Source organism: Pyxicephalus adspersus, chromosome 11, assembly GCF_032062135.1.
Source record: "Pyxicephalus adspersus chromosome 11, UCB_Pads_2.0, whole genome shotgun sequence".
NCBI lineage: Eukaryota > Metazoa > Chordata > Amphibia > Anura > Pyxicephalidae > Pyxicephalus > Pyxicephalus adspersus.
Genome location: NC_092868.1, coordinates 16,410,547 through 16,554,725, shown reverse-complemented (window position 1 = coordinate 16,554,725; position 144,179 = coordinate 16,410,547). Strand labels below are relative to the sequence as shown.

At 37.3% G+C, this 144,179-nt stretch overlaps 3 protein-coding genes across 11 annotated transcripts in view; 2 read left to right on the top strand and 1 right to left on the bottom strand.

The window, feature by feature from the left end:
* Positions 1-33,597: 33,597 nt before the first annotated feature.
* Positions 33,598-89,320, bottom strand: LOC140340406 (transcriptional enhancer factor TEF-1-like). 6 transcript variants are annotated; one of them, XM_072425587.1, is made up of 13 exons: positions 89,001-89,320; positions 65,734-66,002; positions 52,091-52,155; positions 50,666-50,728; positions 48,444-48,455; positions 41,911-42,045; positions 41,213-41,271; positions 40,536-40,600; positions 39,718-39,851; positions 39,432-39,605; positions 38,882-39,022; positions 37,880-38,032; positions 33,598-37,286 (listed from the first exon to the last, which is right to left on the bottom strand). In XM_072425587.1, the coding sequence occupies exons 2-13, from the start codon at positions 65,933-65,935 to the stop codon at positions 37,173-37,175; spliced, it is 1,317 nt and encodes a 438-aa protein (XP_072281688.1). In that variant the 5' UTR covers positions 65,936-66,002; positions 89,001-89,320; the 3' UTR covers positions 33,598-37,172. The 6 variants fall into 6 exon arrangements, with proteins under 6 accessions (XP_072281688.1, XP_072281689.1, XP_072281690.1 ...); XM_072425588.1 differs by lacking the exon at positions 89,001-89,320 and adding an exon at positions 88,567-88,842; XM_072425589.1 differs by lacking the exon at positions 89,001-89,320 and adding an exon at positions 77,851-77,869.
* A 26,916-nt stretch (positions 89,321-116,236) lies between these two features.
* On the top strand, positions 116,237-132,787 carry LOC140341424 (dickkopf-related protein 3-like). Its single transcript, XM_072427199.1, has 5 exons — positions 116,237-116,514; positions 123,546-123,644; positions 125,331-125,478; positions 129,887-130,043; positions 131,845-132,787. Exons 1-5 carry the CDS (start codon positions 116,380-116,382, stop codon positions 132,203-132,205), a joined length of 900 nt encoding a protein of 299 aa, XP_072283300.1. The 5' UTR covers positions 116,237-116,379; the 3' UTR covers positions 132,206-132,787.
* A 1,992-nt stretch (positions 132,788-134,779) lies between these two features.
* The window catches only part of KASH5 (KASH domain containing 5), a 48,179-nt gene continuing 38,779 nt past the window's right edge, over positions 134,780-144,179 (top strand). For 3 of the 4 annotated variants that reach the window (XM_072427197.1, XM_072427198.1, XM_072427195.1), the window contains exons 1-5: positions 134,795-134,843; positions 137,678-137,840; positions 138,327-138,419; positions 139,554-139,734; positions 142,426-142,481. In XM_072427197.1, coding sequence (XP_072283298.1) covers positions 137,690-137,840; positions 138,327-138,419; positions 139,554-139,734; positions 142,426-142,481 — 481 coding nt within the window. In that variant the 5' untranslated portion in view covers positions 134,795-134,843; positions 137,678-137,689. Of the gene's footprint in view, positions 134,844-137,677; positions 137,841-138,326; positions 138,420-139,553; positions 139,735-142,425; positions 142,482-144,179 lie in introns of all 4 variants that reach the window. The other variant, XM_072427196.1, reaches the window with a different exon arrangement.

The window sequence follows — 144,179 nt, the reverse complement described above, 5'->3', positions numbered from 1 at the left end:
ACCAAGAGATTGTAGTGTCAAGAAGTAAACCTTTATCTTTAAAATATGTCTACAAAAATAAACACCTCAAGGTAATTACCAAAAATGTTATCACATCCAACATACTGACTGCACAGTTTGCTACAAGCTGGTAGTGTTAAATTTAGGTTGAAGTTCAACCTGCTTATATTTTGTCTTCGCTAGATTTCTGGTTCGTCCTTTCTCCCCCTCACCAACGTGATAAAGAAATTATCAAGTAAAACATTTTAATTTTAATTGTATTGCTTTTTTTAGATCCAGTGACATGATCACTGGGTCCCTGTACTTCCCTATATAATATCATATCTGGTGCTGGCAAAGTTCTGTACATAAATAACAGTTATGGTAATGCTCATATGTGATGCTGAGCCTCCAATAAATAGATATCTGATGCATGATAGAGCTAGGCCAGATACAGTTCAGCAGAGGTGGAATACCTAAAAAGTGGACATCCTCCAGCAAGGAAATAAGCTCCATCTGATTTGTTGCAACTTTTAAATCATACTGCAGGAAGATCAAAATGTGCCCAAAACTAGATTAAGCAGTTTAAATACTGAAAAGATGCCTGTATTACTATGCAAAGTAATGCTCCAGTTTGTATTGCTTGTAAATTAAAATAAGCACCATCTACTGGGTCAATTGAGAATGACATTTATATATGTCATTAAAAACTTTTTTTTTTGTACATAATTATAAAGCAAGCACATTTTCATTGAACAAAACCTCCATGGGACTTGGAACTAAAAATTTCCTTTAATGTTTTGTGTGCAAAAAGTTAGGTAGTTTTCAGCCGCACTCCAAGCTGGAGTGAATCAGCAAAAGTGACTTTTAAAGCAGAACTAAACGCACTGGTTTAACTGCTTCACTAAACAGTTGCTAGTGTGCTTATGTTAGTCCCCAAATAGCTGGTTTCATAGCTGATCACATTTGAAGCAACAGCACAACTGCAAAATCCAAACAGAAGCTAAAATGGTACCTTCCTCAGCTGTAATGGACAAGTTTAGCCAGAAGAGTTTAGAGAGAAAAAAAGGCACTTCAGATACTGAGTGTGCCTTTGCTACAAGGAGTATGTTGTATTGATTCAGATCATATGATCAATCATATTTTAATATTTTTGCAAAGATTAAAAACTATAATTAAAACAGCAAACAAGATACATTGATAAATACAGTAGAGGACCTTGCAAATAAAAGATTTGCAAGGTCCTAAACAAAGTGGTTATGGCACTATCATTTAAATCAAAAAGTTACCTTTTTGTATAATGTTAGGACAGGATCTCCCCTAGAAGAGAATTGGAGATATGCAGGAAGCCCAAATTACCTCAAAAGGGTAGAAAAAGCGATGAGTAGAAAATAAATTGTCAATGAAGTTTATGCCACAACTGCTAGGAGTATAGTAATGGCTTTGCAAAAACGTCCACAGACAAACGTGTTCTCTGGACATAAAGGATGTATTTCTGGTTTGCTGATCCTAATCAGTATTAGCACAGGTATCATGGAGCCAGCCAGATATTTGAAAACAGCTGCCAAGTTGAAAAACTCAATATCAGGGTAATTCAGTCCACCATTATTAAAGTATATGGAGGCTTGGCCTCCTCCCCATATAAATTAGTTCACTCAGTTTCACTTATGGCTATTCAAAGTACTCTGTGCACTACATAGCAAAGATTAATTTCCAGCTATAATTAAATAATGTCTTGCTCATGTTAGCAACACAATTTGGTAAATGTAAAATGTTCCAGATTATGGTATTACTCTATCCATATTAATATGCCATTACAGGGAAACTAAATTTGAACATATCTGGGTAGAGTATGAGTTATGAAATAGAATAAATCCTGACCTGAAAAATATTATAACCTTTAGAAGCAAAGCATACATACATATTCTTAAAGAAAAACATACAAACCAAAAAGGGTTACAGAATTCTGCACCTAAACACCAATAAAATAGAAATTAACAGAATGTAAATTTTATGAAAACACCTATGTGTTAAAATCCTCATAAAGTGACACAATCTGCACCATTTACACATCACTTTGAGAAATAGTCCCCACCAGTACTGCAGAAAAAGAAGTAGAGCGACACTGTAATTGAAATTGGTGTCAGTCATGAACCCTCCAAAAATGGGGAAAGTGAACTGCATGTAACCTTAGAAAATCTGACAGATCCAATACAGACATCTCAGCTAGACGTGTGACTTTATAATTTATACAGTATTAAAGATTGAAGAAAGGCAAAAGTTACTTTTCAAGTCACTTTTCAGAAGCAACGGTAGATGGCTGCAGATAGAGGGATGGCATATCAAACTGCTTCAAGCTTTTACATTAGCTTTTAGCTTTTACAAGTCATTTTACAGAATATACGAAAGGCAAACATGCAATAGACAAAACAGACAATGGGGGGGGGGGGGTGTTAGGTACAAAAAAACAAGCATATGTCAAAGCCTTATGGAACAACAAAACCCACAACCAAAGCCAAAGTGTAATGCACTCAAAATAAAGATGGGACTTAAATAGGAAGTAGTTGTTGAGCAGTGTTATAGTGAGCAGTGTTGTAGCATGCTGTTTATACAGATATAGTTGCAACAACAATCCTCGTTTCTTACACTACAATTATTGGTTCTGCTACTAGCATGTGTAATGTAATATTCTCTCCAGTGAAACTACATGGTTATGATATAATTCCCAATTTTGTGTTCCTGCACTGTTTATTAAAAATCAAGGGATAAATCATGTATCTAACAACATGTTGATTAGTATGAGTCATGCCTGAAGCAATTTTTTAAAGTCCGCAAACAATGGAGATTCTCTTTAAGAGATGCAGAAGAGCAGAAGAGATTGCCCACCTGTACCTTCTTTCCACCTAGTACAATATTGCAACATCTGTAATGTTCTTAAAATGAAAATCAAAAAGGATTCTTAGATTTTGAAATAGTATTCCCATCCCAAAAAAATAGCAAAAATGGAAAAACTTATCCACAGAACCTAAAGCAGTCAATCATCACTTTGGAGTGCAATAGTTGGCACTCAGTGTGCTGGCTCATATGGGCAATCAAACATGTTTAGTTGCATAATAACCACACAAAACCAACAAGTCACCATGATTACATTCCAGAATTATACAAATTATTGAATACAAAAACATAGACGAGAAAAAACAAACAATACCAAATATATATATATGGGGATATCAAAAGTAAAACATAATGTGTAAAATATGTTAAAACTCCATACAAAATTCACTTCAAGTTTGGTCTCATTTGACATCATTGGGTAGATCTTTTGAGGTGGAACTAGTTTGAAGGAGGTTCCTGGCTGCCTGTGATGCACTTCAATCCCTTGAAAACAAGGGATAACCCAAAAACATGGTTACTGCTGTCCATTATTAGTATGCATATGTCCTGAATGAATAACACAAAGGCTTGTCATGTGGAGTGTGGCTGCTACCTGCATTTATTGAATTCCTAGAACTGAACTGAGAACACCAGGGTTCATCAAGTGAAGGGTGTGTCAGTTATCTAATTTCATTGAAGATGGGAACTGAATAGATATCATTAAGTCAAACAGGAGCTGCAGGCTGGACTAAAGCTGGGTACACACGTGCAATTATCGTCGTTGGAAAGGAACTTTTACAATCTTTTTCAATGACTAAGCACTGCACGATGCATAAACGAGTGCTGTACATACAGCACGGTTCTGCTCTATGGAGAGGGGGAGAACGACAGAGCGGCACCCCGCTGCACGCTTCCGCTCTTCCCTTGCATTAGGATCGTTTGTCGTCCATCGTCCATGGATCCACCAGGACAGTTGTTCAGACGATGGACGACAGGCGCTGTACATATGCCAGATTCTCTATAGGGTGAGAACCCGTGTGTACATAGCTTTAGAGTGTTCACTTTGTTATCTGGCGTGCAGTGATTCTGGAGTACAAGAACTATGTACCTGATTCTTTTCTGAGTTCATTTTCCATTTTGGTCTAAAGGATTTTGTGTGGATTATTTTTCCCTTTTAATTTATATTCATGCAGATTTGATTTAATTCTTTTTTGTAGATTATTAGCGCCACCTGGTTATTTCATATTATTTTGGAGGTTGATTACATTCTGAAGTTGGCTGGTTCATACCTTCTGTGCATTTTACAATTTCTTGTTTATTAGAATCAAACTATCGTAGGTATAAACCATGCAAAGAGAACAATATTACTAATAGCAGGGATGGAATTTTGAAGAAAAAGTGTCTTTTAGAGGTGGACCTGAGTAATAATAAAAAATCATTTGGGTAAAATAAACATGATACAATTATTGCAAACAATATATTTTATGACTAATTAGCTATGTAGTACATCACATTTGCTGCTCCTGTTGTTCTGGGCTCCCTCTCTGATATGTCAGTCAGTACTCCCTGGTTCTGCCAGACATCAGAGGCTGCAACCAATCAAGAAACATCCCTTTTAATTAGTGTTCACATTAAAGCCATAGCAATATAATAATCGGCATTGAGCAACATGTCACTATACTAATTTTGAGCCTTCATTCTGGCATGATCTGTGTGAACTTGTGCCTCCAGTGACCCCAGTGTCTTTTGGGATCCCAACCCTCCTGTTACTTATATCTGTTTGTGTTCCTGACAACTTCTTTTTCCTGTGTTGCTGTGTTCTACATCTCCAGTTTTTTACTTTGCCTTGACTTTGTACCAGAAGAGTCCTACCTCGAGCAGCACATTGACGTGTAGGGCGATAGAGTAGTGGCACTGGAATATTTTAAGCCTTGTTTTATGTTATATTATTCATCTATCTACTAGGTTCCCCATAAGTTACAAAATATGGTACACAAAAAAAATAAAAAGACATGAAAAAAGAATTAATACCTGCATCTTTTATTTTTTTGTACCATAATTCGTGTTTGTTTACTTGGACCCACATTCACACAGTCAATAGAGAATGTTCTCTTTGGATTGCATGTGAGAAAGGGACCTATCATTTTAACTGGTATGTTTGTTTTCTCTGTACAATTTAAACATATTGGGCCTGATTTATCAAAACTCTTCAAGACTGGAGAAGATAAACTATCATGGTTGAACCTAGGTGATCCAGCAAACCTGTAATGGGAATGTGCTTAGTTGGCACATCTTTTTATTCTTAGACTAGATTCATTTAAGGCTTGCTGGATCATCCAGGTTCTCCAATGAAATTCTATTTTCTCCAGACTTTGGGAGTTTTAATTAATCAGAATCATTTTAATTAAAAGTCAGTCAGTCTGTGTCCTTGTATTCAAACAATTGTAAATTTTTTGGAATTTGAGCATTGCAGCATATTAGTTTGTGTGGTAAATTATGTTTCAGCTTAAGCAATGTTTCCACATCATATAAAGAGAAACCGGGACTTACCTTCTAGACAGAAACACAACTTTACCCTTCTTTTTTAATTTTGGAGCCCCTTCCAACAGCACACTGTTTACATTTCATGTTAAAGTAAAACTAAAGTGCTTTATCTGGCAGGTCATTATTGTAGAAAGGGTAGGCAATGTCCCTTCTGCCTGACTGCTCCAGGTTTCTGGTGACAAAAGTTGCACATGCACAGCGTCAGCTTTGTTTGCCAGGAAAACCCAGCAATCCCAAGTTCCCTTGCATATGCCTGGAAAGAATGAACTTCTGAGTTATGTCATCGCGGCAAGGCCAAAGATCAACATTGGGAAGAAGAAGCAAACAAGGAAGATGGTGGTGTCGTGTAATGGAATGCAGATAGGCAAATCACACAGCTTTAGTTTCTCTTTAATAATACTTAAAGTTAAGGTTGTTCTGATTCAGTAATTATGAAAAAAATCCAACAGTTAATGAATGCACATTTCTTTTCTATTTAGTTATTGTAATTCTCAGTTACACTTTTGACGTCTTTCCTCTTCTTGTTGTTGTACTTTGTTTGTCAGGCATTGTAACAAAAAAAAAATGTAACTGTTGAATACACAATGTGTATCCCAGTATAATATAGCAACCATAGCTTTCTTCGGAAATGATAAATATTGATCTGTCCCACCCCCTAAATCATTAATTCAAAATATTACCTTTTCGACGAGCAGTGCACTAAAGTTTTGCTGTCTAGAAAAAAATCTGCCCCACCCGGCCAACTACTGGTCATATCACTAACATTATAGTAATATAGCCACTGTTGAAGGGAACTACATTGTGCCCCAGGGGACACACTGACATGTGTGGAATGTTGAATAACTGCCTCGAGGTATTTAAGAGAACAAATATTTAACATGCTGTCCACTGTAAAGGTAATTAATTTATTCTTATACAGGTTGCCACTTTTGCATGTTTTCTATGGAAGAGAAGGGGTCTTTATAAAACTCAGCTTATCAATATAAAGATACTCCTGGTAGCCTTAAGGATATACGGAAATGTAAACATCTTTCAAAATTAATAAAACTGAAACTTTTCACCTTTTTAAATGTTAGGTTTTTATATCCAATTTAATGTACAGCGCTGCCTAATATGTTGGTGCTATTAAATCCTGTTTATTATTATTAATATTATTATTATTAATAATAATAATAATAATATAGTGAAAGTTGAATTTTGTCATTTGCTTTAGATGAAATGTTTTATAACTACAGGTCAGTAACCTTAGGCTTTGATTTAAAAAAAAAACAGAATGCTAATCAATGTACAGTCCTAATAAGTGAAATCTTTGTTAATTTGTATTTTAGAACATGATTTATGTACTAACTTTGAAGCTCACTGTTAAATGCGCTTAACAGAGTCATACCAACACAAACTAGGGACAATAGAAGGAGAAGACAATTTTCATACTATCCTGTGAAACAATGTACAAAGATTGTTTTAATGTGCCTATCTGTTTTCATTTATACTACTAAAGCCCCACTTTCGACTGTTTGTTTTGTTTTGCTTTTTAACCATGGGCTTTATTTTGGGTTTTGATTAATCTCTCAAGTACTGCTTCAAGATTACTTAGAAACATACAAAGGGCTTTACCTATAGTGTCAGTGTCCCTTAAGAAACAGCTGTAAACATTTGCAGGTCCTAATGGTAAGAAGATACATCATGGAATTGAGCCAGATTCTGCTGTCCTTGGAACCCAGCAATTTAAGCTCAAATGTCTGCTATAAAAAGTACAGGGTGCTGTAAACTGCCCATTAACACACTCTGGAAGGGGTGGGGGGTAGTGGAACAACATTATGTCATGGTAGGTTAGGAGTAAAAAATAGGGTTGTCTTCATAAGGGTGATGATAGATTGTAATCTCCATACCATGTGCATGGCAATGATCCAAGATGTCAAAATCCTAGATGGTTTAGACCGCACTGTCAGAAATAATAAGGGATTTCCTGTTACCTAAGCATAGATATTACCTGGATCTGACAGTCCTTGTACTCATGTACAACAAGCAAAACAAAACTGACCAGCATAGTCTATATCTTAATAAGTTAGGTAAATAGAACCTTTGGTTCTGGGTCCCATTTAGGTCAGGAGGGTCTTTATGCATCCTCTGGATGTTCTATTTTTCAATCCAAAAATAAATTGAAAGGTTAGGCTTTCACTCACATTGGGCTTGGGGTGTGTATGTGCCTGAATGCGCAAAGATGACATTAACCTGTAAACCCACCTGGAGTATGCCCTAACTAGTTCTATGTACTATACAAAGCTTTACTTTTATTAACCTTCTGCAGCCAAAATCAGTAAGTGTGAATTCAAGTGGGCTGCCGCCTTTGTCATGGATCAAGGATCTGTGCAACCTCCTTCACACTCAGTGGGCCTAATTTATTAAAGCTCTCCAAGGCTGGGGAGGATACACTTTCTTCAGTTAAGCTGGGTGATCCAGCAAACCTGGACTGGATTTGCAAATAGCAAATGAATTTGAAGAAATCCTGTCCAGGTTTGCTGGATCAGCCAGCTTCACTAATGAAAGTGTATCTTCTCCAGCCTTGGGGAGCTTTATTAAATCAGGCCCATTGTCTGTGAATGATCCAGGGGAACTCAATACTTGCAGGCTATTGCAAGATATATTTCAACTCTTTCTCAAGGTTGGCATTTATTAAAACTTTACTAGTACAGGATTTACTATTCAAGCTATGTGTTTAATTTTGTTTGAGTGTGATTTATTTATAGGCCATATATTTAAAAAGAACATTCTAATAAACTATGAGGATAATCAATGTAAGCATGAAATAAAAAGAATGAAATAATAAATATTTTTCTGACATATCTGAGAGAATATTATTGCACATCTCTAACCCAAAACCTGTCTGCATTAGGTGAATAATACCCTATCCACTTTACCTGGTTCAAAAGTTTACCAGGGGTTCAGCCACTTAAATCTGCCATAACAGCTAATGGTCTAACTAAATTAGCTAGCAAAGACCCATTTGCTGAATACCTCGATGCTGCTTGGAAAGTATAAACAAAGAGGCACTAATTCTAATAATCCTAAAACCATCAGGAAGCTCCACTCCTTACACCATTTTGCCATTGCACTAAACAAAGGGACCTACTCAATGGCCAAACTTTGCTTGGTGAAGAAACTATCACCAAACTTCCACTTCGCCTAAGGAACAATGAGTTTCTGATGAGCAACCTTTTTAAGCTTTATTTAATGCATTATGACCCCCCAAAACTGACCTTAGACTGTGAAAATGAAATGATTATAGTAGGGACGCATAATAGCGGTATGTCTGTGCTATATAAATACAAAATAACAAGTACTGGCTGAAATTCTGCTGGCTGCCACTAAGTGGTGCTATTACCTCATAGTGTGTAAATTATTCAATACTTTAATAATGCTGATCTTGGTGCGCCTCATTCTTTTTGTCCTTCTTCCTTGTGTACAGGAGCACATGGTGGAATAACCATCCATTTAGAAAAGAGTTTAGTGTGGAAACAGTAGCAACACTGAAGGCGAAGCTCATATGGATGGATGGATGGATGAATGGATCATTGTGTGCAAATATACACATCACTGCAGTAAAAAACATCATACAAATGCAGCAAAAGATCTCGCAAAGAATTCGTTTTTAAAAAGTATTCTATAAATAGACAACATGCGATGTTAAAGGTTTGAACACAATATCTACAATGCCAGCCCCAAAGGATCAGTAATAATAAACAAACTTAAAAACAAAGAAAGACGTTTTTAGCATAAATCTGTATAGTGTTTCCTTCTTTAATAAACAAGTTCATCAAAATACAAATAAATCAAAATAAAACATGTTTACAAAAAACAGGCCAAATACCTGGCTCTAGTCAGTAGACAACTACTATTTGTAGTTCTAGGGGCTTATCATGCCCCTAGAATATTTACATACATGGCAAAAGAACAGGCCAATCACTGGCTCTAGACATAAACAGGTAACTACTATTTGTAGTTCTAGGGGCTAAGCAGTGTGCCCCTAGGGTCCAGCAAAACCATAGCATGCGTGTCACAGGTGTTAAGTGTGTCAAGTGTGTTAACCTACGTGTTTCGCCCAATAAGGCTTCCTCAGGGGTATTGACACGCTTGGGAAAAACGGGTACTGGAAACTATCAAAGATCCAAGGTAGTAACAGTACAATAGGTAATGGTCATAATATGAGATACATAAATATGTACATTAACAGGATTGTCCTCACCTTATAGCAGTCTAAAGATCTATTAGGAAAATACACAATACCAAGATTAAGTCCAAATCAGACCATCAATGGTGTATAAATTAATCAAATGGACATGAGTTAGAGCTACAATGGTTGTGGGTTATTGGCACAAAAAAAAGCATTTTAGATGTTATCAAAAAGGTGAAAAATTACTGCATGAGTGCACCAAGCAAAAAATAATTAAAAAGATTTCAAATGTCACAAAATCAACATAAATAAACATATAAAGGTAATAGTTATAATGGTAGAATAGTTGTAAGACTCACGTAATCCTCGATGAGAAAACACGTGTGTGCGCTGATACTGATTTGGCCCACCAGATAAATGGAGGGGGTTGCCTGTTTCAAGGCATGAATAAATAGATTAATGAAAAATGTATGGGGGAGTATAAGTTAGATGATGAAGAAGCTGTTATCTCAAAAAGGATTGTGATAGAGAAATTAGTACATTAAAAATAGGTGGTAATGATATGTGATTAAAGGGTGAGAATATACTGACCCTGGGCTCTGAGGAGAGTATAAATGTTTTTAATTATTGTACAGAGATTGGGATGCCATTAGTGAGAAGGAATGGGAAAGAAAAAGAATGGAAAAATCAAAAAAATATTGCAGGTGGAAGGACAATACAGAATCAGTAGATGTATGTACCTGAGCTGGACAGAGTCACTTTCCACACTTAAAGGTACCATTTAGCATGGACTTTGTAGAAATATCCATTTGGGGATTATAGTGAATAGAAAAACAGAGGATAGTGCACTAGGATAGTATTAGCCTACACAGGCATGTACTTCTCAGCGGCCTCCTTAAAAGACACCTTGGTTCATAGCCATCATGTGGACCCGTCCATTACTGAAGCTAAGACTCAAGATCGAGGTACTGTGAGATGTGGGCAGTGCTCAAAGTGCCTGTGGTTAAATGAACAAAAGGGATTCTTACTCCCTAATAAACAATGGCACATCATAACATATCAATTGTGCTACCATAGGTATATTTTATTTGATCTTATGTACTTGTGGTCGGTTCTACATGGGGAAAACCAAAAGAGCGTTTCGGAAATGCAGTTATGAACACCTCAATTCTATTAATACCAGCAAGATGGTTACACCCATAAGCCATCATGTAAGTACCAAGCACAATTTTGACAGTAATATCCTTTTCAGCGCTGGAAAGGGTTTTCCCCAAATCTAGAGGGGGCAATTTGTTAAGGAACTTTTGAAAGTTGAAACAATTTGGATACACACTTTAAATGCTGTAACCTTTCCTGGCCTGAATGACATGTTGTCATTTAAACCATTCCTTTGATAACAGATCACTGATAGGGATTAGATTACTAATTTCTCCTGGATAACCCTATTTTAACCGATTCAGTAAAATTAGTTGCATTCAAATACCTCACATTTCTGTTTGTTTTTTTTCTTCTGCTTCTCATCATTTTTACTTTCCCTCTCACAATTACTTCTTTTTCCAATATTTGGTATTTACTCTGTTTGTCTGTGTATTATTATATCTTGATTTACTACTTTTGTAACTTTTAGGATTATGTATCTGGCTGTATGTGTTACAATTGTTACATTTGGTATAGTGAAACAAACACTTTGGCACATTTATTGTACATGTTAATATTTTGTTGCAATTTTGTGTCAATCATCTTCTTCAACATTTGATGTTACCCTAATGTAGTTAATGAGTATTTTTGTTTATAATCTGGATTATTCTTGTTTAGCACATTGCATAAGGTATTTTGTTACCTCCAGCCACTAATATATATTCTATATCTGACATGCTTCTACATTGTTTTTTCCTCAATTGGAGAGGAGAATATCTGGATTCCTCTATTTCTTTTTGACCTTTTTGAGCATAAATCAAGTACTAAGTACAAATTATTTGGGATGTGAGTGACATTTCCTTTATTTATTTATCAATTTATGATTTTCAATATCCACCCCCCCCTTTTTCTCATACTACAAATTATCCCTGACATGCTAATATTCTCCATTTAGAGCAACCTAATGGACATTGATACTATTGCTTTACAATTTATACAGGTATACTGTTGCTGTTAACACTAGCATTAATGTTTTGAAGACATTTGCCAACTCCTCAATTTGAGGTACGCCCCTAGTATTCACGTATTTTCTCATAATAGAGATGTGGAAATTCATTCCTGTTTCACGATTGTGATTACCTTTGTTACCTTCTCTCTTTCTCTCCAGTGTTGTAGCTACAACCTATTTGCAGACCTATCCACTACTTGGAGGTGGATTACCGTTAGGATTGGGCTCCAAATCGCCAGGAGGTGACCAATTTCTTTTGGGTCACCTTTGCTGTGATAGGTTTCTTGCAAGGAGTGGCTAGCCTGATGAAACAGTCCAAACATGGAACAGTTCACCCTTTAAAGGAACTTTGACCGCCCACTTCAAGAAGATACAATATGCTGATTGCTGCTAGGAGATAAATTTCAATTTGAGGAAAAGTTGTACCGAAATTAATGGTCACTGACTTTTCAAGGTAAAAGCCCATGAACATAGTAATGTCACCAAAAAGTCTTGAGATGCTGGGGAAAATATGGGAACATGTCCCACATGTAAGAAGTATGACATTTTTCATAAAAAATGTTAACTATAGGCAGAAATAGCTGTTTCCTAATGCCAATCACTGACTTTTTAGGTCACTTGCAAAGCCTTCTAATATAGTATTGTGCCAGTATTGCTGGAACCTATATAAGCATGCCTTAAATAAAAATTACCTATAGATTTTGAAACACATTTTATAGCATGCACATTTTTTAGCAAAGCTGTGTTCACTTTAAAGAACAAGGTGCCATTGAAAGTCAATTACGCTACAACATACTAATTCTTGTAACATGTTAAAGTGCATGCTACAACAGTGCAGCGGACAAGAGAAAACTCAGTCTTCTTGCTGCACCAAGTTCAAACTCACACACTTATTACCTCAATTTTTCAACCTTGTTACCACTATCTAAACCTTCCACTTTACCTAACACCCTGTGATTCATTCCTTGCCCCTGCATTTAATTTCTCCTGGAGGTAAACTAGTCATGCCAGCAGAGGGGACACAGGTATAGGGAATCTTTACTACTCCACTGGGATGTGCAACTGGTGCTTCAAAGCTCCCTGTCAGCCTGTTGAGTTGCCCAAACCTGAAACAAACTGTTCCTTTCTCCATTTTCTCTTTACCAATGCCATGTCACTTAGCACAAAATTTTATGGGTTCAGCAGAGGCAGAATATGTGACCCACATCTGCACTTAGCTAAGATTTATACAATGCTGGGCGTTGCAGACTCCAGGCTTGTGAGGAGCAATGTGGGCATATGTCCTTGGTGCCTGGCCCTAGGGTCACCTACAATTTTGTTTTTAATACATTTGTGAGCTGACAGGATGCCAAGTTTGTGCTGCAAATACAAATAAGGAAAGAGGGGATGTCAGTGGTTTTGGGGTTTCTGATTTCTTCACAATGCTTATGTCTAATTGAGTAAAATATTGTTTAATTCTGAAATTAAAAAAAAAAGTGTGTATAGGGAATTTTTTTTGGACACAGTTGCTCAATTTTATCTGTCAAGGAAATAAAATATTGAAACATTGCAAATAATTTTGTATTCCAAAAATAGTCAGCATAGCACATTTTGCTTTGTGCTACTAATGATTTATTATTAATACAAGTATTCTATTTTTATCAAAACATTACTAAATGAAAATAGTAGGTTTTTATTTTTTCTGCTTACTAAAAAATTACCACTAGAGGTCACTATATGCATATACTAAATGCAGTTTACAGCATTCAAATACAGGTTGACATTAAAAATTCCGGCAACCTCCGGACCTGAGGAGGCTACACACAGGCCAGCCTTCCTTTTGCAGCACCCGTGGACATCTGGCACAGTTCTGGAGAGCAGGCAGCAAGGGGGTCTCAACGTGTATGTAGTGTAGCAAGCAAGACCTAACATCTGTTTCTGGAAAACAATGCCATCAAAACATAAGTGGCTAAACAGTGTACTGCAGTTCATGTATTGAAAATGCACTCTGAAATTCATGCCAGAAAACTAAAGGAACCGGATTTGCGATGGTCAGTTTTTATTGTCAACCTGTATATTTTTTTACTGTTTTAAAGCTGGACAGTTTGGAAAAAGTGTTTCTTGCAGCTTTTGTAAATGCACTGGAAAGAGCTTGTTCAGGCCTGCTGTAAAAAAAAATATAGACAAGATTAGAACAAATGAGTCAGTTTACTGTGCAGGTCGCAGGAGGTGGCAGTGTTATCTTGCCGTTCAGATGCACCCTGTAGCTTCTGCCACCTATACAGACTTTATTGGAAGGCGATTACAACTGCTTAAAATGTCTAGACAGACATTTTTTTTTTTTTGAGCGGTTGCCAGACTTTTTGTAATTTCCGCAAAGTGCCTCCATGTGCTCAGGACAGGAAGTCCTAGCTGAAAACACCTCTGGAGCAATGGTAGCTCATATGAGGAACAAAGAGCAGGCAGGTGCATTGGCAGCCCAGATATGGTTAGAAAGGCAGCCCTGTGCATTGGTAGCCCATATGTGGTTGGAAAGGCAGCCAGGTGCATTTGCAGGCCAGGGGTTGGTGTGAAGGGGTCTGGGGTGGGTAAGATTTCAGGAAACCCCCTTTAAAAACTGTGTAACCAGATATCTGTCCACCAACAACCTGAGAATAAGACAATACCCTGGCAAAAGGCACAGGGAGTTAATTTGTATAAAAGCATAGGTCTAGTTGCTAGGGTTGTATGGGAAATATTGTCAAGTGTCATTTAATTCAATTCTAGACGCAGAATCTTTATTCAGATTGTGCAGAGGTGACCTTCCCAGTGCTTGGTCCTATTATCTGGGGATCAATTTGTCACACCACACAGGTCTCATTATCCAAATTATGTAAACATCGTTTTTCTTCTCTTCTTTACAATCATCTGCCATTTTGATTGGCAGGGCAAGGATGATGTGACTCAATAATTACCAGCACACACAGAGGAACCTGGAAATGCTGGGTTTTCTGGCAACCAAAGCTCATGCTTTCTCTGGCAGTTCAGCTTTGCAGCCAGAAACTTAGAGCAATTAGAAAGCTATAAAAGATTATTGCAGAAGGGGCATCACCTGTCAGTGAGAGTCCCACAGATGCAATGGAACATTAAAAAATAAATAAAATAGAATACAGATGGGAAGCTAGGATTTTTCTAAACCTACCTTAAAAAACAACCTAAAGTAGACCTGTGCTTAGACTATGAACAGTAAACTACTTACAAACACTTAAATAGTAGTAAAGGGGCTTTAAAACAAGCCATCGCTGACCTCTGCAGCAGCTTTAAATGTAATGTTAGACTGTCCCAAAGATTAAAACAAACATGTATTTTGTAACAGCTTTAGCATAATATACATAGTCAGTATTTGCCTCTGAAAACACTTGTATTGTGGTTTTCAGTGATAATGGGAATTATTGAGCACTGTACAAATAGAGCTGTACTGTTCTCTGGAGGAGTAGTGGGGAGGATGAGTGGGAGGTGATACAATCCTTATATTCTGATAACAGTCAGTAGGCAGTCAGTCAACAGGCAGTCAACAGACAGGATCTGCACTGAGTGAAAAAGTAAAAAAATTCTAAACCCGTGTTGTAAAGTTTGAAACTAAATTCATTACAGTACTTAGAAATACAGAAAGGGTTTTAAAGTGTTTTACTGCATGTTTAGAATATATAAAAAACTGAAGAACAAACAGTCAATTAGTGAACACTGGGAAGAAAAAAATGCACCAGTTACAGTAGTCAAAATGCTGGTAGCAGCAGTTAGTGGGAGAAAAAAAAATACCCATGTGCCTATGCGAATAAAAGTACTATTGTTATTATAATTATTATTATTATTATTAACCACCTGAGCGTTACACTGATTTCTAGATTTCTGTTCCAAAAGTGTCACAGGTTTTCATGAAATTTTTTTTTTTAAATTGTAGACCTGTAAGTGGGGATTTTAGTGTAGGCGAAAAAATACGGGGTTAACCAAAAGAGCAAAAATATTTAGTGCGAGAAATTACGGGCTTAGCGGTTAGGGGGTTAATAATATTAATAATAATAATAAACAGGATATAGTGCCAACATTAGCAGCGCTGTACATTAAATAGGGGTTTGCAAATGACAGACAGATACAGACAGTGACACAGGAGGAGAAGCATCAGAGGTCAGTGGAAGGAAACAATGTCCCAGTGATGATGTTAAAAGAAACGAAAAATGTCTTTGTTTAGGTAAAAATATAGAACAGAAATAGGAAGAAAAAATAAACCCTATGGCAGTGGTCAGTGGCAGGTTTTCTCTCACATTGCTAGACAGTTCAGCCAAAAAATGAAATGGCTTCTAATTTTTAGAGACTCTTTAGTCACTGGCAAGGTACTGATGGATTGGCATGAGGCCAATGTGGTTCCTATTTTTAAAAAGGTAGCAAAGTCATTACCAGGTAACTACAGACCTGTTAGTTTAACGTCCATAGTTGGAAAGGTCCCAGAGAGTTTGATAAAGAACCACATAGAGGAGTTTCTGCTAGAAAATAATATTATAAGTGATAGTCAGCATTGCTTCAAAAAAGACTGAAGTTGTCAAACAAATTTACTCTCCTTTTATGAGGAAGTAAGTAAATATTTGGAAAGTGGAGTAGCAGTTGATATAGTGTACTTGGACATTGCAAAATCATTTGACACAGTACCCCACAGACATTTATTATGCAAGTTAGGGTTTATTTGTTTAGAAAATTCAATCTGTAAATGGATAGAGAACTGGCTTAAAGACTGCATACAGAGAGTAGTGAATAATGATTCATACTTTGAATGGTCTAAGGTTATTAGTGGTATACCCCAGGGTTCAGTGTTGGGACCTTTACTGTTTAAAATCTTCATAAATGATAGAGAGTTTGGGATTTCTGTGTTTGACACCAAACTATGTAAATGGAATTAAGTCCATACAGGATGTCTATATTCTACAAGCAGACCTGGATGTACTGTTTGATTGGGCAGCCAAGTGGCAAATGACATTTAATATACATAAATGTAAAGTTATGTACTTGGGGGCTAACAACATGCATGCTTCATACTGTCTAGGGGGAATACATTTGGGGGAGTCAGGAATAGAAAACGATTAGGGGGTTCTGGTAGATCATAGTCTTAATAACAGCATGCAATGCCAAGCTGCATTATCTAAGGCTAGCAAAGTACTTTCTTTTATTATAAGAGGAATAGACTGCAGAGATGGAGACATAATCCTGCCCCTGTAGAAAGCATTGGTCAGACCACATCTGGAAGTTTTGGGCACCAGTTCACAAAAAGAACAATGTGGAATTGGACAGAGTGCAGAGAAAGACAACTAAACTAATAAAAGGAATGGATGAGCTCAGCTATGAGAGATTAGTTTAACTAAATCTATTCTCCCTTGAGAAGAGACATATACTGGGGAGGGGTGGGGGATATGATCACCCTGTATAAATCCATAAAGAGAACTCTCTTCCCAGTTATTCACTTTGAGATCATTACAAAGAACAAGAGGGCACTCTTTGCATCTGGAGGAAAATAAGTTTAAGCTCTGGATAAGGAAGGGATTCTTCACTGTAAGGTCTGTGAAAATGTGGAATCAGGTCTCTCAGGAAGTAGTTTTAGCAACTACTATAGATTTCTTTAAGAAAAAGCTGGATGCTTTTCTAGAAGCACAAAACATAACTAGGTATTAAGAAAGGACATCAAGCACTGATAGGGGCAGCCATAGTAGTATAATTATTTTTCCTTTGGATACAAAGTTGTAAATTGGACACAACCAAATTGTTTTTCTAAACTATGGAACAAACTGAAAAATATAGCAGAGTGATATTGTTCAACAAAGGTGCCTTTTTAAACAAACATACACTTAGCTTTTTGGTGTTCTAAGCACACACATCAGTTCTGTGAGGGAAGTCAAGAGGACTACACTCTGGGTCTAACCTTTCCATTTTCATCCATGGCTTCTCTCAGGCATTACCAAAGCCAATAAAATCCTGCACCAAGGATCCAACAAATGCTTAACAGCAGAAGGATATTATTTCACATATTCAATTTCCATAAAAAAAAACTAGGAACATATTACAGCAATGTTAGTAGCTACAATGCAGATTTCTTCCTAACATTAGTAAATAACCCTTATAGTTTTAGGGCATTTATTTATTCTGTTAACCCTATAGAAAGATTTGGTTTATTGTTTTTTTTTGTCTGCATCGCTAGTGATTCCACCTTTGTGATGACAGTTTGATCCATGAAGTATCCAAATTGCTTTCAACTCTTGATCATTACTCAAAAAAAAAACACCTGACAGCAGGAAGTCAGGTTACAGATTGTGCTTACACAACACACATTTCAATAATGACATTGTATGGCTATCCTGGATTTCTCAGAAAACTGGCGTTTATGCTTGTTTGTTTTCTTTATTCATGGTAGTAAAACCAATTATATTTAAAAGAACTGACAAACCCTGTTTCTAAATTACTAGTTAACTGGCTTTCAATGTCACCCATGCATTTAGAACTTTCTTGACTAGAACAACTGCAAAGATTAGGAGTGCAGACTTCACTCTGACTTTCCTGATCTGCATGTTTATGGTCAGTGGCTCAGATTCCTAAAACAACATAACATTTTCAGAAGACCAATATCAACAAATGTCAACCTCTTTACTTTTCTTAGTATAGGCTTTCTTTAAAAAGTAAGTTTACAATAATTTTAGTGTTCTTTATTCATTACAGGGCAGCACAGTGGCTCAGAGGTTAGCACTCTGGCCTTTTCAGCGCTAGGGCCCAGGTTTGAATCTTGGTCAGGATGCTACCTGGAGTTTGCAGGTTCTCCCTGTGTTTGTGTGGGTCACCTGGTTACTCCGGTATCAGCTCATAATTAAAAACAAAAAACATGCAGTTAGGTCTATTGGCTCCCCCCCCTCCTAAAACATATGACTGAGATAAGGACATTAGATTGTGAGCCCCTCTGAGGCACAGTTAGCGACATGATCATGAGCTTTGTAAAGCACTGTGTAATATGTCATGTCTATATAAATATTGTGTAAGAACAGGTATTTTTTCTCCTAAAATATTACATATGGTTATTAGATATGTTCCTGATGTGATCTCCACACTCATCTCATTACATTGCAAAGTCAACAACAGATCTAAATTAACCCTAAATAGTTATCTATGCTTACAAATTACTTTTTTTTTTCTTCATAAAAACTTGAGCGATACACATTGAGCTGGGTTAACATAAGTGTGTTGCAATAAAGCAGTATGTTCTCAGTTTTTAAGGTTCGATGACATTGAATTAAATAAGGTTAATAAAAGTGCAAAACATTCAAATTAGGGAACATCTTGTAAGGGGTGCTCATGCAGATCTGGTTAAAAGTAAATAGCAGATCTGCACTAAACAAGAAGCAGAGACTCATAAGAAAATGTAGTAATAAGCCTAAATGGGTTAATGTCTGTTGGCATTCAGCTGAATAGCTGGATTAGAGTTAATGAAGCATTTATACAATCTGGGGCGGGAAAGGTTCCTTCCTCTTTCCTTCTCCAGCCTTTGTGTATGCAGTTATAAACCATTATCCTGTTATCATCACTCCCAAAGTGTGACACTTTAGAGGATTAACCAGTAATCATGCAGCCAATGTGTTTACAGCAGCTCAGGCCTCTGTTGTGTCTGAATGTAGACTTGGAAGCTTAACAGCTGTGAGTAATTTTCACCCTGCTAACAACTAATGCAAAGGGTTATACAAAAGATTACTGGTTCTGGAAGACTGGGCTAATTTTTTAACCCCAAACATTTTAGGAAGAAGTTTAGTCTATTTTTAGTCAAAATATTGTTCCATGATTTTACACCTTTCTTTTCTACAAAATACATACCATGGAGAGTGTGCATGCCTCAACGGCATTGATGGCTGCTGCACCCCTCCAGCTCCAAATACAGCTCTCTCCTAGGAGGGAGTCGGCAATGACCGTTGAATAGGAAGCAGGGACCGACCTCATCCAGCTGGGAAGCCGGCAATTATGGTGGGCAAGGCAGGAGGCAAGATTAAGGATCAGATTTACTGATCCCAGACACTGCTTCCTCCACCCAAGATGGCAGCGGCGCAGGAGGCTCACCATGAGGTGTCTGCAGAAAATCCAGTTTCTCAGCCAAAGGTTTCAGGTAGGAGCTGAGGGACAGAAGCAGGATGATGGGACCAGCAATCGCCCCCAGCATCTCCAGCCAGTTCCCTGATGGAACCCTGTACTCCAGACCACCGGTCTCAGCCTCCATGCTCCCAAAGCTCCAAACAGCCCTGGCCCTCCAACACTGGAAAGGCAGGGGGGCATCTCCACATCAGTGCTCCCCATATCAACAGGGATCATACCTTTCCCAAATCTTCTTGCCACAGGAGGGATATCACATAGCCCCCTGCACTCTTTTACCTGTAGGGGAGGGAATATTGCTCAAAACACCTTACAGTGCTACTCCAAAATGAGCTGGCTAAAATTTCAGCTGCAATCACATTTAAAATGAAACATGATCTACAAGGCCTTGGTTCAAGTTTGGATTTGATAGAGCAGAAAATGGATGATACATGTGCAAGGTTCACACAGAATAAAAAGCAGATATCAGTCATGGATACCCAGATTGAGGAATTACAATTTAATATTGATCTGGAAAACCATTCTCGCCACAACCACTTCCGCATCCACAGTCTACCGGAATGTATCAAACATGTTACACAGGTGGCTAGGCAAATTCTACAGGCCATGTTGCCGGATCTACCAGAATCTCATCTGGAAAACGATAGAGCACACAGAGCTCCTGCAGCACCTAAACCAGATGGCCCACCAAGGGATATAACTGTTAAGCCACATTACTTTGCCACTAAAGAGGCTCTGATTAGGACAAGAAGAGGCCAAGATAATCTCATGACTGATAGTTTTTCAGATTTTTGAAATCTGCAAATTTTTTCAGACCTAAATTAAAATTTTATGCCAGAGAGCCCTAAAGCTGCTTTTGCAGGCATTCATAGTGCATATGATCAAATACAGATGGGTTTTCTCATTAAAGCTAATCTTCCAATGGCAGGGCAAAGTTTTTCATTATCCGTTTTTGGAGGAGGGAAAAGGAAGAGAAAAATTAGTAACCAAGCTGGAAAAAGCACCAATAGGAATTCCAAGAGGCCCACCTGAACTAATGGAGGATTTTTTTTTGAGAAGGTAGTTTTTTTTTCTACTTAACCATTCTATTGGGGTGAAGGGGCAGGATAATTTACTCCCCTCATTGGATGACCTTACAGGCGGTGAGACTATAGCATGCATGCCTTATTAAAGAAATGGTCTATGAGACCAGAAGTTTAAAGTTGTGATATCCTTTGCAAGGTTTATTAGTTCTAACACTTATATTATATTAGATATTTGAATGTTCAAAAGCTAATGTTCCTTTTAATGGGTAATTGATAAAGTGCACACCGAGTCCACAAGTGGTTTTACAGTCCAATGGGACATTGTTTACTAAAGAGTGAAATTTATTATTGTTTTCATTTTATCCTTCTTCCCATATAGGAGAATAAGAGTCAAGGAAGCTGGATAGAACACACATGCCCTCCTTTAAAGGAAATAACGCTGTAGGCTTGGATTATAGTTCTGGCCCGGAGGGTATCTCCCCACACTAAGGGGGCAGGTGATAGCTCCAAATGTAGCAAAAGCCCCAGGCCAGGGTGATTCCAGGGGTGGACATCCCGGCATAATCCAAAGAGCTGTAACTATAGTGTTGTTTTATATGATGGATTTATTGTTGTCATGTATATGTAATGATTCCCCTATTGATCCCTTTAGTCTTTCCATATCCCCTTTGTTCCAATGAGACTCTACTCTCTGTTCGCTCAGCCAATGCAGTAATGCGGAAAGATGGTAATTTCGCAAGCAGGAAAGGAGCTCACTCCCAAACTGGTGGTCTTATCCCACAATGTTTAAGGGCTTAACTCCCCTGCTAAAAAATCCAAAGCCTTCTATTATTACAATTTCTCGAAAGTTGACATTCTGGCATTGCAGGAAACACATTTCTCACTTGACTCCACATTATGTTGTTTTACACAATAATTATTCCCTTTTCTATCAAGCAAACTCTGATAAAAAGAAGTGTGGGGTTTTGTTGGGTTTCTCCAAGAAGTTAAACTTCTTGCCCCAGGAAGTGTTTAGAGATGCCTGGAGACAGATACCTAATGGTTCAAGGTACAATTGAAGGTCAAATGGATTTCAGTGGTAACATAATATGCTCCCAATGAGGGTCAAATTAGGCTTTTTCCATACTCTTAACAGAAATTCCAAATCGTAGGGCATAGTTAATTGTACTGGGCGATTCTAACTGGGCTTTAGATCATGTTTTAGATAAAATAAGGAGTACAAGGTATTGTTGGCCTCCACAGAAAAGTCACAAGTTATTCCTGTTGTTGAAAGAATATAACTTGATTGATATATGGAGGGAGGTAAACCCATTAGTGAAGGATTCCACATTTTATTCGGTTGCACACAAACAGTAATCTTGTATTGACCATATCCTCATTCATCCCTAGATAAATGGTACAGAAGGTTTGTATTCTGTACACCCCCTGGTCATACTTTGACCCAATAGTATTGCATTTACAGGGGTTAGAAGGGAAACAGCCAGGTTTCAGATGGAGATTTACCGAGAGTTTAATTCAAGATCTACTAACTCATGTAGAAATAGAACATTTGATCACGGGCTTCTTTCAAATTTTTAAACCAGAAAATATATATCCCCATCGAACAACTAGGAAGCCCACAAAGCCTATATGAGAGGAGAACTAATCAAAATAGGGGTGCGCCAGAAAAAAAGCCCAAGATCAACATATTGAAGCTAAATTATGAGAATATCATCAACTATAGTTTAAACATAGGAATAATACCCAACTTGACCTTAGGCCTCAAGTGGAATCACTTCGCACTGAAATCTTTATGCAACTCACCAGTAGGATGGAGAAATCCCTTAGGTGGGTGGCCCACAAATTCTATACCTGGGGACACAAACCTGTTGCAAGCCTTGTATGACAAACCTGTAGTGAACATATCACTGGGAGGTTTTCTCTCTACAAATATAATCATTAGAAGAGGGCAAAGACAGGGTGGGTGCCCACTTTCGTCTTTTTTATGGCGATTAAACCTCTGGCAAGGGCCATTGGCTTATATGATGACATAAATGGTATCAAAATGTGCTCTATTTGCAGATGACATACTAATGTACTTCACATCCCCTTTAACAACACTTCCAAACTGTTGTATGACTTTGGGAGTTTCTCTGGTCTCCAGGTAAATTGCGCCAAATCAAAAGCCCTCAATATAAACCTAACAGTTACCATGATAGAACAATTGAAGGGAAATTTTGATTTCTGTTGGGGGGGGGGGGGAAGCTCTCGGCAGTACTTGGGGATTCAACTAACCCCCACATATCAGACACTGTATCAGGCCAACTACACATCCTTTTTTCAAAAATATCCAAGCTGACTTGAACCGTTGGGCCCATTTTCCACCTTCCTGGCTAGGCCGCATTGCTACGGTCAAAATAAATGTGTTACCTAGGATATTATATCTGTTTTGCACACTACCATTACAAATACCATGTCAAGTACTCCTCCATCTACAAAATAAAATTATGGAGTTTGTGTGGGGAGGAAGAGGGAGTAGAAGTAAAAAGGCCACTATGTTTACCCCCCGAATTTAAGATAGTCTTGGGAGTTCCAAACCTCAAACAATATTATAAAGTGTCTCAACTAGCCCAAGTCTACTTAAACACACTTCCAGCAGCCCATCCCCAATATGTACCATTGGAAGAGCTGGCTTGCCTCCCTAGAGCTATTGATTCCATGATGTGGATAGGCAAAAAATCCAGACACATTACACAATGCCCTACACAAGACCTGCTCCAATCCCAGACTGGGCTCTTCCCATGCTCCTCTCTCAACTAGGAGTTCTAATGGTGGATAAATAAAGGTTTTTGGTGTTTTTGGAGTTATGATATCTAGCAAAAAGGAGTTGCCATGGAATCAATACGCACGATACAGACAAATTAAATCATTTGTTATTGCCAAAATACAACAAGCTACCAGACCAATGCGTTCTACTCCTTTTGAGAGTTCCTGCCGTTCATTGGCAAATATCAAAGGACAAATATCCAATTATTTATGCAGCCTTAGCTACTCCATCCACAAAGTTAAAATATAAATGTTCATGGGAAGCTGATTTAGGTATTTCCTGTGATCTGGAGGAGTGGGGTGATGTGGCCTACTCCCTCTCTAAATTATCACTCAACTCTGCACTAGTAGAAGCTATTTACAAAGTAATGCTTAGGTGGTTTCTGATTACTGATCTAAATATCACTCCTCCTCTCTACTATGTTTCAAAGACTGCGAGATGAGGGGTACCATGGAACACATGTGGTGATCATTCCCAATAGCTCAGAGCTTTTGGTCCGACATCTTCAAACTCATTTCGGCAGTATTGCAAATAGGTATACAGAGCTCATCTGAAGGGGCTCTGTTTAGTAAAGTGGACCAAATCAGATCCAAACCAGCGCAGAAATTAGCCAAACATATTCTTTTGGAGTTCGATATAAAATAAAAAAAAAAGAAATGAAAGCCAGGGTATTTGTTTGTTGTGGCAGTCTATTTATTATATTATACAATAATATTCCTTGATTTAAGAAATGAAAATAACAAGAAGGTGCAAGTATTTTTCAAACAACACACATTATTCACAATGAGGTCCACCCTGCTGTGTCCGAAGGCACGAGGGTAGCTTTTGACCTATTAATTAGACAGATTATCACTGACAATGTAATAAAATGGGGGTTCAAATTGTGGCCCCACGCGTTTTGCCTTTAAGGCTTCTTCACGGGACTTTTTAGCATGATTTTGAATTGCAGGCTGCATATAAACATAATATATCAATAAATACATGATGTAAAAGGAGTGTTTCAAATATAACAGACATATTTTTCAAAATATCTCGTCAAGTAATATTTAAGATATATGCCAATATGATAGCTTAGTTATAGTAGTGTAGAAAAAGCACATCACATGGTTTGAAATGTATATATAATATTCACATGAATTGGTCATTTCTTATGACAATCCTAGATATTGATGATGTCTACATTTAACATTCCAAATTTATTGGTAATGTACTATTTGTTGTAATAAAAATAAATTGTGATTTTAATGTGTTATGGTTGATTCTATAGAAGTTCAATCATTATTCGTAAAAACTATCCAACATGATTTAATTTTGATATGATTGATAAGAAGAAGGGTACTTACATGAGAAAATCAATACGTAAAAGAAAGAACCGGACTAAAGTTCCGTGAGATAAACGTCTGGGAGTAGGAGGTGTGTCTAGGGTTTGAGAACAAGTAAAGAATTTAAATATATAACAGGAGCAGTATAATAGGGAGTTAATGAATCATGGGCGTCAATACTGATATCAGTTTAGTAGGAATTCCTATGCTTCCATAAGGGTTAGTTTTAGTCAGAGTAAGGTAAAATTGTGAACAAAAGCCCAAAAGCAGAGTTCAACACAGATTGCAGTTATGTCCAAGGAGAAAAGAATATTTTTTTATGCAAAAACATGGATTGGCAAAGTTGTAAATGGAAGAAGTCAAACAGGCTGGGATGATTCCGCCCTCAAGCCGGTGATGTATTTCCGCCCTCGCCCTCCACCAGTTCGGTGATGTACTTTTGCTCTTAAGTGGAGGTGAAGGTTTTTTGCTTGGTGCTCGCGCCGCGTCATTGCGCTTGCCCATTGAGAAAACGAAATGTTTCCTCCCTTGGTTGGAGTCCATTTTTTTTAAACCAACATTGTATGTGAATTGGAGAGATGTGGAAAAGTATGAAATGAATCAAGATGCATAAAAATAGGGGACAATTTGCTGGTGTGAATAACTATGTTTAAAAAAGGGAAAGGATGGTAATATTGTTTATGGTGGGTGTGGGTTGGACCAATAAAGGTATTGATCTAAATGTTAAAGAAGAGCTAATGAAAGTTTAGCGATGGATAAGAGAGGTGATGTAAGCGAATGTTGACTGCAATTTTAAAAGCCAAGTAAGAAGGGTATAGTAATGTATAGAAATGATATGGATGATAGCAAAACTGAATCAAGTAATCAATTGAATATAACCAATCATAATGTCCATATACAAATATACAAATAGTAAATAAATAGTAAGTGAATCAACAATGTCACATGGTTGTGGCGTAATTCTTCACAAAGTCACAGATCAAAATATAAATAATGTTAAATCACAATATAGGATATATAATAGAGGAACATAACTCAGTAGTAGCAGCATGGCTTGCAACATATCAGTTCAATTATTACAATTCAATTATTTTATTGGATATGTGTAAGGAACTTACCCGCCCTGCGAGCCCGCGGTGTCCCTGGGGTTCCCAGCCACAGAGGGGGACGCCACAGTAGCAGGCAGCATGGCCGAGGCTGCTGCCCTGCTCCCAGCTTGTCTGTCTCTACAGGCGGAGGGATCTGCCCTGGCCAAAGTACTGTTCAGCCAGGCAGCAGCCCTTGCATCCCTTTGGATGTGGTTCCTGCTCCCAGCACTCCTTTGCAAGTGCAAAGTAGTGCACGTCCTAGGGGTACTGTGGGAAGAGGTGCGCGTGTCACCATGCGTCCCTCTTGTACCCCCCGAGGGCGTGGCACTCGGCTGCCTCGCCCTAGGGCGGGACAGAGTTAGTTTGAATTCCCTGCGGCCAATCAGCTGCAGGGGATTTACTCAGTCTCCTATCAGACAGTGCCAGGTGGCGCAAGGTGATTGGTCATCCTGGCCATTTAAGGAGAGCCTGTCCATTACACCATTGCCCGCTATAGCCTCTGTTACCACAGTGTGCTTGGGTGTGTCTTTGTGTATGTTAAACTTTATCTGCTTGTCATCTCCTCAGTGACCTGGTCTGAAACTAACTCTGATTGAACTCTGCCAGCCCTGACCTCGGATTGTTACTGACCTGCATTTGCCTTATCCTTCTGTACCTTGCTTGATTGAAATTAACCCTTGCTGTGCTGTGCTGTTTTGAATAAACCTGATTCAAGGTTATCTGGAGTTGGTTGGTTTGTGTGCCCAGGCGCATTACAATATGTTATGAATCATCAATGTTATCATTGTAAAATTGTCAATCCAGAGTAAATATTAGATCCATAGATTTGTGAAGGATTAGGTGTCTATGGCCCTCCAGTCGCCAGATGTGTGACGATAAGCTGTTCTCATTGCGCCTGGGAGAAAGTTTGTGCAAACACACTGAGGGAATTGACTCAAATTAAGCCCTGCACTGTGCACTTAGATGATAAAACAGGCTGTGCATGCACCTGTGCGATAGTTCGTGCAAGCGCGGTGGGAGTTGGGTAACTTGAGAATGGAAGAGAGGATATGAGGAATGAATGGCTCCAAATAGGATGAATAAAGTGATTCTTATGAGATGAAATATATGAAATAACATACCAAAATCATAGATATTACAGTAAGTTGTAATCATTTTGGTACTTACAGTCATATTGTTACATAGTTAACATTGATGACAATGTTGTTATATGTTCAATAATATGCCATAAAAGTAATAGTGGCAAAATATTAGTCCATAATTAGCAAAAAAGTCTAAATAGCTACTTTGTATTATCATGATGGTTAACGTATGATATCATACGTGCATAATATTATACATAATTGACATTATTAATGATTGACAATGCTCATAATTAACATTGCTCAATGATTGGGGTTGTAAAGTGTGGAATAATATTCCATATAGTTGTGTGTGAAAATGACTGATATAGTGATCAATAATAGGTATAGGTGGTCAAGTTTAAGAAATACATGGTGATATGATATTGAAGGACATGAAATGTATGTCATATGAGGTGTAAAATATAGTTATATGTATTGATGAATACATAAATAACTACTAAAAAAGGTTAATACGTATATAGCTTAATACATCATTTAGTCTTGGATATTTGGTTGCTTGCAGGTTGATAATACATCTATATTTCTATTGTAGTATGAGTATGTCAATGTCCCCTCCTCTTGGGTTGGGGTGGATATGTTCTAGGCCATAGAAGGTTATCCCTTGGGGATTGAATTTATGTTTCATGGCTACGCTATGATAGCTCACTGGAGTGGTGATTTTTCCACCACTTCTTACCTCCAAACTTAGGGTGTGGCCATGGGCACTAAATATGCCCCGTCATACGCAAATCTGTATCTAGGCGAATGGGAGAGAGAAATGTTCACCAACCTAGATATCCATCTTAGTACCCACATCTTCTCATGGCAAAGATATATTGACAATATTCTCATGTTCTGGATGGGTCCCACCCACCTCATTGATCAATTCATTCAAGTCATTCAGACAAATAGCTACAACCTCAAATTCACTTTTAAATACAGTACAACTAGTCTTCCATTCCTGGATGTTAAACTATCTATAGACATGGATAAAAAAAATCTCAACCTCCCTGTTCAGCAAACCCACGGCCGGCAATACAATATTACACGCTAAAAGTTTTCATCCCAGACCTCTGGTGGAAAGCATTCCCTATAGTCAAAATTTAAGTTTGAGACGTAACTGTTCCATCAACTCATCGTTCCACAAGGAGGCAAAAGCCCTACAGGAAAGGCTCTCCCAATTAGGCTACTCAAAAAAAAAACCCTTAAAAAAGCATTCCAGAGAGCCTGGATCTATCAAGACTATCTACCTTCTATCCAATGTTCACAAACTACCAAAGGAAACAACCCCGGTGACCAGAATCATCACAACTTACAGCCAACAACATAAGTCCATCCAGGACATCTGCTCAAAACACTGGCATATCCTTAGATCTGATCCGAGAGCAGCCAAGTTTACAGGACCAAAACCATCAATGGTCTACAGAAAAGCTATTGCTCAAGTACAGAATAGTCTCCAGCCACTTCTCCCCCAATCCCACTACTATCCTGGATACAAGGGGAACTTTCATGTGTGGCCGATGCCCACAATGCAAGTGGATACACAAAGCCATGAACATCACTCTCACAAATGGCACCACATACAGACCTAGACACTTTATCGACTGTGCCACACCTGGTGTCATCTATCTACTCTCTTGCCCATGTGGGGCCTTCTATATAGGTAAGACCAAGAGGCCCTTACGCAAACGAATCTATGAGCATATTTATGCCATTACAAATGGAAAAATCACCACTCCAGTGAGCTACCATGTACCCATGAAACATAAATTTAATCCCCAAGGGATAAACTTCTATGGCCCAGAACATATCCACCCCAATCCGAGAGGAGTGAACATCGACACACTCCTACTACAATTGAAATGTAGATGTACTGTCAACCTGCAAGCAACCAAATATCCAAGACTAAATGATTTATTAAGCTATAAACTCTTTCTACCGTAACTATACCACACAATACTGGTACAAAACTACAGCACCTTTTATCCTTCCTACAGCCCCCCCCCTTCGCAACATTGTACCCAAGCTTTTGAGTAGTTATTCATCAATACATATAACTATATTTTACGCATCAAACCTCATGTGACATACATTTCATGTCCTTCAATATCATATCACCATGTATTTCTTAAACTTGACCACCTATACCGTCATTTTAACACACAACTATATTTATGGCATATTATTCCACACTTTACAACCCCAATCATTAAGCAATGTCAATCATTATTAATGTCAATTATGTAACATTATGTATAATATTATGCACGTATGATATCCTTATTTATGACTATGATTTTGGTATAACCTATCTTTGTCAACTGATTATAAGACGTTGCATCTTATCGCATATCACATGTTTAATCACTCGAGACATGCACCATACGTTTACCATCATGATAATACAAAGTACCTATTTAGACTTTTATGCTAATTATGGACTAATATTTTGCCACTATTACTTTTATGGCGTATTATTCAACATATAACAATATTGTCATCAATGTTAATTATGTAACAATATGACTGTACATACCAAAATGATTACAACTGACTGTAATATCTTTGATTTTGGTATGTTATTTCATTTAATGTTTCATGTCATAAGAATTACCCCAGGTAATTACAAAACACCACTCTCCAGAAACTGAGCTAATTTCAACTAATTTCAGTTTCTCCTTACTAAGACTACCTCCCTAATTCACAAACTACTATGATCACTTGTTTTATTCAGTCTAACTACACCCTTTTACTTACTTGCCTCTTTTATCTTTATACCTTATGGAGTCTAATACCATCTCTTTAGAAACCTATATATACATTCCATCCTAACCACTTTCTCCCCACATTATAATATTGTATTAATTTAAAGGACAGTCCACAACACACAACATTGCAGTATAGCTTATCAGATCCAATATGATTGTCTTATTACCAGCCACACACAAAAATAACCAACATAATTTACTTGCATGTATTTTTTGGACAACTGATACCATACACACACAAAAAGAATCCCTTGAAAAGCACAAATATGACTATTTTTCAATATTGTGATACAATTGTTTGCTTGCCTTATATAATGAAGTTAAATGTCAATACATGGATTGTCTTTTCTATACAGTTGCACTTTAATGTCAACCAAGTCCCCTGAGGAAGCCATATTAGGCGAAACACATCGGGTCATGATATCTACCTGGCCTTTTTTTTTCTGTTTATGTGCACCTGGGAACCAATGTCTAGCATCTACACTTTGAATACCAAGTGTCAATATTTCATGTATAATCGATACGCTTACCTTTGGTAATTGTAACATTGTACATGCTATATCCATTACTGATTATTAATACAGTGAATTCAAAAATACCCTGTCCTTCTCTCATTTATAAATTATACTGTACTCTCACCAGGGTATGCAGCAAACCACAGCTTAGAGGAGAGGAATTGGTGTTTTTCACTATTTATACATGTTGTTTAAAGGGGTAAAACTTCCAATGAAGGCCACCCCTCTCCAAGTTCATAACTCAGTGACAACAACCCCCCTAGTGTTACAGCCACCATTGCAGACGATAGTCACAGTATCCCATTGCAGATCATCACACATACCTGTTCAGAGCTCCTTCATGCCACTCTTGCCTCTCCCTGACCTGTGTCCTGTCACTGAGGGCACAATTTAACAGTGTTTAACATCAGCTTATGCTATTGAAGGACCTCAATTCAAACCTCTGACATGCTGAAGGTGAAGTCAGGTGCCGCCAGTATTGTTGTATGTGTACTGTACCTATAGCTCGATCTGTATTAGTATGTTAGAATTTGTGCATGTTAATGACATTTCCAGGTCCATATTTCTTGTCTTGAACATAAATAATCTCCTACATGTATTTTGAATCGGCCTCTAATTGGTAAACACAGAATGTCCTGCCCATCAAAGTCCATGTTTGAAGTAATTGGTAGACTATTGATAGACTAGACCATAACCTCCTGGGTGGTTCATTTCTGTTCAGATTTATATGTCTAAAAGCAGTACATTGTTTTTCATGAAAATTTATTTTACTGTATAATAGTATGAGTATGTTAAAGTTTTAAAGATTTTGCTGTATGCACCAACGTCACCCCCGGGGAACGTCTGCACACTCGCTGCGGGCCAGATCAACGAGGAGGACGGGGCCAGAGGATGGCAGGACACTGGAGAACGCCGGATGGGGTGTTTGTTTTCTTACGTTTTTAACTACCGAGCGTGGCTCGGGGTTACTACTTTCAGAATGTTTTTTTTTACCCCGAGTCACACTCGGGCTTACCACTGGGGAGGTGAATGGTCTAAAAAAAAAAATAAATAAATAATTGTTTACTGAACTGGAACCATTGCACTGGAATCTTTGAAGCATATTTTTGCTTTTACACAACATATCAAACCATGATAGGGTCATTTGTGTTAATGCGCATTCAGTCAGAATACCAAACATCTCCTATCCCAAACAAATTATTTCTATTTTTCTTGAAAAGTGAAATGCTTTAAATAAAAAGAATGTTTAATAAAAAGAATCTTAAGGTTTGGTAAATTTCCCTCAGTAACTAACTGAGGTCTACAAGAAATGTTGAATACTTTGATCTTCAAAAATTCACAAATTCTGCCTTTAAAGACCATGAACCAAATATAGAGTAAGCCATTGCATGCAGTTCATTGTTTACTCTTTTGAGCTGCAGAAAAAAGTCATCTGAGGGAAATCTGGATGCTGTAGCTTATTGCTTGTTATCAATTAAGGGGGAAAAAAACCTCAGATGGAAGCCAGCATCTTCGAACACCTGGGTCAATGAATTTAAGTCCAATTAGCTGCACCTAAAATGACTCCCCAGGTCAGTCCCCAGGAATAAGGCTGCGTACACAAGTGCAAGAATTGTCGTTGTAAACAAACGATCCACAAAAGATTGTTCAACAATTGTTAAAAAAAAAAGTGCACAATCACTGGTCAGCAAAGCAGACAAACCTCGCTGGAAACGAACGACCATTCCGGTAGATCTGATTGGGCGATGATCGTTCGTAATCTATTGTGTGTATGGTCTTCAGTGATCGTGGATTGTTCTGTGATACACTTTCTCCTGTACAGGTCACCTCCAGCATTGTTTGAATGATCGTTCAAACGAATGTTCCTAGTGTGTACATTATTTGTGGATTATATTTGAACAAATGTATCGTTACAGCATGTAAGAATACGATTGTTCAAAATATTCATGAATAATCGTGTATCGTTCGTTTTCAAATGATAATTATTAATCCACAATTATTCACGATTATTTTGAACGATCGTATTCTGCACAATTCTTTACATGCTGTAACGATACGATCAATCAAATATAATCCACCAATAATGTACACACTAGGAACGGAACGTTCATTTGAACAATGCAGGAAGTGACATGTACAGGAGAAAGTGTATCACAGAACAATCCACGATCAGTGAACGACTGTACACACAATAGATTACGAACGATTGTCGCCCAATCAGATCTGCCAGAAAGGTTGTTTGCTTTCAGCGAGATTCCTCGTTTGTCAGCGTCGTTGTGCACTTTTTTTAAACAATTATCGAACGATTTTTCGTGGATCGTTCGTTTCCAATGACAATTATTGCACATGTGTACGCAGCCTAAGAATGCAGCCCAGGAGTTTTTACAGACAACCAATGAAAGAAATTTAAAGGACAGAGCCTGTTAATGTACTTCTAAAATGCTAGTTGCCTAGTTTTAAAATGTTTTTAGTTACTGACCTAGACTAAAAATGAAGAAATTTGGTTTAGGCACGTTACGAAAAGAACTGAAGCAATTAAACTGGCATAAGAGCCAGACAAAAGTAGTTCTTTAAAACTTTTTTTATTTAATACATATAGAAAGGTGTAGGATGCTATTGATGAATGTCATTGCACATGCACCAGCATGTGCAAATGGGTGCTTAATCAGACAGACCTATACAGATGTCAAAAAACTCTTGCTGGAAATGATCTTTTGTAATTGTTTCCAGTGATAAATGAGTGAATAAGCAATGTGCACATAGCAGTGTTCTATTAAATGGAGAAGGGGGTGGGGGAAGGACAACCTAGTGGCACCTTCATAGGAAATCACTGCCTTGTTCCTAGGGCAAATTGATAAAAGACACTTTGGGGAATGCTATACACATGTCAGACATTTGAGACAAGCACAACCAGTCATCTCAGGTGACAATTATCTGATGTGTGTATGTAGCTTTGGAGGAAGAGTTACTTTTTAAGACATGAGAGCAGTAAAACTGACAAAGGATCTTAGCCATTCCCACTTGAATCCAAAATAAATCATAAAAGTTGTGGGAGACCCATATATATTTTGCTTTCCCAGTCAATGAATGCATACAAATAAAACTACCACATTTTTGTAAAATAATTTTATATACTAAGAAAGTTTTGTTCACAATACAAACATGGGTATACATTGAAGTCCACTGTTAATTTCCTCCTGTGTACAATTGTTTTCCCAAATATCAAAGCAAACAAAGCATTTCCTGAAATTGTTTTGGAGTGATAGAGAGAAGGCAAACCCCATGGCAAATAGGTCTACAAGGCACATACATTATTATCCTTTTCTTTCCAATTCTATCACTGTCCCAAAAATGTTTTGGGTTCTAGTAATGTTATCAGCAGGGAACTTTTAGGAAGATATTGGAAAAGATATTGCCATTCACAGTTCAGAGAACCCTTTGTATATTCTTTCCAATTTTGCAATTTTATCAAGGTTGGGTATGATCCAAATGCCAATTTATACAGACAAGACTGCTGGAGTTTTTAGCATGTGGGCAAACTCAATAAATATCTAAATGCTCAAAGGAGAATCTGTAGAATTAGGTCAGGAGGGCTGCAGAAACACTGATAAACAAAACATTTTTCGGTTGCCATGTGCCTTGATATATTTCAGTGCACTTGGAATGAAAGGATCACATAGCAGTGTAAAATCCTTCAATAATCATAAAGGTTTCACATGTTTGAAAAATATAAAAGAGCAGAGGTAACTCCTATATAATATGTTAACCATTGTGGGATCCACACAAATATTAGGCAGCCAATAAGTGATTGACATAGGGCCATCCTTAAGTTACATCAATGATAAATATTTAGGGGAATTATATTTAGGGGAAACAATGGCATGCAGCCTGGAAATTTAAAAGGGAAGGAAAGCAGGAAGCAGACTTTAACATATGCATGAAAAACTAAAAATGGCAAATGGGCATGCTTTATTTTTCAGAGCTTGACAAAATGTAAGATACTTGATTTACATTGAGTTTTGTTACCAATGTTTTCTTGCGAGTATATAGGATTTTGGAGGGACCTGAACCAGAAAGGCCTGTGGGAAAGCTTGGGAATAATAAATCCAAGGCTTTTTAATAAAGAGTTTGCACATATGCAGGTCAAAAACCTTATGTTATAGCAAAGCACACACATTTTATGTATGTATTTACGAATGTTACTGCTGCTGCTCTCTTCATAGGGAAGTTTCATAAGCGATTTTGTTTTGGTTTTTTCTTGTGTTTCTACTAAAGTTTTTATTTTCTGCATTTAAGAAAAAAAAGTATGTGCTTCCTTTTGTGTATGTGTTGTTTTTAATTAAAACATATATCTGCTGGATAAACCTTAGGTTCCAAACAGAGGACAAAATGTGACACAAGCCAATCTATTTAGGACAAACCTATGTCAATGATAAAAACAATAAAAATTAAATACCCTTTTTATGCAGTGCTTTTTCCACACTTCTGTCTAGCTTTACAAACTTTCATAATCCCAATAATAGCACAATAAACGCACATTCAATAATAAAACTGTCTGTAACCTGGTCACCCAACTTCATTATAGTAAATAGGGATTCTGAATAAAATTACCTATGCATCAAGAATGAATATGGCACATTGTTAAAGATTCACAAAATGGAAGCCTTGAACTATGCAGTCCTAAAGAGAAGATCAGTAGCTAACCATAGATTGTATGTCTTTGGTTTGATAGATCTGATGTATAAGAGCTAATCTTATTTTAAGGTACCCATAAACTACAGATGGCAGTCAAATTAAACATTATGATTTTGAGAACATTGTTTTTTTATTGTTATTATAATGCAGTTGCTGAACAATGCTTACTCCAACAACAGATTGCCTGAAAATCCAGCAACTTTGGTCCTGATTAGAATTATTGTCCCCGGCTGTAACCCGCTGCATATGTGTTTTCAACCTTTGAAATGGCATGTGTTGGACAACAGACCTGTCCTATTTATGGGTACCTCTGGAATTTTTTCAATCACAAAACAAAAGGTGACCTAAAGCTACTGACATCTACCTTTAATGCATCAAGAATGAGTGCATGCATATGACAGTAGTGGCTTATATAAGCAAGTTCACAGGTGCTGTAGGGACCCATTTAAACTATTACAGTACTTCTAAGCTCTACAAATGTGGATGATTAAATGCCCTGTGTACAGTTTGCAGAGATGAGACACAAATATTGCATATCAATAACATGAAATGCTGACAAATTTAACTTTACCACTTAAAAAGACAATCAGCACGCAGCAGTGAAAAGGACCAAATCTTACCATGCTCAAAAAAAACAAAAAAAAAAAAAAAAAAAAACTGTCCTTTCTTTAAAAAGAAGGGCAAGATATGCAGATAATGGGCTGCCAGGTAAGAACATTATTTCTATAACAATATTTAATCCACTCAGGAAAAAAATCTTGTTTTTTCAATACACAAAAATATATGTAATTTTCCACTTTAAATTTTAGACATTGAATTGACACAAGAGGGCGAGAGTCACAATACACTTTTCTTCAGTCCTGCTTTACGAAAGTCCAGTTGGTCAATACCAAAGGTCTTCAGCATTTGTCTTTGTGATAAGTCTTTGTTTGTGCTCAGGGTAACTTGTTAAAAGTGCCATAGTAACACTTGTTGGAAGCTCCCAATTTTACTTGAAAACAGAAAATGAACATCTATTGGTCTTTCATGCATACAAAACAAAATAGTCAAGAACCAAAAGTCAATTCACTTTGGCCTTTAACCAAAACTTTCTTGGCAAGAAGGAAAACTGCTTAACTAACCATTAGTGTGTCACATTATATACCACCTTCCGCATTTCCATTAAAAAAAAAAAAAACTATACAAGTCCATATTGAAGATTAAATGCACCAACATTGTTAACTTTCACTCATCGAAGACCAAAAAGGTGCATTAAACCCACACAGTAGAATTTGCTTTCTGCTACTCCCTGATATGTTAAATAGGATCTCTTAATATTATGAGCTGGCCACACGCAACATGAGGTTAAAACGTGAACCAGATTAAAATACTGTGCAAGCCATTTAAAAGCAAAAAAGAACAATTAGTGGGCTATTATGATGGATATAGCTACAAAGTTCTGACGCAGAAAGTGCAGGAGTTAAATTTCAGTGGGGTACAAAAAGCTAGGTTTGAGAAAAAAAAAATAAAATAGTGAGACAAGGAGTGTTAATACAAATCTCCTATCCCACACAATCCTCTGCAGACTTCTCATAAAAATGGCGCCGTACCATGAACTGATGCACTTGGCAGCAACATATTTAAAAAATAAAAATAACATTAAAAATAAAACAAGAACACCTTATGACAGTTGTGGCTTCTACATAGTTTTCCAGGTTGGGAAACTGTTTCACACACAAACATATTTATATATATATTTATATATATATAGATATTTATATATATTCCTTTTGGCTCAAAACATAACACAGAAGTTTCTGTTAGGGTGAGGTCTTTGTGGTTTGATGGCCCTTCCCCTCATGTCCATGCTTTTTCCATTTAGGAGTTCCATCCCCGTTTTCCCCAAGTCTCTTCACCTTGCAAAAAGATTTAGAGGCTTAAGAAGAATGTGAGATGCTTCGGAGACTGCCAAACACAGTTAAGTCCCACAAAGGGAAGGGTTTTTTTACAGCTCAGTCTTTCACCAGCCTGTAAATGTGATGCTGAGCTCCATGTTCACTTGTGGACACTTCAAATACGTAAGCTATGCAGAGGAGCAATTCTTGAGTATCTCGATTTGTAACAACCTGAATAAAAAACAAAACAAAAAAAATAGTTTAGTGCATTATGTTTTGTTATTTTAAAGAAAAGAGGAGCTTACTGAGAGAATATATAAACTGACATTTCTGACTTGTTCTGAAAAAAAAAGACTGCTTGCCTGGTTGGTGTTCTGATCCTTTGCTTGTATTACCTTCTGAATCACTGACCCAGAATGAGTATGCCCCTTAGTTGCTTAGCTATCTGTCATACAACTTGTTCAACCAATTATATTCATGCAAGTTTAAGATGCGAGAATGAAACTACTGAAACCAAAACATCAGCTTTACATGTAGCCAGTTGCCATTCTGCCTACAATGAGACAGTTTTCATATATAACCAATGTAGGTCCACTTTCACCAATACAATCAATCTGAGGTCTGTGTTATTACAGTCTGAGTAATTTAAAGGTGCACACATCCTTCTTTTATACTATTCTATTTAAAGGGCACATATCTAAGTACTAACTGCAAACAAAGAAAACTACTAACTGAACTAACTGAAAACAAATAAAAATACCTTTTGCCAATATGCAAGCAACTGGCTCATGAGCAAAGAGGTTAAGTGTTAAAAACATTTTTACCTGTAGTATGGTAAAGTTTTCTAACACGCTGTTCATCATATATTTTTCTGGAAGTTGCTTCAATTTGTGGATGAAGTTTATGAGATATTCACACATGGGCGAGCGATGAATGCGATAAAGAAAGCGGCCATTTTCAAAACGAGCATACTCTGTCTGTGAGCAAGAAAGAATAGGAATATCTAAATGAGGGCAATATATTACATTACAAGTTTATTAAAAGGAAACTCCCAGGAGAACAGGAAAATCTACTGGTTTGGCATATGGGGGCCCAACTTTCTACAAATAAGGATCACAAGTATGCAATTACAGTTAGCACTTGTGCATGAAATCTAGTATAGTAACACAAACTTAAAGCAAAACCAGCCACTTAAAATTGATTATTGAATGTAGTCTATTGGAGCAAGCACCTTTGAACAAGTACCTGCATTGGAGCAAGTACCTGCAGTCATTTCAAAAGTAGAGAAAATTATCTGCACAAAAGCAGTCTAGAGAAGTGGGGTACATATTACGAGGAAACCTAAATTAGGTGCAAGAGAAAGCTTACCATTCCTTATAACAATAGGTTGTTTCACGGGGCAACAAAGATGTCCAAACTGCAGTTTGAGATTCTAAAAGGATGCCCCTGAGCTCAAGTTGAAGCAGAGAGAAGGAAAACTCTCCTTGCATACAGATGAGGGTCCGTTGTAAATTTAAAGTAATAAGTTGTCACTTTGTGCTTCCTTAACTTTTATAATGCTATTGAACAGCCCATCACATTTAGCAGCAGTTTGTGGATACTGATCATCATACAGAGCAAGAAATCACTTATTTGTGGAAGAACTACAAAACTTACATTCAATAGGACCCATTTTCCCCAAAGCTTCCTATGTAGAGGAACATCATGTGTTATTAGCCACAGGGACAGATATAATCTCTATGGCTGAAACAAATACCCCAATTTTCAGTTTAACCTAAGTTAGAAAGAAAATTTTCTTGCTTGAGTAGAAGACAATGATTACTCACCTCTACTTTTTCCACTACTTGCTTTCCAAAGGAACAGACTTTGGAGGAACAGGTGATGGTCATATTTTCTGGGCTCTCATACTGGCTGCTCACACCATAGAATATACCAGGTTCGTCCTGAATGCTAGTATTGAGATCAGCCTGATAAAACAATGCAGTAATATAAATAAATAAATAAATAAATGACAACTTTATATAATTATATTTACAAAAATTTTCCAACAATTGGATTAATCAATATATATTTTCTTACATTTAAAAGATTTTAAACTGCTAAGTTCTATTATTGAAATCTGGTATATAGCCATTTTTACTTAGGGAGGAGTCATCTCTCACATTTAGTTCCATAATGCAACAAACAATATTTCCCCAAAATGTGTTGTTTTTCCAAAACTGAACCATTAACTTATCTGAGAGGCCTATAGTGCTAAAAAAAAGCTCTTCACTAAGATGAGCATTGCAAATTTATCAAATAAAAACAATCAGTGTGAAATGATAGATCTGCAGTTTCTACAAATATTTAATTAATTAAATGTGTGACAATGCTTACCCAGAACTTGACTAAAAAGAAGGCATTGGGTGGCCCTTTTTCATACAGTTCTTTAAGACCTCCCTTTTTCTCAGGAAACTTGTCGTAAATCTGACGCACATCAACAGACTCCAGTAATGCATCACTATAAGAGGGATTCGACTGGCTAATATGTACATACAGATGCTTGTTGTACTGTGGAAAGAAAATTACATCATATACTTTAAATTGGTTTGTACTGTTCACTGTTGTGTGTAGAAATCTAGTTTTGTGACATCTAACAAACTCTACTATGGATTGTACTTACTGCATCAGGTTCTCCCTGTTGCTCCATAAAGGCCATGAATTCCACTAAACGTAGCTTAGGTGTGCCAATAGAGCGGCCTTGCCATGCAGGTCCAGTAGGTACCGGAGACAGGCTGGCAGGACTGGCATTATAACCTTAAAAGTCATGGGAAACTCAAGTTAAAGGAAATGCTAAAAAAAAAACCTAAAAGTAATGTAGATACAAGACAAGGTAATGCCGCATACGTTAATTTACCAATACAATGTCACATTTAAAAAGTAATGTGCAGAAAAGCTAAAAATATACATATGCAGTTTATAAAAATGAATAATATTAAAAACAACCAATAAGCACCAAAGCACACTGACAACTACACATAAGCCTTTTTACTTTTATTGATATTTTTTCCTAATAGTTGTTTTTACATAAAAAAGATAGTATTTAGAAAATATAAAATATGTTAATTGAAATTCTTTTTTTTTGCATAGGATGAGATATTAAATGTTTTGTTAGCCATAAATTATATTATCCCCCCATGTGTTATGTGTTATTTTGGCTCCACATAACTCCCCATTTACCACAAGATACTGAAGATTCCACAAGTTATGCTTTTGTCAACTGACACGTTGGCGAGTCAGTTAAATTTATAAAAGCCAGTCTTGTTATCGATCTGGAATTATCTTCATGCAAAGAATTACCACAATAATGCAAAAGTTAAAATTTTTAACCAGAAGAAGGAAACAAAACAAGAGTCAAAAGAGAGGACTGAAAATGTAAAGAAAAGATTTTGGGGAAAATGTAAAACTGTCACAACAAAAGGCAGGAAAAAAAATCTGTACCTGGTACAGCAGGAGGGGGGGCAGCAGGCTGCAGGGGGTATGGAGGCTGGGAAAACGGCTTAACACTAAAGAAAACAATACAAATAATAAAATGAATATAAATAAAATGGTAAATTTGAAAACAAAGTCACCTTTAATGCTTTGTTCTGTCCAATGAAGCAGTGTAATTGGAAAAAAAAAAAAATCACAGAAACAAAATTGACAGCGTCAGAAGATCAATTTTCAGTATTGATATCTATGTTTTTGCCAACATTTACAGCATGATTGGGGCTCAGGCAGTAGTATACTGTGCGTTAGTTCACTAGGTATCACTGATACAATTGTGACACAGTACAATTACAACTTCTATACCATGAAATGGAAAAACAAAAGTGTCATTGGATTACACTTTTGGTTTGCTAAATCCCAACTGACAAACTGACCTGGGTAGCCCACATCTACTTTTTAAAGAGTTTGGTTAAAGCCCTCTAAACATTCAAAAAGGCCATAAATATGCACATTGATGTCTAGATTCGTAGACTGATTTATCACACAATGGCTACCATTTCATAGTGCAATTTCATATATATAAAACATACTTATTTTATGCATGCATTTCCAGCAAAACCATATTCTGTAAATAATGTAATTTATTTCAAGACAATAAAGACTAAATGACAAAATGCGTAAGTACTTACTCTTGTGTCGGTCGGGGCTGGCCAGGTCCTCCAGGCCAGAACTGGAAAAATTCTGGAGACTAGACAAAAGTATGAAAAATAGTGGTTATCATATTGATCTCATGTTTATGACAAATCAATTATCTGTACTTAAAAAACATTTTTTTTTTTTTTTTTTTTTTACTACCACCAGCTACTACTGGTGTCCTTCCCTCCCAACTTTCCCTCTCAGTGTGCATATGAAGAAAGGGACATAGTTAAACGTCAGCAAACAGTGAGAGCAATGGCTTGCTTTCATTTTTCTTTCCACAGCCTATCGCAGAGCACCCTGTATTCCATGCATGGGCAGTGATTGTATTCCCTTTCAATCCTTGGCCAAACAAAAGGGTGTTTTAGTGAATGTATTATATACATGTATGCAACATAATACATATGTAACATACTCGTAAATACTCCGAAATGATTGGGCTATGCAGATGCTTTCATCATAAAGTAAAATTGAGGATTTTAAATTACAGAAAAACACTAGCTATTTTTTAAAGCTTTGGGTACAGTGACGAAAGGTCTGGAATCCCCCATTAGATTTAGGGGGGGGGGAGTCTTTCACTCTGATACAGAAAACCTGGCAGAAGCTACTAAGCTTCCTAAATATATTTAAAAAAAATGTGCCTGAAACTTTGTTTAAAAAGAGCATGAAATAAAACACTGCAAACACTTACCCCAGCGGTGGGAGGGAATGGGGTCTGTGATATACTGGGTACCCCCAGTTTATTCTGTATGGCTGTTGCAGAGACTAGTTGTGCTGAGGACATTGCTGCCATACTCTGTAGAGCTTTATCTTTCGCTACCTGATCCTGAAACATGAGTATAAAACAACATAAACTTAAGTATGCACAAACCAGAATAAAACAATATTATATATTTATTTTACTATGGCTGTAAACTACATCTACTGTAATATATTTACACAGTTCAGCACACAAAATATAATCATGTTCAGCAAATAAGGGCTTATCCTAGACAAATAAAAGTTAGGGTTTCATTTATTTTATCAGTGATAACAAAGGGCCTTGGTGGACAAATTTAATAATGTTATTAAAAAAAAAAATATGGACAGCACAATACAAACTTTAACTAAATGCTAGATAAAACAGAATCATTATGTAGAAAAGCTTGTTACCATACAGGCAATTTGTTTATGTACGCAAAATGGACATTCTAATAATGTTAACACATTTAACAAAGTATTTTTTTCTATACGATTAGTCAACATTTTTTCTATATTGGTATGTAATGTATTTAACCCAGTGTGCACACAAAATGGGGATAGCCATTCTAGTCCTAACTGAATTTTAATAGTTTCTGATTAGAAACTATGATGTTCAAAATGCCATATTCAGGGTATTTCCTAACTGTAACACAGTGGTTACTGGCTTCCCAAAACAAAGAAAGCAGACCCTTTTAAAGACCAAAGGTTTAACTCCCTGTTTTGAGACTCCTGTTTGGCTGTAAACCAGGTCATGCTGATGTCTTTAAACTTTTGCCTTCATTACATATCAATAATGGTGACTAGAGCATATTTTTCTTAAAGTAAACCCGTGATTTTTCTATGTAAAGGTGTACTCTTGCCATAACTATGTGACAGCACGGGGAGGGAGTCATACCCCCCCCCCCCCCCCGCCCACTACCCAGAAATGCAGGGTATTCATCTTGGGAATACAAAGCCAAGGATAGCCCTTATTCTTAGGGTAATGGGTGGATGGAAGTTAAATAAACCTATTTTGACTTTCACGATCACATTTACTTTAAAAGAGACAAAAATCTGTGATTTTCTTTTTCTAAGGGTTCACAATATTAAATAGCTGCAAAAAAAGAAAACAGAATCAATTTATTAATTGCATTTGTGTTTTTTTTGTTTTGTTTTTGTCTTTTGAGGAAGTGGTTTGTTTAAGCAACCAATAAAAAATGTAATTCAAAGATCCCACTTCCTATATAGGATCGTTTATCCAACCACAACAAAGTCATGCAGAGTACTACTGTTTCACTGCAACACCAAAAGAAAACAAAACAGGGTGAGGGAGGGAAGCAATTCAATGGGGTTTTCCTATATTTCCTCTGACACTAGTCAATGGCAAAAATTCAGAGGGTAAATTTCCCCAGCATGGACAAAAACAGCAAACAAAATAATACAGAGGATCCAACCTTTAACTATTTTATCTCCAAAAATGTAAACATTTTATTGAATGGTAGAAAAAAAAGTGACAAAAGGATAGCCCGACCACTTTAGGCCATGTGACTGGCCTCTTTCTTAGTCATGTATGACACCACAATCTCTATACAAAAACCTTTATTTTATAAAGGAGTAAAAAAAAAAAAAAAAAACGGTTCCCTGTAAAGTGAATAGCAGATAGCGATCTCCGTTTATTGACACCATGGGAAAACTTGTGTTTTTACTTTGCCTATATATAGAAAATTGTATGTATGTTTGTGTGTATGTTCCCAGCATCGAAAATGCATGGAGACATTTGAACCAAACTTGCTATACGTATGGCTATATATAATATATATATATAATGTGTGTGTGTATGTGAACACTAGGAAACACATGGAGACATTTCAACCAAACTTGCTATGTTCCACCATCACTCAGAAATGCATCGGGACATTTAAACCAAACTTGCTAGACATAAGACTCAGACTCATGTAAGTGCACCACTGATCTTTGTACCGCGCTGTAGTATATGTATGTATGTATGTATGTATGTATGTATGTATATGTATGTATGTATTGCTCAGTGACAGTGTGCCTTTTGCTTACATACTTTTTTACCTTTTTTTTGGACTGTAATAATGCCCGAGAAAACGTAAGGCTATTGGCAGAGTGCAATCAAAGGCAAAAAAATAAACAAAACCGTAGACAAGAAAATCCCGAGGACAGGATTAGAAGACTTGCCACGCTGCATGAGAGAGCCACTACATCTAGAGCTTCAGAGACACTACAATAGCATGAGGCCCAACTACAGGATTAGAGAGATAGAGCTAGTACATCTAGAGCTTCAGAAACAGTACAACAGCGTGAGACTGGACTACAGAAAATGAGAGAAAGAGCTACTTCATCTAGAGCTTCAGAGACAGTACAACAGTGTGACACCCAACTACAGGAAATGATAGAAAGAGCTACTTCATCTTGAGCTTCTGAGACAGAACAGCAGCATGACACCTGAATACAGGAAATGAGAGAAAGAGCTGCTACATCTAGAGCAGGGGTCAGCGTGTAAAAAAAAAAAAACTTTCTTTGATTGAACACTATAGTTTTATTTGATTCATTTTCCTGTATAATATAGGATTGCAATAAATAAATACCTGGGCAATGCCGGGTAATCAATTAGTTATGGATAAATACTGCTCAGGCAACATTTAATATTGCAAAAAATGTGGCTTCTCAAATTACAGGAAATGCTACTATTCAGGATTCCACAAACTTTTATATGCCCAATCTGCCTGAACCCCAGATGCTCATCCCCGCATAAACAAACCATTTGTAGAATTTTCAGTACTATATGTGTTTCCAGATTGGGTTCAGTAAAAGGGGCCAGGACAAAATGCCAACACAAACCACATAGTCCTTGCCTGACATTACTTAGGGAAACTTTACATCTAAAGCTGCGTACACACGTCCAATTTTTATCGTTGGAAATGGACGAACGAACGACGAACGACCGATTGGCCAAAAATCGTTTGTAAAAAAAGTAACCAACGACGCCGACGAACGAGGATAGTCGTTGGAAATGAACGACCGGACCGGCAGATCGGATTGGACGACGATCGTTGACCATCTATCGTGTGTACGGTCGTTCAGTGATCGAGCATGCGCGATGAACGAACATTTGATCGATACCGGCTGTATTGTGTATGTGAGTGTATGTAATATATATATATATATATATATATATATATATATATATATATACTGTGTGTATATATACGTGTGTACAATATCTTTGAACGATCGTGTCGTTATCTGTATGTACAGGATCGGTGCTATACGATTGTTCGCAGATATCGTGCAGGATCGTTCGTCGTTCGTTTACAAACGATAATAATTGGAAGTGTGTACGTAGCTTTAGGGTCTGAAGTTTGCTGGCTAAAATAAAAATAAAATGACAGTTCAGAATAAAGAAGTAAGTAACAAGACTGTCTAACCTCCCAGGGTAGAATAATATTTTTGATGTGTACTAAAATGGCTAAAAACGAATTCTTAATACCACTGAAAGAAAGAACCTTAACTTGAAAGAAATATGTCCCTCTGATATCCTATTTTTCTACTTCTTTCTAATAACTTTGTTTTGCGTCATTCAGTCTGTGTTAGCCAAGTCTGAGTGCTTCTGGCAATAAAGGGACTAACATTTTTCAAAATGACATTTTTTAGCAAGTAAAATCATAAAAAAATGATGTCTATCACCTTCAGCTGGATGAATATATAGATATTTTGCTTGAAGGTGTACTGCTATTTGAGTACATTTAAGTTATGTGGGAAAGATTACCTTTACTCATTATTTAGTGCAGAAGGTACAGGCAATATTTCTTCTGCAAAAAAAAAAAAAAAAAAAAAAAAAAAAAAAAAAAAAAAAAAAAAAAAACTTACCTGCCTGATTGCAATTTATGTATTTTTTGTAACAAAACTCGCCACTCCAGTGCCAGCATTTTCCCCTGGTCCACTTCTGGGTTTGGGATCTGTGACTATCTTAATTAGCCAGGCAGGAAAGATGCAAATCCTGAACATGTGTTCATTTATTCCTGACAGCTATGCCAAGATCATAAACAAAGCTGCGTATGTGCAGCACAGGGTACATTATATTGAAAATTGGCAACAGGCTGGTAGGTTTTATTGCAAAAGGGACATAGCTAGTCCCTTCGACAGTAAAGTTCCTGCCTGCTAGCAATAGCATGCAAGGCTAAAAATGAAAAGAATAACTGTAGGTGAAGAGCTGTTATGTCTTTGCATCAGAGCCCCGGATGTTGCAAAGCCTGCCACCCAAAGATGTACCTGGTTCTTGGAGTCTATATGCATTCTACAATTTGGACACCCCAAATGTCAAACTTTTTCGTCTGATCAAATACAACAAAAATCTAGAGTGTATACAGGTGTCTCGCAAGGTCATTAAAAAGTGCATTAGTGTTGGGACATCAAAAATCATCCTCTAACAGCTATTGTTGTACTATTGTATACCAGCACTGTGGGGCCCCTCGCTCTTCTCCTTCCTCCACAGAACAATTTGTACAGACATCATTTCCAAATTGTCACCCGAAATAATCACACATGATCATTTTAGGCTGCATTACTGATAGTGTGTACTGGACATTTTTTTTTTTTTTGCAAATTCTCCTTTTTATTTTAGTTAAAGGTTATACCGTAGTTACACACTAAAGTTAAACTGTTCGTTTTCATTCTGTTCAGCTCTACCCAAACACTTGCATGAAAGACAGAAATCCCAAGGCACAGTTGCTTTTGCAGTACTACTAGGCAGAAAGCAGAACCTACACATGAAATGTAACGTGTTCACTTTATATTTATACAAACTAGTATTAAAAAGTTGCTAAGATTTTACATTTTTCAATCACTTTTAACATGTATAAAAATAAAGATTCATGGGAGATCACCTATAAAATGATCTCAGTTTTAAAGCACAAAAAGCTAAACACAAACAAACCAACTACACAAGCAAAATCAAGGTCTTGAAAACAAATGTATCAAAACCAGTTAAGCTAGAAATACAAGCTTCTGAAGCCCATGACACTAACAGGTTATTTCAAACGAATGTGCTTCATATTATTACCAATAAGTATAGGCTTTGTTATTATTGTCCTGTTGTACAGAAACCAGATGACGGAGCTGTAACAATGCATATCCACAACCTGCCTCCCTCAAGGAGCCCTGAACACTAAGAATACCTATTTAAAGCAAACATGGCAGGTGGTGCTAAAACCTTCAAAAGCAATACCTTGTGAAAGAATCAGATTTATACCTACTGTACCTACCTGTCCAGACCTATGTACTACAAGAAACTATGGTGTCCTGTAATAATGAAGTCAACCGAGGAACCTAAGCAGCCATTATGGGACACTAGGCTGATCATCATACTCAAGTCAGCCATTTTATAATTATTGAAGTCAGGTGATCAGCAAAACAGCCATAGACATAGTGCTGTAGGCTATTTTTTACCTCAGCCAAACTTTTTTTATTTTCATATAATTATCTAATTGTGTTGTGTTTATGATAATATAACATACATTTGGTAGACCATAATATAGATTCAGTAGGGTCTGCTATCTAACAATCCCAGAAAAAGTTTGCCCAAGTACCAGGAGCAGTACTACTGACCCAAGTATGTGGTCCATTTTCTCAAAGGGACTTTTGTATTATTTGCATCATTTTAACATAGATATTTTAGGCTTCAGGTTAAAATTTTCATTATCATTGTTCTGAGATTAGCATACAGTGCTAGACTGCAAATTTAACAAAAACTGTAAAGTCAACAACTGTATAATAAACAATTCCTCATGACTGTGCCTAGCACACAGATTTTGCAGAGTATGGATTTTTTTAGAATATTAATTTTTAAACTGCTTTTATTGTACTTCATGCTTTAATAAACTGACATGGGGTACAGAGATTATTCTTACATAAACCAGTACCAGTACAACCTCAAATCTTGGCCTGTGACAAAACAAATCAGTTTGCCCACTGGTGCTTTTATCAAGCTCACTGTGGCCCTAACTTACAAAATGAATGTTCATAAAGTAGTGGATATGACCATATACCAAAAATCTACAGGTGGTTTATTATTCCTTGTAAATTAGGACTCATGCTCCAGGAAGATTTACCTGCAGTGATATTTGGTGGATGTAACATTCACTGCTTTATAAATATGCTCTTTAGGGATAAGAAGGTAGCTGCACAGATTGGAGTCATGTGAACAAAGACTTATTCCAAAGAAATATGGGAAATCCACAAATCAGGCTGTGCAGATCACAAAAAAAAACAAAAACAAAACACAGGTTAATATAAATTAAATGGGCTTTCTGACAATGAGGTGCCTTTGTTTCTAAACTAGTATTAAGAGTTCACAAATTTTATTTGTTGCAGCAGCAAAGCTATAAGGGTACATTTTGTTCTATTTAATGCAACACAAATACAACCCACATCAAAAAATGAAGAGGACCATATTAAGAGGCTAAAACACCAACTTACCATGTTCATAGCCTGGACACAAAGAGATTGTCATCCAGAGCGGAGAACAGGAAAGTTGCAGTCCACATGGAGGGAGGAAGGGAAGTTGCACAGAATGGAATGGAAAAGGTATGTGTGAAGGGAAGGGAGACACAGAGAGAAACAGTAGGAAGAGAGCGGAAATGTGAATCAATACAATTATACATGTGCTTTAAATGAACAACAGAATGGAAACAATTTTTAAGAATATCATGATCGTGATCATATCAAGACAGAGACAATGGACAGCTATAAGGTGGTTAGGGGCAGAAAGAAGAGAAGTTCAGTCAAAAAATGTTATTACTGTGAAAAGGACACAGTAAAGGAAGAATTGAAGAGTGCAGAAAATGTGTAACTTAGCTGGATAGAGAGCAAGGATAAATATTCGGTAATATAAGCATGAGATGAAATGTTATAATTCACACTGTGATGTTAATAGTCAATGGTGCTGCTCTTCTGAGAAGGTGTTTTTACGACATTAGACATTTAGACTTATTCATAACAAATGCCAGGCAAAGCAAAACAGAAATCAAATATAGCTTTAAAGGCAGGACAGATCAGTTTGGAACAAACTGCTAACCAAAGATAAAACTTTAACATCAGGGTGACACGAATGGAAAGCCCTACTATTTTATAATAAAACAAGGGTGCAACAGCGGACCACAAAAATATGGGGTCTAACATGACAGGAAATGTGACATAGGCTTTGTGAGGATATTTGTGCAGTGGGAACCACAGCTTTTTGTTTAAACAAAAAGGAGGAGAAATTTATACAAAAAAGAACACCCTTTTTCAGATGGCTATGCACACAATTATTGCAGCACTTGTAAAGAATGTATAGGTTTTGGATTAATTGTAAGGTGCCAGATGAGGATTCTATGATGAGGGTCAATGCTTTTCAGATTTTTTAAAAAAAGCTTTCCTATATTGCAGAACAGTAACAGTATTAGCTGCTTGACTTCAGATTCTTCTTCTGCTGCCAAGGCTTAATTCTTTCTAATGATCTGACAAAGTTCTTTGCCTCGCTTGAATAGATAATTCCAGCCACCTACTCATCTTTATTTTAATCAGCTTAAATCTTCCTTTACACCATAGCAGACCCCATTACCCATTTTGTAACACCTGGTTTTAAAACATTAGTTGAAAAAACTGAGACATTTTTCATCACTGCAGAAACAACTAAAGGCCATCCTGTAACATAGGACTGGGCAAATTAGGTGCAACCTAATTTATTTTCTTTTATCAATGCATGAATGGCAACAACCTCGGCACACTTTTATGGCAAGACATGGCACAATACAATATCTGATAGCCTTAGGTATGGCATTCTTGACATAAATACTTCTGTTTACTTGTTCTTTTTTTAAATAAAATAAATTGTTTTGTAAAACTAGTAATATGTTATGAATCATGAAATCATAAATCTGCGTAAAGAAATACCAATCAAGTTTGGATTTAATGGTAATTATTATGTATTACATGTTACAGGTGTATATACTACAATGACCTAAACAACACAGGGTAAACAAACCAAGTCACCATTCAAGTCAAGACACCATACCTTTTACAAAATAAATTGTGTGGATATCACCAGTGGTACACATCCCATACTTTGGGAGAATTAAAAAAATGTCAAAAAATATTGGGTATTTATTAATTTAAATAATAGTAACATTAGCAAAAATGAAAAAAAAATTAAATTAATCTTTAAAGAACATACATAATTAGTCCTAATAAAAATACAATCCAGTATCTAACAAAACATGTTGATAAAACTGTGACATCTAACTATTCAAAACACCTACATATTTTTTTTTTTTAACATAGGAAAATGCTTGATTTTACTAATAAATAAAAAAGGAAAAAAAATTACTTTCTTCTGCCTTGGCTCAGAAGACCCCTACCCTAAGAACCCATAAAAACTTGCTGCCAGATGATCACCATAAATGACAAATAAATAAGGCCCTGGGTTTACAGATCATTCAATGGATGGTCAGCTTCTGCCACACATTGATCTACTCCGGCCTAATGCTGGTATTAACATGCGTGTCTATCCTGTCTGGAGCAGAAGCATAGCCATACATAATGCAGGCAGGTCAGAATACAGGCACAAAAGCAGAGTAATATACAATGCAGCATGGGGCCATGATGCAGGCGTAAGCGGAGACTGAAGCCAGAAGATAAGGTGCAAGTTTCCTACTTACCTTAAGCTTGGATTGGATCTCCCGAGACTTCCTTCGTGCTAGAACTTGTATGTGACTTGATACCTAAAGAGATAGAAAATTGTGTTAATTGTTGCTTATAAGACCCAAATGCACAGCATGTTCATGTCAAAACTTTAAACTGCAATTATAAAAAAATACAAAGGCTTTCTTTATTGCAAATGCGTTATTTTAATGCCAAGAACAGAAGGACCCATTCATTCAAATGTCCTAGGTAAGACATTTGATTTGCCCATTCCAGTTTGTCTTTTAAAAACAAGTTGAGGAACTTAAAGAATTAACTTGCTAAGGACAGCATAGTCATGTTTACATATAAAAGCCACTTTGCTATACCTGGAAATACTGCACCAATTACTAGCCAGTTTAACATAGATGTCTTGAGTCCTGCTTGAATATATTCTTTATTTGAAGGATCCTAATTTGAAACAAAGATCCTAAAAATATGAGAAATGTAAAACCCCTTTCATCCACCTGGTGGCAATCTAAGAAAAGATATACAAAGATTAAAGAATAAACCAGTAACTATATGATCTGTGATTTAAAAAAGAAATAAAAGTTGTCACAGTTTCTTAGCTTGAAAACTACATCAAGCTCTAAATGTCGAAATGCTGTGCAACTGCTTCTGTGCACATTTAAAAGATAGTAAAACAAGTAACCATTGGTTTTAATATCTTTAGATTGTTGTTATGTCCTAATAAAAATCTAAACTTAACTTTAAGGGATAGCATGTATAATTTTGTTACCAAGCCAATGGTATTGGAACTCTTTGGATTCAATGGGAGTGAAGTTTACCTTCCTCTTGTCCTAATGTCGTAGGTCTTTTCATTTTCACTCTACCCATTAGCCATAGCGATCATTTTCTATCATTTTTTTTGTGTATATTAGAAATTAAATAGGGCTCTGACTGCTTATTCTTTAATTTTAATTTAAAATCACAAGGGGGTTGCTATTGTTACTTATCTTGCAAATTCAAGTTTTCTGGTTGACAAGTTTGCACTTGTGCTAATTATCATTTTGTGTTCCTTACCTGGAACTTTACATATATACATACAAGCATGTCTGGCTTTAGAGATTTCATGCCAGTGGCTTTGTTGCACTCAGCTGGTCAGTATAGTAGCCAAGCACATAGCACTTTTAGAAATGGATTTGCAATGGCAGCCTCAATGTGTCTTTCAGGAAAGTTGTGCTTTAATATACTTACTAACATTATTAAAGAGTCAGGAAAAGTATGCTACTTTATGAATAGGCCCTGCATGCCCAGGTTCTTTATTTCTGGAAACTGATACATGACAATGTGCCATTTGGAATAAAAGTTAATGGTCCACAAGAGCTGCATATTAATTCCTAAATGGGATATAAATAACGGACTTTCAAAAAAAAATAAAAAAAATGACATTTCTAACTTACCTGTTTCCTTGTGCGCGTCTTTCCTGTCCGTAGTTTTATATATCTGGCAATTAACTCATTGCGGCCTGGGAAACAGGAAAAGGGGATTGAAAGAGCAAATGAAAGAGTGTGAGAAAGTTTTCAGAAAATTCACAAAGGATGCATAGCAGAAAAAAATGAATGAAGACAGAATCAAGAGGAAACAAAAAAAGAACAAACAATAAAAATTTGGTAACATAAAATAAAAAAATAATCAAAGCGCAAATACCAAAAATGAAGGAAAAATATAATTTATGGTCTTTTTTCTTATGGGTTAAAGTAACAAGAGTATGCTAGTCCATGTACCAAGAAAACAATTGTCTAGAATCTCAAGCAGCCCATCACTCTCCTTTTTTCTAAGATCGGCTGACTGGGGCTGATTAAAATACCCTGAACTTTTGTGCCCAAGGAAAAAGTTAGGCAGATAACAATGGCATAGTCACCATTACTGCCTATGGTGTTCTTGTGATTTATGGATATCACATTTCTATATTCTAAAACGGGTCAACAAACTTCGGTCTTTAGGCCAGATACGGCCTAGCCAGTAGTCCGTTCCGGCCTAACGCCCCCCTGGTTGATCGGCTTAATCCCGACCGGCAGGGGTCGGCAACCTGCGGCTCCGGAGCCGCATGTGGCTCTTGAGCCTCATTGTTATGCATCCCTTCCCTATTTACCGCGGCCGGCGTTAACACTTCTGCCGCTGGGGTAAGGAGACATTCCCTCTCCTCCGTATGCATTGCGGAGGAGAGGGATTTCCTTTCAGGGGCGTTCCTGGTGGGGGCAGAGCCATCAGTGAGAGAGTCAGGCCTAGTGTGCCTTCTTGACCTAAAATGGCCTAGTAGCCAAAAAAGTTTGCTGACCCTTGTTCCTTTAAAAGGTTAGTTATGAATACTAGAATGCAAATAAAAAATGTATTTACACAGAGTGAAGGAAACAAGAGATGCCGTAAGTCATTAGAAAACTGAAAGAGCCAACGAAGATTTAGATCTTGAACAAGTTTAGTGAGTGATCACTAAATGGCAGTAGTGTTTAACGCTAAACAAACCTTTGCATTTTCCCCATTTTATTTGTTAAGTTAATGCAGGAGCCACTTTCAGCCTTTCAACTTTGTTCATCTGCAGGGTCAGTAAGGTGGTGTTTTCAAAACACCTTCCCTCCCTGCCCCTGGGGGGGGAGATAAGGGTCCCTGAGCTCCGCATTATCTTTTGTCAAACTGCAGGGAGCAGACTACATGCACATGGCTACAGGCAAAATAGGTGGAGGCGGCTGCACCTGGGGTGCCCTTTTGAAAGTAATGTCATGTGAGCCATGACAGCAGTTAATTGAAGGAAAAGTAAAATAAATGACCCTGAGTGTTCAGTAACAAAGCAGGTAAGAACCGGTAAATTAAATTTAGAATCGTGTTTAGGGTTTGAAACAAATAGGTGTCAGGTTTCTGCTTAAAAATGATTGTCAACATCCCACATTTGAAGGAACCCAGGTGAAGAGAGCACATTCTTCTAGAGGGAGAGGATGTGTGTGGGTAATACCGTGATATACCCTAATCTTTTATTAATCATTGGACATGGGAGAAATATAGAGGTTGTCACTGTCGAAAGTCTGAAAATTCTAGTGTTCTGTCTTGTCTAACCTAAGACAAGTATGAAGTCTAGGCAGTGAAGTCCAAACTCAAGGCCTGCTTATTTTCTGCAGGTAAGTAACTCAAAAGAAATAAAGACATTGGGATATGCATGACAACCAGGTAATTGGTATTTGTAGAGGAGTAGGCCAGTGGCGATATAAAACCTACTCTGAGAAATATGGACGCTTACTATACTATACTAAATAGCTGTTCAGCATTTCACACTCCTGGGAGTGTCTGATGCCCATGTCCTCTGCTGTACACTGGTTTCTTCCTCTGGTGCCCTACATCATTTAAGGACACTGCAGTGAGTTAAGGGTTTAAAGAAAAGACAATGGCATGTAGAAGGTAAACACATACCCAACAACTGTGCCATGCTAAATGCTTAAAAAGCAGTCTGCCATTACCAGCGTTGTCCCCCTCTCACCTGCTGCTCTCTAAGTGTAAGTTTCATCTCAAGGCGCAATGCCGACCTTCTCTTCCAGATTCCTTAGCAAGTCTACTTCTACACCACACCAGATCTCACACATACAGAGAAAGAGAGATCTGGCATAAAAATTGAAATATTCTGGGATTTTAAGAGTTTGAAAGGGACTGCCCTCTGTGACATGTAATGTAAATATCCCTATGCTGGAGGAGGACAGCATACATGTTATCCCTACCTAGGCAAGAAATAAGAAAGTAAGGAAGACCGAACACTAAAACGAAGAGAAAAATACCTAACTTTATAGTACCTATATCCAGGCCAGTTCTCTGCCAGAGATGTCAACAGTCAACATAACATCCATATACAATTCCAACACTTACACTTTACATTACACTGCAACAGAATCTCCAATAATAATCACATAGAAATGTTGCATAATATTTAGCATTTGTTTTCAAATGCTGGTTGACTGGCAGTTGTTGGTCCACTGCCTTCAGGACTGCCTTTATCCATTAGGAGTCACTGACCTGAAACAATTTTGGAAGTTTTCTTATCAACCTAATTGGTCCAGGTCCGTAATTAAAAAAATTAAATACGCCCCATAAGGGCCTTGGTAGGAAAGAAGATAAAACATGTGTGACTGATCATAGAGTATCATTGGGTGATCTGATCTGCAGGACTCCATTCACACTTTAGTTCTGGGAGGACTAAAGCTGTCTTTAAACTTTCTGAGATTTGCCAGAGGTAAATGCACAATCTAACTGTTCAGAAATACATGGTGGGTCTAGGAATTCAGATGAACATTCACATTTTAGTCAGGGGAGGTAGTAAGCAGCACTGGCAGCCTTAACTCTTTAAATCTATATAAAATCAGAAATCTCACAGACTCATTATAATAATGTTACCTTTCACTATTTTACAGCACCAGAGTGTTTTATAATATACAAATTCAAATAATAGACAAAACATCCTAAAAAAAATTCAACCATTTAAAAATAACCTTCAGAATGTTGGCTTTAGTGGAGCCTAAAGAAGGCAATATGATTTTATCTATTTAAGGTGCAGTTCTCAGTAAAACGTATGTAGTCCCAGCTCCATTGTTAACAGTGTTATTTGAGTATGACATGCCTGGCAAAAAACAGTATATTGAAGATACTTTTCATTGCACCATGTGTGGCTAAGAAGCTTTCCATGCACTAAATTCCTGCACGATGTCCACATATTTGAATGGGGGTGCCAAGCTGTTGAAAAGCATACATGGGACAGTAGTTTGAGATTTACTGAATTTAGCTTGTAATAGAAAATTGAAAACTGACAGACATAACTGATTTTTGTATTAACTTGAGATTGCTGAACTACGTATAACATTTAAGACTTATGTCTATAACATGCTGGAGGACAAGAACCAATATTGTCACAGCTGCCATGTGAGTCCACCATTTGGTCATCCACTAGTACATCTGTTTCACCCCCCCACCCTGTTTAAGAGCAGAGCTGCAGGGCAAACACAACCAACCCCCTTAACTAGACAAGTCACAACACATCAGTGACCAAATATAGCAATAGCAAGGCTGAAAGTTGCACCAAGCCAAATCTACAGTCTGGAGGAAACACTGGAGTTCAAACAAACCATAAACTGAGCCTTCCAAAAGCAGCCGCTGCTTATTAACTCCATGATTCAAACCACCTCTTTAGTTATCCTGGCTTAGTTCAATGGTGTAGTGAGATGAGTACATGAGTGTTAAGCTCCCCAACTGAAGCGATTTCCTGCACTTACCCATAGTAAGCACTGCAAAGCAGTTTTCTGGATTTAGACAACATAGAGAACGTTAGTAAATGTACAGGTCGCTGGTTAACTAAAGTTTGCTGTGGTTTACAGCCATCTTTTAACTGAGTGTTACACCTAAACTGAGAAATTTCAATAAAAGTTAAAGTGTTATGTGAAGCCAAATAACTTTTAGTTTTGGAAAGAGTGGGGAAAAATTGGGACTCTTGTTGAGTTTTACAGCTATCAGGAGTTTTGTAAGGCTTACTATATTTACAGCAGATTTACTTCTGTTGATTAGGTAAAAGTCTCATAACATAATAATTTTCTGCTCATTGATTATTTTTTGAGAAAAATGTTCAATGATAATGATGAGCAGATGTATTCAGTCATTTGTACAAATGAGGCATGTTTTCTTTTCATCAATATATATATATATAAACACATCCAATTTATTTACAACTGATTAGAAAGTCCTATTATCCATAAAAAATAAAAATGACATAAAAATGTGGTATCTTACAATCAGCCAGCTGCTAAATTTGCTCCAGATCCAATTGTTTTTTTTTCTCTATAAAATCTGGTTGTAAGTGAAATACTGCCCTTAGATTTACCTGTACCTCCTGTTCCGATGTAATGACTCTCTAGCCTTTCCCTATTGCCTGTTAACATATCTGCAGGACAGGAAGCAAGGGCAAATCTCTCCACTTTATACAAAACATGCCCTTTTTTGGCACGATATTCATATGGGCATTATCCCATGTGAAGCCATTCAGGTCAATGGGGGCTGCTGTTCCAATAGACTCATAACTACTGGGAAGAAATGTTCTATGGGCCTTACTACAAAATTAGTAGTGTCTTCAAAGAATTGACCTGGGGTATTCTATGGTTGTCCCTAACAGATCTATTTCATTCTGTCTTGTAAAGGGTTAGGCTGTCTGTAGCCAAGTTAATAGAGCATGCAGTGTAGCTGTTCTTCTCCCAAACAGAGGGTAGAACAGGTTCTGTTTAAACGGCTGCTTTCTTTCTCACTCAATAGGTTTACTGTGCCTGAAGCAAATGTCAGCAAACAGCTTCCCAGGCCTGATGTGTAATGTCCGTCAAATTCGAGGCAGGTGGTGAGCTGCGGCACCTGTCCAGTATTTTTACACACAGCCAAAGCGTTTATCCGGTCTGCTCCACTGGGAGAAAGCTAGCAGAACTTTTTCTTTTTTGCCTTTGGATAAGCGTATTATCACTTAAAGCCATGTGGACTGGCAAAGTTGAAAACAGAGTATTACAGTTATCCGGGCTTGTTTTCACACGCACACAGCAGGTTTAACTAGGTAACCTGCTCCTCCTTCCAAGTCTTAAAACAATTATGTGCATGAGTCAGACTTCTCCGTCACTGTCTGCCCTGCTTTTAACCCATTGGTGGACAATCAAAACTAGGGCATGCAACATGTTTCCAATGCCTACCTATGATTCCTTGACACACCAAAAAGGTCTCAGTATCATTACTGAGCTCCTAGTTAATAGAATGGCATGCTTGAGCCCCCTTACAGCTATTCTCCTAAATGCTTTCATGGAACAGTCCTCCCTACTAATGGAAAGGTAATGGAACAGTTGAAACAATGGGACAGAAAACACAGACACCATGTTCATAGCAGTACTTGTATATACCAAGCACAATCTTTGTGTTGCATACCCAAGCAGAGCGTTTGTGTGTTGGTAAAACATTCAAAAAATTACCATGATGAGTGATAAGGCAACCAACAACCTACATCAGTAAGATTATTTTTATTAAACTGATCACAAATGGAAACAGAACAAACAGAAAAAAACATTTCCATTTAGGAACACTACAGGAAGCGCATTCTCAGATTTCCACATACTAAAATAAGCCGCTACGGAAAACAAAAACATGGCACTAGAATATTTCAGTGGAGTACCTTTATGTTACCCCATTATTAGAATTGAATTCCTATATGTATCAAGAATCTGTATGCTCCATAGCAAAGTCCCATGAGACCCATTATTGCCTCTAGGTATTTTTCTGAACTTGTATCACTGTTTTTCTTGTGTTCTTAGCGCACAATGTTCTATTCAGTAAATTGCTGTGTTTAAATCAAGTTCATTGAACATATCCAGGGACCATCAATTGTTCTGCACATAACACAAGACCTCCTACTTCCCTTCTGCTAATCTAGCAAATATATATCCTAAAATTGAAAAGCTTTGTGCAAGATCACCATTAACAAATAGGAAGGTTTATATCTATATAAATACCCTATTCACCAGCTGGAGGTAATTTTAAAATGGAACTATTGGCATTAAGTTCCTGTGTTTTAGCTGGTTTCCTCTGGGCACTTCAGTTTCCTCCCACATACCAAAAACATGTAGTTAGGTTAATTGGCTTCCCCTCAAAAATTGGTCTTAGACTGTGTTAATGACATCTGGCTATGATAAGTAAACTAGACTGAGCCCCTATGGGGGGCAGTTAATGACATGACTATGGATTTAATGAAGCGTTTCACAATATGTCAGCGCTAAATACATACAAGTTAATAATACCAATAGTTAAACTAAAAAGTAATGTTGTTTTGGACAGGCTGCTAGGTCTCTTCTGCAGTAACACAAGCTCCAGCACATGCAGGGCTGTAGGAATGAGCAAGTGTATACAGAAAGAAAAAAGGGCGATATGTAAATCAGATACAGCTTACAGTGAAATAGTCACCAGCTTGACAAACATTCTTTCCAAAAAGGACTGCAATATACTTTATAGGCTGCCTCTGGCACAAGTAATTCTTAAATAATTATTTTTAGTACCTTTGCCATTTCTATGAAATATAAAAAAAAATAGTTTTTTCTGCACTGACCCTTTAATGTAAGTTATACTTAAATTCTAGGCACTTTAAGCAAAGAGAATAACTGAAATGATCTTGTTATTTTACAGGTCACACTGAGAAAATAAATAATCTTTCAGATACTGAAAGTCATTGAGGAATTTCAAAATTCCAACCAGAAAATGGGAAATGAAAGAAAAATCTAGGGGAGGCAGAGGTGTTAAGAGGAGTTGAATTCAAGTTTAAACTGTTGCTGATTCATGTTCGTGAAAGAAGTTTATGGAAGAAGTTCATGAGCAGCTTGTCCCAGTTGGGATAGAAAAGACAGTTGTTGGAGGGAGGGAGGGGGGGGGTAAAGGAGGGGGTTTGGGGAGAGATCTAGGCAGGAGGGAAAAGTCTGAAATTCAAGGAAATGGGCATGCCTGGTGTTAAAAGGAAACTACTGCAAGGCATGACAGCTGCTTCAGGGGTCAAAGGCCATTGCTTGTGCATTCATGGGCTTAACAGTTAGAAGGCAGCACCTGCCAGCTATAGGGTGTGTCTAGAATTTTCACTGCTTCACCACTGACATGTGACAGCCAACCAGGGGAGGGAGAAGAAAAAAAAAAAAAGAGGATTACATAGATAATGAAAACAAAACAAAAAATTGCATACATAGGTGAGGGCGCGACCAGCCTATAGTTTATTTAACTGACACGCATAAACGCCATTAGGCAGATGGAGGAGAAATGTGTGCAAATAGGGGAGAGGGAAATAGGGCAGGTAAGTCTACGCAAAGTGGTGAAAGAAGATAAATGATTAACATTATTTGCCTCCATAATGGAAACATCAATCAACCTCTCTATAAATTTGGAAGGATTACAGATCTTCTGCTGAAGGTCAGAGTGTATAGTATGTTTTACTGGCAGGGCACACAGCTCTAACCAGCTATCGCTACCCAGTATGTTGCAGTTAAGTAAAACTAATAATGCATAAAAGTTTGTCTTGCTTGAAAATTTAGCATGTGTACAATGGTGCTACAAAATCGCTAAAGTTGTGGTCACATGCCTTGGTTCAAAGACTTCTGTTTACGGGGGGGTCCTTTCAAACGTCACTGAATGCGTGACATGGACACTACCTTTTGGCTACCCCATGGATTCAACAACAGTGATGCCAGTTCACAGCAATTAAAGGGCACTGGCTATTGCAGGCCTATTTGTAATGCTAGATTAGTGGTCCCAGCAAGGAACCAGGACAGTAAGAAAAATGAGAAAAAAAAGCTGGATGGGTCAAAGGTAGAGTAATACTTGCCTAAAACTGAGCTTTCTAATATATACAAGCCAACATTTTAGATAGATAATTGCATTATTAAAAGCTTTATCATGTTTTTTTTTTCTTTTACATACTGCTTTGCAAAACAAAAGTTAAATATATTTTTTATTTTATTTTTTTCGATAAAAAATCTACCTTTCATTTTAAAAGACAAATGTAAATGAGGCCTACTTTTTGGAACACCAATCCTCTTTCTAAGCAACAAAATGCAGCACCAATTTAGAGTTCACGTTGCAGTGGTACGGAAGTATAGTAACAGTTTTTGTTCAATAAATTTGAAATTAAGGTCTTTTTTCCGAAACCGTTATAAAACAGTAATATCTATAGTCAGCTCAGGTCACCTTGGTGCGAATCCTGCAAAAGGCATAAAAGTATTCCAATATCAGCTTCCTAAAACAATCATTTGTCTTCAAATCATCAAGCTGTACATGATGCTATACATGATGCAGCAATGTAAATATGTATTATGCAGACATTCCCTTGCAGGATGAGGAATATGAGCCCCTTACCAGAATAATTTACTACAGGCAATATAAGGAGTATGACTGCTACAAACATTAATAATGAGATCCTAAACAGGCAGCAAACTGGAAGATTAGTGTATAAAATGAGATGTTACAGCTGTCCCCAGCTGTTTGGGCAACATAAAACCACAGTAAAACACAAGGAAGACAAAAGCCTCATCTTTGTATTTTCAATACTAATTAAACTGGCACTCGAAGGCGTAACTAGGGATGGGCAAAGAGGCAGCTGCTTATGGAGTGAGGAAGACAGGAGGGAGAATATGATATTAGAAACGTCCTTGAGGGCTGTGTGCATGTCCTGACAAGTATACCCAATAATGAGTCTGCGCATATGGATGGTGTATTAGGACACTTTATCAGTGTACAGACACTCAATTATGTCGCTGGAAACAATCTTTTTCTTAAGTAATGCTAGATTTGTACAACAGTACAACCCAAAATAACCTTTTTATAAGAAGAATGTACGGAACCATCCCACAAAATGCCAATGGTTGGCCATGCTAGGAACATACACTGAAAACTTCCTTTTGGAAATTTCATTTACAAATACACTTGAAAACTTTTCTACCAATTTAGCAGCTCTCAACTTTCACATATGGTAAGGTGATGTGCAGTCCAACTGAATGTTAAATAAAAATCAGCATCAAAACAAAAAGATGTTAAACGTTTTCTTTACACAGCAGCCACATCCTAACTAGAATAGTCTCCATTCTACCAGCAGAGTGGGGTCTTTGATATCTCTGCGGAAGCAGCGATCTCTCATCAGTGGTCCTACATGCCCTCTCCTAAATCACAGCCAGAGCGGGGAGCATGAGTTTAGCTCAGTTTTTGTTCAGTAGGCAGAGTGTGTCAGACAACTGCAGAGAGAAACAAAGGGAGCAAGGGTATTTGTTTGCAGCATCAGGCAGCAGACAGGTTCTATTCTGCCTATAGATGGCAGCTTTTAACACAGTGGTACTGTGGGACTGAAAACGTCTAGTACTGCACATAAGCAACTTAGAAGCTCATTCACAATTGCGATGTGTTAAAAAATGAAGACCACCTATGTTTTAATGCCACAATGGTTGTTGTGTTGAGACAGTCCATTCATGTTCAAATGAGCAAAAAAATGCATTTTACCATGCTACTGCAATGCAAATTGCTCTAATGGAAACTGGTCATGTGATAAACATGGGGGCTGCCATTGCTGCGCTCCACTGGAAATGCTGGTTACCCCATTACTAACAACCCTATTTCTAACACTGTTTTAGTGTGCAGATTCTGACTTTTCTCTGACTTCCCTGGTATGCATGTGTGGTTCTTGTCAGCAACTCAAAGTATTAAGGCCAAAGAGGCCACATAACAGAGGCAACTAGCAATTTCAGAAAAAGATCAGCAATGACAACCCCTATAATTCCACTAATGACATCATTACTCTGTGTGCAGCTGATTCACTTGGTAACAGAACTTTTGAGAAAAAAAAAAAATAATAAATGAGTTAAAAAAATCTATACCTACATTTAGGTATACACATATATAACTTTTATTTTAAACAAATTACAGCTGCCAATTAGATTGAATTAAGGCTGTTTTTAATAGATTATATAACAGATTCAATACAACATTGAATCACCTGGGATGTCCAGGTCAGATAATAAATTAAAAAAGCTGAAAGGTTGAGAAAAGCTACAGTCTGTTTACCAGACACTTATAATTAAGTCACTACAAAAATTAGCTGGCTCTCTGACCAACAAAGGCAAGCTTCTCCCAAAGTGCCAAGGGAGAACAGAGCGTCCCTCAGACCTGCCATTCTTTCTGTCTCCTCAGCAGTTTGTTCCAACAGGACAGTAACCCCCTTGTATATTGTATGGACACGTCCAAGGACGCAGCACTGTACATAACCAGAACATGCTGCGTCTTTTCTCCCTCCCTTCTGTCCCCATCCATCTTCCATATGCAATTTCACAGAGAACAGCCCCATCTGGAAGACACATGTGCTTCACTCTGAAGTAATTCAGTGAATCTGAACAAATGTGGCCAGCTATGCTGGAATTCCTGGCATGCAAGCCAGTTGTGGAAGGGCACTGTAGAATTGTAGAATGTGAATCAATTTAGAAATGGAGAATAAAGACCTCACCGTAGTCACATGTCCTAATCCTGACTCGTGACAAGAGTAAAGGAAGGGGGGGGACCGATAGAGGATTTCCTTCAGGCAATACTTTTACTCCGATTGTTACTACACAATAGAGGCCACTATGTTGTGGGCAAACCCTTTATAAGGGGTAGAAAAATCACCAGATGCTAGTGACAAAGATGAGGCATGGGGTAGAATGTTGCAAATAAAGGCTCATTCAGAGAAACATTTTATTATTTTTTTATTATAGCCGAGGGATTTGTTTATATTTGTGCAATCATGTGTGCCAGTTTTTTTTTAGTATACAAAAAAAATCGTTTTTTTTTTTTAGCTTAAAAAAAACTGTTTCCAAGTAGCCAGATATCTGGAAGCCTCCATATTAAAGGATACCAGATAACACAGCTAAAAGACTACATACCATACACTTAACTTTATAGCGCCCGGTTTCTACAAAACAGTGAAAAAATACTTTACTTTTCCCAGTAAACTGTTCTGACAGATTTTCTTTTAAAATGAGGGACCAACATGATCCCCTCCCGCCCTCACTAGGCATAAAAACCCTGTGGAAACCCATGTGGATCAAAGCACTGGGATGGTATTGATCTTAAATGTTCCTGTAAAAACTTTGATTTATAGGAGAAACCCATGCCCCCCAACTTTCAAATCAATTTGAGGGCAATACTATGTTCAGGGGCATTGACCATATATAGGAACCATTGACTTTTATGCATATCAAATTAGTAGGGTTATGGAATTTCCTCAAAAAAAAAAATTTAAAGTCGGCATTATTGAATTGGCCATATTTACACTAAGAAGTTCATCATGTCTTATTCCAAATTAGCATTCACTGTATAGAGACATTTCTTTGAGCTAGATAGATGTATTGTGTATCTGTCAGTGACCTCTGTGCTCCCAATATAATGATTTCATAAGTGCATTACTGGACACCAAGTTAAAACATATTTGAGTGTGTTAAATACAACATGTCCCATTTATTAGCAAACTCTATGCTATGTGAACTAAAGCCATAGGGCATATTGCCATGTTCTTTCATTAGCAATTCAATGCACCTGAAAGCTACTGGTGTGAAAGCTCAAATAAATGGTTGCTATAATTTGCTGAATTTAAAAATAATGCACCCTTTACAAAGCCCTACTAAAGGCCACAGTGTCATGAGGATTGGAAGGGTTGCATTGCAGGTCAATTCTACTTAATGAATGACTTGTTGAATGCATGATATAGTCATTGCTGTGAACTGGGCCATTACTGTAACAACTATATTTCAGACCAAAGCACTAACTGAGCATTGGTTGTGTCATGGACAGCAGTCAGCTTGATCAGTGAGATGCTAGCTTTGTATGGTAAATCCTAATTCTTTGTTTGAGTAGTCATTCTGACCTGTCCATTCCATTGTGCTGCACTAATGTAACAGATAATGAGTGTCCCATTTAACACTTAAAAAAAAAATTACATACATATATATTTTTTTTCTGTTGCAGTGCATAAAAATACATCAAATCCAATGACAAGTCTAAAGGAATCAGAAAGGTTTACCTGCAATCCAGTAATCTATAGATTTTTCAAGAATTTACTCCATTAATAAATTACCTGAGGCAAGAAAGCTTATTTTCTAAAGAATGCCTCATTAGCATGGAGTTATCAATCGGTTATGGCAAATTGCATAACAATACATGTTTTCCAGCACTGGAATTTTACAAATTTGTTAAAAGCAAATCACTTACACCATTTGGAAAAATTGTTCTTGCAAGTTGTATAGTTGAGTGAACATATTTACAGTGTCTTAAGTACTGCCAGGTGCTGAGCGGGTTAACCATACTCTGCAATTCTTCATTGCAGGGCTTGTAATAGATTAGGTCTGTATGTGTTACTCCCCCACCATCCCTCCAAACACACTGGAGCTTGTCCTGCCAGGCAGAGACCAAGATCAGATTTCATCTACCACCACCTCCTCCCCCTTCTCTCCAGCCTGACTACCCCCCACCCCCCTGGTGTCTTCTTTCCATGTGACCTTGCAAAAGCTTGATTTACTGGAATCAGACCCCCTAGAAAGTCAGAGAGAGGGAAAGGAAGGGTGGGAGGAGAGGGACTATGAGGGGATTACACAACAAAAGCTAACTCCAGGTCTCTCACAGTCAGACACCAATAAACAGCAGCTCCAGCACAGGGCACACCCATGCCAGGTGGAGAAGAGAAGGCAGCCCAGACACAGGTCAAGCAACAGGTCTTCCTAATGTAAACTAGAAACATTCAGAGAAAAGTGCAGGTCCTGTAAACCAATCCAGAGGTACAGTGTGAACGCAGATGCATGAAATGTGCCGCTTTTGTCTCATTACAAAAACATTTGGACTGTGATTAAAAGTTTGTAAAGCCCAAAACTTTTTTCCTAAATATAGTCATATCATCAAGGGTTAGAAAATCTATTGTTGTATTTGTCCCCACACTGATGACAATTGTCATTAGAGTCTAAAAGTATTGGGAAATCTTCCAGAGAGTGAATTGGGGTTCTGATGACAGCTGACAAAAAGGGAATATCCTCTCACTTTGGAAAGATCCTCTACAATTTCCAGGAGGACCAGAAGTCCTCCAGGTGAGACATAATATGGAAAAGAAAAGCTTGACAGGCAGGTTGAAATCCTGAAACGTGCATCCCATTCCTACTTAGTTAACTGCCCCTGGCCCATTTCCATCTATTATTGGGTCTCAGATGTTTCAGTCATGAAGCTTAGCATGGAATCCATGTACAGCACCCTACTGTACCTCCTAGCACCAACCATGTGGGTGTTGTTGATGTTAATGCATTGTGTTATTTTAAATATGCCTGACCTAGAAGAACTCCAAACATACATACAGAAGAAAACACTCCTGATGACTCAGGGCTGATTTAGCAACCCCTTTCAACCCACTCCATTCATTTTTCAACACTTTGCATTCGGCACTGAAGTTACTTGATCTAACACAGCAGCTTTCCTCCAAGTCCAGAAATAACAGTTGTATTTATTTATTTTTAAGAGAACTCACCATACATCTTGCCTTCATCTGATAAGATAATTTTGCGCCTCCCACATGGTGGGTATATTGCCAATGCCTCCTGGAAACTTTGCTCGATGTCTGGACTCCATACTCCTTCTGCGTCATTGTCTAGACTCTTCTCCATAGAGTCTCCCAAGTCCCCTGTGCTCTCTGCCGGACTGCCGGCTTCACTCCAACCGTTCGGGTCCATGTTTGATATGGGAGGGAAAGGAGAGGCTCCTCCAAGCCTCACCCCACAAAGAAGAACTCACCAACTGCTGTAAAAGAGAAAATTAACCAATATTAATACATGAACCTATCAATAAAAAGCAACATAAGCACACAAAAAAAAAAAAAAGAAAGAAAAAGGGAACACAATGACACTCACAAACATGCCTGAAGACTATTTTGTACTACCAGCAGAGCCAAATATACCCAAATCACTCTGAAAACGCAAAAGACAGTAGCCCAATCTTGCCATTTTTAGCTAGGTCATGCAATATTCACATATCAGAAGGTCGCATGTTAGATACCCCCAAGCTGACAGTAAACAGGAGGATCATTTAAACAGCAGTAAATTTCCCTCAATAGGGATGCAGGTAAAATAACTGACAAAAAACAAAAGCACACCTGTCAACTTTTGGCAGTACACTTATGCGCTTCAATGTTTAACTGCCTGAAGAAATTGCAGCAAGCTAGCTTGTGATGTTAAATTTTAACAAAGATTTAATGAGAAGCTCGGGCTGTTTGACAACTTTGGTTGAAGACCTCATTTTATTTAACTAGTTTGAAACCAGCCCAGAATCGTTTATTGTCAATAGTTCTTTTGTGCTCAGTTCCACTTGTAGAACAGATCAATGTTTTAAACTCTGCTATATACTGAAAATATTTATCATACTGGTCTCAACAACCATTGGTCGGGCAATATGACATCAAATAAAAAAAATAACTGGCCCCATTTAACTGACCAATAGGAGTCACCCCATCCCCAATTAATATTATCTTTTATTTATAAATTCCCAAGATTTTACACAATGCAATATTACAGTATAGAGGGGTTGAAGACAATACACCTGCATACATACCAACTACAAAGCACCTTGATTAATAAAGCTTACAAATGAAATGTAATCTCTTGACTGCATACATAGACTGTCACAAATATTACATATTTCTTTGTTAATCTTTTTTTTTTTTTTGCCTTTATCTACATGTAAAAACAATTATTAGAAATATAGTTTACTGAGATATCAATACCAGCCAGCAAACATTGCTGCAGTACCAAAATACATTCAGTGCAGGGTTCTCCCCAGGCACTTTTAGCTGGGCACACCACCCGGCACTTTTCAGCACCCACCCGGCTGTTTTTGGGTGGTTACCAAAGAGTTTGTTCACAATAAAGGGGCTGCCACCCACCTAAAATTTCTTGAAAATAATTCTGGGTTGAGCACTGCAGTGGCTGACCTAGCGATACCTCACCCTTATGTAATATAGATGAAGTGTGAGGATATGTTCTATAGTCCAGAAAAGAACAGTTTGAAGAGACGTGACAAAACAAACGTATTGTACTGAATTTTTATTTTTTTTTTGCCATGGCATTTTCTTTAAAGACTGGACCATTTTTCCAGAAACATTCTTCATCTGACATCTATGACCAGCCTAACTCTGACACTCAAGCACCCTAAATAAATATAAAGCAATATGGCAAACACAAAGGTGAGACATTCTAAACACACATGAAGAATTTCATCCTCTCTGAAAGTGCTGTGCAGTCCTCTAAATACGTACAGCTCAAAGAAATAATATACATTAGTGCAAGGGAAAGTCACAGAAGTGTTTAAGGAGCTTTAATCTCAAACGTTTTCTTTGTTTTTTTCTTGAGTACAATTTTCTTTGTTTCCTTTTAAACAAAGCTATCAGGTATAGAATGAACCATAACATATAAATTCATACCTGCAGTGTGCACCCCCCCTTTGAGCCATTTTAGAACTCCCAAAGATCCCTTGTACAAAGCAGTGCTCTCAACAAGTATAACCTATATTCCCAATTTACAACAATCAAACAAAAAGTATATACTAGGAATTAAATTCAAGCAGGTGAAGTATGATACATTTTATACAGATGGTGTTGTACTTGCTTGCAAGAGCTAAGGTCATGTGTATTTTGGGAACCCTGGCTGCAGACAGGCTTTTTTAAAGTTGGGTTTATTGTAGAAAATGCAATGCCATCCTTTATGTAAAACTGTCCATTAACTCCATTTACCTGTCCATTTATTTGGGTTCCAAATTATGGAATTGGACAAATCAGTGCATGTCCATGACCCAAAAAGTTTAATAACCACTGCTCTTTTAGTTTGTGAAATCTCCTGAATCCAGAAAACGATCTTACTATATTATACTTTATACTAGTTATTTGCAGAATCTTCTTACAATAATGTCATGTCAAAGATAGACCACATGTTCAGCCACTGATGTCGGAGTCAATACAATTTTGCACACTCCCAACTGATACCCAATAACTTTTTACAACATCACAGACCTGTATTTTGCTTATGGGTCAGATCCAAGCTATTGTGGTCATAGCAAATAAAAATACTCACTAAAAAAGAGAAAAACATCTTACCTGTATTTGAGGAGTATCTAGCTAAAAAAATAAAAATGGTAGCTACAGACAAAAGCAGGGGATGATGGTCATCACAGCAAATTTTGGTGATTTAGGTTAACTTTATATTGAATGACCTTGAAGACTGGTAGAGATCTGAGCATTGTTATTCAAAACATACACATGTGGTTTATATACAGTGAAGGAATCTGTCTTCTGCGCGGAGAACAGGAGAAAATCACTTTTAAAGAGGAACAGACAGGATTTCCCAACATGTTATTTGCCTTATTGGGGTGCTTTCATTGTCAGCAGTACTCATTTCTCTATTATTGAAAGCTATTTTAAATGATCATCGTTATTTTATTGAAAGGGGGAAGTAGGGTTGATGAGGAGAACTAATCAGGAGAGGTTTTAGACCCTTCTATTTTTTCCCTCGGTATCTGTCTGCTGACCCCTATAAATGTATAAACAAAAATGGCAAGTCTGGGAAATTTTCAGCTTAGGGCTATAAACCGTGTTACTCTAAAAAAAACAAAAAAAATATTATATAATGACTACATTAGAGTAAACCTTCTAAAGTCATTGCTGTTATGTTGAAGCCTTCCCTGCTATTTTTGTAACTCATTGCGGAGATGCATCGAGTTTGTTTACCGGCGTCCCCTCTGGTTACAACACAGGATTCTTCAGACATACACTGGATTCTTGATTTACTAGACAAAGGAATATTTATTGATTATTAACTTCACAGCATTGAGTTCTAAACTGGCATTGTCCTCCTGGATAGATTTAAACACCAAGTCTTCGGAGATACCTAAAAATTACAAACAGCTCTGCAGTGTTCTGGAGTCAGGCATCCCTAATCAATATGATGACCAGCTAATTTCCTCTTTATGTACAAACAGAAAATGCTGTATATGTACAATCACAAATACAAAAATTCAATTAAAAGGTTTATAATTTAGCATAAAAAAAAGACACTTGTTTGTGTTGTTCCACCCACACAATGCCACAAAACAGTCTTCTGATTGCTGGTGGGCAGTTCTTGGAATACAAGGACAAGCTGACCTCAACTACATGGAGTGGGTCTGTCAGGCTGCCAGTCTGCAGCAGGTGTGGAATGAGACCGTGTCATTAGAGCCGCTGGCAGGAATGGGGCACAGACACCCTTCTAACAGAGTACAGATACAATTTTAAGAGCTGTCAAAAGTGCTACTGATATGAAAAAAGTACATTCACTTTATATACATATATAAAAACAATATATTTAAACTTAACTACTCTTACCACCATACATACACTAAGTCATATTGTAAAAACTTTTTTGTTACATTGTTACATTAAATGGAAAAATGCTCCCTCATTTCCTATCCCTATGATTCCTGTAAAAGAAATAGGAGGGAGTGTGTCACCAGGACAGGAAGATAGTGCCAAGAAAAGAAACATTATAAAGAGATTAAAAAGCCTAACCAAACCAAAAATATTTAACAAGGCAAATTATTGTAAACATTGTGTTGATTAGTGTAAATAATAAAATTTACCTTTGGAACTTAACTTTTCAAATTGGAAAACCAATTTTGTTGTTGGCTATCTATTTACACAAATTGAGTACCTCCTCTCCTGCCTTGTAGAACCACTAGTCCTGTCCTGAAGTATGTAATTTTTATGTAGAGACGTGTTTTCTGCTGAAGTGAAGAATTGCTGAAACAGGTATTCTGTCCACAGCTTTGAGTTAGACATGATCTATATTACATTTATCAACCTAATAGCTAATATAATTCCCTTAAGCAAGCGTATGTATAGTTGGGATATACCCCTTCCTTACTCTGCTAAGAATGTGTTTCAGTTTGGTAAAAAAAATTTTATCATAGGAAAAACACAGATGAAAACAAATATCTGGGGTTCTCCTTAAATTTCTACCAGAACCTCATCCAGAAATGCAGTTTGGGTGGCCAGGAAATGGATGGCAAATGGATGGCAATGACTGTGACGACCTTCCTCTACCTAACACGGCTTTTCAACTTTGGGGGTACTTTGCAAAATAATACAGTTGACAAAGTCCCCTTTCTTCCCCCACAGGGTCTCTTCCCCACTTGGTGCCAAGGCGATAGGTGGAATATGGATGGGGGGGGGGGATTTATGGCTAAATCTACACTCATGTTTTGTAGGTCATGGGCACTGACATATTTGTAATATTTTATTGAAACTATTTACTAATGCATATAATATACTATATAGATAAATATAATATACTAAAAAAACAGTATATTGAAAAAATAGCATATTTATGGCCAATAACTGATTGTCCTATAAATGTATCTAACATATACATTTTCTTTTGTAACATGCTTCAGCAATCTAAGAGGATATATGGGCAGCATTTTTTTTCAGAAACAATTTCCTCTACAAGCAGCATTAAATGGAACAGTAATCTGTAACAAGCATGGCTGTGGGATGTAAACAATGTAAGGCCTGGAATTTCCTGAACTGAAAGAGAAAGACATGGTATGAGGTATGCAGAACAAATGCCTGGAATTCTAGGCAGGACAGGTAACTCCTAGCTTTCCGACTACTGTAATGAACTTCTGGGGACGGCTACAAGTTACAATATGCTTTTATTTACCAAAACAATCCCTGAATGGAAGCCAAGGTCTCTAGGAGCGTACACAAACCTCTAGTAATTTCTCCCTGTGATTAATTTTAAAGGGAACCCAATGATAAAAATAGAAAGAACTATTTAGTAGCTGGAGCACATATATAATTCTGTTTGATCATCACTGGAGTCTGGGAATTTAAAAGTGCTTAGTAGTGTCAACTTTAGGAGCAAATCCAGCTTAAAACCAGAAATTTAAACCTGACAAGTTCAGCCCCCACCCCCCACACACACACACAATGTTATTTAATCACAGACATTGGCGAATAAGATTGTTAAAATTGTGATTAAAGCCTTTGGGCAATCTTCTGCCCTGAAGAGGAGTTTATTCACTCCATAAGTGTGAGAAGTGCCAACAGTAAAGGTCACAATAATGTCATACACCAGAAAAAAAGAAAAAAAAAAAAAGAAATCACTACAATGTTCTCTAACATACCCAACTGGTTGGTCCCCTGAAAAAGCCAATTTGTTGGGAGCTAGCACACATAATTAGGTAATGTAAATGGGAATATTTAGGCTAAAATTTGAACAGAGGATACAACGGATTATTCCAACCTGTGGTTAACAAAACTGATCTGCTGTGTCTGTTCATATCCAATGTTCTGTGAGCAACAGACATGCCAACAGCATTTCTATTTCTATTGTGTGACATCATGCTCATTCATACAAATAAACTAAAAACAGCAGTCCAATTGTACATGTTTTTTCCACATGTCACAAAAGTAACAGCCGTCAATAGCAATGCATTTTGTAAATCTCCCCCACTTCAACCCACACTATAGCCAGCCTGTCAAGAAGCCCTGACATGCTGGACCTTCTGCTCTCCAATCTTAGCTGAAGAACAGGTGCACTTGCTCTATGCAGCTGTTCCACACAGGATCTGGAGATGCAGCTAAGAGATTACAGCAGACTGATGCATCAAGGGCAAAGGGAAGAATGGGGAGGACACAGAAATGTATAAATGAATACACATTTAATAAAGAATTTGTTTTCAACCATGAACAATGTCTCAGTCCTATTTAAGAGAAAGTTAAAATATTTTTTAAAATGAACTGGTTCATGTTAAAAATGATAGTATCATAAAAATACACAGATGACTTTTATTCAGTATTATCTTTATCTACCTAGAATGGCATTTTACAGATAAATAAGCAAAGTTGCAGAACTGTCAAATATCTTAATTTTTTTCCAGGGATCAGTGCTTACATAAACAGTTTAAAAGCTGGGGTATTGTTCTTTAAACACAGTAAAACTCTTGAAACAACTAGAGGGAATATTTTGCAGTCACTCTGCTTCTCTTCTTAAGCTGCGTACGTACACACGTGCAATTTTTGTCGTTAGAAAGGATCTTTCACGATCCTTTCCAACGACAAAGGACTACACGATGCATGAACGGTGCTGTACATACCATGCTATGGAGAGGGGAGGGGGAGAGCGACGGAGCGGCCCCCTGCTGCGCTCTCTCCCCCTTCCCTTGCATTAGGATCGGTCGTCGTTCATCGTCCGTGGATCCGCCAGGACGGTCGTTCGGACGATGCCGACTGTACACACGATCATCGGGCGAGAAAAATCTGACGTGTGTACGCAGCTTTAACAACTGGTAAGATTGGATATCAACCACATAAAAAATGGATTGTTTTTAATCAGTTAGGTAACCCAAAGTTTTGCATAGTGGGAACCCCCCCCCCCCCGGCCAATTCTAATACGGGCCCCGATTTGAGCATGCACACATACCAGCTCTTTGGAAAGTCCTGGATTAAGAAGGAGAAGGTAGATGTACAGGTAGTGACAGGGAAGTTTTCTTCTCCTCTTGTTACAAACCCTTAAACCAGAAATCTTACTCTGCTCCTTAACTACCTTCACAGCTTCAAAACTTTACTTTCTTGCCAGGAGAGACAGGACTTCAGGAGATACACTTTATTTCAACTCAAATTTGTTTTAGTGCAATGGTTAGAGCTCATGACTAGTTTACACAAGGTCATAGGTTCAAGGCTGTTAATCGTACTTTTGAAGTTTGGAAAATCGGGGCCTTGATGAAAAGTTTATATTTGGTGTGACATCTGGCATTTTTTTTAATGAAATCTGAGTTTGAAAAAAAAAAAAATTGCATTGAACAGCTGATGTGGCAACTTATGTAGTTACTGCAATTATCTGCTCACTACTGTAGTTACCACAGTTCACTACAACTATCAAGTAATAGGTAAAATATATTTTGTTTGCCCAAAACACAATAGACAGAGTTGGGCAATGTGATGAATAACTTGTTTAATATTACTTCCCTACATGAAAAATGAATTTGCTTTTAAAATGTCCAGGAAGAATTGCAAAACAGAAGCTGCCTACTGTTTGATTGTCCCTTCTTCCGGTTCTTTGGTTTCTTATCCTTCTTTCCTGCCAGACCTTTGTTTTACTATTCTCCCATTGAAACTTTCTGGCCTTTTCCCTCTTGTTGCACAGAACTAGCAAATATTCTAAACAATAAAGTTTCCATGCCAAATATATACAACATTTAGACTGTTTGACATTGCTCCCTCCAGAGCTTCAATCTTCGATCGTGAGAAAGAATATTTCACCACAACACGTGTGACATTTATGGTCATAAACAGAGTCATTGCTCATTCATTCACCCTACCGAGAAATGGTGTCTTTACAAGACTGCAGCTCTTATGAGGAGTACTGGAAACAATATTCAGTAAAGGCATCTATTACAATTAGCTTAAATGTATTGCTATCTTTATAGAAAATATTTATTCTGCAGTCCGTCCAAGGCTAAGTACACACGTGAAATAATTGTCGTTAAAAAAACGATAAACGACCGATCAATATTTTTTCACGATTATTTTGAATGATCGTGTGGTGCACAATTCTGTACATGCTGAAACAATACGATCATTCAAATAAATTCCAATAATAATCCAATCCACCAATAATGTACACACACTAGATAGGATCGTTTCTACAATGGAGGAATTGACATGTACAGAAGTGTATCACAGAACAATTCTCGATCACTGAATGACCATACACACAATAGATAGCGAACGATCGTCGCCCAATCAGATCTGCTGGGATGGTCGATTATTTCCAGCGACATTCCTCGTTCATCGGCGTCAATGTGCACTTTTTTGTTAACATTTAGTTTCCAACAATAATTATTGCACATGTGTATGTAGCCCAAGTTTCCAACACTAGAACAACTGCTTACAGTGTAGCTCAGTTCGCTATGGGGGGGGGGAGTGGGAGCACCACATTGTGTCCTGCAGAAAAGACGCCAATCAACCCTGGTCAGTCATTTATGATCAATCACGGCAGATTTGCAAAGCTTTACACACTAAAATACCTATATATATATATATATATATATATATATATATATGATATTCTGAACTTCTTGAGTTGAAATCTTGAGCTGAAAGCGATTAAAATTCAAAAAATGGTATGATATGATGTACTTGAGAGACAACTTGTGTATTTTCGATCAATATTATACATGTATTCTAGCCACTGATACAACTGAACACCCAATCATGAAAGAGGATTGGGTGAAGATGGTGACATCTGCAAATGAGTGAGTAACTAAGCAGAACAAAGATTGTTTAAAAAAAAAAAAAACCTGCATTATGCATGTAGGCCTATTTTTGGGACATCACCTGTCCAATAAACAATCTGCCAGCTTGCAATTTTTTTTCAAACTAGGTTTAGTCCTAATTTAAGATATTCTGGATGTCTGGACTAAGTAATCCGTCATTTGCATAGTTAAATTCCTGCCAACTTCATTTAAGGAAATAAGATTGAATGTCTATTACAAAATTTAAGAAAAGGTAATAAAAAGTATAGAAAAAAATGCTCACAAAATCTGTCAATTTTTTGAGCAGCACCAATTGTTTGTATGTTACTGGCAAAGAAGATGAACAAGACTCAAAAAGACTGATCAGTTCCTACCTTCGCAACCTAACAGTGCTTCAAAATGCAACAAAACATGTCCTATTCTAATCTAAAATGGACTTAGAAAGCTAACACAATAAAACTATTTTATTCTACTCTTTAAGTTAATGTAAAGAGCAATAACATTATGTCTGTGTAACCCTAGAGGTGTAAAATACAATGTTTAACTAGTCAGACAAGCATATCTTCTGCCAAGCTCTGAAACTTGTACACAAAAAGGAACACACTGCTAGCAAACCAGGAAGGGGAGTGGGCTGCAGAAAGATCTAGAAGCCAAGAGGCTGATCCACACTGTGTTTGCAGAGATTTTTTTTTTTCTTTTACAGGAGTTTGGAGAGGCAGGAAGTGCTTACTGATTGAAATCTCAGCCTCTCTCAGAGTAGCCAAGAAGAAAAAAACATGAACATGGGTCAGCTCTGCTGAAAACAAGCATGTTTTATAGCGCAATGATGTTTGCCAAAAGCAGCCAACACACTATTATATCTGCTTTTTTCCCCTACTCCTATTAAGCGGAAGTACAGTACATGTAGAAGATTGTGGCTTTTAGGATCCTCTAACAAAAAAAACAAAATTAAAAACATTAAAAAAAATGCAGTTGAATTGTTAATCAAAAAAGAAATAAGGACATCTCTCCATACATCCAGCACCCTTTTCGGGAACAGACCTGCATGACACTATACCCTTAAATAAAAACAATAGATTTTAGATTGATGACCTTGGCCTTTGTTACCCAACGTTTGCTACACATTCATTAACTGGAGTAACGTTAGTAATAACTTGACAGTGATTTAATCATTATCTTGTCAATGAGTTCAAAGAAAAATATGTCAAATACTGCAAGTAATGACAGTATACACTGCTCTGTCATTTCAAAAATGTGACCAGTTTTTGGCTGGACCATTGAATGTCCGAATCCTAGAAACAATAAAGCTACTCCAATAAAAACACTAAATACTACTGTAAAATCCCCTAGATTGTAAGCTATTTGGGTCAGGGTCCTCTCCTCCTGTGTAACGGTCTGTATTTGTCTTTGCAACCCCTCTTTAATGTACAGCGCTGCGTAATATGTTGGCGCTACATAAATCCTGGTTAATAATAATATTTATAAAATGGGAACTTCATTTATATACATTTTACCCAATGTAAAATAATTCATACTTTACAGAAAATATCATGTCAGTGGACTAAAGGTCACCTTGTCTTTTTCTTTTCTTTTTCCAATAGACGTAGCCATTCACATAGACCCAGTGCCCTTAGAACACCATCCTGTCTGAGCAGTTGCACCATAATGCAAGGTTTGACCAGTAATTAGCAACATGAAGACTACCAATAATTATTATTCTTTAAGACATTGGCCAGTAACAAGCATGCAGAGCTCACACTTGCTAACATGGATATTTGTTTTGCATTTGATTCCCAGAAAACATCAAAGCCTAAAACAGCCAAGAAACAAGTATTTTTAGGTCAGAAATCAGTTCTATATTTGCCTCAATACAACATCTGTTAAAAAGAATCCCACATGTTACTGGAGCTCCTAGAACTAAACAGCAATACAGATTAGGTGCAGAACCCTTAATAAATAGATTACACATTAAATGTACTTTACAATTTCTGTTTCGCTTAATGAGGCCACAGAGATCTATGATATTCTGGGCAAGTTTTTTTCCTTCTCTGGGAAATTCTCATTTGTCAGAAAACAGGGAATATCTGTGTTGTGGAAGAATCAAACTGAAATAAGAGAGAGGATGGAGTGTTGCCTGGAAACCCACTGTGTCACTTCCTTAATGATTCATTCATGTTCATAGAACAATGAGAGGATGTGAGGCGATGTGTTTAGTGCACATGACTTTGGAGCCAGGAGGCTTCAGAGACAATCCTGGATGAACTAAATCCTACTTATTCAAGGTTTAACATAGAAACAGAGAAAAGCAGGGTTTATGGTGGACTTCTTGCAATCAAATATTCAACAGTGAGGCCTAAACAAAAGAAAGGGTTACATACATAGCCCATCATAGTTTCTATCTGGAATATGCAGGTTTGCTAGTACGTCTATTTCCCTAGTAGTTAAACTTGATGGACGTCTCTTTTTTTTCTCAACCCAACTGAAAATGCTTTATCAACTATTATTATTATTACACAGTATTTATATATAGCGCCATCATATTACACAGCGCTGTACATAGCCCATAGTCGTGTCACTAACTGTCCCTCAAAGGAGCTCACAATCTATTGTCCCTATCAGAGTCATATGTCATTAAGTCTAAAGCTGCATACACACCTGCAATTTTTCTCGTTGGAAAGGATCTTTCACGATCCTTTCCAACGAGAAAAGACTGCACGATGCATGAACGATAGGAAACCAGAGTACCCGGAGGAAACCCACGCAGACACGGGGAGAACCTGCAAACTCCATGCAGATAATGTCCTGGCTGGGGATCGAACCTGGGACCTAGCGCTGCAAAGGCCGGAGCCACCGTGCTGCCCACTACTACATCAATTCACTGCACTGCACTACATCAATTCATTAAATTTGTTAAAAACACTTAACGTACATGACAAATTTTTATTCTTCGTTGATGAAGTTTTTACAGTACAGACAGGATGGGTTAACAGGATTAGATTTCCCAATAGAATCTTCTGCTTGAACACAGCAAAGACACATGAAGGCATGACTTGTATATCAGCTAAAAATGATCTACAAGGAATCTAACAAAATGGACAGAGCTACAGCAGCCAAATACAGAAAAAAAGCAAAAGAAGATCATAAAGCAAAAAAATACCGCTTGCTGTGATAATGTCAGCAAAGTAAATGTAAGGTTATTATAACAAATTCAAACCTAAACATCAAAGCTTAACAAACCTAGTTAAGAGAGTTAGGGCAAAAAGTGATCCTTATCTCAAATGAAGGCAGAAACTTAAACAGAGCCTACCTTACAGGAGGGGCCCAATTGCACATCTGGACTTGCCTGGCCCTTCCTGACCCCCTGAGGGCTGAATAGATGGGGGAGGGAGGGAGAGAGAAAGATGTTATCAGACCTGTGAACAGATCCCCTTGGGACAGAATGAGAATGATAAGACAATCAGTGATCGGACATTTACCAGAAGACAGAACAGTTTAATAAACAGATGGAACTAAATACGCTGCAGCAATTGGCCACATTACCTTTACTATGACAGTTCTTTACCACCTTTGCAAGTTACAGTATAACTATGGACTAGTGGATGAGTAACCATGCAATAGTGTCACACTTCCCGAAATTACACTGCATTATCTACAGATCATAAACCTGCTGATTCATAGAGGAATCCTGGGGGCTGCTAGCTAGTGGGCCTACTAGGTGCAAGGTACAATGTGGAAATGGACACAGACCAACAATAAATGATCCTGTAAAGAGCTGCTTAATAGAGAGTGGGCAAGAGGTCTTTACAGTCTAAAAGAATGCTGTTGGCAGCACAGGCCCTTTTAGTTTTATTTTTATGTTCAAAGCCTTAATGCAAAGAAATCACATTGTATGCTAGCAACTATTTTATTCACACATGAATTGCTTAGCATTAGGGCACACAAGCAATATTTAGATTGTAAGCTAATTTTGTGCAGGATCCTCTCCTCCTCCTGTGTTACTGTTTTTATCGGTCTGTAATTTTTAAACCTCTATTTAATGAACAGCGAGCACTGCATATTATGTTGGCACTATATAAATACAGTTCAATAATATTATTATTTTGCTGAAGTGATGATCACCCAGAGAATCATTGCTAGCCTGGCGATAGCCATACATACAACATACACAACTGAAAATAGAACATGCTGCATTTCAATACAGTGCAACATGTTACAATGCAATCTCGGCATGCTCCAACACGTATTGAAAAAAAAAAAAAAAACTACACACAAAATGCATCAAGAAGAAAAAACACATTAAAGAAACAAAAAGGGATAAGAATACAGATGTCAACATATGCCATCTGCATTTATCCTGTGTCAATAAAAGCTAAGGGCAATGGGCATGGTGTGAATTTGGATCACTGAATTATATGAAACTTTCTAAAAGAAAATTTCTGAGAGGTTGGCAGGTTTACCTAAACATGCTAAAATAGATTTTGTATATTTTGTTAGAAATTACACCTTACCGCAGTCTTTAGCACTGTGGGGATAGAAGAATCCTGTATTGTCTTTTATGATTACCACCAGACATTGATTACATAAGATTCCATGTCATTATAAAACCACAAGGTGTATTTAGAAGTCTATTGCCAATTATAAAAATTGTGGTAAAAATACATAGTCATATCCTGCTCACAAAATGGATGCAGGTGATCTTGAGTATGATCTTTGTTGTATGCTATAGACATAAAGGGTTAATGTGGTTTATAGGACAAGTGAGTTCCAAGGAGTATTACAAGTATGACATAATTTACATAGTACTTCATTTCAACAATCAGACATGTGAATTTTCCGCTTTTTTTCTGTGGAATGCTAAACATTTGGAATGCTACCAATTTCCTAAACAAGAAAGGATCCTCTGCCACTGAACGCCAGCATTATGTCATATACTCCCAGACTAAAGGTCACTTAAAGAACATAGCAGCTAAATGGCTTGCACTGGTGTGCAGCAGGAAAATGTAATTCCCTCCGAACTTAAAGTAGGGGTAGGAAAGGTAATAATACATTTGAGAACCTGTATGTCTGATCTTTGAGGCTTTTAAATAGAGCCCCATGGATACACTGGCTACAGTAAACTTCTATGCCAAAAGCATATTTTGTGTCCAATGGTTTAGTTTCACTTTTTTATTCAACTAATCCTGTATGTGTATCAATAATAATAATTAACATATTCTATTTTGTCTTCATGTGTCTGAGTGGGACTAAGGTGGCAGACAAGAGCATGGTGCATGCCAAGCCACATAACATGCATTTTAATATGGTGCAGTAAGTTCCATGAACATATTTAGAGTGTTAAAACAGAACAATGATTGTTCTCAAGCAGCATAATTGCTTAAAAATTTGGGAGGAGTTGATTGGTTGGTTTAAACTACAGTGTGCACCAAATGCACTGGCACACACGATGATGTGAGCAGTGGTGCACTTTCTGGGTGCTATGGTGGGTAGTCTACATGCATTTGCAGTACTATCCCGATTTTCTGGATAGTACCTATTGAAAATAGGAATCAGTAAAAGGGTTGTTTGTCTTGTCCACGTGCAAAATTGGTGTGAATAAGCCCTAAAGGTCATTGTGGAGTGAGGTAAATAATTTTTATTTGTATGCTAAAGTTTTAAAAACAAACAGACTAAATGCAGCAGCATTCTGGAGTCGGATTTTATTGTGCACGTTATAGCGGTATTTTACCTTTATTCTAAACCCTCGGAGGCTCCCTCAGGCAATCCCTGTACCTGCCCATCAAAATCTTGCAGCAGTTTTGTTCAACCCTTTCTTCTACACAATTGTATTTTAGGACCCAAAAATCTAGAGATTTTTTTCTTTAAATATAATACACAAAACACTTATTACAAAATATAAATAATATGCAGTGTTTCTAAGATCATTCAGAGTAATCATTCAGAGTAAGGATCAGCACATAGATTTTATATATGAACTAATAGCTACTGTATTTCAGACAGCAGAAATCCTCTTTCAAGCGTTCTGGGCAACTGAACAATCTTGCCATTCATAGTTCTTTTTTCTATCAATAAATAAGCACCAAATATGCAATCCACAACTCAACACATGTATGCAGTACAACATGTTTTTTATTCCCACGCATTTTTTTTTTTTATTTCATTGGGTTTAAAAATATAAAACAAATAAAAATATACTGCATAGTACTACTACATAGCTGCTCCACAGTGGATGCAGCAAAACTTCTGGCTTCATCCTAGATCTTCCTTAAGCACAATGAAGCCATGTTTAACTGATATTGTGTAGTATGATCAAATATCTTCAGACTGCAGACATTTTAAATGCACTGCAGGACTACAGCAGTAGAAAATCTACTCATCAACCTGTCAAACTACCACCAAGTTGCCCAAATTCTAGACCAGGTTTAAACAGCTTAATGTAATTGATACCTATCCCTGCTCAAAAGTTCCTTTTTTGCAAGCACCAAATCAAACACAAACTTTAGAAAGGCTACAATTCCTTTTTTTTAAGAAAATAGGTTTTATTCTTAATCTTCATTACTTCAGATGCAAAGAGTTTAGTAAATTTGCGTGTTTTAAACAAGGTTAAAAAAACTCAAAAAGAATGGACTATAAAGTGACTTTGATTGGCAGATAATCCGTCTGATGCCCCAGGAGGCCACTGAAACACTTCTGTGCTGAGAATGACCACCGGCACTAACAGGGTTAATCAGGCTAATCTCCTCTGTGTGCCACACATAGGTCTAAGCCCCACAGTGTACTTATGTAATGGGGTTTCTTCTGTTAATGAATAGGCCCTTATTCACTGCTGAGGTGTTGTATTTACAACATTTGCATAGAATAGAACATAGAGGTTGGTGTGTGACAATGGGCATGTGGGCTGACTGTTGCAGTGATAGTCTTCAGTTTCTTGCAAAACAACAGTCAGTAGTATTAAATTACACAAAAACACCACAACATCAGGAACGAGAGAACAAAAAATCTCAGTTTTACAGGATAGCCATGGCTCTACTGAATGTTCCTATAAGACTGAAGGCCTAGGCATTGGACAATATTTGAACGGAACAAGGAAGCAGCTCTGCACTTTTGATGGACATGTTATGTCTCTTCCTTTGGAAAACAAACTTACCTGCCAGTTCCCAATGATATGTAGAATGTATCCCGAGTTATGCATGTGCAGCTCAGTATATAATCCCAGAATAGCTTATACACTTACACGATTCCAGTCTGGCCATTAGGATGGCCAAAGACCACAAACCTAGAAAACAACCAAGTGAAGATGTCGACACCAGAAAATGAGTGTGGGGAGGAGAGTTTAGTTTCACTTTAATGAAACCTGAAGTCAGAACTGAAGGGAGCCCAGAGTAGAATATTCTCCAAGACAAGAATGTCAGCATTTCTTTAAATTTAGAAAGACTGCTAAGGTTTAAAGAACAACTAAGTACAGATCCACTTTGTGGACTCATTAACATACATGCACTGAAGAACAGCAACTGGGGGAGTGCAGTGTAATACATAAAAAAATCGCTTTAAAAAAAAAATCTCAACATAAAACACTAAAGGGCACTCTGAAAAAAAAAAAAAATCGACTGCTAGACTCTTAAGATCAGTCACACATATCTGCTGCGGAGGTAAGGTGTCCACAGAATTGTTAGGACAGATCATTTAATGCAAAGATGAACCCCAGTTTTTGAGGATTGGTTGTATTTAGATCTTTAGCACTAAAACTGTATACCTTGCAAGTATCTAAATGGTTTAGTTCCTTTAAATCATAGAATGCCAACTATGGCTTTGAATTAAAATTGTGGATACAACTTCTTGCATTTGAATATAAATTACAATCAATGTCACATCAAGTGCCAGAAACAAATAGGCAGGCTTGGGTACTAAATAGTGCAATCATAGAACCCACACATTCTTGGCATCAACGTCCTGCAAAGATAATACAAAAATGGCATGGATGTTTAAAACATACTTGAAAAATGATAAATGAAAACACTATAGAGCACAATGAAAAAACACAAACAAACTCTACAAAGTCAGCCCTGATCCAAGTTTATCTAATTCACCGTTCTGCCTTTTATTCTTTTTAAAGAAAGGTCATTATCTTTAAATAGAAGAATGTACACATCAAAAAAGTTGGGGGGGGGGGGGGGGCTTTAAAAATTTCAAGATAAAAAAAGAAAATCCTTAAATGCTTTAATATGCTCCAAGGAAGCTAGATATGAATACAAGTAGATATGTTTAAAAACAGCAACCAGTTTAACAACTTGATAATGTGCAAACAAAACAAGAAAAACATTGCAATGTACTGTGGGTACAAAAATAATTTCTAAATACACTGTGTGCAGATCTTTTTACAATTTATTAAAACTATATCCACTATTGATAACATTACCAATATTACTTTATTAATAAAGAAATAAAACATCTGCAAATTCAATATTCTTTGGTTCCAGTTGAACGCTCAATTTCTTTCGATCCTCCTTCTTCAGCACTTTTCTTCATCATGTGACTCTATACATACTTTATTACCCCAGCTAAAGGCAGCATTACTTGAAAAGTATCCACTTTCCTGTAAACTCACATTAACAATGATAAGGGACCTCTGCTCCAGCAATTTTTTTTGCTTCTCTTATTTCCTGGTAAGGGTTCCTGCACAGCACATGGCTACAAACTCCACAACTGATGTAATGAGAACATTCCACCAGATGTTTGTTATTTATTATTAAACTCAAAAGATGCATTAGGATAAAGGGAGACTTTGTTCTGTAGAATATTTAATTCATACACTCCTGGTAAAGTTTGTCAGGCCATCTGCGAAAATAATGTAGTTTCTAAAATAACCGAGAAGCTAAAGAGTTCAGTTTGTTGATCCTACTAATCGACACGTGAGTAACTCATTAGCAGAGTTTCAGAGGGAGTTAACTTTGCATTGTATCATCTTACATCATCTATGACAATCACTGAAGATACTACTGTTATGTATTAGTGTGAATCACAACTACAGCATAGAGAAGCTGAAGAAATGGTTTTGTATGGAGTCCCACATAACACGAAGATGATGGAATATAAACCCAGATTGGGAGAGATCCCCAGAATCAAAACACAATTCTGGATCAAAAACGTGAATCCAAAAATGATTAAGATGAAGGGCCTATTTACACCTTTGTGTTTAAATGCATAATAAGGTGTGTAGAAAACATGTAAGCCATTGGTTTTAAATAGTATTTATATCTGTTCTAATATCTGTGGGATTCATTGACATGCATAGAAGGGTGTGAATCCAGTATCCAGTAAATGTGTACATTTGTTTCTCAGTTGTCAACAATAACCCATGGTTTCCCAATTCCCTAAAATGTTATTGAGTGGAAGGGTGATCCGTCTTTGTGTATCCAGCTTTACAGTACCATGTTTTCAGTCATAGAAGAAACTAGCACCAATAATATAAGGCACAAGCAAATATGTAATTTTCGTTCCAATCGCACTTCTGCCATGCTGATGCTCAATTGGTACTTTGTGTTTTGTTACATCAGCTTACAACTCTACACTGAAAATACACACCCTATTCAAAATGATCATTTCATTGAAACCTGATTCTTTGGGGAAGCCATCTAGACCTGCATTTGATTGGACAGCCTTGTTCTAAATTTATCTAACCTACTTTTTCTATTATAAAACTAATTGCAATGTGCCAAGTCATATACATATAGCAAGGAATTAGACATGTGCTCTAGACAGCAACTGATCGACATTTCTTCAGTCCAGAAATTTTGTTTATTTTACTGCTTTGCACTCAACTATGAACATAATACCACATAAATCTGAAGAACTAGATTAAATCACTGGCACTGTGCTTTGTGCTGCTCACTAGGGGTAAAACGATATGTGACAACAAATTGTGCTTCACCAATGATCAATAAAACAATATTAATGTTGGTCTTTCCCAATCAATGTTCAGTTTTTAGTCAAAATCATTTCAAAAGGTACTTGTCTTTATTAGATTTTGTTAGGTTTAATAGCGTGGAGGTTTGGTAAAAACATATAAATACCACATAGTAAATACCCAGTATTGGTTTGTTCACCAATCTAAGTTTTACCAGATATTCACAGTCAAATATTCACCAAAAGCCAAAGATGAGTGTTTGGGGAATCACATCTGGTAATTAGGAAACATGCAAAAATGCATTGATAATATTGACTAACACTTTGGTATAGGAAATTCACAAAACAGGTAAGTTACCGAATGCTGAAAAAGGAGAAAAAAATATTTTAAAAAATGTCCAAAAAATATCTCCATATGAATTTTTCTTGCCACTTCTATGTACGAATATCTTGTTTACAGATGCTATGTTCTTGCTACAGTGAACCTCACACTCTTCACACCTTCCTTACGATTCCCTGTGCCTCTCAATAGTTTAGCCAGCTGCACAAGTCTGATAATTCTGATTGAAATGGTTTTCATGTAGTACCAATCTGTAACTTTTTGTCAAATCCAAACAGCAGCTCAGTGATAAGAAAAGTTGGGCTCGGTTGGAGACCAATCCTCAGGGTGAAAGGAGGATTTCCAATGGGCCACTTTTGGACAGTTTTACAAGAAAAATCTGGCTATCCTGGACAATTGATTGATCATTGGATTTTATAGTAAGTTTTACCCCATATTAGTGTAACTTTACGCATGAAAAAGGGAAAAGTTTCATTACCAGCAGCGAAAAACATCCAGGATCCTGGAAGACTTCTCCAACCCACCCTGAGCACAGAAACCAAATTGTTCACTAGCAATGTGACCAATCAGATGGATTATTCTCTACAATTATGCCCTTTATTGCATTTAGAACCACATAGAAAAATGAGTCATGAGATTGCTAGCATATTTTTTAAGCAATTAAAGACATTCTTGTCATCCCTCCTCATCCACTAAATAGTAAATGTTTACAAACAACACAAGGTCTAATGTTTTCTATACACAAAAAGACCTTTTGCCAAATTTGCATTAAACTGACCTGACTGATTTTCCAGAGTGATAAATGTGATTTGATAAAAAGTCCATACACATGATGGGTGTACTGTTGATAAAGATTTGCCAATAAATCAGAACTTTACATGACTATCCATAACCCATCCCCCTCCACTGAAAAAATGTTCAGCTGTGGGTTGTACTTTCAGTTCCAGTCATTTTATCAGAATGGAAGTGATAATCAGCCCATGTGTACCAGGCCTGAAACAATCAAACATTTGTGATAACCTTTATTTTTCCAAACTAGCAGTGTATTTCTTTTTCCCATCAGTTGCCAACAAACAGCAACACCTTATCAAATGGTCTTTTCCCCGAGTTTCCTTCAGTATTTGAATTTCAATGACCACTTATGTTGACCATAAACATTACCATACAATAACCAACCTTTCTATATAGTCAATCTGTGTATTCATCCGATTACCATATTTTGATCTAGACTATGCCACATGTACACACCAAGTTCATTCAAATGGTGGAAATTGTCAATATTACACAACCTTTAGGAACAGAGTTTTAGTATATTTATCTGTATGAAAACTGTGAGTTATTCTGCCGAGATTCCATGTTTCACCTATCTTTGTAAGCACTGTGAATAATCCAATCATTGCATGGCTGTGTTCACATTAGTAAGAAGGCAGTAATGAGTGTGTGTGAGCTTCAAAGGTGCTTATTATGGTTTGCAGAAGTTTAAGACAAGTTGGAAGATGAACAATAGTAAAATGAATGTCCTTTTCATCGCGTGTTCACACCAGAAAGAAGTGTCATCAGAATCAAAGAAAAACAGATGGTGGCACATTTTGTAATCATGACAAAGCATACTCATTCTCTTTACCAACCTGAAGGTACCAATAGACTGTAAAGTATATGTACACCTCAATTGAATGGCATCAAGATTGCAAAATAGTGGATATTATGAATTGCAATTAAATTTAATAAAATACCCGCTTTCATCCTTTTTTTTAATCCCATCTTACATATCAGCATTGCTAGTTTCCTGCAGCCACTTCATGTCCACAGGAGACATCGGCATGGCATTGCTCACAGTGGGGACAACAGTGGACCATGACTGTAAAATGTATGTTGTGATAGCATGACAAGACAATATAGAGTGTTGTCACCTTATGCCACTTCATGGAAGAACTACCAGGTATCTTATTATTTTAACAAAAGCTTTAGATTTAATATTATTGAAAGTTACCCTTGGAATGTCAACATTGTACAACTTTTTGGGTTAGTTTAGTTTTTGGGTTTTCATATACTTTAAGGAATGTTCAATATATATTATTCCAAGCCTGGTGTTTATCAGGCAGATGTCATCTTACATGTCATTGTTAGTGAGACATCCACCACTCTTCAAACCCATCTCAGAGTAATCTCTGAATTTGACAATGCTTAAATGTTGCATAACACAAGTAACCGGTTCCCTTTTTTCCCCATACAAAAATGTGAGCGCAACCCTTTCCTAACCTGTATAATAGCAAGGGCTGGAAATCATGGATCACTTGTCCCAATACTAGAACTAGGTAGTAGATGGCCAATCTAAAATTTTGATTGAATGTGCTATGTATGAGCAAAGCTCAAATCACTATGATAATGTGTGATAATGACATGTGCTGTTGAGGAACCTAAGTTTTATGGGACTTCTGTCTACCAACAACTTTCAGTTGTTTCTTGGGGCCATGGAAAAAAAGATGTTTTATAAAAATCTTACTAAATGCAAAGGTCAGCACAACTCCAATGTTTGCCAATATACATAACAGTTCACAAAAAGAGTCAAGAATCATGAGGTTGGTAACACACGGTCTGCTACACGTCTTAAACAAATCACCAGAAATATTATTGTAAGATAGTATATCTTTCTGATTCACTTGGATCACCCAATTAAACAATCATAGCCTCTATGTTTTTCCAATAATTGTCCAAATTTACAGGGTTAGGAATTAACCAGAAGAGATTTTTAAGACATCATTTAAAGTATCATTAAATATAGCCAAGATACATGAAGCAATTTCACTGATCACTAAATGTTGTTCGTGTAAGTTTTACTAGTTAAATTCTGTATCACCAATGTCATTCTGGAGTCTTTGTGCTGTGATTTTCTCCCCCACCCAACCCCCATCATGAGATTTGTTTACTTGCCAGAGAAAAGAGTGGAAAAGAGCTTCCTGCTTTATTTATACTTAAGTACTACAAAATAAATACAGCAAATGCTGAGCCCAGCCAGCATGGTAAAGCCCTACAGCACAAGCAGCTGAACAAAGAGAGCAAACTTTGAAAGCCTGCTGTGTTCCCTCCTTATCTCTCCTTCTCCCTCCTTTTTTCCCTCTAACCTTCCCCTCCTTCCAGTTTTCCATGTCAGCTCCAGTGTCCTACAAGCTGGTCAGCAACAGTTGGGCAATATGGCAAATACAGTAAGCCACTACCCCCCTTCCCTGTTCTTCACCAACACCCTGTTCTACTCCAAGACAAAGGGGCTTGCCACTGCTTAGTAAGCAAAGGGTTAACATGACTCACCTACCCTGAGCAAAGCTTTGTTGCAATAGCAAATTTTTAAAAAAATGATATATAATAATAATTTTAAAACTCAGTTACTAAACACTAACTTTACGGAAAAAAAGAAAAGTTTAAAGTCAAGTTTTAAAAAGTTTTTGTAGAGGTCATGGGTAGTAGCCACAGAGTTTAGAATAACTTCAAACTTGGTTGGGGGGGGGGGGTTGTCAATCAACACACAGTGTGTAAAGACAAAAGAATCGAAAATTCAACTTGTAACTAACGGGGGGGGGGCTCAGCTACACGCTTCGCCCAGTACTGGGGGTTTCCTGCTTAGATCAGCAGAAAGGTGGAAAAAACAAAGGATCAGGACTTAAATGGCTAGAGAAACTGAGCAGATCCCAGACTGAGAGGGGGGGGGGGTGCAACAAAGACAAAACCAATACAAAAAAAAGTTTTTAAATGAGTCGGCTGATGATTAACAATGAATGATATACTTACAGATCAGAGCAACTCTTGAGACAATAAAAATAAAACCGATCACTAAAGACAATGAGAACATTGAAAACAGTCCAATAAGTTCTAAGGAGATCCAAAGTCTTCTCAGGGGTCCGACCCCAGCATATATCAGACAGATCACCCCACTTAACACATCCATGATCAACCTCTATTGAAGCGACACCAGAACAGCAAAAAAGAGCATAAATCTGAAAAAAGCAACCCCCTCCCATGTTCTTGGAAAGGACAGGACTAGGAAAGCTCTCTGTTATCCTCCTCTCCAGCTCAATCCAAGCTCATAGTGATCAGGAAGAGAGAAAGGAACCCAAAAAATGCCAAACATGCTAGAAACGACAAGGATTTCAAGCTCCCGGATCCTGTGATAGACAGGGGGGGGGGGAGAGAGAAATACACAGATCTGGAACTTTTCTGCTTACCTTGCCAGCAGGAGAAGTGTGCAGGGGCTTTAATAGTACAAGTTGGTGGTCAGTGGCTTGTAGTGGGGGGATCAGGAACAGGCAGAGGGAAGGCAGCCCCTGGTCAGCACTTTGTATGGGGGAAAGACTTGTATTTTTTTCTCTTTTGGGGCAGCACTTAGAGGGATTGTCTCTGCCCCCTCCTCTTGTGTGAGATGAAGGTCAGGTGAGGCTGAGGAGGGCTCTCTGGCTAACCGGCCGCTGTTGTTGTTGGTGCTGGTGGTAGGGAAGCAGGCTTGGTATTTTGGAAAGGTGACAGCTTTTTAGAGGAATCTCTGGAATGAAGAGAGGAATGAAATTAGCTCAATGAGTCAGTTGCAGTTCAGGGGCGGGGCTTAGAGAGGGAGGGGCCCTGCTCATTGTCCGAGCCCTCCCCCCCAGCAGGGAAGGTTTAGTGGCAGCGAGCGGTGGAAGTTTCTGTATGGGCAGAAAAGTTCAGTGCTGGCATCCCAGCTGTTTGAGGAATCACCTTACCTGAAATACAGGCTTAGGAATGGTCGGTGCTGTGATGTCACCAATCTGTAGTGACACCTTGGGCTCCCTATTTATCTGTCATTGAAACACATAGAAGATTCCTACAAGGGAATGTTTGGGAAATGTCAGATTCCCTGTTTTATAAATGGAGCCCTTTGTGTGCAACAAGGGGGCCCGCATCAAATTATTATGTTTTTGGGGTATTTTTTACTTTTTCTATTTTGCAAAACACTTTCTAAAAACACACAAGATATTTATTTAAAGCGGACTAATAACATTTTTAACATTTCATAGGGTGGCTAACCTTGTGCTACAATAGTGATTCCTACCATCATTTTTTGTTCCTACCTCACATTCTATATATAGCCTACTACTCCAGAAACCTCTTTGTTTACCTTAGTAACCATTATAGCAGCATAGCAACCGCCCCCACTAAAAAAAACTACCTCACCTTCTATTTCATGAAGATTCTTCTTCTATTTAAAAAAAAAACACCTATTTCATTAAAATTCCTATTAAGATTAATAAATTTTAACAAAACCAGAAAACTGGCTGAAACCATTACAAACAAGCATACCCTTACAAAAGAGAGTTTTATACTGGAGTGGTACAAAGTGAAGAAACGTCACAATATCTGCTTCAACATGGTCTCCTGGTTGAGGAAAATTCTTGCCACAAGTGCGATGGCCCAGTGATGTTGACGAACAAGAAGATCCGTGGACATAATGTGCCAGTATGTAGGTGCAAAGAAAGGATTGCCAGTAAGTTCAATCAGTAAGAAAGGGGAATCAATTCTTCCATTACACTGATTTGAACGGAAAACTCCACTGTAATTTGAAGCTTTGTGAAATTTAGAGCTAGTTTACCTCTGGAGCATCCGAATGCCAATGGAAGAAGTGCCAAAGCCTACTGGTAGATCCACAAATACTGTGGTTGACTCCGAAATGGTATCTGTCGCTAGGAAGGGAAAGCTGAATGGTACACCATTCACTATAGACACACTATAGTAGCACCCCCAACCCTTTTATACAATTTACCCCCCTAGCGGTAATCCCAAGTGTGACTCGGGGTGGATTTTACATGCAAAATAATCCCGAATCACACTCGGGGTCACTTTTTACTAAAAAAAAACACACCTTGCTCCGTCACTGTCCCCCCGAGTCCTGCTGGTCCCGCAGGTCCTGGGGACATGTCCTCTGATCTCCAGCCACGAAGTGCAGAGGCGAGATCTACAGGGTTTCCCAGTGATGTCGGTGCAGGCGGGAAATTAATTATTTATATATTAAATATGCTACTATACGGTTACATTACATGTTTAAATCTTTTATTTTTTTAACAGATTTTTGTGTTTTGTTATTTAAAGTTTATTATTAAATTTATTAAATATCAGTGAGTTATGCCTAAGAATTACAGCCTACAATGAAAAATAAATTTCAATGCCAAAAATTGTACCGCTTTTTACATGGAAATTAGGACGTAAGTAGACCGCTAGGGAGGTTACAAAAGGTATTTTTTACATTTCTTCTTTAATTTTTTCAGGGAGGACCCCTTTCTACCACCGACCTCTGGACCAATCGACTGCTCTGCGGGATTGAATGTAAGTGTATTTTTTTTGGGTGAGGTTTAGGTTTACTTCCTCTTTAAAGCCAAACTTTTTTTTTTTAGTTTTGAGTCATCATGGGGTTAGAACCTCTGCCAGGTTTGTATTGGTGTCTGTCTCCCTACAAGGGGGATTTAGTGCTTGTTTTTATCAGTGCTTTGAAAAAATGCACACATCTATATGCAGAAATGCATTGGTGCACTTCTGTGCTATTTATTCTTAATGACACCTTAATCTCATTTTACCAGCGCAATGCATGGCAAATCAACAATGTACCTGCAGATTTTTTATTATTATATTATTAATATTATTAATAATAAACAGGATTTATATAGATCCAACATATTACGCAGTGCTGTATATATGTTAGGGGTTGCAAATGACAGACAAGTACAGATAGTGACACAGGAGGAGGAAAAGACCCTGATCCGAAGAGCTTATGTGCATTGTCACTCACCAGGACTAAAATTGAGGAAAAATCCAAAATTGTAAAGTTTTTATCACAACAGCAATACAGTGGAAATCTTTCAAATGGACACTTATTCTGATAACAGTGGCCTAATTGGGAATGTATTTTACTTTGGAAAAATTTTATCTCAGTTCTGCTTGATGTTGAATATATAGGGGTCTACTTATAAAATCATTAAGCAGACATTCACCCACATTCTCTGCTGCAGCATCATTCACTGCAATTGAAACACATGGACCTAGAAGATTCTCCATAAGCAAGTGTTTGGTGAATGTGAAATTCATGGCTCAACAAATATAATGTACAGGACAATGAACAAAGTGAAGTTTTGTGGAGTATAAAACTACAGTATGACTTACAAAGTCAAATGATGTGGAATATACAGTGTAAAATACAGTAAAAAAGTAAAGTGATATGAAATATATAATGTACAGGATAGGGCAAAGAGTAAAGCATTGTGAAGTATATAATGTACAGCACATTAAGTGAATAAAAAGCCTCCACCCCCCCACCCCCCACCTCTGATGTAATACAAAACAATTTGCCTAAAAAACCCTCTGCCTGTTCTTCTTGGTGTTTTTATTTTATACTGTACGGAGTAATGCAATTCAATTAATTCAGGCATGTAAGCATTTATTGTCAATATAACCTGCTAAATTTCAAACCAAACAACACAATGGGGAAGAAAGTTGATTTTGAATCAGGTGGGTTTGTCTCTCAGGAGTTTCAAGGATTCACATATAATGGTCCAAAAAATATATTTTGAGTGGCAGTTCTCTTTGTGAAAATGCTTTATGATGCAAGAAGTTTGAGTAGAAAAGCAGGATTGCTTCAGGCTGTTAGAATGGCAACAGTAACTCAAATAACCACTCATTACAACCAAGGTATGCAGAAAGGCATCTCTGAATGCACAACATGTCAAACCTTGAAGTAGATGGGCTACAGCAGCAGGGATAACACCAGGTGCTATTCCTGCCAACTAAGAACAGACACCATGGTTCACAGTAGATCACTAAAACTGGACAACAGCAGAATGAAAAAATATTGTCTGATCTGAAGAGTCTCCATTTTTGCTGTGGCATTTTGATGGGTCAGACTTTAGCACCAACAACATGAAAGCATAGATTTACCCTGCCTTGTATTAACAGTTCAGGTAGGCGGTGTAATAGTATAGGGAATATTTTCGTGGCACACTTTAGGTCTTTTTTCAAACTGGTTTCTTGACCATGACACTGAATAAACTGTACAGAAATGGGCTCCAAAGTCTCTAAATCTCAATTCAATAGAGTACTTTGGAATATGGCGGAACACAAGATCCACATAATGAATGTGCAGTAAAAAGAAAATCTTGTGATGCTACAATGTAAATATGAACCAAAATCCCAGAAGAATGTTGCCAAGACAATTATAATGTGCAGTATTTCATACAAATAAATTAGTTTTCAACTTATTTACTTTTACTGAATTAAAAAAGATAATGGGTACAAAGTTGTTGTTGCAGCTGTCTGCTTTGGTGCAGTCAATTATGCAAAAAAAATTACAATATAAATAACTTTGCATTAGCAGTCCACGTACATAGAGTTTGAAGATACTAATAAAAGCCATATGTTGGTATACTAAAGAGTTCTGGTTCCATTCACATGTCAGCTTCTTCTAACCTCCTTCATTTCAAGTTGTCTGTTAGTTTATCATCATGGACAGGCTCTTCTTGGTAGATTACAGCACAGGAGCAATCTATCAACAAGTTTTTAAAATTTATTTTAGGATAATGTGTTTATTGTACCTAATGCATGAAATGTTGTTGTAGCATTATCTATTGTGGTATGCTTTATGCTTTACACTAATACATCCTACTATGGTGAATTTTTATTTTTTTTCTCCTTATTGCAGTTTCCAAAGGTTATGGGCTCTATTTTTAAAACAGGCAATCTGGCATTCCCACAAAGATTCCCTCGTGGGAACCTTTTAGGTCTATGTATTTCAACGGAAGTAATTGACTCCCATAAGGGAATTTTTGAGAGTTGTTTTCAGACAACTCTCTGTAATAAAAATTTTTATTTTTTGAGAGTTATTCATTCATTTCAGTCTTTTTTTAAGAGCAGGTAGTAAATGGAAATTTACCAACAGCAAAATGCTTAACTGAGGGGGTTGAAACACTTTGCTGCTCTACATGATACTAAAAAAATGTTTGGCTTGACATACACCTATGCCATCTGTGTCCACACTGGAGAGACAACAATACTTTTTATTGACAGATTAGAATCTAACAATGTTAATTAGAATCTTTAACATTGCCATCACCATTACTGCAGGTCCACATAATGACGCAGTGCCAGATCTCTATTTGAGCATGTGCAGAATCCGCTGTATAATACAACATATAACATCAGAAAAAAAGTGGGGGCCTGCTGCAGGAACCAGAAAGATACCCTGGGCTCCTGAAGACATAGTAAAGATAGGTGGCTGCATTGGATAGGAGTTGAGGAAGCACATTGGGTGAGAAAGAGAACGACAAAAGATTTCCTGGCTGCAAAGTATGTTTATGCAGGATAAAACAAGCAATAAAAATAATGGGGATGAGAAATAATTTACATGGTGAAGAAACATTTACATGTTAAAATTTAAAAATTTAAACATTTACATGGTAAAGAAGGTCCTCTTTAAAGTCTTGTAACAGTGATATTCATTATATCTGCCAGTGTTATCTGCAGCAATTATCAGTGAACACACCTCTATGGAGGCTCCACTCTGCACTCTGCAATTTTACAAAAAATGTAAAAAAAAAGGTAAAAAAAAGTAAAGTATAGAGAAGCCATTCTCAACCTATTGTTCCTCAAGGTGTTGTTAATGGTTTTCTGAGCTAAGACTTATTGGCCTTCATTCCAAAGGTGCTTGCATAGCTACCGGTCAAAAGCCAATTAGCAGAGCCTGTAGTATGACACCCATGACCAAAGCTGTCTGTAAAGGTGGTATTCTTACCACCATTCTAAGGTGGGTATTTTTCCTGGTAACCTCCAATTCAATATTATTGTAAGGGTTTCCCAAGGACCTGGTAGAAAGGCTGGTATAAAGCAATGTTCTGCAGTGGGAGATGTTAGACAATAATTAGGTTTATTTATAATTAGGTTCATATACTCTAATTATTATTGTAATATTCTAATCTAAATATTTATGACCCGTTTCTATCACTTACAGACCCTGTCATCTTTTTTACATGTTGTAATGTTCTCTACATTATGCTGTAACCATTTTTAGGCAGTGCACACTTCTCTTCCTCCTTCTTGTTAAACTATACCCAGCAGTGGGGAGCGTTCCTTTGGTTTGGTGATTGTCATGGGAGAAGTCATTGCTTCCACTGACTTTTGATTGTCAGGAGCTTCACTGCCCCTGACTTTCACCAGCCAATAGGAGCACTCACTTTGGTTATGTATCATACAGTGAGAAATGTTCCTTACTGTATACCAATGTAAAATGAATGTCAGTTGTTCAGGTCAAATCAATATCATAGAGTGTATATCTTGTAGTATACTGTCTGCTATAAACTGACAGATGTGCAGTACATTACAAAAACATAAAAACAAAAGAATTGGTCTAACACTATATCCAAACATGGGCCATGAAGTCATTCTTGGCAGGGATTTCCTATATCATTACCAGAACAGCTCTTCATCTCTAATTATCGGACTGGATGGACTAGTTTTGGTTCTGCATCCAGATGACTATGACACAAATACACAGGTGGAGTCCTTTAAGGACATGGTAAACAGATATTTAAATATAGATATGCCAGTGTCTTAGAGTTTCAGCCATATTCCAAAGCTTGTCTTCCTTTTAATAGCTCTTTCTTCATAATGTGACACACATGGTGACATATTTTTAATGCCAGTGTTAAATCTTGTAAACATCAGTAGTCTTTTTAGATGGTTAGTTTGTTAAGAGCAACAATGTGTGGCCGAAGGTGTTAATTCACCAGAAGTTTTTAGGTATTTACGATAGAAGATACTGAAACTAATACAGGAGTAAGAAACTGTGTTGATTTAAATATGCATCCTGAAGAAATGGTGTGATTATTTCTTGAAAGAACTGCAGGGAAATCTGCCCTGTTTTTAACTTATTTCTAAGAATAAACTAGGGCAGTGTGCAACTATTGTGTTTCAGAGCATGTGCAGAAGTGAAGGAAGAGGAAGTAGTGGAGGCGGATCAGCATTAAAATAAATCAGTTCAGGGATAGACTATGTAAATACAAACAGGTATCACAACTTACTTTGTCTCACTTAATAATTTCTAAGCGCCAGGTGTTTTTATCTAAAGAGTAATATTTTATCAATTACATTTCATGTCTGCTGGGATACTGATCTGGGGGACACCAGAATGAAAACTCCCATATGTATTTGCTGACTAGCGAGTTCCAATAACATCCATTAAATGGACAATAATTACTCTGGTAGGTATGCAATGCTTGATACTAAGCTGCAATGATCTTCTTGGAAGATTCCCTAGGAGATAGAAAATGCCCTTTATCTGCACACAACACAACTATTTAAGATGTCTTAGACCTAATACTTCATTATATACAACAGTCTGGTAAACAGGCTAATATGTTTTCAAAATGTTTAAAATACCAAAAGTTTACTTGTTTTTAAAGGTACATTTCATTAAAGCTAGATTCACATGGAAATCCATTCATTGTAAAGGAGATGTCAGTGTAAAATATTATTTGCCTTCAAAATGTTTACTGCAGACAATATTTATATTTAGTTATGCAAAAGGTACAGGTTGATTGACTAGTCCACTGTCTTATATCTGTCAGAAATGTATTCCTTGAAGTCTATCCCACTGTTCAACCTCTTCCCCAAACAGGTTTATAACCATGTCCCGTAAGTTCCAAAAGGCAGCATCTGCTGTAGGAATGGGTACTCTGGTGAAATTGTCTTGTTGGAGTTGCTAAATATGAAGAGGTCAGCCCAAAGGTAAATTGCAGGCAACCATATCAAGATGATTTACTATTCTGTTTGTCCTGATGACCACTGCCACCCAGACAGAGAACAAGAAATCAATCATTTTAGTTGTCACCAGCACCAGAATTGAGCAAAAAGTGCTGACAAATGTTTCAATGACAACTCTCTGAGATAAAAACCTTGCAGTTGCAGTGAGTTTCATAGTTGTAAAAATAAACAAATGACAATGACCAGGTAAGCAAACATTTATGTCATAACTAAAAATAGTATTTATTGTTGATGACTTTTTCTATGAAGTGACCAAAGTGTCTGGGAACCATGATCCTGGCTGCCAAAATCAAAGCAAGTCACTTACATCTACAAATAGTAAGTACACTTCTTACTGACATAGTTTATGCACTCAGAGGAAACAAGTTCGTGCCACCTATACAAACCCTATTTGACACCTGTTGCTGTTTTCTAAGGGCAGTTTTACTTTAAGGACCTGACACTAAAAATGTATGCCCAATAAATCATCTCTGACATTGCCAGGACTGCTTGAGTACCAAAAGTGATCCAAAAAGACTTGCAGACTTAACTGGAGACATTAGTGAGAGACCAAGAGGGTGAGATGGTGGTAAGAGTGTTGATGGTAGACGTTGAGGTGAGGGGGTATGCTGGTACTGAAATGTGGTGTGGGGCTGGGTCAGGCATGGTCATGATGGGGAAGGGGGATGGAATGATGTCAGCTGAAGTATCTGTGTTAGATGGTGTCAAGTGGAATGGTGATTGCACACACATAGAAATGAGGAAATGGTGAGAAAACATCAAAGTCCTCCCCACCTCCAGTCTTCTAGTATAACCTAAAGTTGGGGGAGTTTGTGGTGTCAGGTTTGCAAGTAAAAAGTTGGAACAAGGTAATAGTAGGTGCATTGGTGAGGGAAGGGTTTGTCACGGAAAGGCATAGATGACTGAGGTAGGATATGATTATTCATAGTGGTAAGGTTAGAGAGGAATGGTATTAGGCACAGTAGTGAGAGTAGGTGTCCTGAATAGGTGTAACATCAAAAGGAGAGACGCGTCAGGTCTGGTAGAAAGAGGAGGTACCAGGGACAGTGTTGAAAGTTGGTTGTAGAGGTTTCATCAGGTAAGAGAGGGGTTTCAGGCACGTTAATAGCAATGGAGGATTTTGGGTGTGGTGGGGAGAGCATGGGGGTGTAGATATGAAAGTTACTAATGGAAAGGGTGTTGGTTGTGGCTGGCACAGAGGTGAGAGAGAAAAGGGGATAGTCTTGGGGCATGGGAAGGGATGGATTGCGGGCAGGTGCAGTAAATTGGGTTATTTTCTGCCAGGTGCAATAAAAAGAAAATCACAGCGAACCCCCTTTCCCCGGCTACCACCATGCCCCCCACAAACAGCCATTTTCCCCTCCACCACCACCCTGTCAGTAAGTCACATCTCAAACAATCCCCCAATTTACCAATGTGGCTCCCACAACTTCAGGGAGAGTCAGACGTTTTAACTGCATAAACCAACCAAAATCTGAGTAATCAGCCCTGACAAATGCACATGGAAGGCTCAGTTTCTTTCTCTGTAAGTTACTGTACCTGTAATCTAACTATTTAAGTTATGGTGAGAATGGATAGATAAATCATAAAACCCTCCAATAAAATAACTAAGTAGTACAGTAAAGACTTTTTAGAAGTGAGGGTATTTATATTTTAATTTCATCACATTCCAAAAATAACCACCTGGATGTGCACCTTAATTGTTGGGGCACAAAGGAATGATTAGTATGACATCACCCATCCTGAAATGAGGAATAACTGTGTTACTATGTTTGTTTATTATGAAGAGAGATTGTACTGTACATTTTACTGTTACAAATTTTCCCACCAGGACAAGTTGGGGAGTAAAAACAAACTTTTGCTTGAAGAAACAATGGGTTGCATTATCATATATCCACTTTGGTAAGTAAACAGTACAATCATTTTTACAGAAAAAAAATTTTGGAGCTGTTCCTGGATAGTGATGGTAAGGATTACCACCTAGGCAGCATTTTTGTGACTGGTTGCCAGAATGAATAACAGTAGGGGGATCATAAGAAAAAGTAGCAGTTGCAGTGTACTGTCTTTTCTAATTAGTAAAAGGGTTTTGTCATTAGCATATTTCTAGGGAACAAGTGGTAAAATATTGTTTCCTCTCTCCATACTCCACCAGCAAGGTTTGTTTCTATAGACATGTTTCTTTTGTAGACACTGGAAAAAAGGATGGTGGTGCAGAAACAATCCAACCGCCCATAGGGCAGTACATCTTCAAAGTGCTCGAGGGCACTCTATAAACATGAAAGGTCAGCTCTGTTTATGTCAGCTAAGAGGATAGGGGTATACAATCCAGTGAGGCAAGAAGATACTGAAACACTATAGTGTCCACAAATGGACTGATTTTCTCTTCTGATTTGATCCCTGTTTAGATACAGTGATTGACTAGACAAGGAAAATAAATTGATCTTACCAGCAGACAGGTAGTAGCAAGTAAGTGATTCCTTTTTTTGGGTCTTCAGTTTGATGTGGAGTTGTATGTAAAAATGACCAAGAAAAGGGCAGATTTTTGTATTTTGTGACTGAACACCAAGGAAATGCTGATTGGTATATCAATTGAAATGGTTAAGCTGTCCATCTGTGCTTACCAGACCTTTAAATTCACATTGGTTTACATCTGTGCATTGTGGTGTGCTTAAACATTGTAAATGTAAAATTGTGGTAAATTTTGTTACAGTTTACTGTATATTAATTCAATACAAAATCCTAAAGGAAGCCCCTGCCACCATCTCCAATTAGCAGAGATCTCTGCCCTGATTTATTAATGCTCACCAAGACTAGAGAATATTATCTTGGGAGAATCCTGGGTGATCCAGCAAACCTGGAATCGATCTGGTTCAGAAAACATTTTTTGAAAACATTTGCCAACTAAAATGATTTTAAATAAATCCATTTTAGGATTGTGGATCACTCATGACAACCTTTCCAGTCTTGGAGAGCCTTACAAAAATAGGCCCATTGTCCCTTGGAACAGTGTAACTATTACTACTAATTTAAATCTGCTAATATTTTGATACAGTTCTGAATAGAAAGATGAGGGGGCATATTTTAGCACAACACTAAGGCTATGTTCATAGTAGTGGTGTGGTTGCAGCGTGGTTACTGCTTCCTATACTACTCAGAGACATGTAGTCTTAGCCATAGTATAGTTTCATAGTAGGTTAGGTTGAAAAAGACATAAGTCCATCAAGTTCAACCACTAGTGAAATAAACATATCCTAGATATAAAACCCTATAAGACATAGTTGGTCCAGAGGAAGGCAAAAAAAGCATGCTATAATTTGCTTCAACAGGGGAAAAAAAATTCCTTCCTGATTCCATGTGGCAATCGTATGTTCCCTGGATAAACAGTCACTGTTTTTTTTACTTTAAAGCCTTAATACCCAGTTATATTCTGTGCTTCTAGAAAAACATCCAGCTTTTTTCCTAAAGCAATCTATAGTAGTTGCTGAAAATACTTCCTGAGGGAGCTGATTCCATATTTTCATTGACCTTACAGTGAAGAATCCCTTCCTTATCCGGAGCTTAAACTTCTTTTCCTCCAGACGCAAAGACTGCCCTCTTGTTCTTTGTAATGATCTCAAAGTGAATAATGGGGAAGAGAGTTATCTATATTGACCATTTATATATATATATATATATACAGGGTGATCATATCCCCCCCTTAAACATCTCTTCTCAACTGAGTTCCTCCATTACTTTTATTAATTTAGTTTGGCCTTCTCTGCACTCTCTCCAATTCCACAATGTCCTTTTTGTGAACTGGTGCCCAAATCTGGACTGCATATTCCAGATGTGGTCTGACCAATACTTTGTACAGGGGCAGGATTATGTTTCCATCTCTGCAGTCGTTTCCTCTTTTAATACAAGAAAGTAGTTTACTATCTTTAGATATTGCAGCTTGGCATGTCCTGCTGTTATTAAGTCTATGATTTACCAGAACCCCCAGATCCTTTTCCATTTCTGATTCCCCCAAATATATTCCCCCTAGACAGTATGAAGCATGCATGTTGTTAGCTCCCAAGTGCATAATTTTACATGTATCTAAATTAAATGTCATTTGTTACTTGGCTGCCCAATCAAACAGTACATCTAGGTCTGCTTGTAGATTACAGACATCCTGTATGGACTTAATTCCATTACATAGTTTGGTCTCATTGGCAAACACAGACATGGTACTTTTAACTATATCATTTATGAAGATGTTAAATAGTAAAGGTCCCAACACTGAACCCTGGGGTACACCACTAATAACCTTAGACCATTCAGAGTAGGAATCATTAATTACAACTCTCTGGATGCGATCTTTAAGCCAGTTCTCTATCCATTTACAGTTTGACTTTTCTAAACCTATCGACCCAAACTTGCATATTAACCGTCTGTGGGGTACAGTGTCAAATGCTTTAGCAAAGCCCAAGTACACTATATCTACTGCTATTCCACTGTCTACCTGTTTACTTACTTCCTCATAAAATGACCGTAAATTTGTTTGACAACTTCTGTCTTTCTTGAAGCCATGCTGACTATCACTTATAATATTTTCTAGCAGAAACTCTTCTATGTGGCTCTTTAACAAACTATCTAAGACCTTAAACTACGTTGTAACTAACGGGTCTGTAGTTACCTGGTAACCTGGTACCTGGTAATGACTTTGCTCCCTTTTTGAAGATAGGAACCACATTTGCCTTACGCCAATCCATCGGTACCTTGCCAGTGACTAAAGAGTTTCTAAAAATTTGAAATAATAGCTTTGAAATAACTGAGGTCAGCTCTTTGAGGACACATGGATGTAATCCATCAGGTCCTGGTGCTTTGTCAACCTTAATTTTTCCCATCTGTTTCTCAATCATATCAATTCTGAGCCATTGTGAGTAATTTAAGGCAGTGACATTGCTATTATGAATTTGGACTTGAGCTCTGCCATTTTCCTTGTGTACACAGAGCTGAAAAAAGGTGATAAGTAAATCTGCCTTTTCTTTATCCCCAGTTACCAAGCCATCGACATCCTTTCAGGGGCCTACATGCTCAGTTCTGATCTTTTAGCTATTAATATATTTGAAAAAAAATTGGGGGGTTTGCCCTACTTTCCTTTGCAATCTGTCATTCATTTTGAAGTTTTGCATATTTTATCTCCTTTTTACATCTTTTGTTATATTCTTTATAGAGAAGTGTATTCACATAATGAAGTGTGTGAGTGCTGTTTAGTGCTACAGTATTCTGATTCCAGTGATTGACAGCCTGGGCTCACAGAAGGTAGAATGACACTGGTGATCATTTTATTCAAAATTGAACGACAACAAGTTGCAGAGGACAATCTTCTGCCACACTTCCAATTTTCACCTCAGTTATCCTACTACCCAAAGCACTTACAGATCTCGGTATAGTGTATACTTTTGTGTTTTTTTTGTTTTTTACATAAAGTTATTGATGTTATTTACTTAAAGTTTTAAATAAAGTTATTCACAACAAGGAAGCCATTTTGTGGAATAAAAAGTGTTGTATACACTGCAAACAAATGTTAGGTTAATTTTAGATGATCTTTTATCCTAAAACTATGAACCTACATTGAAACCTCAGTTTTGTATAGTTTCCTTCTAGTAGTCTATGAGCAACTAAATAATTGTTATACGTCAGCAATGATGATACAGAAATTATAATTATATACATGCTCCCGCCCAGAGATCTAGAGATGTTATCACTTTGGCTTGTGCTGTGACCTTCCCAGTCCCTGTAGCTAATACTTACTTGTGCTTCCTGTCTGACTGGCTCAGCCTGATTTTAAACATCCTATGAGCACAAAAACTTTACTACCCTGAATAAACCCCACAGGAAGCTCATGCATTGTGCATCTGTATTCTATGTGTTTCACTATAAGTATCTTGGTATTCTAACCCTTCTGAAACATATAAACATATTAATCATGACTATTCTATCAAATCTAATAATTTCATTTTTGAAAAATGAAAACATATTTATCTTCTTACTCACAGACCTTTTCTATACCAGGTCTCATCTGCTTAAAATTGTTCCTGGGCTCTCATAAAGATTTAAAGGTTTCAGTACTTTTAAAGTCCTAAGGAGTTCACGTAATAGACAGCAACATAGCCATACTGCAATACTAAAGCCCCGCACAACTATAAAACACGGCGTGTACAAATATAGATTGTACTCTATTAATATCTGAAGTCTAAAGTTGGTAGAATGCAAAGGGATTAAATGAGTATGTTAAAATAGCAAAAAAATAAAAAAAGTTTTGGGGAGAGCCTAGCCATGGGACCTGTCAGTGAAAACTCTATGAGAACCACAGGGTCCACACCAGGGCCCACAATTTATGAATGGGTCATAAAATATGGATGTTGTTGTGAGTAACCCTGCAGAATGTAACAAAGACTAATATCTGTTACAAATAAGCCCTAGGGCAGAATTAATGTGATCAGAAGTTTTCATTTTACTTTGACTTTCAAATCTGTATGTTTGGTCTGGGTCTTTGATATTTTTTCCAGCCAGTAACAGCCAAAAATTTGCATTTTTAAAAAGTTTAGAAGACGTTAGTACTTATATCTTTCATATATATCTTGGGAAATACTTTTAATTTTATCAAAGACTTAACAATTTTCCAATCTGTATGATGATTTGATGATTTGATTTGAAGGGCTCTGACATCTGAAATCTGACATTTACTTAAACATTTCCTGGGGGGAATGCCAGTAATTACCGTATTTTTCGGACTATAAGACGCTCCGGCCTATAAGACGCACCCAATTTTAAAGGAGAAAAACCTAGAAAAAAAAGATTCTGAACAAAATACTAAAAAATCACTCTGTGTCAATGTATCCCCTTCTAATCACTCTGACACAGAGTGATCAGAAGGGGATACATTGACACAGAGTGATTAGAAGGGGATACATTGACACAATGTATCCCCTTCTGATCACCCTGTGCCAAAAAATCATACTCACCCGATCCCGCGATGCTGTGGGCTTCTTCTTCTCCTGGCTCTCCTCCTGGCTGCAGCGCGTGTCCCCTCCTCCTCTGAGCGAGGAGAAGCCGACACCCGTGCCCCCGCGATCTCATAAGCAGGCTGGATCAGCCTGCTTACCGGATCGCGAGGGCACGTGTGCTGGCTTCTCCTCGCTCAGAGGAGGAGGAGGGGACACGCGCTGCAGCCGGGAGGAGAGCCAGGAGAAGCCGGCACCCGTGCCCTCGCGATCCCGTAAGCAGGCTGATCCAGCCTGCTTATGAGATCGCGGGGGCACGGGTGTCGGCTTCTCCTGGCTCTCCTCCTGGCTGCAGCGCGTGTCTCCTCCTCTGAGCGAGGAGAAGCCGACACCCGTGCCCCCGCGATCTCATAAGCAGGCTGGATCAGCCTGCTTATGGGATCGCGGGGGTATGCATGTCGGCTTCTCCTCGCTCAGAGGAGGAGGAGACACGCGCTGCAGCCGGGAGGAGAGCGAGGAGAAGAAGAAGCCCACAGCATCGCGGGATCGGGTGAGTATGATTTTTTTTAATTACCGGTATATTTAATATGTATTCGGTGTATAAGACGCACCCACTTTTCCCCCCCAGTTTTGGGGAAGAAAAAGTGCGTCTTATAGTCCGAAAAATACGGTAATTCCCACCATGGAATGTTTGAGGAAATGGCATACAAGTAGTCCCCAGTATACATACGAAATAGGGACTGTAGCTTTGTTCTTAAGTTCAATTTGTAAGTCGGAACAGGTAGATTATTTTAATAAATGCAATTAGGACAGACGTTTGTCTCAACTTTTTTAGGCAGTGTGATGTCAGTTAAAAAAACTTTATGGAGGACTTTATGGATAACTTATGGAGCAAGCTGTGCTTTGATATGCAAAAAGAAAAAACTGCAGAGTTTGTCTTCGTCATTAAAGCGTTACAAGAGGCTGCAGAAGGAGCTCAGCCCCCTAAGATCACCCACAACCTCAGCTGTGTTTAGCAAAAGATTTCTTCTGCAAGTCAGTCCCCCTCCCCCCACCAAGCCTCCATCCTGCACAGGAGAAAGCAGGGAAGCCCATTCCTATCTAGGAGTCATCCTATGGTGGATGTCCTTAACTCGGGGACTACCTATATTCCGTTTTTTAAATAGATCCCATAGACTTATCTATGTGCACCAACAGTTGTATTCTGCTAGGGAAGAATAGCAATCAATATCTAGTGGTGACCAAAATTTAAAAGTCCAGGATTAGAAAAATGTTGACCTACATGACCAGTCACATTCACCTTTTTTTAAAAAAAAATTCCTTTCTTTATTAAAACTGTATTTTGGCCAATCAGTTGACATAACAGATCTTTTTTTTTCAGATCTCTCTTTTTTTGCCTCGCAGAGGCATTGGGTGATTCTTACAGAAGCAGTGAAGTGTATTCACATAATGAAGTGTGTGAGTGCTGTTTAGTACTACAGTATTCTGATCCCAGTGATTGACAGCCTGGGCTCACAGAAAGAGGTAGAATGACACTGGTGATCATTTTATTCAAAATTGAACAACAACAAGTTGCAGAGGACAATCTTCTGCCACACTTCCAATTCTCACCTTAGCTATCCTACTACCCAAAGCACTTACAGATCTCAGTATAGTGTATACTTTTGTGTGTTTTTTTTTTTTCTTTTTTTACATAATAAAGTTATTCACCCATGAAAATTTATTTTTTTTTGTTTTGTTTGGGCATTATATGCTTAAATAAAAAGCAATGTTACAGGGAGAGACTAGGCTCCTTTCCAAATAAGCCTTCCTTCCAAGACTTACTTAACTTTGTATATCTGTAAAAAGAACCTGCTTTACTCCATTATAACCTGTACACAGGCTCACATCTGGATAGTGTCAGCAACACACTATTAAACAAGTCAAAAGCTTCTGTCCTATTAGCAAAGTTTTGTGCACACCGGCTTCAGCTTGTATAGCCTCCTCTAGTATATACTTATATAGCAGTGGATTCAGTAAGCTTTAACAAAGCTTTTTTTCCAAATTTCAGCAACCTGTATGATAAAGCCCTAAAGCACTATGCAGATTTGGTTTGGGTAATTTAGGCACAGATATTATTGTGTGCACTGGCTGACATTTTAAACAACCTGCTAACAGGCTTCAGTACTACTTGAAGATAGTTAAATACTCCACATTTTGTTTACATGAGGGGTGTTGTGAGGCTTGCTTCTGCAGTTCACTTCTAGGGCTCTATATATAAAACAGGGATTCAGACATTCCCTCAAACATTCCCTCACTAATATCTTCCAGGTCCATGTGTATTATTGGCAGTAATTGATTCCCACCAGGAAATGTTAAAGGGAATGTTAGATTCCCTTTGTTATAAATAGAGACCCTATGATAATCTATTGAGGTCCGTGTCCAACAATAGATAACTAGTAGAAGTGATCTGTTGCTGCACAGCTGCATTTGAGGTCTAGACCAGATTGTATATACAGTATATATACTTACTGGCCTTTAAGTACATCTGTTAGACTGCTTGGTAATGCAAATATTTAATCAGCCAAATACATGGCAGCAAATCGGTGCATTCAGATACGTAGACATTTTGAGGACAACCTGCTGACATTCAAACCAAACATCAGAACTGGGAAGAACAGTAATTTACCAGACTTGAAGGAAATATGGTTGTTGGTGCCAGGTGGAATAGCCTGGGTATGTTAGAAACAGCTGTGCTGCTGGGATTTTCAAGCACAACAATCTTTAGGGTTTACAGAGAATGGTCTAAAAACAGGCAGACAGACAGGCCAGACCAGTATCAGATGAATGAAGAATGTTTGTATGAACTTATAAACTTATAAAAATTGCATGTAAAAGAAAGCCAGATTAAAAAGCCCAACGGGACCATGCCTTGTCTTACCAATGACTTACCAATGAGTGGCAGTTCTAATGAGTAAAATGTCTTTTTGCTGCCAGGGATTTTGGAGAATGGCCAGACAGGTTCAAGCTGATAGAAAGGCTACAGTAACTCAAATACCACTTGTTACAACTCGGGTATGTAAAAGAGCATCTCTGAATGTACACAGACATCCTAAAAATATTCCATCCTTAAATAAATCTCAGGTCACAACATTTGAATTTGCACTTTTAGTGTTAGCAAACCTGTACAAAATCAATGTTGTGTTACTTTGTGCCCGTAACCCAGGGGTGGGCAAACTTTTTTAGTCGGGCCACAATCTGAAATAAAATTTGACAGAGGGGCCAAAATGATGGGGTGTGGGCGGGGTTTAGCCATCATGACGCCACTGAAAGTGACATCATGATGGCATAACCCCCCCCTAATCTGAGCCTGCTATGGGAGAGTGGGCGGTTTGTGTGCAGGGACACAGCCCACCCACTCTCCCATCACAGGCTCTGAGCTTGCGATGGGAGAGTGGGCAGGCTGTGTCACTGCACACAACTCGCCCACTCTCCCATCGCAGGCTCAGATCCCGGGGATGTGTTCTGTGGCTCTGGCCGGTGCCCCCCCCCCCCCCCCCACAGCGGGGTCCTTCTCCTGACCCTGCTCAGTGTGGCACCGGCCAGAGCTGCGGACCACCCAAAGGGCCAGAGAACCATCCCTATTGGGCCGTATACGGTCAAACCGTAGTTTGCCCGTGCCTGCCCTAACCGGACTTAATCTAAAGCTAATGTTAGCCAGCAATTTAAACATACCTTTGTTTTTCCTTGTGTGCATTGGAAGGGAATAAAGCTCTCCTAAATAAAAACAAGTATGTTCACTGTAAGCTGTACTAGTGTGCTTCATTACCTAAAAATCACAGTGTGATATTTTAATTAGTGAATTTTGTTAATTAGATTTTGGTGTAAATATAATATAAATATAAATAATATAAATGTTTCTTGATAAAAATGACAGGAAAACTGAATATTTTTCCCAACTTTTACTGTTATTTCGAATAAAAACAAAGGATGTAAAGTATATATGTATCCAAATCTGCTACCAAATAAAAGCCCAACCTGTTCAGAAAAAAACATTTGTAACACATTAGGCAGACAACAAATGCTAAAAGCTGTAATTTGAAGAACAAAGAGACTCGATTTAAAGTGGAACTAAAGTAAAATGTTTACTTTACATAAAAGGGTAAACAACCCTTTTATGTAAGGTAAAAATTAAAAAAAAAAAAGGGTGAAGCCCCTTCTCTTCTGATAGAATGGAAGAGAGACCCACATCACCCATCGCAGGAGGCTTCTGGCTGCTCCTTCTGTGCATGTCCAATCACGCATGTGCAGTGAGATCAGCACTCTTTTTTTCTCATTTACAGCAGTCTTCATAACCCAATCTCGTACCTGCACAGTGCGAGATCCGGTGACATAGGCTGTAGGCAGAAGTCCCATTATCCATCTTCGTCTCGGCGTTGGACCCAATCCACAAAAGCTCCGGAGGAATTGCGGGAACTGCAGAAGTTAAGGTGAGTTTTTCTTTTATTTGTGTAGTTTAGTCTTGCTTTAAGAGGACTGCAAGGGTAAAAAAGGCCCTGAAAGCAGGACATCTTGGGGTATAAAAGGTATGTGGCTACTGGAGTGATGAAAATGGACATGGCTACAGTGACCTGAATATTGGGTTTGGGGTACATTGGTGGTCAGTGGGGAATGCAGGGGTCCATTGGTGGTTAGTGGACTATTAGGATTGCAGTCACTCTAACCACAGTTCCTGCATTGACTAGATAATGAACACTGGAACAAGTGTTCATGCACTCACCTGTGGCACAAGGCCCATGTCCACAGGATGTATATGGAGCAAAGTGCTCTCTTTAGAAGGCAGATATAAACTAAGAGGAACTGAGAAGCCTCCTAGATGAATAGATACAACTATGTTTGCTGCTGGCAGGCATCCTTTTGACTGCAGGCATCATATGGTATATACCAACTAGACTTTTTACCTAGACTCTATATTACTTTATATTGTTAGCCTTTACACTGCTGCTGATAAATAGAGAAAAACAATGGATATTAGTGTGCCTAATTGTCCTAATTGATCACTTGATCTACAAGTCAGGTCACTGTTGCTGAAATGGCACTGATCTGTTATTTCCTAAATAGTCACAATTCTGTGACATGTCCGTTTCAGAGTTTGTAATTCTATAAATAATTGAATGTTAAGGGAAAGTGTTTGTCACCTTATGACTGCCCCAAAAAATATAAAGCATACATGTGTGGTTTTATTATTATGCAGTATTTTTATATTTATACAATTGCTAACCACTTGTATAACCACCCCTTGTATATCTATATGTATTTTCTGTATTCAGCATGCCAATTAGTTGCGCTAATGCGCTAACGTTAAGCATTTACTCATTAAACTCCTTATTATTGTTAACTCCTAGTCAGGGAACATGATTGTCTAGTCTACTGGTCTGATTACACCCATGAGGCTAATAGGTCAAGACCTATTCTACCTTTGTACATTTTAAGAATTGTTTGTGACAAATCATTACAATACAAACTTACTTTGCCCCAAAAAAACCCAGCTTTCACTCTTCTCTACTGTAAATATACCATTATTTTTTTAGTGCCAACATATTATGCAGCCCTTTAGAGTTCATGATCCATAGCCATGTCACAACCTAATGCCTCTACCATAGTCATATATCATTAACACAGTCTAAGGTCAATTTTGGGGGGCAGTGCATGTTTTTGGAATGTGGGAGGAAACTGAAGTACCCAGAGGAAACCTACGCAAACACAGACAGAACCTGCAAACTCCATGCAGTTAGTGTCTCGGTTGACATTCAAACCTGGGACCTAGTGCCACAAAGGCCAAAGTGCTAACCTCTGAGCCTCTGTGCTGTAATTGTGTAACTATATTTCAAGTACCAAATGTTGTGGTGTTCTAAATGAGGAGTTTTATTGTTAAATTAGATGATGTGTTCAAAAAAGCAATTTCTGTTTCTAGAGCGAATGCCTTTCTCTACCCAAAATATCCCTCAAAATATTAAATACATATGTGTGTGCTTAAGTACACATGTATATCTGCAGTAACACACGTCACACAGCTCTAAAAGAACATTTCCTAGGCATGTCACTTGTCATAACCACTTTATGTCAATAATGTGAAAAATGTAAAAATTAAGGACATTTTTCTTGGCGCCCATCTTTTATTTCTGATAGTCTACAATTTATTATGAGCAACATGGGCAGAGCAAAAGTAAGTAATAGTGATGCCAAGGCATGAGGGTTGTAGGGGATAGACAGATTAGACATTTCTCTTCTTCTTCCTCCCAGACACAGATCAACCACTTATCAGATTAGCCATACATAGTATCCTTCAACTTATCATAAGAAGCCTGAAGATTTATTTCTATGAGCGCAAATATAGTCCATTCCCTGATGCCCATACCTTAGGAATAGGCCCAGTCAAGAAAGGTAGAGCATGATGTGTCAATGTCAGTTCTCCTCAGGCTTGTTTGAAATGATGGAGTCCAGGGGCCTACAGAAACAGAGGAGCCAGCTTCTGGTGCCTTCTGTGAAATTAAGTCTGGTCAGAAGCAGAAGTTGGAAGATGATGACATGTGATCCAAAATGGAGTGAAAGAATAGATAGCAAAGTAAAAGACAAAGGGATGAGGAAGATAAAGAAGTTGCACACCAGTAACCTCCTAGTAGAGGAACCAGGGTGCCCAAAACCACCAGGCTTCTAACACAGTAATTATTTGTTTGCAGCAACATCAGTCGGTTACCATTTGTCAGCAGAGGTACACAGCAACAGCTTCAGCCTCCTTTTGGCCTGTTCACTAAACCTTTACTGTCTGGGTATTCCATCATAACTTTCTCTCTGACAAAACTAATATTATTTGCATAATCTGTCGGCACAATTTAAATTGTGATACATATTTTCAATTGTGTTACCTCATATATGTACGAGATGAAGATCTGCCATCTTCCTTCTCACCTTCCCAGTTTGTGCCACTCAAGTAGCCTCTGCTGTCTGTATTCAGAGTGAAGTATTTTTCTTACAGAGCCCTAACCTTATCCACCTCCAGCAGTGAAAGAATTGCACATCTACAAGCAGCAAGTGGAGTCTCAATGTGGAGTCATCATTACCATCCTGATGATTTTATTCCAATCCAAATTCTACAGTAATGCTGTATAGAAGTAACCAGCATTGTGCATTTTTGGAAAAGAGTAAAGTACAAACTACCCTGACATTCAGTGCCTCAATGTGCATTTTGCACAGTCACTGGTGCTGTCCATACAGACTGGTGGCTGTGCCTGCCTTTCATGACTTGTGGCGTATGTTATTCTCTAGCACAACATGCCCAGCTGTTGTGCTTTGGATTCTAAACGATTAAACAGATGAGGCTTATATTAAGAAAAGCAGCTTTTGATTTGACTGACATTTAAAAAATATATATTTCAATAAATATTTATATTTTTGATTTTTATAATTTGTTGAAGGAAAGGCATTTTAACAAAAGTTTACCTATATAACAAATTTTGATGGCAGTACATAGTTGATATTTTTTCTGTAACACAGTGACCCCACAAAGCTTTAATTTTAAGAATTTAAATCATTAGCATTTTGCCCTCCAAGCTGCATAAAAAGGCTATTCCCCACCTCTGTATACACTGTTTATTTAAGCACCATTATATGCACTATTTACATATCTAAGGGCTATTTCACTCCTTTTATATAAGCAGTCAAAGGGGATCTCTACTTAACCTATGAAGTTTTATTATTATTGATTATATTACTGTGCACTACAGTACGTCTGAAATACTAATATTTGTTGGTTTTATATATGTTTTTTTTTTAATTGTAAATAAAAATATATAATTATACCAAATAAGGTAATTTCATTAATTTTAGTAAATAATAATTTTATGTAAAATATTAATTTCACACTTTTTATATGTTACAAGCCATGTTTTATAAAAAGTATTTGGCTTTCGACATTTTGATTCAGGTTTTTGCTTGGCTTCCAAAATGCGTTCAATTATTTGAATCGGGTAGTAAAAAGACTTTTGTTGGACTCTGTAATATAAGCAGGCTCAGCAGAGCCAGTGAACTGTCCACAGGACTGTCTATGCACTCTGTGTAACCTTGATATTGGACAATGCATTCTGAAGTTTCTCTTTTCTGAAGTTTTTTCTTTTTTTTTTCCTGTTTAGTCCCTTACATCTGTGATCTACTCTGAACTGGTGTTAGGCTTTTACTGATTGGGCATACCTCCATTACTGCAATGGCACCAGCAGAATAACAATTGTTTTGTCACCTTTTATTTACAGTATTTAGTAAAAATCTGCATTTAGCATATCTAAAGCTTGACACTGTCTATACCTAAACCCTGGGGATTTTTATTCATCAAGTGTTATTCTAGATACAAGCAATCTCATCTAAAACAAACTACTACAGTATTTCTAATTAGTGAGTAGCTGACCCAACCAGATTTTATGAACAATTTCTTTTAAATAATACAATTATTGAATAAAATCTTTTATTCCTATTATGACTGCTAATTCAAAAATATTCATGCTCAAAATTGTGTACACATTGTTATTTGATAGTGCCTATTTTCTCCAAACAGAAATTCGGCCAAAATTTTATTTGATTTAGAAAGAGCTGGGAAACATTACAGCCCCTGATGGGCTTTTTTTCTGTGCCTAAACTTTAAAGATTTCATCATGCTTCCTAGAAAAACAGAAAGTGATTGAAAATGTCCACATTGGTTACAAAAACAGATACCTAATGTATGGAATGGTTAGAACCTCTGATGTCTTTCTTGTGGCTTACAGCAGTCCGTTCCAGTTGAAATACAGGCATAGGAAATAAAAAAATACAATTCAGGTTTATCAGAAAAGGAGTGCTAAGTCTTACATTTTGTTTTCTTTAAAAATAAGCCACAAGCAGAGTAAAACATCTATGCCTTACCAGCACGCTTATGTTGAGTGTAACCCTTTCACTCTCTGGAGAGTGATCTTATTGCAGGAGTCCAAAACCGTAGTGAGTCAGAGCTAAAACTCTCCAATCAGCAAAGCAGCACTTGCTCATTGGGGGGTGTGGCTCACCTCTGTAGAGAGACTACTGTTGCAATCAGGGAGCAAGGGTCTCATTTTGCAGCACACTTGGCAGAAGACAGTTGTTTCTGCTGAGCCTGTGGCTGTTTCTAATTAAACAATTTCTTTTAATGCATCTATAATTTATTTTTCTGATTTAAACCAAATTTTTAATTGAACTTTAAGTAGGACTTCCCAAATATGGTAGAAGCAATACAACAAAAGAAACTGGAAGTACATTGTAACTTTTCCCCACACATTAGGAAATAAAACATTTTTTTCTGAAAATTCCAAATGTTATTGTGCCCTGCTGATGCCCTCTGCTGGTAAACCAGTAACAGCTTTCTTGTAAATACAATGAATGCAAAAAATGCCAGATATGATAATGAAGGATTTTATTTCTTGAGGTGGGGGGATTGTACATAGGTGCACCTGATACCATAAGTACTGATTTGTGATGAAGAGCCAACATAAACATTAAATAGATGAAGTTGGTGGTTTTCAAACCACTCTGCAATCCGGAGCCAATTTTGTTCTGTGAAGAAAAAAGATCAGGCATGACACATGCAATGCTAACACTGGCTGACCATATTAGAAAGAAACAGTTCTAAACAGCAACTATTTTCTATACCAAAAAACCATTCACTCAGTCTTATTAAATTCAATTGGATGAACAGGCAATTCGAAAAACTGATTTGTCCTGCTGATTTTGTACACGTCAAATGATTTTTGACTATCACGAATGGTCATGCTGATCTTAGGTCCCCCAACGACATTTATCAACCCAAAGTGACAGATTAATAAACGACTGATCAGCAATGACCACTGTGCATTTAAATTGAGCAGAGCCTGTCCTCCCCACCAAATTCTTGTGCCCATGTTTTTCCTTATGAAGCAATCAGTTGGGGATGTCAGAATAATCCGGAAAAACTTACCTGATATTGTAATGTTTAGGCAATTTTCATTGCATTGTGTTTTTAGGCCAGTTTGGGTATAATCCTAAGTAATTTTGGGATGGAAATCAAGTATCAAGTATGGATATTTTTGGTGCTTTCCTATTGATTTTTGCTTATTAAGAAGCCATGATAATTTTTTTGCCAACTGTATTTCTCTATGGAGAACATGTCCAAGGTATCCTATCAATAGAATGACCATGTCCATGTGGGAAATAATCTTTCATTGATCTGGTTATCCTTCATGAACTGTGCTGAATTTTTTGCATTACCATATTAGATAGCAAGTATCATACCAAAATCTCACAGAAGACAAGATATCAGTGTTTACACAAAATGGGAAATGCTTTTGTGTCAATGGGTTTCTGTGCATGGCTGCAAGTAACCGCTCTTGTCGGAAAGCATTTTGTTCAACAGGTTTAAAAAACCTGCTCTTTTTGCGTTTGCTCTACCTTGGGAAAACCTGTGCCTGCAGTATCTGCCTGTGTAGCACATTCTATTCCACGTTCTCTTTCTATGCACTTGGACACAGACATTTAGCCAAGCAAATAATGCTCATTTATGGACCTGGCAGCAGACTGGAGTGCCTAAGGGTCTTGTGCCTTCTCTATGATATGCATGGGCAGATGAGCACCATTATCACAGTCTACTAAAAGCTCACCCAAGATCACATCAGGTAATTCTAAGATCATGCCTCTAAGGTATAGACATTGCAAGCTCCATTGATCAGTTATCTCTTTTACACACCTATGCCCCAAAGCTAGGGCTGAATCATTTGTCTCTTTGATAAGCTTACTTGGTTCTTTGAGATGATTGTCCAGTCAGGTCTGGATTAAAGTGTACCCCTAGATAGACCTTCTCTGGTTAAAAAAATCAAAATTTGCATATCCCTACATTCCTCCTCCCTCTAACCCATCCCACAACAATAAACTTACCTTGTGTGGGAATACATACCCACCCAAATCAATCTTCAAAGGTCCCTTGACAATGCATTTTTCATTTCAGGCGACCTCCAAGAGGCCCTGTGTTGGTTGGCCCCTGCTTGTCTACGGTTGATGACATAATCTTCTGGCCCATTTAGCAAAGAGACATTGTTGCAGGAAGCCAATAGAAAGTGTCATGTCATATGACTGTAACTAGGTGAGTAAAAATGGGGTTTGAGATTTAAAAAATGTAAACTTTTTCTTCACAGTGAAACACAATATATATATGGACATTTGAACTATGAAAATTTCAAATAATAAAAGAGTTCCCCGTTACATTTTTTACAAAATAAATGTTACAAAAGGCCAGGTAAAGCAGATACAGAAACTTTTTGGGGGCAAAATTTAAACCATATGAATAAAAATTTAACGTTTCTTCCACTCAGTTTTATGTAATTTTTTTTCAACCCTTGTCATTGCCACTGGATTGCTTGGAAAACTGCTGTGCAAATGATTATTGATAGACTACAATATCTGTAATGTTTGAATGAATTTAACCCACACCTCAGGTCTTAAGTTGATTGGGCAATTAAACTTTGAATTTTTGTAAAAATTACATTTTAAATGGATATATAAAATGGTGGTTTTGCCTAAATTGTACTTTATTGGCTGGGAGTGACTGACAGGGTATGTAATTACATTGGAGGGAGCATACATATTTAGAGCTTGCTCCTGTAAGAGAAGATGCAATCCAGAGTTCAGATTCTCTTTAAAGCTTTTTGGGGTTTTACATGCACCTTTATATGAGGAATGAGCATTTTAGAATGTGTGTGCTAAATTAAAAAAAAATCAAAAGGGTTCAATAAACTGTATGGACCCCCCCCCTTCATAATATGTACAGTTAAATGGCTTTGCTGGTAAAGAATACTGAAAGCTACTGGCATATGTCATATGTGATATATGTAAAGAGCAGGCACCCAGAGAAGTCACTGAATGTGTCTGAATGTTTTTTTTAGTATCCTCTGTTTCACCCAATAGTCAGCCTGCTGAAATAAAACAAAATTGCAAAATACAATGCATGTAGTGTCAGAACCCTGCACATATCTATTGGTCTTTTCACAGGACACACTGCCATACTAGTCAATAGCATTATAAATAGGAGAAAGCACAAGGTTGAGATTAGGCTTTGCCCTATGACAATACCATTCAGGAAAACGGAATATACTAAAAGCTGCTGCAGGTATTCTCACCTCTGGGTGCCTAAACTTTATTCCTATTAGCATTAGTTTTTCTACAGTGACAGAGTCTCTTTAAAGAGTAACTAAAGTTTTTTAACAGTTGTTTCTTGTATTGGGTTGTTCTGTGTGTCTATGTGTGCAATACAAACAGCAGCATTAAGTTTTCTGAAATGCTTGCAATTTATTTAACATGATCATGGAAAAAAAAATTTGAACTAACGCCTAAATCTAACTGTAACCCTAAATTCTAGGACTAAATCTAAAACTCGCAGTTCCTGACCCTAATACTAGGCTAAGCTTACCAATAAAGTTTTCTAAATACTTTTGCTGGCAGCTCTGTGGCAAAGGGCACCGTGGCTTAGCTGACTACACCTAAAGCTACTGATACTGTACTTACATTAGCTTGCTTTCTCCCCATTGTAGAGACATACATGTACTGATAGCCGGTACCCACTAGAGGATGCTCTAGCCTAAAACCTTTTTCTTCATTATCTTCCATTAGAATGACATTCGTTTGAATGGCTGCACAGCTGCGACCATAATATTTGTATGAAGGATTGCTAATAGCCTTTCCCTGCGTATATGTCATTGCACCTTGTTAGCCTTCATATGCATTATAATTGACGATTCAGTGGCTGCTATCAGGCCAAGCAATGACTGTTCTGCTGTCATCTTTCTTTGTCATCATTCTATGCACAGCATCCTCCCCTGCATCCTTGTCTTCTGAGGACCACAGCACATTAGATGGGGGAAGGAATGCCTTGGAAGAGCTCAGCGTCTCTAGCCAAGTAAGTAGCATTTAAAATATCATAACAAATAAACTAACATATTGGATGGCTTGATATGAATTAAATTCATTTTCCTTTTATGGTGTAACATGACTGTTGGGAATAATACAAATGAGCTAATTTTTAAGATGAATTTAAATAAAGACCATGCATTTATTAATGTGACTTAAAAACATTAGCATTGATCTTTCCATATTTTTTATGATACACATGGTCTTGTAAATTATTACCATATAAAAAGCATTTTCTGACAATTGTGATTCCTACCTATGCAGTCTAAATACTGGAGGAACCATGTCACACAAATAATTCTGTCCCCAGTGACACTTTGACTTTGGTAGAACTACTTTATTATTCCATTAATACTAGTAACAATTACTCTGCTTCTGTTTTATTAAGCTAAATCCTAATTCGCAGCAACAGATCAAATTTCACTGGTTTAGGTAGTAAAAAAGCAACATAAAGTAATCCAAGTTCAGTTCCAGTGAATTATACATTTGAATTACATTGGATAATTTCATACAGTATATCAAAGGATACCAAGAACTATGAAAACATGCACAGTTACTTTATCTTTCCTTTGTGCTTTTTGTCAGCACAGGTGTAGGTCAGTGTAAATGTTAAAATGTATGTTTATTTTTTGTTTGCATCTTTAGGATATATTCAGACTAGCCTTTTTTTTGCATGTGGTTTTAAACAATTTTTTTGCTGCCCCTAGTATTGAACACAGATTGTTTAATAGGCCTAATACCTTCCTGAAATTGGGCAATGAATGTATGTGCCTTCTTTTGATGATGTATAGAGCTTCTGTAATTGCAATTAGCCAGGGTGGCTGGGGACAGCTGTCCACGGTTGCTCCCATTCAAGTTTGGCTGAATTAATGTAAGTGGTGATAATGTGAATACCATCTGAACAAAAAATGGCTTTAGGTATTAAAACAACTAAAACACCTACAGGATATATGCCTGCACAGTTACCGTATTTTTCGGCGTATAAGACGCACTTTGGCGTCGTTGGTTACTTTTTTTACAAACGATTTTTGGCCAATCGGTCGTTCGTCGTTCATTTCCAACGATAAAAATTGGACATGTGTACGCAGCTATAGTCTTTTTTACTGAACTGGCAGACAGGGTTGTAGAAAAAGAAGGCATCTTTACTTGTTTTATTAAGTGTCTTCCTAGCCTGGAACCATAAAAATGATCTCTATGCTGCACTGCACTCATGTAATCAGAGCAGAAGAAGCAGATAATCACTAAAGGTTTTATTTCAGAACAAAACAAAAAAAAACAAACAGGTTTAGTACATGGGAGGGAACATAAAAAACAGTACATATAAATATATGACTGACTATGTTGATTTCATGAATACACCCAGAGTTGTTTAATTTTTCATACAAAATGCATCCAAACATAGTACATAAATGTCTTAACTTCTTTAATAACTTCAACATCAATAAGTCATAACCTCGTAATCAGTAATGATTGTTTTAGGTATTTGACTATTTTAACACCTCTAAACACACCAAAATGTGTATTTAATATTGACATACAATCACCTAAAACTTATAAAATGATTATTCATGATATAAAAATGTCCAATATGAGACCAAATATTTATGATTGATCTTAAAAAGAGAGACATTAAGTATTAATCCAGGATGTAAGAAAAGTTTCTGCCATTACCTGTTCTTTATTTCACATATAATGACTAATATAACATAGGTCCTCATATTTTTAATCCACTGAGGTAAGTATGTTATATCAATTAATATATATCAATTATCAAGCTAGTGGCTCTCTCAGGTCAGTCTATATAACACCAATGATTTTATTATCTGTAAGGGTTACATTCTTCCCACTGGCCAGCAGTGTAATAGGCATTCTTGCCACTGACCACCACAATAATTTACTGTGAGCTGTGTATATAGTAATTATAGTAGAGGCTCCCTGAAGATCTGAAAATTATTTCAAGGATTTATCCCATGTTAAAAAGGTGGAGAAACTCTGGACCAATGTATTATCTGTGTAGAAGCATGAGGGGCAATTCTACGGTTAACCATGGTTCAATTCTGAGTCATCATTTTATGGGTAGATGCCTATCTTAAGTTTACAGGCCCACTCACAGCCAACATTTAAAACACAGGAATTGATTAAATGAGTATAGATACACCTAAAAAACATAAATAATCTACAATAAAACTTTACAAAGCTCAATGTGGTGTCCAAGCCGTGAACCATTCATACTATATAATTTGTATTCATGACTAGGTGTCATGATCATACATACTGTAATAAAAATACCCCCACCCACAAAATAAAAACGTATAAATACAGCCAATTTTGTTCATGCTCATTAGTAAAATGAGAGACTGGTAATATGGAGGTAGATTAAACCCATAGTTATGCTTATTCTGATGATTACTGATGATAAGTGTGTGTGTTTTTTTTCTTTATGGTGGTAGCCGTATCAATTCTTTTCAAATGAACCCTTATGACTACAGAGTTGTTGCCTTGGTGATGGTACATTTGTCCTACTGCCACCATAACAGACAAACCATATCCAGTGCTGAGACAGTGGAGAGATATGCCAAATTGTTTATCTAATTTTAAAATAATTTCATAAAAACATAACCATTTTAGTTATGGTAATTGAGGGATTTGTCAAGATGTTTTTACCATGGTGACAGGGATCAGCCATGTTGATATAGTCATGTAGATCTCAAAACCATTGCAAAGACCATGGCTATAAAGTTATCTGCTGATATAGCAATATGGGGAATCCAATTATTACCATGACTACAGATAGACTGCATGGAAGGCAGGTTAACAAAATACTATTCCTTTAATGGTGCAGTACACATAACAGTTCAGAAGTTAAGTTTGCACTGTTTTTCTTTCTACATAGCAATTCCTATTAAAGAGTATTTGAACTGCAGGTAATTCAGGCCAAATGCATTGTTTTCTAGTCAAGCATTGTGTTTATTAAGCATAGCTGAATGCAGTCAAATGGAAAATGCAGTGATTGACAAAAAACCCAATGACATAAATTCTAGCAAAGTTATTTAAAATCACTTTCCCAACTTTTTTACCCAGAGGAACCTTAAATAATTGTCAGGTCTCAGGGAACCCCTGATAACTAATTTATTTGGGGTCAGTGGTGAAAATTTCTCCTACAGTGAGAACTAGAACACCACCAAAACAATTAAAAATATAATTTGTGCCCTGAAGCTGGCTCTGCCAAGTGGTTTTGGCCCCAGAATTATGTAACCTTCATCAGATGGGAGGTCAGCCACAGCTAGAGGAACACAAGGGTTCCATGGAATCCAGGCTGAGAATGCCTGAAACAAGTGGTAGGGTTAAGCCACACATGTTCTGTGTGCAGCCAGCCAGGGATGACCACTCAGATCTAGGCTCTGCTGTATAACTTGAATTTATTGCTACAGCTACTCTTTAATAATATATAGGATGCCATTGCTCCCCCCTTGTGAATATATCAGCGTCTTGCCATGTTGGTGTTTGGCTTCAACACCTCAACACTAAAAGAAGTTCTAAAAATGCCCTAACTTTTGTAAGTTGGTCTGTGACTCAGAAGTATTAAAGACCGACAGGTTACAGCATATAGAATTTTCAGGAGGTGTGTGATAGCAGTGCACATGTGTCTTTGAAGATGTGTTCATTATTATACCAACAACATGGAATGTCCCTGCAAGATTGCTGTGAGTCACCAGGTAGCAATTTACGTGTCACATATTCAAAACAAGGAAGAATGGTAATAAGCACAAGACAGTCCAGAGGCTGTCTAATACAGAAATACAATTGACAAGCAGGGCTTTTTATGGCCAAAAAATCACTTATATTTTACATATCCATAAAATATTATAAATCAAACAATATTTGCTTACATGCACAGTTTTGTTTAGTACGGCCTCATTCTTTGAGGTCCAAAACCTGCTTACTAGACACGGATCACCTACTTTGTGGTTTAGTTGTTTGAAAAAGTAGTGTAAAACGTTAAGCAAACTATATGTGCGAAGAACACGAATAAGTGTGAATGTTTGCACGCAGACCATTTTTCTGATGCGTTTCGCCCCTTGTAGGCTTCCTCAGGGGTAGCTGAGCTCTTTTTTTTAACAGTTTGTGTGTACTCTTAAGTGTATTTATCAAACATAGAGAAGTATTATTATGATATCATATTATACTGTAACTCATACATTCATATTTCTATGCATATAGCTGTCATTTTTGCTGTCTAGAAAAAATCTTACACAACAAAATAACTATTTTTCAAATTGAGCATTATCAGCTATATTACTCCTGTGGAAAAAAAATCAATTAATTTACAATATGTTAAAACAAGTCTGATATGTGACAAAGAAATCTCTCACTACCTGTTTTTCTTGGTAGAAGATTAGTTCATTTATGCGTATTGTAAAATAATGACCTTTTACCAATACATAGTTAAAGCAGAACTAAAGTTGAGCAATCAGGCAGATCTTAATTGCAGAATGGGACAAATGGTGTCCCTTCTGCAATAAAGCATATTTACCTGCCTAATCGCTGTCTTTCAGTACATCCCCGGCTATCCCTGTGGTTCCCTGTACCCCTGTGTGCCAAGACTGAATGACCTCTTGCATTCTTGTGTGGGAGTTTTGTTATCCTAGCCAATCAAGATCAGATGGCTTCTACAGGTTTCTACAGACTTTTTTAGATGTTTGTACACATAGTAATAGTAATAATACACATAAAACACATAGTATTAGGTAAATATTTAATAATACCTCTTATTTATTGTCATGATCAATAATAAACAGTTTTGGGTATTTATGAATCTAACCTCTAATTAAAATTCTTTCCATGCAGTAAAGGCTGATCCTATTGTTACCAGGTGTCACTGTCATGTGAGTCATGAATGACTTATAATCTATAATAATAATTCTGAGGAGCGTATGCCATATCATTATGTAAATTGAGTTTAGTCAGGACTGTAAAACATTTGTGAAAGGAATGATAGTGATCACAGTACTATCCATGCTTGAGCATAAGTTAAAAAAATCTTAACATAACTTAACTCAAACTTACATAAAATGTAAACCAAGAAAAATGTAAAATGTAAACATTATTTTACCTGATTCTTGCCTCTACAATCTATTATGAATGCTACAGCCAGACTCCTCCATTATTTCCACTGCTCTGTTTCTGCTGCATCTCTATGTAGTTCTCTTCATTGGCTTCCTTTTCACCTTAGAATCAAATTCAAGCTCCTGTGCTTTGCCTTCAAATCCCTCCACAGTTCTTGTCCCACTTACCTTTCTGACCTGGTGAAAAAATACCCTAGCCGATCTCTTTGCTCCTCTAATGACCTACTACTTACTTCCTTCCTCCTAACCTCATCACACGCACAGCTCCAATACTTTTCTAGAGCTGCCCCAACTCCCTGGAATGGTCTTCCTCGTTCTATTCGGCTTGCTCCTACTTTCTGCACATTAAAAAAAGGACTCATACCCCATTTTTTTAAAATTGCCTACCCATCTTCTTCTGTCTTTTGAAACCTTCACTACTTCTAACACTACATATCTTGCCTCATATTGTGTGGTACTTCCCCCACACCCTAGATTGTAAGCTCCTCGAAGCAGAGTCCTCTCCTCTGTGTCACTGTCTGTATTTGTCTGTCATTTGCAACCCCTATTTAATGTACAGCGCTGCATAATATGTTGGTGCTATATAAAACCTGTTTATTAATAATAATAATAATAATAATAATAATAATAATTATATTATATTATTTACTTGTTATTTATTCAGTGTTTTAAAGATTCCATCAATGTAAGAATATTGAATATATTGCAGAATACAGAAAGGTGTTGACAGGTGAATGAATTCCAGGCATAAAGAGATGTCCCACTTATAGCAGCTTTCATTATTCTCTGCTCAGTCCAAATGTCAGTGGTTCTCTGTTTAGGCAGAGCTTCATTGCTTCTTTATGGTGCTCCCGAATAGAACAACCAGACTTTTAGTCAAAGCAAAAGACCCTGAAAGCTGCTACAGGTATGTTCATGTACCTCTGGGTGTCTGTACCCCAGAATCATCAGCTGACAGTACCCAAAAAAAGTGCTCAGAATTCCTAATCATGAACTATTTTTATTTGCTTGCTTTGGGGTTTGTTTAATATGCCATGGAAAATGTTTTGTTATATCTGTTTTGCAAAAAAATATGCACCCAGCAGTGTTATCTGGACTAGTGCTAACTTCCCATTCAAGTTCTCTGTAACTTACAGAACTCCCCATATGATATTAAGATAAAACGTGGGGAAGTGTTCTGTAGTCCTGACATATTTACAACACTTCTTCATTTGTGCCATGGCATTGCAGATTGATGAACGATGTTGGGGGACTGCTGTACACATGTTTATTTTTCACTGTTGACAAGCACGATCATTTGTCTCGGGTGAGAATCATCTGACATTTATTTATAGCTTTAGAGATGAACAAGAAAGTTTGTTTTTTATGTAAACACTAATTTAATTGCTAAGCAAATCCTAATCACTGCATGTTTTATTAGGAAGATACTGAGCTTCTCAGTCAAATTTGATCTTGACTTGTTTTTGTTCTGACAAGTCATTACAGGTAAAAAGTAAGCTAACCATACACATAAAGATCACACTGATTTACCTGATGTGGCTGCGAATTTAGAGTTATTTTGTAATTGCAGTGCCCATACCAACTTTTCTCTCCGCTCATTCCTCAAAAGTTTATTTGTGCCTGGTGAGTAATTTATAGCCTTCAAAGAAAGTCCTGTACTGTGCAGATTGTACTCCATTCAAATATGCATGCAACATTAAGGTGAATATGAAAGATTCAGCCTAATTGAATTTTGAAAACTGTCTAACCAGATTCACAGAAAATCACTTTTGGTGTTGGTTTTACCTATCACACTGTTTCATGCCAACTTTTTCCTGGCATATACCACAGTGTGCAATGTGATTTTATTGTAATAACATATATTTTATTTTTGCCTTGTTCTTGACTTTAACAGGTAAGGGTGTGTAATGTAACCAGTGATTGCCCAGAAAACCAATACTGCCTCTCTTCGCCCCTTTCTGCTGCATGCCGGGAATGTAAAGAAAAAGAAATGGTGAGGAGTCTGTTTCACATTGTAAGAAAATAAACAGTGAAAAACATGCTTGGACATTAGGATTTGTGTATGTGTTAATAACTGTGTTTACAGACATTGTAATTATATACAACCACTCTTCCAGAGTGCATGCCAGGTCTCTGACCTCTTAATAGTAGAAGCAGTGCCACTTGGTCCCCAAACTGTAGCTGCAAGTGAATAAACAGCTTAGTATGGTGCATGTCCAATCAACACCATTCTACTTCCACTTGAAACGTTGTGAGATTTTTCAGACCAAATGTAGTGGTACCTTGGCAGCGTCTTCCTTTTTTTACTTTTGAGAGGAAATAAAGCAGTTTTGCGACTGTTTATTTGGGTTCCAGGTCAGTATTAAATGGAATGAGTGGGCCAAACACTTCATCCCCCTTCTAGAGCAGGTTTTTAGGATGGCCATTTTCATGCCATTATCATGGGCTGTGTTTTGTGCTTTCACACAAAATATCTGTGGACTACCACTGATTTCTTTAGCCTGCCGTGAATTGGGTTAAACTTAAAGTGGACATAAACTCAGAATTTTTACTTTACATAAAAGTGAAGACAACGGTAGATAAAAATTGGCTTTTTTAATGCATTACCTTTTTTTTAAAAAAAAAAAAAAAGGGGGGGGGGTGCAGCACCTCCTCTTTCTGTCTTAATTGCCTAGTGGAGGATACCGGGACAACGTGGGACCTGATCAAAGAGACCTCCAGATGGAGTGACAGATCTGAAGGTTTGAAGGTAAGTGTTATATTTTTTACTTTTGGATTAGTTCTGCTTTAATAAGCAATGGTGCAGGTGGAAAACCTTGGTAGACAATCTATTACGAAGACAAGAAATTGCCAATTGTTTAAAGGGATGTAGGGTAATCTAGAATTGGCAGTGAAGTGACAGCAAAATTCCTTGATTTTTATGTGTAGCTCAGTTGCATACAGATGTATCCAGTTGGTAGTTATATATGCTTAAGGCAATTCTTCCATTTGGCCTTTTTACAAAACCATTCTAAACTTTATTTTAACATCTTGTAAAAATCACACCATAATCAGGGAACAGTCTGTCTTCAGAGAGCCATTTCTTCCACCATTGGACAAAACCTCCTGAGCACTGTAGATGTCTTATGTAGAGCTACAGAAGTGCTTGATTGGAAAAGGATGTTCTATGAAACAGAAACAGTATCAAAGGCATTCCACCTTTTGATATTTACAAAAAGGCATGAATAAAAGCAAAGTGTCTGTGCTATAGTCAATGGTAGATGCCACTTAATTGTGTCAATTTTAACATATTTCACAAAAAAATTTAAATTATTTTTATGAAGGTGGATGAACATCAATATTTTGGGAGGCCACTACTATATAAATATTTTTTGCATCAGATCTATTGTAAAAAAAATATGATAGGATATTAATATTACATATTTCTAAAACTAACTCCTCGTATGGCAATCAGTATGTTACTTAGTTGCATTAAATTGTTTATGTAAAAACAATGTAAATACTTTAAACGATAAATAATTTCGCTAAATATGGAAAGTTTTTCTTTTTTGATGTGCCTATGGAAAGAAATGTTAATACTGCAGATTTATTGTCATTAATTTGAATATTTCACAATGACACGTATCCAGTACACATTGTGACTTGAAACACTGATGTGCCAATGTGTTTTCTATATCAGGACTGTCAACATGATGAAGAGTGTTGTTCTGGGCAGATGTGTTCCTGGGGCAGATGTACAAAAGACCTGGTCCCTGGCACTGGTGGAACAAGATGTGATCCTTCAGAGGAGCACTGCGCCCCTGGGTTCTGCTGCTCCAAAACACAAGGTTATGTTAATTTATTAGTAAGAGATTTATGTCTACTAGCAGAGTGAAATGAAAATCCAGGAAATAATCACAAACTATCTATTTAAAAAAAAACATCAATTTGTACAACCCATTAACCTATAACAAGAAAACTGAAAATGTAATACTTACCTACCGTATATGTCCTTTCCTGATTTGAAATGCCACACTTGACAACGATCTCAATCTTCACACTATACCAGGATCTTTTCACCCAGGTACAAACTTCGCCTATAGTTGGTTCTTCACTCTTCCTGATGGTGTCAGTTTGTCCCCAGAAGCCCTTATCCATTGGGTCCATTCTTCTCTCATAGCAGCTTTGAAGGGTTTGTTAATGCTGACATTAAGTGGTTAGAGCTGGGATGTCAATCCTCCAGGTATAATGGCAAGTTTTGTTTTCTTCTCTGTAGCAATCTTCTTTGTGCATATGTTTAATTCCCTCTCCAAATCAGGCCATTTTGCTAACTTGCCTTTCATGGCCTTCTTCCCTGTCATCTTCAGTAAGGTCTCTTCTTCCCGTAGCCAGTCTCTGATTGTTTTCTCAGTTGGAGGACGACCAAACTTACGTTCAGCAGCACAATTTCCATTCTCTTTTGCAAACTGGATCACTTTTAATTTGTATTCAGCACTGTTACAAATCTTTTCTGAGCCATGGCTTTATTACCTACGTAGCGCGAGAGTGCTGCGTAGGCATCGGTAGCTGTATAACCCCAATAAAAAGAAAATATTGCGAAAACAACAAAAAAAAACAATAAAAAAAAAAAAACATACCATTGTATAGGACGCATAAGATTATAGACCCTGCATTTTTTGAAACAAAGTGCATCCGGTAAATACGGTAGTTCTCTACAATAAAATAAGAGTGAGTATGTTTTGTGCAATGGGGCGATCAGGAAAGGAAAATTATGGTAGGTAAGTATAACATTTTTCATTTTCAGAGTCCATTTTCAATTGGTCTTTTGCATCAGGTAGCCCTATTGATAACAAGCCACATTATGAGCAACTGTTGGACTTGAATGTCTTTTTGTCAGTAACATACAGCTCGACCCAGGAATCATGAAGGAAATGTTAGCTAAAAAAAAAAGGTTCCACAGTTCTGAACTCTAATCGCTACAGTGTTAGCTATTACATCATGACAACTTGAGTGAAGTAAAAGCTTCAAGTTGCAAAACTTGCTTATAGGTGGTATTGGTGATAGTTTTCCTGGTTTTCATAAGGTTTTTACCCACCTATTCATACAGCATAGGTGTATCCACCTTTGTCTTTCAAAATCCAGGACATCAGGTGTAGCTTTTTTTTAATCTTTAGTTCAGATGGAGACAATAGGAAGATCCTGTCTGTTCAATCATAGAATTCTAGCTTTCCTTTCCTTAACCTCCCCAGAGGTAACCCCAAGTGTGACTCGGGGTAGAAAAAAGTTGCTAAAAGTGGTAACCCAGAGTCACACTTGGGGTATTTAAACATATGGGAAGGTTACCTGATCCGCCGGCGTCACGCGCCGTCCAGCGCTGCGATCTCTTTCTTCCTCCTTCCTGCTTCTGCACACGATGAGTCACTGTGGAGTTCCCTAGGACGTCGGTGCGTGTGTATGTTGCCAGCAGGGCAGGGCGGGAAATTCAAAATCCTTTTATATTGCATTCAATACAAAATAACTGTATTGAATGCAATACTTCGGATTTTTATGTGTAAAAGCAGTACATTGTTCTTGTTTTCAAGAACATTTATTTTACAGTATATATAATAGTAGGAGTATAATGTGTATTTTTTTTTTAATTTAAAAAAATTTAATTTTTTTTTTCAAAATATATAGATATTTTTAATTTATTTATTTATTGTTAAATATTTATTAATTGTTTTTACATGATTTTGTGTTTCAAACTTTATTATACTCATAATATTATATTATACTGTAAAATAAATTTTTCATGAAAAAAAATGTACCGCTTTTAGACATATAAAACTGGAAAGAAATGAACCGCTAGGGAGGTTAATGGAAGGTTGAGACTTCTGTTGGGGCCCACTATGTCATAGCTACCTGTTAAGACCATTGTTCTCACGACTAAGGTATAATCTCACCATTGCCAAATTTTTCCCAAAATGGTTAACTGCTTCTGCAAAAAATGTGATGTTTGAAACTGTACTCTGGCCCCCAAGATATATTGGATCTGTGTGGGAAGGAGGAGACTCTTCTCTAGATTATTCATCCACCTAGTCTCCAAATGCAGATCAAATGCAGGGATCTTCCATGGCCAAGTGGAAGAATATCGAGTAATGATAAATAAAATCCTTTTGACCTAGAGGGCAACATCCTCTGAAATTACCTTGTGAAAATTCTGGGTGGCATGCATAGCATGACAACTGGAAAAAAGTAAGAGCCCAAAGCAAAGCAAGGAATTTCTGAAATTCTTGATTTGGAGACAGATGAAAAAAGGTATCTAATTGATGGAAGAAACCAATCTGCTTGCACAACTGCTTTAAGAATGACGCATGGAGACTTCATCTCCAAGGGTCATGCTAGTTGATTCATTGGGCCTGATTTAATAAAGGCTGGAGAGGATACGCTTTCATTAGTGAACCTGGATGATCCAGCATACCTGGAATGGATTTCTTAAAAGTCATTTGCTATTTGTTAGCAAATGTTTCCAATCCAGTACCAGATCCTTTCTAGGTGTATCTTCTCCAGAACTTTAATAAATCAGACCCATTGAATGGTTTCATATCTGTGATCAATCTCCACCATCAGCTTTCTTTCAAATGAATGGGAAAGAATATCTGCCTATAAAGCATTTCTCTTGTGGTACAGATATTATCACCCCCCATGACAACAGAGTCTTCACATGCATCCTTTATCAAGCAGGCCTACTAAAATAGGTCCCTTTTTATCATAAGGATTCTGTCTTGGGGAACAAATCCTTACTTCCCGCTGGTACTTCTGGCAACAGCATATTCTAGTTTATCACTGAAGAGGCTCTCATAGTCTAAATGCTCTATGCCTGTGACTGCCAAGAGCATAATACTTGCCATAGATCTGACTATGTCAATGAATGTCTTCACTAGTCAACCAGCCAATATCCTCAGGTGTTTAATGGCAGTTGATATCTCAGGTTTACTGAAACTGCTAGCTCAATAGATTGTATTGAAAATGAAATTGCTAGTTTACAAGCTGCACCAGCTTTTAAGATGATCTGTTTAAAACCTAGGTCTATACTCCTCTGTGATACATCACAAAAAGACATGGTGTAGTGAAGGGAGACTTGTGAGTGGCCTGTCTTTGTTAGAGATTGGCTCCATTTTGTGACTTCTTGTATGTATCCATGCACTATCCATGTAATGTGTTTCAACCTGCCACTTATAATCTGTGTGATAATAAAAAGGCAGGAATGCAATTGCGAGGCAGGAACATGGCACTGTTACTTTATAACAGTAAGGATCATACAGTTAAGGAGAAAAGACAGAAATACCTGTCTACAGTTGATTGATGGCTTCATCAGCATTTTGGAAAAACAGTTCTTTATTGTATATTGTGATGGAGTAGGAATTGACAATGCAGATTTCATGCAATAACTACAATTACTGAAAATTTACCTTACGGGCTGTTATTTCTTTGCTTCTTGCATGTACACATCTTTACTAATTGCATTCGAGGGCTGTTATCTTTTTCACTTTTGTTGGCATAAACCTTGTACACAATGGTGCAATGTCACTTTAAGGGCTGTTATCCCTTTACTTTTGCAGTTACTCAATTCCACACAAATGGAGCATTGTTACTCTAGAGGCTATAATTTTTTAAACTCTTGCAGGTACATTAACCCACCAGTATCTCCCATTTAGGGAAAATTACAAATGTATGGCTTTTTTCGTACATGATTTATAATCCCCTATTATCTTTGGAGGATGCCCCAGTAAAACCTGCTGCCAAATAGTAGTCAATAGAACATGTAGTTCCATCAATGGCCTCTAGATGCCGTATGTTCTCCTTTTTTCGAGGAACAGTACAATTGTGTCAAGGGAGACATGGGCATATGCGCGTATGAACCTTTGCTCATGTAGTGCTACCTGACCTGAGAGTTAGAGTAGTGGGGGACACTGGATAGTGTAGAAATGAGGAGCAGATGAATTGAAATACAATCCAAAGGTGTTAACCAGAAATAGAGGAACTTCAGGATTTAAGACAGACTGAAGACTTGGGCTAGGAATTGAACCTATTACTTAGGCAATGTGTGTTGACCTAAGTACATCAAAATAGCCTGATTGACAGACTGGGCTGTGTAGCTGCTATATCAATCCACAGGTGAAATCCAGCCATGTCTTTAGCCCCCTTTGCTGATTTTGTTTGAAACACTGTACACAACTTTATATTAAATCAAACATTTTCTTTTTATGTTGACAGCATATCCATTCCCAGTGTGCATTCCACTTCCATCTGAAGGAGAGCAGTGCCAGAGTCAGACCAGAAGCCTCCTAAATGTGATCACCTATGGTGAAGAAAATGGTGTTAGTTTGAATTATTGTACTTGTGCAGAGGGACTGGTGTGCTCCAGTAAAGGGTATGAGAACATCTGGAGTACTCATTTTTTATGCCAAATATTTTCTTGTTCAGTTTTGGAAGTGTGGAAGAATTATAATCTTTTTATTTTTTTATGTCTCTGGGGATTGTTTTTAATTATTCACCATCACAGTTGGCTGTCTGGTCTAGAAGAGATTTGGAATTCATGGGTTACCTAGAACTAACCTAGGGAGCTAGTAGACACAGGCAAATAAAATAAAAATATATCTTGTAGAACAATGCTGGTCTCCTCTTTGGTCTTTGGAATGTTCACAATTTCTTTTCACAGTCATGTTACCACATTTATAGTAACAAAAAAATAAATTTTCGAAGAGAGACTTGAGTACTAAAATGGACACATATGTTAGGATATATACCCATTTATGATTCTAAAATAATTTAACTTGTTATATTTTTTATATCCAAAGAGGAAACAATGATGATCAATGATTTGCAGTACTGGATCAGATCACCTATGCTAGGTGGATTTAGACAGAAATTTGCACAAATTTTTATTGCCCTTTTACTTTTAATCTAAAGTATAGAATTTGCTTAATTTTATCTGTGGCAATTGCTTCAGTTTTCTTTACTTCACAAAAACATGATAATTTAATATGCACACAACTCAGTCTTGTCAGTTTTAGAAACCATTTTTATTTTCTTTAAATTATCTGAATGCCTAGGGCCTCTAACACAGGATAGCCATTGTGGTAGTTTTGCCACCTTTGTGTACAAGAAAATGGCCAGTCAACACTACAATAAGCCAGTTTAAGAGGCTTGAGAACTGTAAAAAATGCAGATCCACCATCTAAATTCTGAGCAAAACGCAAACCTATTAAAACAAGCTATTAAGAGCTATTCAGTAAGGTCAAACACCTTGGAGGCCAATGCATACGCATCCCTAGCAGTAGTGGCCAGTTGACACCACTTGAGCATATGTTTTAGGAAATTGATGATCCTAACATAAAGCCAGCTTGGTCTACACTCTTAAAGGAGGATAACAATTCAAGCAGTATTCCAGTTCTTGTAGGTCAGTTGTTTTTTAAAGTCACAGTCACCTTAAAGAGGAAGTAAACCCCCATAAAAACACTTACCTTCAATCTCGCAGAGCAGTCAAACAGTCAGCAGTTTTCTATCGGGTCCCACGTCATCCCAGTATCCGTCGTCGGGACGGCGCGCTAGGTGCCGCCATCTTCTCTCTGTTCTTCCAGGTTTTTCTTTCTACGTCACCTGACTTGCCGATCTCACTGACAGGATGCAGCACAACAGACAGTTATTTGTTTTGCTGCTGCAAACCACACTGGACACTGTCGGAGGAGATAAACAGGGCACACTACACTGCGTTGGCTTACTGCACGATATTGCCAGCCAGATAAGCGTCTCCTAACAATATTAAGGTAGATCTAGTGCCTCCAAGTGCAGTGAAAACATGCATTTAAAAAGGAAAGGTTATTTATGTATTCTATTCTGTTCTACAGAACTGTAATCCTAGAATACATTTGAATTACAGAGTATAAAATATATGGGCCTATGGTTTGGCTGGCAAGGGGTCGGATCAAACTTTATATTTTACAAACAAGGAATATAACTTTAGAAAAGATATTCAGATGTCCTTCAGCTAAACTGTGATGCATACTTATTTGCTATAAACAACCTTTATACTGCTGTGAAGTTGATCTCATGTTCTTGTGTCATGTTACCTGATTCTTTTTCTGTACCTAACATTGTAAACATTGAGTTTATGCTGCTTGTGACTTTTGCATCTACTTATGTTAGTACAGTATTGTCCTTTTCATCCTTAGAAAACCTATTTCTACTTGTGAGAAGCCTGATGACATACTGGATTTTTCAAACTACAGAGATGACTCCCTCTTTCAACCACTGGTCCGCCGAGAAGCAGAGTTCATCTATTATGATGCAGATCTTGTTCCATGGACTGGCCAAGATGACCAGTTAGCATTAGTTGAGTTTCCCAGAGCAGCCGAAGAGGTGGAAGCAAAAACTGGACAAACTGATGCAGGCATAAATGGGAATTTAGAGGAAGACAATTTACATTTTGATGACCACGATGATAAACCAAATGACCCAAGTCCAGTTGATTTCCAAGAACTTAAACATCTTGCTAGCCAAATGGGCCAATATTTTGGTGCCAGTTTTTATTAGAGTTACATATTTATTTTGCAACTTCATTTTTTAGTTACAGCTTTGATATTCTGTTTCATTTTAATTGCTTTAAGTAGTGTGTAAGGGGAGTGTTTGCAACAGTATCTTCTACTTTTGGTAGATCAGCCCATGTGTTTTTTTTTTAAAAAGTGCAGGTCATCGTGGAACCTCCCCTTTCCCTATTAGGGGTTATCAGCAGTACAGCACTCTTCTTGTGGACCAATAATTTAGAGCTAGACTCTGCCAAGACTCTCCATTTTCTTCATCATTGAGGACTGCCCATCCCAAAGAAGAAGAGGAAACTGTGGCATAATGTAACTGGCCTGAAGAATTGTGGAATGTTTTATATAACCTAGAATGTTTTGAATTGAGAAAGTGCCAAATTTACTTTAAAACATGATCAAAAGATTTTTATTTAAACAATTCCAACAACAAAAAAATATGCCAACCCATTTTGGAGTTTCCAGTGCTCCCCTTCTTCAGGGCTACAATAAATAACTAAACAAGGATTTATGTAAATAGTATATGGGTGAAATTCTTATTTTGAATAAAATATATAAATTAAATATATATGTCAACAAATAGTTTTGAAACATCTTTGTTTCCGATTCACTGCTTTAAAAATAAACCCTGCTGTGTTCACAAAAGACAAAACAAACACAGATAAACATCTTTGATGTCAACTAGCAAATGACCACTAGATGGCATCTTAATCATCCTTCTCACACAAGGTAACAAGACCTGACGCAAATCGCGTCTTCGTGAATATCAACCTTCATTGGTACAATCAATGAAAGTTTGCCTTTAAAACTGTGTGTTTATTTTATATATATATTAACATTCATTTTTATCATTAGCTACTGTGTTACAGCTACTGAAGAAAAAAATTTAAATAAAATACTACCCGGGGCCTTTGGAGAGTAGGGTGATCATGTGTTGAGCCTGGATTTTTACGTTAGGCCAAACCTCTAAGCAATGGTTGTCACCTTGACCATATCAAGTTTTAGCAGCAGCACTGTATCCCCTATTAAAGCAGTACAGGGTCAAAAGAAGAAAGTACAATAGTAATATAGTATTCACCATGTAGCATATATTTGCAATTACCTGCGTAACTTTCACCTGAAAATAATGCTGTTGTGGTTACATAATACAGTTCTAGTGTATATAATAGATGTGACTATTTTAAAGGTCGGAAAAATTAAAAGTAGGTACATTTTCTCTATGAATAACAAATTTTGACAAATATTAGAGAATGATGCGTTCCCTCAGTGTGGATGTTTTAGAATTGTACAGTGAATGCGTTTTATAAATAAGATGAATCTTCTCCATGTTTACAATTTTCTGGCTGAGAGCAGCAGTTTTTTTCTCACAAATTTGATGGTATTTTGTCTAATCTATTTTTCCAAATCCTAAAAATATCCCAACAAAAGTATGCAACCACCCCCATGCTTTACTGTAGGTATAGTGTTCTTTGGATTGTGGCTTTTTTGCCAGATGTACATTTTTGTATTGAGGCCAAAAATGTTTTTAGTAACCATAACACCTTACTCCACTTGGCCACCCATAGTCAATTGCTGATCTAAATAAAATTGTTACAATTGATCACAAGTAAAAAAAACAGTTATTTAGCTTTGTATAGAATGGGGAAGGCTGTTACACCTGATTGAGTTTACAATGGTTTGGTATTTTTTTTTTCTAACTTTATTTCCTAACAGTTAATATATATTAACTGTTATATATATAACTGCTAAAATATATTTTACTTGGCTGTTATAAGTTGTAAATAAAGCTGAGATTGTTTTTTTGTAAGTCTGTGAAGATGTCACTATCACTCAAGCCAGATCTGATTGTATTGTGACTTTGTAGAACAATTGAGGGCATGTAGCTTTAAACTGACCTATTAGGACCAAAAGCTAAGGCTGCCAGTCCAATCGGCGACCAGTAGGATTTGATTGTGGTATACAATGCTTGGTCCTTTAAGTGAGATCAAAGCCATCATTGAACACGGTATAGATTATGAATTTGAATCACACTGACTATATCTATTGAAAAGGTTTCTGATTTTTAAAAGTTATCCGCACATATACCTTGCTTCAACATCCTAGTTATTACTATTTTAACAGAAGTTACACAAGATTTACAGTCTACAGCACCATACAGTGTCCCCAATAACTACAGCCATGTCAACTAACCCCTAAAACCCCTAGTTTTATGTCCCCATTACCCTGCATGGCCTACACATTTCCACTGATTCCTGTCATTCACTAGAATAGAATACCTACCAGGGGTGTTACATTTTGCAGGAAACTCTATATTTGAACAGGTGAATGCTGTTTGCTGTGTACCTTAAACAACAGGGGTAAATCATCAAAGTAAACATCAGATGTAGTAAGGTTGTCAGGCCCTCTACCCCTTGTAAAATCACATGTGCATAGGTGTGACTAAAAGGAAAAGGGTTATAATTGTTATAAGTAAAAAATACTTATATCAATAATTACATAAGACAAATTATTACTTTCCCTGTTGTTGTCTGTTCCTACTTCATGAACAATAAAGTTATTTGAAAAAAAAAAAAAAACATTTGGAAGCCATATAGGATGTGTGCAGTTTTCCTTTCCTGAGGTAAATATTTCTGAAGGTAAAAAAACCAAGAAGACAAATGTAATATTTAGCAGCTTCCAATACTTTATTTGCGTTTTACATTTTTTATCTGGTAATTCTGAAATAACACAACTCCTGTTCCAAGGTGACAACCTTGGGGGAAGGGGGGTGGTGGTGGTTACTAGGGGCAATGTAACTGACATGAGTGCAGCACTGGCAGATATCACAATGATTTTGTATTCTTGTGCAGATAAAAAACTATTTGTAATGTATTATTTAACAGACTAAAAGGAAACATGTAGCATTGTTAGGATTTACAGACACTGAACTTTCACTATATTACACAGCGGTGCCAGTCACCATTTTTATTTTTAGTCCCCGTGAGTCCTCATGTTATCATTGTAGGTTACATTGTGGCTTGTCAGTGTATTTAAGAGAAACATTTGGAACATCTACAAATCCAATGCAGTCTTCAAACAAATAAATGTGTTCCCCTTTATCTGATAAACAGAATCCCTCCTTCATATAATGGCCAATACAATGTTCATTTCAAGGGTTTCCTCATGATGAAAAGTTTTGAGAAAGGTTATATATATATATATATATATATATATAAAATTGTATGTATGTATGTGTGTATCGAAAACATGAAAACGCATAAAGACATTTCTACCAAACTTGGCATATATATGACTGAGACTCATGTGAGTGCACCTGTCAACTTTGTACAGTGCTGTGCTATATGTCAGAGCTATATTTGGATGTATGTATGCCATATATATTTATACAGGGTGCTCATATCCCCCCTTAAACGTCTCTTCTCAAGGGAGAATAGATTCAGTTCAGCTAATCTCTCCTCATAGCTGAGCTCCTCCATTCCTTTTATTAGTTCAGTTGCCCTTCTCTGCACTCTCTCCAATTCAACAAAGTCCTTTTTATGAACTGGTGACCAAAACTGGACGGCATATTCCAGATGTGGTCTGACCAATGCTTTGGACAGGTTTGTACAGATTTTGTCTCAATCTCTGTAGTCTATTCCTCTTTTGATACAAGAAAGTCATCACTAGGAAACACATGGAGACATTTCAACCAAACTTGCTATACATATGACTGAGACTCATGTGAGTGCAGCAGCTGATCTTTGTACAGCGCTGTGCTATATGTCAGAGCTATATTTGGATGATGTATGTTATCACTAGGAAACGAAAGGAGACATTTTAACCAAACTTACTATGTTCCACCATCACTTGGAAACGCATCGACACATTTCAACCAATTTTGCTAGACATATGACTCGGACTCATGTGAGTGCAGCGCTGTGCTATATGTCAGAGCTATATTTGGTGATCACTAGGAAACGCATGGAGACATTTCAACCAAACTTGCTATATTCCACTCACTAGAAAACACATAGAGACATTTAAAGCAAACTTGCTAGACATATGACAACGCTGATCTTTGTACAGCGCTGTGATATATGTCAGAGGTTAGTAAATGTATAATATTGGTGTGACTGTGGGGGGACACTAGTGTGTCAGCTCCTCTGTACAGAGACTGATGGGTCTAGCTCAGTGTTTCATTGTACAGCACTATGGTATATGTCAGAGATAAAGAAATTTATATATATATATATATATATATATAAAATTGGATATATGTACGTATGTGTGTGTGCATGTGTGTATGTATGTATGTGTGTATGTATGTATGTATGTATGTATGTTCCACCATCACTCGAAAACACATTTCAACCAAACTTGCTAGACATATGACTTAGACTCATGTGAGTGTACCACTGATCTTTGTACAGCACCGTGGTATATGTCAGAGGTAAATTTGCATGTATATATGTATATGTGTATGGGTGTATGTATTGCTCAGCGACAGTGTGCCTTTTGCTTATATTTTTACATACTTTTTTTTGGACTCTTTTACAAATTTCTGCCTTTAATAATGCCTTCGAGAAAATGTAAGGCAATTGGCAAAATCCAATCAAAGGCAAAAAAATGAAACAACACCGTAGACAAGAAAATCACTAAAGCTTTATTTGATTCCTTTTCCTGTATAACATAACATTGCAATAAATAAATACCCGGGCAATGCCGGGTAATCAGCTAGTATGTATATATATATATATATATATATATATATATATATATATACTGTATATATAATATCCACATAAACAGCTCTCACCACCTCCAACATACAGCAATCCACACATACAGCTCTCACCACCTCCACCATACAGCATTCACACATAAAGCTCTCACCCCTCCACATCCACATATACAGCTATCACCTCTCCACCATACAGCATCCACATATACAGCTCTCTGCCCTCCACCATACAGCAGTATATATCTGCCCCATGTCCTCAGATATCATAGATCTGATATGCTGAAAAAGGTTAGGTAGCTACTGATGACATATGAGTTAGCTTAACAATTAGAACTATGGAACTATTAACTAATCTAAAAAAATCAAAGTACTGTATATATTTTGTAGCAATTCAAGTCAGTTAAAACTCAGTTATAACTCACATTAAAAAAAAATTCTGAGTAGTAAGGCATATTTTTTAAAATTGCAAAATATTGCTTTCCCTTTTTTTTTTTGTGGACAGCTCTTTCACCCCCAACCCCTATAAAGTCCTGGTATTACCTGTTTGCTTTCTTGAACTTTTGCTATGAACCCCCACTCCCTGCCACTTCAGTCATGCATAAAGGTTCCTTACTTCTCCCCTCCCTCTGCTGGATACGGACACATTTATGTATCCGATGCATGGATGACCACTTAACAATCCCCATAATAAGGAATATAAATATTTTTTTGATTTGAATTGCTTCTCAGTTTTAAACATTTTTTTTTCAGCACTGGTAAGAAATGTCTGCTAAAATCTCTCCCAACGTTACATCAACGGATGCAGGGATTTCCTCTGAACAACATAAAGATTTACCAACTGTGTGTGATAGACATCAGAATTCGACCTCAGACTTCTGGGACACAGAAAAAGAACTGCAGTATAGTCATGGGGGTATGTTACCAATAAACTTTCAAATCATTGCCTGGAGTTAGGTATTGGTAAGCACCAGCACATGATACCACCAGTAAATTTTGCTTGATTTCTTTTTGTTTGAGTTTAAGAGACTGCAAGTAAATTTTGATCATTGTTACCAGAAGTGGCTGAAATCCTTTTACTTTATTGACCAAATCTTTTTTTAAATACTAGGACCCTCATTTTGACATGCTCGATTTTGACATCTAGTTATTTTGGGAATACTATTGGGCACCAGATCATTTGCTTTATATGTGGACATTAAAGTGTTAATGATTTGGCCTATATTACACCAAAAAGTTGTTTTGACATATGCATTATATTGTTATTGGGAATATTGATGTTATAGTATTTATGATGAATACTTCTTTGAAAGCTGTCATGAAGGTTCAGTAATGCTAAGTAATAATAGATAATAGAAAAGTAGCTAAATGCTAAAAAAGCTTCTTTAAAATCCCTGTTTAGATTCCCATAATTACAGTGCACAAGCAGCCGATTTGTCTTTTGAAGAGGAAATGCTCAATAGTGCTTTTCTAGAGTGTGATTCAGAAGGAAATGGTAAGAAATTGCTTATTTTTTTACATTGGCATAGTTTTTTTTATATAGTTTACTTGTTTGAAATATTGCGTTGGAATATTTAATTATAAAAAATATGATTTGACTGAAAAAATGTATTTTGACTGTTTCTCTGCCTAATATACAAACATAAATTTAGGGTATTTTAGGTACAAAATACTATATGAATGCTGCATATGTGCTTTAAAAGTCATGTCAGTGTGCAAAGTGGTAAAAAAAATATTGTTGAGTAAATTGGTACATAAAAAATGTTTAAGAGTTTGGTCTGGACAAAAAAGTTTTGATTATCCTAAAGTTTTACAGTAGTGATGTAGAAGATTGGAAATGTGCAGTAGTGATATGGTGAAGTGGTGTATCACTACGTGACCAACTGGGTAAGACCACTGTCATTTTCAATGCCTCCCACAAATCCTCCCCTATTTAGAGAACTGAATGTTACTGTGAGTACAGCAAGTGCGTCCTTCTTTCTACTGTCACTGCAAACAATTGTAAATGATGTATGCATCTTAAGGGGAGCTGTACCTAGAGCCAACATACTGTATAAAAAGTAGTTATAAGGTTTAAATGATTATTACAACCTACATTTTAGCATATTCCTAAAGAACGCGTGAAGAAATTACTCATGTAATGTTTATCTGCTTTCAAATACATCCCACTTTTTCTAGGATTGTATGAAAGCCTCTTTGTGCCACTCATCTGGAATTAATCAGTACAGCTGTACTGTTTGATTTGAGATAATGTCAGCCTCCATTTTTGTTTCTTACTTGGCTGTCTTCAACATCTACTGTATACAGGGAACAAAATTGTATGTGGTCTGGAAATTGGTATTGGCTGGTATTTCTTTTATTAAAAGATGTATAGATTGAGGTATAGCTTTACTTTTCTAAAAAGAAGATATTTACTAATCGCTAAACTCTTGTACCAGTCTTCTTTTTCGGGATGCATTTCAGAGTTTCCATGTGTATACTATGCACCAGTTTATGTATTAAGCTTATTTAATCAAATTTGGTTGACTTTTTTGTATCTCAAACATACTAAGACTAGGAGGCCTGCAAAGATGTTAACAAGAAAACAAGATTATATTTAAAAATATACTTTGAATGATTGTGTTCATAGGAAAGGTGTCAGTGATCCAGATTATTGATTACTTAAAGAGTGTGACTGATGCAAGCCGTGATGGAAATCGTCTTGTAGCTCTCCGTAAGATGTTCGATCCCGATGATAAGGACATTCTTGTAGATCTGCAGACATTTCGGACAGTTATGACCCAGTGGATAGCCGGCTGTTGTCAGGACAGGTTTGTGACAATCTGATCTAAAACGATTCTGTTGAGTATGTTAGGTATGAACTGTTGGCAAAATTCCAGTATCGTACAAATATTGAGCAGAACCACTTCACCTCCACTTTTGTAGAATATGATGGATAGGATGGATAGTGGGAAAGAAACTTCACCCCTAGTGTATGTAACCTTCTGACTTCAACTGTAAAATTTATTTGCTATACATTACTATTTTTCTTTATTATGTCTAATTACCTTTTTTTTATACTTCTAATAAAATTTGCTGGATTCCATGGGAAACATTATTATATTATATAAACATTATTTTGAAGTTAGATTTCCACAACAGTAAACACTACACTAACAAACTATAAATTTGGCATATCGTATAGAATATGTGCAAGTCAAAAGTGATTTCTTCCCAGACGTTCAAATTCACAAGCAGATTGTTTCACTTTTTACTGATTATATCACACTTTGGTCACAAGTGAACACACACTTTGTAGTATTGTCGCGGCAATCAAGACAGAATGGGAGCGCAAAGCCTCCCAGGATACCTACGTCACCCATCCCAGAAGGCTCTTGGCTGCTCCGAGATCAGGGCATGCGCAGAAGGAGCCCTTTTTATCAATGACACTGAGCCCAATTTATGTCAACCGATCTCGCCCCTGCTCTGTGTGAGATCGGGTATCACAGGAAGAAGAAGGCAGAAGAAGAAAGAAGAGGATGTCGGCACCCGGCGCTTCTCTGAGCTGGGCTGAAGACAGATACGGGGACGACGCGGGACCCAAAATGAAGAAGCTTTCAGACATATAAACAAATCTGCAGGATTAAAGATAAATGTGTTTTTTTGATTTTGGGTTTAGTTCCACTTTAAGTTATTTTGCCACCTCTTTGAAAGTATATTTGGGGTAATTATCCATTTCAAACACCCATTTGCAACTGGGCTTCCTTTGCTAAGCTCTTGAGAAGTTGCTGCAGGAAATCTATATTTTCTTCCTCATGAAGTCCCTCTTGCAACAAAACACCCTCACAACATAATGCTCTTAACCTAACGCTTGACAGTTGGGATGCTGTTCTTTGTCCTCCCCCTTTTTCCTCCCCAAAAAAATGATGGTCACTGTGACCGAAAGGATTGACCTTGGATTCATTGATCTAAAGACTAATCTCTAAAAAGTCCACATGTGCCATTGCAAACTACAGTCCGGGTTCTTATGGGAACTTTTGAAGCAGTGGCTTCTTCCTTACTGAGCAACTTTTAGGTGATAATGGTTTTGTACTATTTTTACTGTGGATATAGATTCTTATCTACCTGTTTCTTCTGGAGTTCCACTTTTTTGTGCCTTCCTAAGTTGTATGATGGCTTAGTGGTCCTATAGTGTTTACACTCTACATATAATTAGTACAGATGAATGTGGAACCTTCAAGCATTTGGGTTGTATTGAATGTGTTGTTTTGGATGAACCAGATATCTGGAGGTCCACAATTTTATTCTAAGGTCTAGGCTGATTTCTTTTGATTTTTTTTTATGTTTTACAGATATGCAGTGATTGGTTTGATCATAGGTCTTAATCAACATCCACATGTTGACTTCAGTTAGGCTAATAGGAAACTGTCTGTTGTGAACCTCCTGAATTTGTGATATATTCAACACAAAGTGAAAATATCTGCCTGTGAACATGGGGGCTGATTTATTGAGGCTCTCAAGGCTGAAGAAGATACACTTTCACCAGTGAACCTGGGTGATCTGGCAAACATTGAATGGATCTGGTCCAGGATTTCAAATATTTGCTAATAAGTAGTAAAAGCTGTTTAAGAAATTCATTCCAGGTTTGCTGGATCACCCAGGTTAACTGATGAAAATGTATCTTCTCCAGCCTTAGAGAGCTTTAATAAGTCAGACCCATTGTTTGAATAAGTTACTTTTGCCCTGCATAAAGTACCATATATACCCGCACATAAGCTAACCTTTTCAGCACCCAAAATGTGTTGAAAAAGTCCCCCTCGGCTTATACGCCAGTCAGGTTTGAGCCCAGTACAAGTTGACAGTTATACTTACCTGCTCACACAGCCTTCCTTTTGCAGCACCGCGGTCTTCAGGCACAGTTCCAGGCAGCAGGGACGTCTCAGCGTGTATTCACTATACAAGAGCTGTTTCTGCAGAACAGCACCAAGAAAACAGTGGCCAAACAGTGTACTGCAGTCCCTGTATTGAACATTCGATCTGAAATTCTTGCAGGGAAACTGAAGTACTACTGTATATAGTACTTTTTAACTCTAAGCACAGTGAGCCCTGCTAGTAATATCGAAATAAATATTTAAAAACATATACCCCACTGATGCCCCACAGATGATTTATTGGTTTTTATTTTGAATATTAAAACTTGCCAGGAGCTTGCCAGAAATGCTGCAGCATTTCCCACCCTACGCTTATACGCGAGTCAATCATTTTTTCCTGTTTTCCAAGGTAAAAAAGGGTACCTCGGCTTATACGGGGATCGGTTTATACACGGGTATATACAGGGTAGATGTTCTAAATGATACGCCAAATGTATAATTTGTTAGTATAATATCTGTGGAATAATTATAATGTGAGCTTTCTTAGACTTCATTTTAAGTGTATGAAAAGTTTAGACTTTACCTGTAGGTTAAAAAAATGTAAATAAAAATAAAAATCTGGGCTTTAAATAGTATTTTTTCATTATCTAGGAATCTGAAGATGCCACTGGATGATGTTTTTATCAAAGATCCAGAACAACCCTTTGGTAAGTATGATGCAAAGAAGATTGACAGTCCCACTTTGGACTTAAAACCACACCATATTCAGGAAAAAGTAACAGGTTCACTGGATTGCAGACATAATATGTAACCTACAGTATATCTATACTTCTATGCTTTTTTACTCCACTCTGTGTGTTCTTACTCTTATGCATGTAATTTTTCCATATCTGGAAAAACTATTTTATGATCTTTTTCAGTGACAGAGGAAAGAACATACTGTATGTACACACAGCACCTGTTCTGTTCTATGAAGAAGGGGAAGGTTGAGCGCGTGAGCTTTCCTCCCTTGTCTTGAATAGCAGTTGTTCCCGATCGCCGGTAATGAATCCGCAGTAAGGTATCCATGACCGGCATCAGGTGACCGCTGTACACATCAGATTCTCGTCCAACATGAACATGATTATTTATTTCAGACAATGTATGTTTCTGATGTGTGTACATAGCTATAGTCTGCTGCTGCCTTTTGCGCATCTGAAGTGGCAGATACATAAAAATGTTGTTTGTCTTACAATGCACATTACAGTTACTTACAGTTGAAATGGATTTTTCCAATTTTGTAAATTTTGTTTTATGTGCAACTAAGAAATGGAGGGGGGGAATTCAGAACTAAATGAGAGTTAACGAAAAGGTGTAAGGTATATATATAAAAATATAAAATATTACTGCATACTAGTCCTTAGGTTTAAAGACTGTATGAGTTTTTTCAGCCTAAGTTTATTTTGTACACCTGTTGATCCTTACACAGTTTTCCCAGCTCTCTTCTGTGAACTACAAACCTCCTCATATCCCTCTATAATGGAGAGGAGAGGCGTAGGTGTTTGCAGTCCAAACCAGGAGAGTAGCCACAGACACAGTACTGTTAGCTGTTAGCCTAGTACAAGGAAGTAATTTACTGCCAGGACCACCATGTAAAAATAAAGGAGAAAATGCCTGAACAAAAGTAATGCAGCCACCACTTTTACAGCATCCAGTGACTGGTAAGCTGCAGTATATTCCATGTTTCTTTTGTTTAGATATACTAGATGCTAGATATAGGAGTAATTTTGTTTGCTGGAACTGCCCAGATCAAAAGTCAGTTCTTTGATTTTTACATGAACAGACAGGAATAGTTTACACTAGTGTTAAAAAATCACTGTGTTTACTGCTCCTGGACATCTACTGGCAATCACCAGATGCTCAGGAATGGTAACAGACAGTAAACACTAGGCTGTTGGGCAAGCATTTCCTTGCAAAGCATCAAAACAGTGCATTTTCCCCTATTTTCCACTCTTTCAGATGTAGAAATGATGAAAAATGAGATACAAAAAATTCTAATTTTTGCGAATCACATGCAATTTTTAAAATCACACTGACTTGAAATTAAAACTCTGCAGGTACAGCATTTGATTTGCTCAGTTTTAAGTTTCATTACATTTGCATATAAACTTTCTGTATTTTATTGGCTATCTCTATCTGGAATGCCTGAAACCAAAAAGGTGGTAACTGTGGTAAACAGCAGCTTCAATTTAAGTTTATGGAGGTGGTTGGGGCAGCTCCAATATAATTATGAATAACATTTTCAAGTATCCTTTGTTGGCCTCATTCATACATGCTGAACCAAAATACATTTTAATCTCATTGTTACTGTGTATTAATAAACCAAGCCTTGACTAGGGTAGTTTGGATCCCGAAACTTTCCCGCA

Coding starts and splice junctions, on each gene's coding strand:
- LOC140341424 (XM_072427199.1), top strand. CDS start 116,380: ATGACTGTTCTGCTGTCATCTTTCTTTGTCATCATTCTATGCACAGCA. Junction 116,515..123,545: donor AGCTCAGCGTCTCTAGCCAA/GTAAGTAGCATT, acceptor TGACTTTAACAG/GTAAGGGTGTGTAATGTAAC. Junction 130,044..131,844: donor CTGGTGTGCTCCAGTAAAGG/GTATGAGAACAT, acceptor TTTCATCCTTAG/AAAACCTATTTCTACTTGTG.
- LOC140340406 (XM_072425587.1), bottom strand. CDS start 65,935: ATGGACCCGAACGGTTGGAGTGAAGCCGGCAGTCCGGCAGAGAGCACA. Junction 50,729..52,090: donor AGACGCGCACAAGGAAACAG/GTAAGTTAGAAA, acceptor CTATCTCTTTAG/GTATCAAGTCACATACAAGT. Junction 37,287..37,879: donor AAAACTTTACCATACTACAG/GTAAAAATGTTT, acceptor TTTTTTATTCAG/GTTGTTACAAATCGAGATAC.